Genomic DNA, 109,922 nt, shown 5'->3' on the forward strand with positions numbered 1-109,922 from the left:
CAAAAAACCCCCCCTTCCCCCCCCCCCCCCCCCCCCCCCGGGCGTCCCTGGCGCCAGCACATAACACTGATCACTCAGCAAACTTCTTAAGATGTCTTTCCTACAACTCTGCCTGTCTGATACACCACTGATTGAAAAAGAAAGGCTGATTGTAAGCAAGAACTTGGGTACACAATTCCTTTCAGTTCAAGATGGAAAACAACGTGATTTTGTTGCCTTAATGAAAAAATGTTAAGTATTTTGCATTTCTTCAAAGACTTAAAACTATGAATACTACTTTTTCAAGCCAAGTATGCAATAGGACAAATGAGAGCAGTGAAGAATTTGACTGGCAACTGATTTTAGGCTTAACATCCAGTTGTTATTTTGGAAATCTGGGAGTTCCCTTGATTCATGATCAGATTATTACGAGATTATTAATAGTAACTAAGTAAGTGAAAGGCTGTTAACGGACAAAAGATTAATCCTAGACAAAGCAATACAAATTTGTCAAGCCACTAAAATGAAACAAATTCAAGTGGGAACACATAAGAAAGAGACAAAAGTATAGCAGCAATCAACATTGCTGGCTAAAATAAAAACCAAGATTAGCTAAAAGAAAGAAAAGTTGAACAAATGTAAAGGATGGGATAATGAAGCACGAAGGTGGTTCCAAAGTTGTAGAAAAACTGTATTTCCAGAGACAATGTCCTGCTTATGAGAAAATACATAATAGTATAAGGCAATATACGAGACTACTTTGCAAATATGGGCTAGCAGAATGGGAACAGATATTGCTGAAAATGAAATGCACCACAGACTCAAAATAGAAATTTTCACTGGGATTGTTTAATGAAAGAAACCACAAACCGCATTTTAAAAGTTGAATAAAGTAATTTGTACTCGATACAAAAATACCATTATTACATGCAAATTGCACATTGGATCTCAAACTAATGTGCTTACAAAACATAATTTGAGTACTAAATGAATGACAATATCTAAGACAATGAGACAAAAAATGAGACCAGTGAAAGAAATGCCCAAACCCCAGAATTCAAAAGATGCCCAATGTGTAATGGTAAAACATATTTCCCCAGCAAATTCATTAGAGGCCTTTTAGCTTAAACAATTTTGCAATCCTTTCAATGGTGGGAATGTACAAAACATGATAAAAAAACAGGCTACTTTGAAAACCACTAAGCAAGCAGCATTGTTAAATGACTGTAACGCAGAACTGCTAATCAGACTCTCACCAGCGTTCTCACAGGATGATGTAGCAATCCCAGAATTACAACAATAGAAAAGAACTGACTCCAACAAGGTATACCTGAAAGGTACTGAACAGAGCTGGAGCTATTGGACTGTGCATTGGATATATACACAGTTATTGTGTGCACAATTTTTATTGACTCTTTCACAGCTTTTGTATGTCATTTGTCTTGGATTGTAAGCTTCTTGAGACAGGAAATATTTGTGTGCCCTTGACTGGGGCTTTTGGGCACTATTGTCATATAGCTATTGATTAATCATACAACTATTGCTCACCTAATTATTTTAAAAACAGACCCTAAAAGTGACTGAGGGAATGGATCATAAGCCCTTGAATGCAATCTAGTCACAGGGTTAAATGAAATTCTTTCAGGGATATAATGATTGTCACTCAAGTTAATAAATAAAAGGATTTGAAACTGTACCTTCACCAGCAGCATGTGGCTGACAAGACTTTCTAACTCAACACAAAGATACACTGTGAATGTAAACTTGTTATAGACAGAGCAGTGTCTCTCATGCAGTGTAGAATATCACCAGGAGCAGGACTATAAAATACGAAACTGCACAGACATATCAACATATTAATAACAGCAACAGCAGGATGGATACATCAGCCAATAATGCACCACAGAGACTTACAGCAAAGGAAGAAACCTTGTTGAAAGGAAGCTGCATCATAATTGCCTTTAATTAAAGACAGTGGGCCAGGTTCTGCAGTTCATCCTAGCTCATTTATGCTTCTCCAGCAGCGTAAAATGGGCATAAAGAGTCAGAACTGTTTGCTGGAATACCCACAGCATAAAAGGGAATTTCCTTGAGTGGTGTAGCACTACCACATTTGATCTATGCCAACTTCCATGTGCAGCCCCCAATACAGGGGGTGCCAGGGTTGGTAAAGGCTATCACCAGAGTACATGGCACTCACTATTGTAAACCAGCATAATGTCCAAAGGAAGCTGTTATAAACTGGCACAATTTAGAGCAGAGATGGGGCAGCGAGGCCCAGCTTGTGACTAAAATATGGGAAATTAAAGACACTTTTGCACCCAGCCCCTCTGTTTTTTGCACTAAGTTTGGGAACAAAGATTCTGGGCTCTTAAGCTCTGCAAAATTAGAAACACAGTAGTAGCTGGCAAGATCTGCTGTGTCCGGGGAAGCTTCCTTCAAGGCAGCCAGACTATTCCATCCTTTAAGGTGGGAAGTAGAATTTTTCCTTTGAATGAGGCATTTATCATCTCAGTCAGCTTAGCTGATTATGATTCTCCTTTGTCAGCCAAGAAGGGCAACCCAACGTGGTGCATTGCATTTCTCTCAGCATATCCCGGACTTCTTGTAGCCAGAATCGTCTGAATGCAGGGACTGAGATAGATGATCTTAGGCTTGTGCAATGGGTCCATAGTTCCCCACATCTTGAGAAGCCCTCTTGGTTGTATGTGATCTCTGCAAAGAGGTTAGTAGTCCTGGATTTTGTTGTGCACCATACAGATAACACTCCATATACTGGGTATGGCCCAAAGAAACATAGTCACTGGGACTGGGGGGGAAGAACCCTTGTTTCCATGGGGGCTGATGAGAAAACAGATACACCAAGGTTTGTTTGGAGCCTGTTTATAGTAGTAGATAATAAGGTATCTGATTAAAACCAAGGTAGTAGATGGCTAACCTTGGGAGCTTCTTCTCTAGTTAACTGGTCCCTGTAAGTGCTTCTTTGATAAAAACTAGGCTGAGTTATAAAAAGAGCATGAGAAATAAACTACACTCTTTAAATAATTATTGAATTTTAAATGATCTGTTAGTACTAACACCAGTAAGAAGGAAGGTCCTGGTCCTGGTCCTGTGGAGTAGCTCTATCCATCAGTTTTGAACTGTAGATTTGGATTCTCCATGACCCCGAGGAGCTTCAAATGGAAATCAAAAGACCATCTACCCTTCCCCTTACCAACCTGACACCACGCAGCCTGAAAGCAAAAGATTATAATTAGGGCTGTCGATTAATCGCAGTTAACTCACACGATTAACTCAAAAAAATTAACTGCAATTAAAAAAACTAATTGTGATTAATCGTACTGTTAAACAATAGAATATCAATTGAAATGTATTAAATATTTTCAGATGTTTTTCTACATTTTCAAATATATTGATTTCTATTACAATGCAGAATACAAAGTGTACAATGCTCACTTTATATTTATTTTTATTACAAATATTTGCACGGTAAAAATGATAAAAGAAATAGTATTTTTCAGTTCATCTCATACAATTACTGTAGTGCAGTCTCTAGCATGAAAGTGTAACTTACAAATGTAGATTTTGTTTGTTTGTTACATAACTGCACTCAAAAACAAAACAATGTAAAACTTTAGAGCCTACATGTCCACTTAGTCCTACTACTTCTTCAGCCAATCGCTAAGACAAACAAGTTTGTTTACATTTACGGGAGATACTGCTGCCTGCTTCTTATTTACCATGTCACCTGAAAGTGAGACCAGGCGTTCACATGGTACTTTTGTAGTCAGCATTGCAGGGTATTTACGTGCCAGATATGATAAACATTCATATGCCCCTTCATGCTTCAGCCACCATTTCGGAGGACATGCTTCCATGCTGATGATGCTCGTTACAAAAATAATGCGTTAATTAAATTTATGAGTGAATTCCTTTTCTGTTTTACCCACATTCTGCCATATATTTCATGTTACAGCAGTCTCGGATGATGACCCAGCACATGTTTATTTTAAGAACACTTTCACTGCAGATTTGACAAAATGCAAAGAAGGTATAAATGTGAGATTGCTGCCCCCCTCCCCATCCGAACTGCCACCAAAGACCCGGTAGGGAACCACCCGGTGAGTACAAGCCCCACGTGCTTCTCTCCCCCCGCCCCCATTCCAATTGCCACCGAAGACCCGGTAGGGAACCGCCCGGTGAGTACAAGTCCCATGTGCCTCTCCCCCCCACGTCCTGCCTCCGACTGCCCCACCCCCTACCCAACTCGCCTTGCTCCCTGTCCCCTGACTGCCCCGACCCCATCCATCACCACCCTGACAGACCCCTGGAACTCCCATGCCTACCCAACCCCCCTGCCCCCATTCCCTGACCGCCCCCCCAGAACCTCTGCCCCCTCCAACTGCTCCCTGCCCCTTATTCAACCCCTCCTCCCAGTCCCGGCCCAGCCCCCTTACCATGCTGCTCAGGGCAGCATGTATCGATGACACGCAGCCCACTGGAGCTCGCAGCCCCATCCCCTTACCATGCCACTCACAGGAGGCACGCTGAGGCTCTGCAAGACAGGGGAAGGCAGGGGAGGGGCCGGGGGAGCCTCTCCAGCCGGGAGCTCAGGCGGGCCGGACAGGACGGTTCCGTGGGCCACATAGTTTGCCCACCCCTTTACAAACAGTTCTAAACCGGCTTCTAAATGTAACAACCGGTTCCCATGAACCGGCTCCAGCTCACCACTGATTGTAAGAGACCAGTCAAGGTGAAGTGGCCAGTTAACAACTCCTCAGTCATAGGGCAAAAAAAGAGGGTTAGAGGTTATAGATAGTTGTAATAAGCCATAAATCCAAAGTCTATATTAAATCCATGATTTTTAGTGTCTAGCAAAGTCATTAATTTCAGCTCCCAGGCTCGTCTTTGAAGTTGTTGTGCAGGTTTCCTTTGAGGACAAAGACTGAGATGTCAGATATGGAGTGATTACTTTGTGAAAAATGTTCACCCAGGGTGACGTGGTGTTTTTGTCTTTTATCATTGTTCTCTGTACATTCATTCAAGAGCATAGAAATTGTCTCATTTCACCCACATAGTTGTTACTGGAGCATTTAGTGCACTGGTTGAGGTACATCACATGTTGTGATAGGCATGTGTAGGACCCATGGATCTTGAAAGGTGTGTTGCAGGTGGTATTGATCATTGTAGCAGTGGAACTGTGTCTACAGGTTTTACATCTGTTGTTCTGGCAGGGTCTGGTGCTGCTTTGACTTCATGAGACCTGGACTGTGGGTCGCTTGCTTCTGATGAGCTTGGTGAGGTTGGAGGATTGTTTTGAAAGCCAGAAGACGGGATTCGGGAAAGATTTCCTTTTGGATATGGTCCCGATAGAGTAAGGGCTGTAACTGTTTAATGATACCTAAGGCTGTGAGGCTGTCATGGAGGTCACGGAAGTCACGGATTTCGTGATTTTCCGGGACCTCTGTGACTTCTGCAGCCAGTAGGTGTGACTGAGCCCATGGCTGCCTGAGCAGCTCGGGCGGCCCCGGGGCCAGCCGCACAGCCTCCCCCCACAACAGTGGCAATCCTGGGTCGCCCCCTGCCAGCAGCAGTGCGGCAATCCCGGACTGGCGGGGTTTCCCCCTGCCAGCAGCGGCTGCGGTGGTCCCAGGCTAGTAGGTCCATCCCCCACCAGCAACAGTGGCAACGGTCCTGGGATACCCCCTGCCAGCAGTGACTGCTGATGTCCTGACCCACCCCCCCGCCAGCAGCGTCGGTGGAGGTCCCAGGCCGACGGTCCCGTGCAGCCCCCCCAGCACCAGTGGGTGCACAGCAGCCCCCACCCCAAGCATCAGCAGGTGCCCCGGAGTCTCCACCCCGAGCACCCCATAGCCCCTCCTCCGGAGCAGCATCTGCATGCCCAGAGCCCCCCCCCCCGAACACCAAAGATTTAGTCGGGTATATAGAACAAGTCATGGACAGGTCATGGGGCAGTGAATTTTTGTTTATTGCCCGTGACCTGTCCATGACTTTTACTAAAAATTCCCATGACTAAATCTTAGCTTTAATGATACCCCGTATGTGTTCCAGTGTGGGGTGGTAGGTGACAACTAAGGATGTGTGGTCAACAAGGTGTGTTTTTCCCCCAATATTGAAGCAAGTTCTCGTGGAATATTTGGGTGGCCTGTCCCATCCTTATTTGATGAAGGTGCTTTTAAGAGTGGTACAGTGTATATCCCAGACTTTCTCCATGAGTATATTCTGTGGTATCTGAGTGCCTGCTGTAGATAACAGTGTGTTTGGGGTGGTTACTGGATCTATGAAGGTAAGTGTGATGATCCATAGGTTTCTTTTATATAGTTATCTGTAGGGTTCCATTGTTGAAGCTGATTGTGGTGTCCAAGACGTTAATGCTGGTGTGGGAGTGTTCTAAAAAAAAGTTTGATGAGTAAGATGTGGTGGTTGAAGTTGTGGTGGAAATCTATGAGGAAAGAGCCTGGGAGCTTAAATTCATAACTTTGGCAGATGATAAAAATTACAAATTTACGTCATTGGATTTATGGCTTATTACAACAATCTGTAACTCACTAACCCCCCTTTTTTGTCCTATGACTGCAGAGGTGTTAACTGGCCAATTGACCTTGAATGATCTCATACACTAAAGGCTTGTCTTCACTATCATGCTGGTTGTGCGTCTGGTGAAGACATGCAGTGTCGACGGGAGAGCACTCTACCATTGATGTAATTGCTCCACCTCAACAAGAGACAGAAGCTATGTCGACGGGACAGCATCTCCCACTGACATAGCGTGGTGTAGACACTGCTTTAAGTCGATGTAACTTTCGTTGCTCAGGGGGGTGGTCTTTTCCCTAGACCTGAAGAAAAGCTTTGTGTAAATTCAAAAGCTTGTCTCTTTCACCAACGGAATTTGGTCCAATAAAAAATATTACCTTACCCACATTGTTTCTATAATATTCTGGGACTAACAGGGGATCAACATTGCAAACAGGAAGATATTGACAGGGCTGAGAATCTAGAGATGTTCCCAATCCTGGGCTTCATAAAGATATTGATAAATCATTCCAGGCACATGACACAAGTCAAATTTAAGGAATAATGTAAAGAATAGAGGACAATGAGGGAATAAAAGGATTTTGTCATTATTCTAAGTGTGGTCTACCACCATGATGGCAAGTTCAGTGTTGCTGCTGCCTTTTGCAATTTTCCATTGATCAAAAACAATTGTTCTAAAAAGTGAATATTTATTTGACTGAGCAGCCTGTATGGAAAAAGTGATGTGATTGGGCGTGTACTTAATCTGTACTTCAGTGTCTTTGTAAAATGATATTTGATTCTTGTAGGCTACAATTGGTTGGAATCCTCCTATTGTGCATTCTGCACTAATATATAAACATTAGCCCAATTGTCCCACAAGTAATTTGACCACAATGACTTGTAATTCATACTTACAAAACGATGTACTCAAGCCTGACCTACATTGCCATACTTGATTCCAGCTGAGTCCTGCTCCACTAAACAGGCAGCATGTTTGCTTTGATGCCCTCCTTATTCTCTTTTCCCAGACCAACTGTTTCACAGACTAATTACCATACATCGCACACCCAGAGCCAAAGTTCAGTTAGCTACTCTAGCTTCCAGTTTTACAGGAAGTAAAATACGGACTTGCCAAGTCTGCAAGCAAAACATCAGTCCGTTATTCAGCATACAGAATTATTGCGCTATATTGTGTATAGCAGAAAGTTGCATAGCAGAAATGCAGTAGGCTTTGAGATTTGTTATATAGAGAAAACAAAAATGAACTGCTGTGATATGGTAGTAACTACCTTGTGTACAATGTCCAAACAAAATGAAAGAAGTCAATAATATCTTTAAAATAAGTCAAAACAGTGAAATTTTAGTTTAAACAGTAACTCAGAAGTCCCTAAGGCTAGTCTTTAAAAGTTTAAATGAAGCAAACCTCAGAAACTGCATGGTCAATTTATTTGACAGCATGGGTTTAAATTACCTTAACAGCTGGGCTAATAACTGTTCTTTTCTGAGAGAGAAAGAAAAGTATCAAGACAGCTGCATTTCTTCTTGAAGAGTGACCAAGAAGATGATGGCTAGTTTAGTTTTATAAATACAAGCTGAAGGGAGATGGTGACAATTAGGGGCAGGATCCTGCACTGCTTATTTGAGTTCAGTAAGAGTATTCCCTGTTACAGACTGCAGGATAGCATCTTAAATTAGTTTTATGGCATAAATTATGGCTGGCATACTAGCATGTAATCATATTTAATGTCTAAGTGTAGCACTTTTGACTGTCAAACTATTTTTGGCCTGATCTAGCTCATATGAAAGCCATTGGAAATTGATTTAAATCTGAGCAGGATCAGGCCCTTTATGAATCTTAAGGTCTATTTCATCCTTGGCCCCTTCTACAGGGCACACAATGAAAGAGTAAGTTCAAGGAGGATGCTTCGCTTGCCCTTCCTACCCCCTGTATAAGTGTTGGTGACACTCACAATGTCAGCACTCTGGGGAGCACAAGAACTGCTCCCTCTTAATATCCCCAGGGGACAGGACACCCCGAATGGCAGACAAGGACTATGCTCTCACCCCCTCCGTATCCAGATAGTAGAGCTGTCTGGGTGCATGGTGGGAAGCAGGCTGTACCATACTATAACATGGTACAGCAAGCACATTTCCCTGCAAGCTGGATAGCTTTAAAATGGATTATGTCACATAAAGCACAATCTCTCCTGGAGCCCCATCCGAGTCTCTGATTCTACAGCCTGCTCCCAATGCAGGGCACTTTACAGAGTAAGCAGTCTGACCCTAACTAAGGCCGAGATTAGAGTTTAGCAGTAATACAATGGCCATATTTTATCTGATAATTTAAAAAGTAACACTACTAAAACAACATTAAAATAATAAATCTGTGCCGTAACACAAATATATTGCTCAAAATGTTGTTGCAATTCAAAAAGGAAATATTTGATGGTATAGTGAGTTCAAAACACTAATCCTAGTAGCACAATATGTAGAAACTGCAGTTTTTGACACCCTAAGCAGCTGAATTGTTGATGGATAAGTTATGCTTCTCAATGTTAAATAAAAAATAGATTGTTCAGAAAAATATCACTATGGATTTTTTTATCTCATGTGCCATTGCAAAATTGGGATCAAGTATAAAACAATATAACTCCCCCTAATTAATCTACCAGGATACTGTAGCTCTCATTTCACTTTGCCACAGCACTAGCTAAATGAAAATCCAGATTGCCTCTGAGGACATGAAGAAATAAACAGTTCCTGTATACTTCACAGAAAAGGAATGCATTTAATGCTGCTGTGGGAGCTGGTTATTTCACAAGTTACTCAGAGGTTGTATTTGTCATCAGAAAAATACATTCTTGAAAGATGAACAAAACTTTGTTTTGTTGTTTTTAAAATGACGTACCTTGATCATCAGCATCTTAAGCAAGAATCTTACTAAAGGGTTTTTTAGTGGTGTGTTTTTTTTATTACAGTTCTATAATAGTGGCAACTGCGGACCAAAAAACTTTTAAACAGAGAGATTGTATCATGAAGGCTGTGTATGCTAGTAATGAAGCAGAATTTTGGTCATGTAGAATTTGTTGCACAGGAAAAGACAGTTACCTTTTCCATAACTTGTGTTCTTCGAGATGTATTGCTCATGTCCATTCCATATTAGGTGTGTGTGCTCACCACATGCACTGGTGCCGGAAGTTTTTCCCTCAGCAGTATCTGTAGGTGACCAGCTCTGGCGCCCTCTGGAGTGGCGCCCAGATGGCGCAGTATAAGGGACGCCGCCAACTCCCCCCGCCCATAGTTCCTTCTTGCCAGGAGTCTCCTAATATGGAATGGACATGAGCAACACATCTCGAAGAACACCAGTTACGGAAAAAGTAACTGTCTTTTCTTCTTCAAGTACTTGCTCATGTCCATTCCATATTAGGAGACTCCCAAGCAGTACCCTTGGAAGTAGGTAGGAGTTCACGGATGTGTCGATTGCAACACAGCTCTGCCAAACCTAGCGTCGTCCCTGGCCTGCTGAGAGATGGCATAATGAGAGGTAAAGTGTGAACAGAGGACCACATTGAGGCTCTACAGATGTCCTGGATAGGGACGTGCACAAGGAAGGCCGCCGAAGACACCTGTGCTCTTGTCTAGTGGGCTCTGACAATCAGCAGCAGCAGAACCCCCACCAGGTCCTTATGCACGAGGTAATCCAATTGGAAATCCTCTGCAAGGACACCGGGTGACCCTTCATCCTATCCGCTGTAGCGATGATGAGTTGAGTTGATTTACAGAAATGCTTGGTACGTTCTAAGTAGAAGGCCAAAGCCCTCCGGACATCCAGGGCGTGAAGACGCCTCTCTTCACTGGTCTTGTGCAGTTTGGGACAGAACACTGGGAGGAAGATGTCTTAGTTCATATGGAAGATGGAGACCACCTTTGGCAGGAAGGCCAGGTGGACCGCAACTGAACCTTATCTTTGTAGAAGACCATGGACGGAAGTTCTGAGGTCAAGGTTTTAATTTCGTCTCGCCAATGTCACCGCCACTAGGAACGTGACCTTCCATGACAGGTGGGAAAGGGAGCAGGAACCCAATGTCTCAAAGGGCGGGCCGGTGAGCCTAGAGAGGACCAAGTTAAGATCCATCTGTGGGACAGGGGCCCGTACCTGCGGGAAGAGTCTCTCAAGCCCCCTCAGGAATCTGACCCTCATGTTATGGGAAAACACCATCAGTCCTTGGATTGGTGGGTGAAAAGCGGAGATGGCTGCGAGCTGCACTCTAATGGAAGAGTGTGCTAGGCCCTGGTTCCTCAAATGGAGCAGGTAGTCCAGGACAGCCTGTATGGAGGAACGCGAGGGAGAGATGCCACGTTCAGATGCCCAGTGGGAAAATCTAGTCCACTTAGCCAGGTAAGTCAGTCTAGTTGAGGACTTCCTACTTTCCAGGAGGACCTGTTGGACTCCTTCCGAACAGGTTTGCTTCTCCAGGTTCAGCCACGCAGCATCCACGCCGAGAGGTGGAGGGACCCGAGGTTGGGGTGTAGGAGTCAATCGTGGTTCTGTGATAGCAGGTCCGGTCGGTTCAGCAGGGGCCAGGGAGGGGCCGCTGACAGGCTCATGAGCGTGCTGAACCAGTGCTGGTAAGGCCATGTCGGGGTGATCATGACAACCTGTGCTTTGTCTCTCTTGATCTTTGCCTGCTGATAAGCGGAATCAGAGGGAACGCGTACATCAGGCTCCCTGACCATGACAGAAGGAAGGCATTGGAGAGGGAGCCCTTGCTTCGACCTTGCTGAGAGCAAAACTGGTGGCATTTCCTGTTCTGTCTGGCAGAGAACAGGTCCACTTGGGGAGTTTCCCACCTTTGGAAGGTCATGCAGGCTATCTCTGGATGGAGCGACCACTCATGGTGAGAAGAGAAGTCCCTGCTGAGCTGGTCCGCCAGCGTATTCTTGACGCTGGGATGGTGACAAGCTTCCAGGTGGATTTCATGGCTGATGCAGAAGTCCCATAGACAGAGCGCCTCCTGACAGAGAGCTGACGAGCGCGCTCCCCCTTGCCTGTTGATGTAGAACATGGAAGCTGTGTTTCGGACAGGATTCGTACCACCTTTCCCGACAGGTGGGGCAGGAAGACTCTGCCGGCCAGCCGGACTGCTCGGAGCTCTTTGACATTTATGTGCAACCATGCTTTGTCCGGGGACCACATCCCCTGAGTCTGGAGGACGCCAATATGCACCCCCACAGCTGAGGTCCGAGGCATCCAACACCAACTCGATGGAGTGTGGAGGGTTGTCAAATGGAACCTCCTCCAGGACTGTTCTGCAGTCAGTCCACTACCATAGTGAGGTAAGTATCGCCTGGGAAAAGGTAACGATCTTTTGCAGGGAGTCTTGGGACTGGGAATAGACCATCCCAAGCCATTGTGGCAGAGGCCGCATCCGGAGCCTGGCATGGCGGACCACGTAAGTGGATGCTTCCATGTGGCGCAGCAGGTGCAGAGAGACCCTGACTCTAGTCAGAGGGAACTCGGAGACTTCCCCAATGAGGTTTGTCAATGTATGGAACCTTTCCAGCAGCAGGAACGCACTGGCGCAGGTTGAGTCAAGGACCACTCTGATAAACTCTATCCTCTGCACTGGCACTAATTTCAACTTTCTGTCGTTTACGAGTAGACCTAGAGAGCAGCATGTAGCTTGAAGCATCGCGACATCCCTTTGGACTTGAGACCTGGAGCTGCCCTTGACAAGCCAGTTGTCGAGGTACGGGTAGATCTGGATATCCTGGCACCTGAGGTAAGCCGCTACCACCGACGTGCACTTGGTAAACACTCTCGGTGCTGTCGCCAGGCCAAATGGGAGGACTGCAAACTGGTAGTGGTGGGGCCCCACCATAACCGGAGGAAGTGTCTATGTCCTTGAAAGATCACTATGTGGAAGTATGTGTCCTTCAAGTTGAGGGCGGCATACCAGTCTCCCGGATCCAGGGAGGGGATAATAGAAGCCAGGGAAACCATGCGGAACTTGAGCTTCTTTAGGTATTTGTTGAGGTCTTGCAGGTCCAGGATTGGCCGTAGACCGCCCTTGGCCTTTGAGATTAAAAAGTACCAGGAATAGACCCCCTTGTTCCTGTATTCAAGAGGAACTTCTTCCATTGAACCCAGCTGTAGAATCCCTTTACCTCCTGCATGAGGAGACTCTCGTGAGAGGGGTCCCTGAAGAGGGACAGGGAAGGCGGATGGGAAGGAGGGGTAGAAAGGAACTGGAGGGTTTAACCTTATTCCGCTGTGCTGAGGACCCATTGGTCTGAGGTTATAGCTGTCCAGGCAGGAAGGAAGAGGGAAAGGTGTTTGGAGAACACTGGGAAAGATGGATCCAGGGAATAGTGGTAGGTCGCTCTCGAGCACACCCTTAAAATGACTGTTTGGCCCCCTGCTTATTCTGGGTTGAGTCTGAGTGGGCAGAGGATGTGGAGGCAAGGGGCTCAGACGGCACTTGTAGCCCTTGCCTCGTTATGGGGCTGGTCCTGCCGAGGCTGACTCCCCTGGCCCTGCGGCTGACTCCCCAGTTTGAACTGCTTATGCGCCGGGGCTGGGACGTAGAGACCCAAGGTCTTCAGGGTGGTGCGGGAGTCCTTGAGGCCATGCAATTTGCTGTCTGTTTGCTCTGCAAATAGGGCCCGGCCATTGAAGGGCAGGTCCTGCATAGATTGTTGGGCCTCGGTGGACAACCCAGAGAGGAGCAGCCAAGAGGCTCACCGCATGGAGATAGCGGAAGCCATGGTGTGGGCAGCAGCATCTGACGCCACCTGGAGGGCCACGCTGGCCACAGTCATGCCCCATCAAGGATCGCTCGGAACTCCTTCTTGGAAGCCTGAGGGAACGAGATACTGAGGCCAGTGGCCTCTCTGGGGCTCCCAACACCGATCAGGCAGCTGGGAAGGTTGAGTGAACTCTCAAGGGTTCCATGGGTACCATGGCACCAGCCACTGCGCTTGGGGCCATGGGACAGGTTTTGGTGCTGATAATGTAGTCGGCACCGCCGATACTGGAGATTGTCCCGCAGTCAGAGAACCTCACTCCGAGCCGGAGCTACCAGCGGAGTAGTTGGTAGTTGGTGACCAGGATCGAGCTGGGTGGTGGCTCTTGTCTGACTGGTGCCGGTTGCTGCCTCCCAAAGCTGACCTGTCCAAGTGAGACTGTCTTGGTCAGGCTCTTGGAGATCATCGGTCTCTGGTCTCCGATCGGTACCGGGCCCTTGAAGACTGTCAGGGCTGGTCCTGGAGTTCCTGCCGAGTGTCACGTGCCTCAGAGGATCTGTGCCAATCACTGGCGAAGTATGCCTCAAGTCCCTCGATTGGTGCCCCCGGTGCGGGGACTGAAGGAGGGCTCTGCTGAGCCTTCCTTTCCCATCCTCAGGCATGGCGGCTGCAGGCGGGCGAACGCTGGCTGGGGAACGGTACCGCTAATGTGGGAACACGCACGTAGGTCCCAACGTGGGTTTTCCCCGAGACCGAGGAACTGCGGGAGCCGTAGAGGGCGGCACTGGGAGTGTCAGGATCACCTGAGCTGCTTGAAGGGCTTCGGGTGTCAGTTGCACCTGTAGCTGGCTGGGGCCTGCACCACTATCTGGAGTCGCAGACAACACATGGGATGGGCTGCACCACTTTACTTGAGCTGGGGCCTGACTTCCCGAGGGGAACGTTGAGCTGCCCAACAGGGTTTGGGCTCTCCCCCTGCCCTTTCCTTTCCCTCGCAAGAGGTAGGAGATCGTCCCCTCACAGTCGTTTTTGGCTTCTTGAGCCATGGCGGGAGACCGGTGCCAGCTTCTGGATGGCGCTGGGGGAGCACTGCGCACGGCGGCCACGGTGCTTGGTGCGGAGTCAGACCGCTGCTCTGGTGCCGGAATGAGTGCTGACTCCATCAGAAGCGCTTTCAAATGGATATCGTGCTCCTCCTTCGTCCTAGGTTTAAAGGACATGCAGATGTGACACTTGTCACTTATGTGCCCTTCGCCTAAGCACCTTAGGCAGCTGGTATGTGGATTGCTGATGGGCATAGGCCATTTGCAGTGATTGCAGGGCTTAAAGCCTGGGGACCAGGGCATGCCCCAACTCCCAGCTGGTCCAGGACTAACAAAGAGTTTGAGAACTACTACTAAGGGTAACTAAGAAAACTAGTAACTATGTATACCTATTTTACAGGATTTCAAAGTTCTCATGATCAGAGAAGGAATCAATTCTAGCCGAAGCAGCAGACGTTCCAGCAGTATCACTGGTGGCAAGAAGGAACTGAGGATGGGGGGAGTCGGCGGCACCTCTTATACCACGCCAGAGCCGGTCCCCTATGGATACTGCTGAGGGAAAAACTTCCAGCACCGGTGCATGTGGCGAGCACACATACCTAATATAGAATGGACATGAGCAAGCACTAGAAGAAGAATTAGTGGATTGGAGTTTATAGTTTATTGGCCTCCCTAAGTTCTTGTTGGAATCACTGTGAACTATGTTTCATCAACAAATTTGTTAGAGCTTCTAAATTATGTAAAAGATATGTACAGTGTCAGTGGCAACTGATTGTATCCTGTCAGAGGTGAATTCACTGGTACTGTGAAGGGGCAGTTAACGGGTCACTGAAGAATTCCATTGTCCTAAATGTGCCTCTTCTGAGCTATCATTTCATATTTGTAAGTTTCCAGAGATAAGAATGAGTGTCTTGCCAATTTAGCAGTGTGTTTATTATTATCAAAGCAAATGGCAAAATCAGATTTGAAAAAGGCATAATAGATTCTATGATATTGGAGCTGGAGGTGCCCTCTGCAATTTTCTACAGAATCTTAGTCTTGTAAAAAATGAATTTTCTAATATGGTCTATTGCAAATATACTGGAGTCTTCCCTACAAAACTGAATATGGATTTCTGATACCAAACTAGGCTTGCAGAAAACTATCACCAGCTAAGTAACAACAGAAAAGGTGTGAGAGTTATCTACAACTTTTAGAAAAGTTGTAGAAATGCCAAACATGGCTTGGGTCTTCCACACTTCTTAGATTTAACAGACATAGCAAAGTTGGCACAGTAATCGGAGCAATACGTTACTTTGCTTTGTAAAAACTTATAATCTGATGTTTTTAAAAATGCATAGGATATGGTTAATAGAAGTAATTCTGATTACTTCCTCTCTTAAGGCTTTCTTGTGAATGAAAACACAAACAACCAAATTTTTAAAGTCTACCTTAAGACTATAAGTATAGTAGCTGAAAACAAAATATTTTCCAGTATGATTAAAAATGCACCATGTTGCATATTTACATCTAAATGATAACGAGGCATAGCTCTCAGGGCCGGCTCCAGCATTTCTGCCGCCCCAAGCAAAAAAAAAAAAAAAAGCTGCAATCGGCGGCGGCAGTTCAGCGGCAGGTCCTAGAGGGAGTGAGGGACCTGCCGCCCCTGAATTGCCACAGGTGCCGCCCCTCTCCCTTGGGCGCCCCAAGCACCTGCTTGTTAAGCTGGTGCCTGGAGCTGGCCCTGATAGCCCTAACTCTCCTACATCACACTCAGTCTTTTCCTTCTCTCAGTCTGAGCACTAAAACTACAAGTATAAAAGCTGCAATATGCTATGAAGGCCACTGACTGGCTGGAAATGTATTTATCTCTGAATATAATTTTAGGAAAATCTTTTCAACAAAAATTCTCCAATATAATAAGCATTTTATGTAGTTGTTACACAATACATCCTTTCTCTATGAGGTTGCTTAAAGGAAAAAAATAACTAGCGTAAACATTAAATTTCACGCTTCGATGGACAGGAAGAGGAGACAAGGGAAGAGACCAGAGTGAATATGTGGGGTTGTTTTGTTTTTAAATAGACGTAGAGGCCTGTTCTAATCTCTTGTATTGATGCGTGATGATTATGCCCTGCGCAGATGGAGGATTGGGTAATTATGCTCAGTGTTTATCTATTTCAGAAAACTTAGTGCACATTTTGCTACAATTCCTTATATGCACATGTAAGCAGTAGATTCATTTCACCTTAAGGGAAAGGCACAGATAAATGGGCACTACTTAAATGGATCATTATCCTGGTTGCTGTAAGTGCTCATCAGACACAAAGGGAAATCAAGAACACTTTCTGAAGATGCTGTTAGACCCAAGCAGGTTTTTTTGTATGGTACAGTCACAGAGATCAGTCCCTTATGTCCATAAAAACAAGTTGAAAATATATTGAATTCCCAATCCCTACATACCTTTTATTAGCAAATACATTATTACACTGTACCTGAATAACTTGGTGCAGAGGGCTGGTGAAAGACCCTTTGTGCCTGCTAACTCCAGGGTTACCTGAGGCAGAGTTTTATGTTTGTTAGTACAGTGGCTATGCCAATCCATTTCACCACATCCCGTTTGTATATTTTGCCAATTGTAATTGGTGTACTGTTTTCTACAGAGAATATAGGAGCACAACCTGTTTATATGCAGACTTTGGCAAAACATGCACTACACACACCCTACTCAATCAAATATAAATGCACAGAATCCTATATTAAGTATGCTGTTGAGATGATTTTCTATAATGAACACCAGTGTGTTGTAAACTTATCTCTGCACTTGCATTGCAAGTAGGGTAACCAGATGTCCCGATAAAATCTGTTCTGTGTCTCGATCAATCCTTGGTCGGGATGCAATTTGTCCCGATATCCGCTGGCAGCACTGTTTTGGGTTTTTTTTTTTTGCGCTCAGCCGGCAGGACCCGTTTGTTTTTCTCTCAACCGACAGGACTCACTTTTTTTTTTGCTCTGCCGGTGGGCACCTCCCCCCCATGTGTCCTGATATTTTCTTCCCCTCATCTGGTTACCCTAATTGCAAGCCACCATATCCTGGAACTTGGCCTACAGTTGTCGGGGTGGGACTGGGTGCAGTTCATTTAGTTATTTTGTGGGTTTGTTTTTTGTTTAGTTCAGTTTCCATGGGGTAGGGAACGTGCCTAACTGCAGGCCTCTTTTTGCCAAGTACTGGGCAAAGAGAGAATAACTTTTTTTTTAATGGAATTAGCTTCTAAAGTGAATTCAACCCCTTTGAAAGAACAAATAAATTGCAGTCCAGAAAAAGGACACAATGTTTCAAACAATAGGCAAGAAAGTCAAGTATTTGTAAAGCATATATTTATTTGCAGGTACTGTAGATACAGTACATTCCTGACACCTCATTGCTTATGGCTTTTGCTGTACTTTTAGAAATATAGCTGCTTTTATGACCTTGTGTACACTACAGAAATTTGTTATTCTATTCACTGTTTCCACTAATGAAGGCTCAGCTCGCTTGCTACCAAAAAGGTGAGAATTTCTCCTAAACTCCTCTCCTTACATAGAATCATAGAATATCAGGGTTGGAAGGGACCTCAGGAGGTCATCTAGTCCAACCCCCTGCTCAAAGCAGGACCAATTCCCAACTAAATTATCCCAGCCAGGGCTTTGTCAAGCCTGACCTTAAAAACCTCTAAGGAAGGAGATTCCACCACCTCCCTAGGTAACCCATTCCAGTGCTTCACCACCCTCCTAATGAAAAAGTTTTTCCTAATATCCAACCTAAACCTCCCCAACTGCAACTTGAGACCATTACTCCTTGTTCTGTCATCAGGTACCACTGAGAACAGTCTAGATCCATCCTCTTTGGAACCCCCTTTCAGGTAGTTGAAAGCAGCTATCAAATCCCCCCTCATTCTTCTCTTCTGCAGACTAAACGTGGCTCATTGACTCATGACTCCATAGGTTTAAGTCACTAGACCCTCTTTTGGGGTTGTGGGGAAAGATGGTTGCTGTTTTCTTTCTGGAGATATCTCCTTATGGAAAAATGTTTCCTTTTCAACATGCCAGTAGCTGGTCCACTCCATTGTCCCCTTAGGTTTTACCCCAAATTACACGGAAATTATATAAAATGCATGGCACTCTCTCTTTCTATCTTGGAAGGTTGAAAGGCTGTGTTCAACTTGGCAGGACTTTAATCTCTGACTTGAGGGAGTCTAAGTAATAAGCTTATTATACACGTAATTGGGAAAAAGCTGTGTTCAATGCCAAAGCACTTTTTTTTAAAGATAACCAGGTGATGTTCAGAGGTTTCTGGAGGGAAAAAATAATATTTGGAACAACTAATTAATAAGAGCTTGACCAAATATTGTTAAATGATGCCTAGAGTAAGAATATTCTGATTCTAATAATTACTGTGTCTTGAAGATGGCTGACATAGGGCAAACATTTCTAAATACCATAAACTTGTATATGTCTGCATGGTTATAAGCCTTGTTAATAGTCATTTGGCAATTTGCAAGCTTCTTATATAGTAATCCAAAAACAAAGAAAGCACGTGGAAAGAAGAGGCATAGGGTTCTAAAAGTGAATTTTGACATGAATTGGCTTGTCCAAATCGTGGTGGAAAAAGCACACATAAATAAGACTAATAATTTTGTGGCTAAAGATTAGGAGTAAGAATCAGAAAACCTGGTTTACACGCCCAGACTCTGGTTGGGGTCTTGAACAAGTCACTTAAATGAAATTTTCTGAAGTGTCTAATTTTGGGTGTCTCATTTTTTCACATAAAGACTCATTTTTACATGTGCTATGCACCTTCACTTCACTGGGTGTGTGTGCTCAGAAGCTCTGAAAGTCCGGCTCTTTGGGGGCATCCGAAATTAGACCCTTGAAAACTTAGGCTTTGATTTCTCTCTGCCTCAGTTCCCAGCTCAGTAGAATGGGATAATATTTACCTATCTCAAACTGAGTTTAGTTTCCTTAATGTCTTAAAATGGTTTACCAACAGAACTCCACTGGCCATCACCTACAGTCCTCAGCTTAAACCTCTCCAACGCATCATCAGTGATCTACAACCCATCCTGGACAATGATCCCTCACTTTCACAGACCTTGGGAGGCAGACCAGTCCTCGCCCACAGACAACCTGCCAACCTTAAGCATATTCTCACCAGCAACCACGCACCGCACCATAACAACTCTAACTCAGGAACCAACCCATGCAACAAACCTCGATGCCAACTCTGCCCACATATCTACACCAGCAACACCATCACTGGACCTAACCAGATCAGCTACAACATCACCGGCTCATTCACCTGCACGTCCACCAATGTTATATATGCCATCATATGCCAGCAATGCCCCTCTGCTATGTACATTGGCCAAACTGGACAGTCACTACGCAAGAGGATAAATGGACACAAGTCAGATATCAGGAATGGCAATATACAAAAACCTGTAGGAGAACACTTCAACCTCCCTGGCCACACAATAGCAGATGTTAAGGTAGCCATCTTACAGCAAAAAAACTTCAGGACCAGACTCCAAAGAGAAACTGCTGAGCTCCAGTTCATTTGCAAATTTGACACCATCAGATCAGGATTAAACAAAGACTGTGAATGGCTATCCAACTACAGAAACAGTTTCTCCTCCCTTGGTGTTCACACCTCAACTGCTAGCAGAGCACCTCACCCTCCCTGACTGAACTAACCTCGTTATCTCCACACTGATATATACCTGCCTCTGGAGATTTCCATTACTTGCATCTGAAGAAGTGAGGTTCTTACCCACGAAAGCTTATGCTCCCAGTACTTCTGTTAGTCTCAAAGGTGCCACAGGACCCTCTGTTGCTTTTTACAGATTCAGACTAACACGGCTACCCCTCTGATACTTAAAATGGTTTGAAATCTTCAAATGAAGGATAAGTGTAAAGACTTATATAATAAGTAAGAATTCAAAATATTAGGAATAGTGAGGATTAAGATAAGCCCCATCAAGCTAGTGATTGAATAAGAGAGTTAAGTGGTCATCTTTTGCTGTAAAATAGCATAAAAGTAGCATTTGTCTAATTCCTGCAGTATTTCTTGAGGTTGAATCTTGAGTTTCTCTTTCAGGTTATTTTTTGTCAGCAAGAATGGGATTAGTTGCATGTATACCACATACACTCTTTGGTATAGTGGCTGGAGTTTGTTAGAGCAGTGAGTGCACCAAAATATTTTGCATAAGAGCTGAGAAAATACATATTTTCTGTTTACTTTGGTACAACTCCAAAAGGAAGAGGAGTGCCTGAAGTGAGATGGATCTTGAAAGTCTGAGTGAAGCATCACCATGTGAAGCCATTGAGACCCTCCAGAAAACTCTGCACTAGTTTATTAAAGTCCTTGAGGTAAAATTAGAACCTAAAATCGATCCTGTCGATCCCCATTCAGATAAACTGGATGGAAAAATTGTTGCAATTGAAGGTGAAATGAAAACATTATCTGATACTAATGATTCAGTCTGGGACTGCGTGGTTTCTGCTGCTTTACGAGAAGTGTCTTATTTCATAAGAAAATCAGAGTCCTTGAGACATAGTTAACTACTGGACCTGAGAGAACTTAGCCCAGTAGAAGGGGCTGAAGGGAAACAGCCTTTTGGGAATTTTGATTCTTCAAAAAACTTGGCTATGTTGTAACGTTAGTCTTCCTTTTGGGAATTACTATAGCTCTTTGGATTCCAGCAAAGATTGGGAATATTTGCTCAAGGCATGGATCTCTCCAGGTCTGATTTATCTAACATAGTATTGCGTTAGGTTCACTTTGGGAAGAAGATAAACGCTGTATCTAAGAAAAGTTTATCACAACAAAAACAAAATGTATTTGTAAATGTAGAGAACTCATGTTTATAGACATAAGTTAAGTACTTAAAATCTCCTAATATTTCACTTGATGTTATGGTACTGGTCTTTATTCTGTTAGATTACATGTGATCAAATTAAAACTTTGTATGAATCTAATCCTTTCTTGGACATGAGCACAACCTCGAGGAGAGAATTTTTCTGATCATCTTAGTGTTCCATTTTATTTAATGGAAATCTGAGCTCTTTGTGATCTCTGAAGTATCCATCCCTCAGTTAATTGTTTTCTATTGATAGCAAAAATCTTATTCTCCTGTAGTACACGTTATTAGAAAAAAATAAACAAATTGCATCTTTTACATTTTCCTTTAATGATTATATATTAGATTCTGTGGCCTGCGTTGTGCAGGAGATCAGACTAGACTATCATAATGGTCTCTTCTGACCTTAAAATCTATGATCCTATGATTAGTTTGTCTACTTACAAAATGGGAATAGAGATTAGTGGGAACAGAAAGGGAGAGCTGTCCTATTCATACAAAGCTGTGCCCCAATAAAAGGAGGAAAGAGGAGCCATGCTAACAGAGCTGAGAGGGGGGACATGGAAAGGCTGAGAGAGTAGTGGCTCCTATTCATGCTTCTGCTTCCTCTTCGTTATGGGCAACCTGCTGCCCAGCTCTGGAAGACTGCAGGAGTAAGGACAGTAGCAAGGAAGCAACTGCATTCTGCAGTGCTCTCCTCCAGTTCCCACAGGTAGCTCCATTAGAATGAATGCTGCCTGAAGCAACAGTAGTTGATGCACAATGCCATCCTCTGGTTATATAGCTTGGTGATGGGAAGAGTTTTCGTGAGGAAGCTATGCCTTTGGGGGATAGGGAACTGCATATCAACAGCAGGGCAGGTTCTCCATCAGGTGCAGTTCTTCAAGAGCTTGCAATGTCCAGTGGTATCTGTCAGGTCAGTTTTAGTGCCCCCTGGTGTCACGCTCTCATAGCACCTGTATAAGAGGTGCTGCCGAGCCCATCATGGTTGCTGGAACTTCCCTCATTGCTCAGACATCCTTTTCCAGTGGTTTCCTTCTCTATTTTTGTGTATATAGCTCTCGTAGCTTAGTTAATTTGAAATAGTTTTAGTAATTAGCGTATTTTGGACACCCACTTGTTGGAAAGGCTTGTCGACTCCCCGTGCCAAGGTATGCCTTGGTCACCAGGCTGTAAGCCTTGCTCTTCCTGTGGCAAGTCGATGCCATTGAGCAACCCACACTCGCGTTGCCTCAAGTGTTTAGGGGAAGCTCATAGGAAGGATCATTGTCAGATCTGCAGGGAGTTCAAGCCCTGCAGCCCAGGCAGCGAGACTGAAGGTCCTCTTGATAGAGGCAGCCCTGAGACCAATTTAGGCGCCGTGATTGGGCTCAGTACCAAACACCTTGTCTTCAGCGTGGAGCACACCTCCTGCCAGTAGAGACCTGGTCCTCCTCACCGACGTCTAAGAAGAGGCACCGTAACTACAAGACAAAAGTTGCTCCCCAGTGCCAAAAGGGAGCAGGCAGGAGGATTGGGACAGTGTAAGACTTGCGTTGGGCTGCTCTCCCTCCCCAGCACCGCAGCAGCCTCACTTCCCCCTACCCCCCGCCAATCAGCACTGGCACCCACACCGGTTCCATGCACTCCAGCAAGGAAGGCACCATCCTCCAGCAGGCAGTGTATTGGACAATTCTCAGTATCATCCACCCCAGAGGCATATGCCATGGTTAGGGACTTGCTCATGCTGCCAGTACCAGGGTCCCCTGAGATGTAGGACTCTGCACCACTGGCGCCAACGAATGGAAAAGAGCCCTCTCACGGCTTCTGAATGGCACCATGACCACTCTCTCCAGGGATAAACGCCCTCTGATGGTCTTGCCCCAGGCATTACTGCAGCACCGCTCACTGGCACAGAGAGGATTGGCACCACCATCATCTCCTCGTCGCAGCTTGTCTTCTTCATCGGGGTCTCAGGTGGAGTCCTATTCTTCCCACCACCAGACCGCCTGAGCTACTCCCTGCAACCTGCATACTCCGCCAGGACATCGAGTGCTATGAAGCCCCTGAATGCTTGGCCCATGGGGGCGGGCACCTATGCAGTGGCCTTCTTGGAACCTGTGGGGGTTTCACCTGGGCCAGGGCACCATCTTGAGGCATTCATATGCTGTAGCGCCCGAGAGTAAGGAGCCTCCGGTACCATGCTGTGAGACACCAGATCCGGACTCAGGTGCTGAGTTCAGTAACGAATCTCAGGAGTGTGTTCTGCAGGTTTCAGCTAAGACACAGGAAAGGGCAGAGGATCTACCAGCCTTACCCAGCTTCTCCTCCTACTCTTCACCGGATGATACGCGGGTGGCTACCAGGATATCCCCACTCCAGGACGAGGGTCCCCAAGACTTACTGAAGTGGGCGGCCTCCAATTTGGGCATCCAGGCTGAGGTGGTCAAACAGACAACTTCTAGCCTACTGGACTTCTTAGCAGCAGCAGGTCCCTCAAGAGTGGCTCTACCCTTTAATGAGGTGATTATGGAGCCGGTTAAAACACTCTGGCAGACTTCTGCCTCCCTCCCACCTACAGCCAAACGGATTGAGCGGAAGTATTTCATGCCTGCTAAGGGATGTGAATTTGTATTCTCTCACCCTCCTGCAGGGTCGCTAGTGATGGCAGCTGCCAATGATAAGAACTGTCAGGGTCAAGCAGGACCTGTACCCAAGATGAAGGATCCCAAAAAGCAGGACTTGTTTGGCAGGAAAACGTATTCGACAGGTGGATTGCAGCTCCACATAGCAAACCAGCAATCTTTGCTAGGTGACTATGATTTTAACATATGGAAGGCGATGCAAAAATTTAAGGACATGCTTCCTCAAGATGCCAGATGAGATCTCTTCACTTGTTGAAGAAGGGAAGACAGTGGCCTGGGCTTCCCTACAGGCAGCCTTGTATGCAGCTGATTCTGTGGCCAGATCAATGGCCATACCCATCACCATGCACAGGAGTTTGTGGTTACAGTCCTCGGTGTTGCTAAAACTGGTGCAGCAGACTGTCCAGGACCTCCCATTTGAGGGGTCCTCAATCTTTTTGGAGCAAACAGATGCCAAGTTAAGAACATAACGGCCATACTGGGTCAGACCAAATGGCCATTTAGCCCAGTATCCTGTCTTCCGACAGTGGCCAATGCCAGGTGCCCCAGAGGGAATGAACAGAATAGGTAATCATCAAGTGATCCATCCCCTGTTGCCTATTCCCAAAGTTGCATGGCCTTAAGGATTCTAAGACAACCCTGAAATCCCTGGGCCTTTATACACCTATAGCATCCAGAAGGCATTACAGGCCCCAGCAGACTGGGCGCTACTACACTCAGCCACCCAGACATGACCAGCAGAGGAGAAGCAATAAATGATTTGGGCATAGATGCCCTCCACAGTAGTCCTCCTCAGTGCCATCGCAGTCTGCTCCTTGTCACACAGGCACCTCGAAGCACTCGTTTTGATGAGCCATTCGAGGACAACTTTTCAATCCCTTCATTTCAGGATTCAGTTACCCCTGTTTTCCAACTGTCTGTCCCATTTCCTCAGCCGCTGGAACCACATTACCTCAGACTGCTGGGTCCTAAAAACACTGGAATTTGAGTAAACCCTCCAATTTTTGTCCACCCCACCTTCCCAGTCCCTCTTCAGGAACTCGTCTCACAGGCAGCTATTGGAGCAAGAAGTCCAATCCTTCCTCTGGCTGGGAGCCGTGGAAGACGTTCCACACCATCTAAAAGGAAGAGGGTTCTAATCCCAAGGCAGGGGGGTGTCTCAGACCGATCCTAGACCTGCGGCGGTTCAACCACTAGTTAAAGTTCTGCATGGTCTCCTTGGTCATCATCATTCCTTCACTGGATCTAGGGGATGGGGATGCTGCCCTCGACTTGAAAGACGTGTACTTCTACATATCAGTTGTCCAAGGCCACAGAAGGTTCCTAAGATTTATGATGAACCAGCCCATTACAAATTTGCGATTCTGCCATTTGGTCTATCGGCTGCCTTGCGGGTCTTCACCAAGTGTATGGCAGTAATAGTGACCTTCCTCAGAAGAAAGAGAGTTCATGTTTTCCCATATCTCGACAACTGGCTGATCGATGGTCGGTCCAGATCACAAGTGGCGTCCGACATCAATCTCATCTAATTGACATTCCAGGCTTTGGATCTATTAATAAATGGCTAGATGTCTACCCTTATCCCCATACAAAGAATAGAGTTCAGGGCAGCAAAGGCCCTGCTTCTGGAGAACCGTTTCCATGCAATCTCGACTTTGATAAGTTCTCTTCAGGTACATCAAATCACAACACTCTGGGTTTGCATGAGCCTCCTGGATTTGGTTGTACCTCAGAACTCAGAGTCTGGCGTCTTGAGGAGTTTTTGCTCCATATCAATATCAAAGAACTTAGAGCAATCTGCCTGACTTGTCAGGCATTCTTGGCCCATATCACAAACAAGACCCGACAGATACCACTGAGGGAAAAAATTCTGGAAACTGTGCTTGGGGTGCGCACACACCTACGTTGGAATGGACATGTGCAACACATCTCAAAAAACAACAGTTACAAAAAGGTTATTAACCATTTTTTCGCTGGGTCCCTCTGCAACTCCTGCCCCTGCATCTGGAGGGGAACGAATTGAGAGCAAACTATTCACTAACTTTCCCATACTCATTCCCCTCCTGTGGGCTATTTCCTGGCTAGCTACCGCATGGCTCTAAGAAAATAGCCATACAAGCTTGTGGTGGGGCGGCTGCTCCACACAGGTAGATGGAGCGTTAAAGCAGCCCTCAGGGAGGCTGTGCAAAACCCAACCAATGGGAGGAGGGCTTGTAGAGAGACAATCAGGAGAAGTTTGTTGGAGCAGCCAATCAGGGCAAGGGAGGGCATATAAGAAGGGCTGCTCAACAGAGCAGTCAGTCTCTCCCTGGAATGCAAAGGAGAAGGACTTAGATAGAGCAGTGCTGGGCAGGATCAGGGGAGCAATAGGGAGCTCCAGGCTGAGGGCCCTGATACAAAGGGCCAGGAAGGTGCTAGGGCTATGGGGAAGTGGCCCAGGGAAATAGGCAGTGGAGGTTGGAGGAGCAGCAGCATGTGGCCACCAGTTATAGGGTCCCTGGGTTGGGTAGCGGGTAGGCCCAGACCTCCCCTCCCTCTTGCCCCCCACTTGCCCCAGAGGGGGTGGCCAGTATTCGGACTACAGTTTACTCCTTGAGGTGAGGAGCTAGACCGAAGGCTACAATAGACTACAGTGGCAAGTGGATGGACTAGAGACAGACTGTTCCCCCGCAAGGGGGGAAGAAAATGGAGTGGGGTACAGCCAGAGGGCTGTGCCCAGAAGAGCACACTGCAGTCCAGGGAGCGACACAGGCCTTAGAGGTGGAGCAGAAGTGACGGTGGTGAGACACCACTAGAGGAAGGTGCATCAGCAACCAAGAGCTGATTCCCAGCACAGCCAGCAGGAGGCACCGAGGTGGTGAGTCATGTCCCGTCACAAAGTTAAACTCTTTATAAAAATGGATTTAGCTAACAGTGAGCAGCTCCACTATTCCTGGCCAGTGCAAACCTGGCACAGGAAGTCCAAATTCTAGAACGCTTTCTAGTAGGTCCCTCTCACAGAAGGCTTATAAAATTGGGAAGCCTAGATAGCTAAATGCCTATTAAACCAGGCCGAGACTCACAGCTCGGGGGGGGGGGGAAAGGGGAGAGGGAAGAGAGAGAAGGGTGTTATGTGCCATAAAATCATTTTTGACTACCAGTGGTCTGAGTTTTTTTCATGTCATCTGAAAAGTGAGCATCCGTCCCTCATTTTCTTTATTGATTTCAGATCGCACAATTGAAACCATCTGAATATTTCTTTTGACCTTTTATTAGTATAGTCTAGTTTATATACTATAAATTAGTATAGTATAGACCCACTTTTTACAGAAGCATCTTTTATACTTTCTAGTAAAATCACAGGTAGGAACTCTCTTCCAAACTTCAAAACTGTAACAGATGATGTAGACTAGAACCATGTTAAGATTAACTCAAACATGTGCTTCGCTGGAACACAGAACTGTATTTCTCCTCTTGAGACTTCAATACCTTTAATATTAGATAGTTGTGGTACCAAATTATTCCATTTGACTTCCACTATGAATATGGAAGGAGATTTAATCAATATTTGAAGATAATGGTATTCAGCTGTCTTCAGTGATGATAGCCAATAGCTACTCCAACATGACGAGTGGGTTTTAATGTTCCAGCAAACTGTGCATGACTTTAACTCTTACAGCAAAGGAAACAAGAAAACAGGTCTCCAAGCATTAGTATACAGTAACTTAAAGGAGGTAGGGCAGCAAAACCATTAATTGCATACAGTCCAGAAGACAGATGAAGCAGCATGTTTATGTAGTTCCATAAAACTCATTTAATATCTAGTACTGCTGGACAGTAACAATGTTATTTACCAGTTGTAGTGCAATCCATATACATTTCATAGTTAATGAAATTTTATTGGAGTATTTCACATAAAAATCCTAAACTACACCCTGTTTTACATGTGATATCAAAGTGAGCTAGAGAAAGCAATCTTAGTCTACTGTAGGTTCAGCCACATCCAAAATAATTTACCAACAATTTCTCTTCCCCTTTTGCTGTTTAGTGGGAGATTTAAAATATTACATACAAAATTCACTGTATTAAATTAATCGAAGTGCTGATTTTAGCAAGAACTAAAACATCAAAACTTTCAAACAGTTTGAGCCACCTCCTTTATGGGATGGACTCTATGTCACTCTACGTCACTGGCACCATTCCATCACACTTAAAAAAAGGGGGGGGCGCGCGCTAGAGAGAGGATAACACTGGGATATTACTTAAAAATTTAAACATGAAAATTCTGTGATGATCAGGGGCCACACCCAGGGGGAGAACAGGGGTCTTAACTCTAAAGAATAAGCAATTGAATCAACTGCTTGTATACCAGGGGTCGGCAACCTTTCAGAAGTGGTGGGCCGAGTCTTCATTTATTCACTCTAATTCAAGGTTCCGCATGCCAGTAATACATTTTAATGTTTTTGGAAGGTCTCTTTCTATAAGTCTTTAATATATAACTAAACTATTGTATGCAAAGTAAATAAGGTTTTAAAAATGTTTAAGAGACTTTATTTAAAATTAAATTAAAATGCAGAGCCCCTCGGACCAGTGTCCAAGACCCAGGCAGTGTGAGTGCCATTGAAAATCAGCTCGCATGCCCCCTTCGGCACGCATGCTATAGGTTGCCTACCCCTGTTGTATACAATAGTTCTGAACTACAAAAGTGTAACGAGTAATGGTTTTCAGGAAAGCCGGTGACATGCTGGTGAGTGATTATTGTAAAATGTATATATTAACAATATGTGAGGAATTATGGCTATTATGCTTTAAAGTCTGACCAAACAAGGAGAAACAGGTTCTCCCCCAGACAGGAGGAAGGTAGCTATCTACTTATCTCCAATGTAAACTAAGCATTATGTAATCAAAACAATGGAAGCCCCATTTAGGTATGAAGCAGCAGGGGGATGGGAAGTCAAGAGGAAGGGAAGAAGAGCAGGTCATCCTGACTCTGGGGGAAAAAAATGAGTTCTGGGAAAAGTAAGCAAAAGCAAAAATTATTTTGTAATACATCACTTAAGGGGCATAGGGAACAGAACTCCTTGAGTCTGTGGGCTGGTCTTCACTATGGGGAGATCGATCGATTGCAGCAAGGGTTGATTTAGTGGGTCTGTGAAGACCTACTAAATTGACCGCAGAGTGCTCTCCGGTCAACCACGGTACTCCAACTCCCTGAGAAGATTAAGGTAAATTGACAGAAGAGTGTCTCCTGTTGACGCAACACAGTGAAGACAGTATAGTATACTATAGTTATTCACAGTTATTCATGTAGCTGGAGTAGTGTGACTTAGGTCTACTTACCCTGGTAGTGAAGATAACCCCTGTGAAAGTTAGATCTCCTAGTCTTGGAGCCTAGGGCTGCTGGTAACTTGAAGTAAGAAAGAACTGCTTAGGCAAAGATTGCAACTAACTTTCTAAAATGAAGTTTTAGTCACCAGAAAACATGGTTTGGTTTATTTGTTTCCACACCTGTCTCTTATTTTTGCTTAGTATCACTTAAATCTCTGTTAATAGACTTATTCTTGTTTTATTACGAAACCATCCCAGAGCTATGTAGTAAGTGTGAGGAAGAGTCCTCAACTAGCCAAACCAACTGGTGTCTACACTTTGGAGGCAGCAAACTTAACTTCTGTGTGTGTGTGTCTATTGAGAGGGCCTGGTCACTGCAGAGACACATTGGCACCAGGTTCACTGATTCGTTACTGCAAGGCACTATTTGGACAGAGTCCTGAAGAGTTTTTCGGCAAGGCAAACAAGCTAGTGTGTCAGGGAGCTGACACACAGTTTAGCAGCAGCGAAACTCACTTGTTATGTCTGAGATGAGTAATACAGATGTTCACAATTCTGGGTACCCTAAGCAGGATATCAGAGTTTTCTTTACTTGAAGCAAGTGTAATGCATGTGTCTTAAGCCGCAATGCTTATAGTATGCAGGCCAGGGCTAAAAACTGTATACCAAGTTGCACAAGTGGAGGATTCTACTAGGTGATAATTCTTTTGTTTTCAAGTCATGAGGAATGTGCAGGCAGCTGTAATGCATTGTCCTTTATAAGCTGTCCTATAAATATCAGTTATTCAGAGTACTAAAATGAAAAGGTAGAAAATGAAAGGAAGCTGGTGCAAGAGGTTAAGGAACAGAAGACCGGTTTTAAGTACTTAACTAACAGGAGTCAGTGAAGAAGGAAAACTTATTTAATTCACTGACAAAAAATACCAGTAAACCATTAAATCTTTATCTCCTTTACCATTTAAAAGAAAAAAGTCAGAATGACTAGACACATGAGCAGAGTAGTATAGTATTTTTGCAGTTCAAAGTAGAGAATATGAATAAGACTGAAGCTAAGGACACAAACTGACATATCCTAAAAAACTCCGCAAGACAAAGATTGGTGGCAGTGGTAGATAAAATTAAGATTGTAGCAGCAGTGTGTAACCACTTATGAGATACATACTTAAGAGTGTCAAACCAAGAATTTAGTTACCAAGGCAACCCCCATTTTTGGAATGTCAGATAGGAAGCCAAGACTGGAGGAACACAGTGAGCACCAGGACAGGAGGTGGAATGATATCAGAGAGGTAGGATGGAATAAATCCTTGAAGAGTTTTGAAACCCAGGAGAGCAATTCTGAACTGACTTTAGAGATGGATGGGAATCTAAAGAAGGGATGTTGACTATCCTAAACAAGAAAACAGGCTAGCGTCCAGCATTCCGGAATTCTGAGTTTACTATTAGAATACAAGAAAGGCATAAAATGGGAAATAGAAATGGCCAAGGCAATAAGGCATGAAGTCACATATAAGGACTTAAGCAGATGCAAGATTAGAGGAAGGATGCATTAGGGCACAAGGAGAAAAGGTTATCATGGATTTTTTTCTCCCTAGTATTCGTTACTTGGTACAGTGGTATTGTATAGGGATAACTTTCTTGGAGAGTCAAAGGATATGAAAATAAAAAAAGACTTGGGTCATAGAGAGGGAGAGTCTGTAAAGATCAGGCATAATGGTGCCATTTAAAAGTCCTGGTTAATCCGAGATGTCCCCTACTCTGCCCATGGCTACCATTTTGGACACTTTGCAAGCCATAGCAAATTATAAAGAGGGTTGATAAATAGCAAGTAACACGCCAAGATAAGCTGCCCATAAAGGGTACTTACATGTCAAATCCACCACATACTATATGACTTATGTATATCCAGAACCTCAAAATGGGCTTGTTCTTCAGAGCAAGTAAAATGACTTGGTTTCTACTCCCAGGAGTTTACAATTTTGGAAAACGAACATGTTCAGAATAGATAATGCAGTTCCATGCATACTTTTCAAATTTAGTTTACTTTACTTTCCAGATACCCTCATGTAACTTATTTTAAAGCCTGTTTCATAGCTTTATGAATTGGTGTGCATGACCTAAAGCAAGCTTCTGTCCATCAGGTTCACAGTAATACAAGTGTGTGAATCTACCGGTTGCAAGAGTTAAGGCTTTAGGAATAACAACATTATACATGCCAGCTTTAGCAAGCATATGATCCAAAAGACAGATTTTCTTATTTTCACTCACTGTGTTCAGGATGCCAATTTAAACATTTACTACCCTTTGAACTGTCCAAGCAGGAATGCAGCAGTACAAATGAGTATGAGCCACTGATCCAGTACATGTACTACTTTCTGGGGAAAAAAACAAAGTGAATTTGAAATCAGGGAACATACTATAGTTACATTAGTAGAAAAGCCTATCTTCTAAGCTTCTTTCTCTCTCTTACACACACACACACACACACACACTTTATAGTGTAGAGAACATTGAGTAATGTCTCAGAATTGTAGTCTTACTACCATTCCACGGATTGATCATTGTCTGGTTCTAACACTGATGTACTTGAAACCTTAAAAACAGTTGTCTATTCCCCCCAAACTTCATTCCATTAAAACAGCGTCTTCCAGGAACGTCACTGGATGCAAAAGGAGACTCAACAGGGGAAATAACAAAAAATTACCGAACAAAGTGCTGTCAAAGGTAAAAGTAAATTCTGAACAAATAGATTCCTCTTATCTTAGGGTTATGTATATCAACAGTACATTAGGAAACCAGTGCCACTTAAGTTGGCGTCCCTTTAATGTAAACTTGATCTCTGTTTGTCATCCACTTTAGAATGTGATTTGTCTCTATAGCACTTTTTGGCATGTAAGAGGCATGGTGTATTTAGATAATACTTTTTGTAGTACTTCTACTGAGTGTTAGAACAAAATGGCCAGAATGATAATTATTTTCATTTGTAAGAAAAAAATCATAGGAAATATGAATGCCAAACAAAAAGACTCTACAGTACAAAACTTCACGAAAGACACAGCAGAGTACAAACATTTCAGTTCAGTAGCATTAGATGTAATAATTCCTCGATTATATTTTACATGTATTAGAATGGCCGAAATCCAACCAAGGAGCTGGTTTGGGTGTTGGAGAGGTATACAGAGGGAAAGTGGAAAGGGATCCACCCTGCCATGCTACATCACTAGGGCCCTACCAAATTCATGGTCCATTTTGGTCAATTTCACAGTCATAGGAATTTAAAAATAATACATTTCATGATTTCAGCTATTTAAATTGGAACGGTCATGATGTTGTAATTATAGGGGTCCGGACCCAAAAAGAAGGTGGGGGTTGTAAGGTTATTGTAGGGGGTCTTGTGGTACTGATACTCTTACTTGCAATGCTGCTGGCAGTGGCATTGCCTTTAGAGCTGGGCTCCTGGCCAGCAGCTGCCACTTAGGGCCCAGCTCTGAAGGCAGAGCCACCGCCAGCAGCAGTGCAGAAGGAAGGATGGCATGGAGTAGTATTGCCACCCTTACTTCTGCACTGCTGCCTGTTGAGGGCCCAGCTCTACAGGCAGCAGTGAAGAAATAATGGTGCCAATACCATTCCATGCCACCCTTACTTCTGCACTGTGCTGGCAGGGTGCTGCCTTCAGAGCTGAACGCCCAGCCATCAGCCACTGCTCTCTGGCCACCCAGCTCTGAAGGCAGCGCAGAAGGGTGGCAATACCACGACCCCTGAAAAATAACCTTGTGGACCCTCCCCCCTTTTGGGTCAGGACCCTCAATTTGAGAAATGCTGGTCTTCCCTGTGAAATCTGGTCTTTTGTGTGCTTTTACCCTATACTATTCCACGGTCCGTGACGTGTTTTTCATGGCCGTGAATTTGGTAGGGCCCTATACATCACAGATTGAGCTGCCTCTGCTGAGGTGCATGTTACATACAGAATTCTGTATAGTTACTTTTCTAATATTGCTTTGAATATCTCTAGAGATGGCAATTCTGCAACTTCTTTTGGTAGTTCTGGCCTATTAACTGCCATTACAATAAGGAGGAAAAAAACCAGCATGAGTTGTGATGGGGAGGAGGCAGAAGTCTAGTATAGATTAATTCCTGCTCTATGCTTGTACAGTACTGAGAATAATCCACTCCTTTCCCATTACATCCATATGAGTATTTTCAGATTGTTATATCTGCCCCCAACCTTCTTTTCTCAGGATTCTATATATTCATTTCTTTTAGTCTCTTGGCATGTCATGCTTCCCAAGTCAATCATTTTTGCTGACCTCCTTTGGTTTCTGTGCAATTTATTAATAATTCTATTCATAGTATGTTGTCTAAAAGTCAGTATTCCAGCTGTGGCGTTGCAACATATGCTGCAGCAGCAATTACGCTCTTGCTCTTTTAGTACTGTTATTGAGAGAGCTCAGTATAGAATGGCTTTTATTGCAGCAGTATTGCCTTGCAGACTCTGGTTTAGTTATCTATCACCCAAATCAGTGATGTGCTGAAGAGGAATCCTAGGGGTTCATCTGTGGTGCAAAGGGGGAGGGGGGAATTAGAGACTACGCCTGGGGGTAGGGGCGAAAGATCCATGGCAGTCATTAAAATACTGGTGGCAAATTATTGCTCCAAATCTCCCTATCCTCTACCTAAGCCTTATTTTTCTTTCTTCACTACATGAACGTCCTTGAATTTATCCTTACTGAATTCAGTTTTGTCAATTCTTTTATTTCCTTTACAAGGTGCTGTGATAGGTCTTAGCTAGAACTTAAAAGTGCTGTAAATCTTTTATACGTATATTTTATTTTTACTTTATCCTCAAAGTTTCAAATCACTGGCTAACCTAGAATAACAAATTGCAACTCTTGTCTAGTTTATTAGTGAATATATTGAACAATGGACTTAGATTTTAAGAAAAGTTCCACAGGAGACCGTGCTAACAGTTTGACATAACACCATTAATAATTACTCCCCATTTTGGTTATTCAACCTATATGATGGATAGTATTTCCACCACCTAGTACAGCAAGGTGCTCCATACTATGGCTAATAAAAACCAGAGTAACTTTAGGTTTTTTTTTTTTTTTTTATTAAAGCTGTTTAGAGACTTTGCCATTGATAGTTGACATATTTTTGCTTGGTGTCAGCTTGTATTCTAGAAAGACCACAGACAGTATGAGTGAACGTAGGAGGAAACAATACATCTGCAGACACTGGCAGACAGCACTGCCTGCCAAATTTGGCCACAGTTCCTTTAGATAAATAACTTCTCAGTGATGTGCTGTGCTGTGCTGAAATTACATAAACAGCAGAAATTACTAAAACCTGGGCTCCAGGGTTTTGTGGGTTTCAACATTTTCTGCAATCAAATCTGCAAACATTTTTCTCTAACAGCTGATGCCAGAAACAGTATGAGATTACATTTAGTAATTCTTATTCAATTCAAGATCTTTATAAGTTTGATTATATTGAAATAATTGCTTTTCATCCACAGCCCTGGTTAGGGCATTTACACTATCATAATCACCACCTTATATGGGAAAGTTTCATAAAAATGCTAGAGCAGTAACCTTTTCAAAGAGTATAACTCATAACCTTTTATAGTAGAAATACTAATGGAGTTACAAGAAATTTATATGGAAAGACATTGTACTAAACTTTCAGTAGAAAGCATATAGTTTTTTTTCCAAACTGCTGAAAATAGACCAACTTCACTTTGCATAATGAAAATATTGCGAGTTCTGTGACATCTATACATTTTATGGTTTCACTCTAACCATTTTAAATACAAACCCCACATTTCTTCAGAATTCAGGGGACAGTTGTTGCTTAGGCCCCAATCCTGCCAGCACTTAGTAAGTATTATGCCTGGTATTACTGTAACTTCAGTGGACCAACTCATGATATAACCAGGCATAGTTCTGACTAAGTTTTTGCAGAGTCAGACCCTTAATTTATAACAGAAACGGTGTGTGTTCATGAGAAAAACCCTGTATACCCACAACTGTGACATAGCCAAAATGCAATGCAGAGTGCTAAAGTTGCATCACTTTGGGAAATAGTTCTCGCTCAACTTACATAACGTTGTAGCCACAGAGAAGATAAGCTGTAGACACGTGTCAGGTGGAGGTATTTAGATTTATACTGTATAACAAACCTTTTCCTCTTCTGCACAAAACCTTTCCATAGGCCTGGATGTGTGCAGAGAGGGGGCCAGAGAATATTTCCTCACTATGATTTTTTTCATGGGTGGCAGGGGCCATCTTTTTGTTAGGTTTTTGTACAGTGAATAGCAATGCAGCCCTGCTCCATGACTGGGGCCCCAAAAGGTTACAACAATGCTGCTACTACTATTAGAGCAAGGCTATAAACATGGCTTAGATCAATAAGAAATCAGGTCCTTAATCTGCTTTTGAGGCAGTGGGAGCTGGAAAACCCATTTAATAATGGTTGTCAACAGTGGGGTCACCCCTACCCTATTAAGTTTCTTTTAGCTTAAATGGGACAAAACTTTTCAATACAATTCCACAAAGCATGCTTGAGACTTATTTCTTAAAGTTCTGGAAAATTTTGTTCTCTCCTCTCCCCCCCCCGTACCAGGCTAAACCCTTCTCAGTACCAGATGACAGACCCATTGTTGACAACACTTGATGTTAACAGCTCAATCTGCTAGTATACCGGAATTGCACATAACTTGTTCTTCAGTCTTCTCTCACAAAACTGTCCACTTTCAGCCCAGCCTTTGATCATCTTACCAAAGCCTAGATCCCCAATGATCAATGGAAAGTAAGAGATGCATACATAAATATTTCCCCATTTACCTCCTTGTGAGTTTGATAGTTTAGTTATGCAAGTGCACACCTAATAAATGGCTTTAGTGGTTCACTCCTCTGAACTTGGCTTCCGTGTTTAATCATTCCACAAATGCAGTGTTATTGATTCATTTTTGCCTCCACCTTGATTCATTTTTAACTGCAAAAAAATTCTTTCAACTACTGTTCATGAATACAGAGTAACATTGAGAAAGGCTGTAGATTTTATAAATCTTATCTCCTATGTCACATCAAATTAAACACCGAATTTTAATATATCTAAAATTAATCCAACTTTAAAACAAGGTAACATTTACAAAGAAAAAAGTAAAATTGTGATTTAGCAAATTTGAAATAATTAAAGACTTGCTTTTAGGGCAGATTTCAGGCTGGAGCACTTTACAGGCAACGTAATAGCTCCTTTTAGCTCTATTGAAAAACTTGCTCAAGATTAAACACTAACAAACCTCTGAATATAGCAGCCCTATTTGGTGAAGCCCGTTGAACTGTTTTCGATCACTGAGGGATTTATGCAGGAAAACAAAAATCTGTATTTTAATATATAATTTTCTGCACAGAGACATCCCTCAGGATGTCCCTTCCTTACCAATCGTTTGGCAGTTTTAAACTATTACCACTAAACAATCTTCCCAAGTTATAAAAGCAAAACTTTTATTTAATGGACAGTTTGTGAAAATACAAGTTTCCAAAACAGTCATACTGATATGCATACATGCCAAATGAGCTACTCAGTGAGGTGGGCATTGACAGTTACCCATGTTACGTTAGTTGAGAAAGTACAGGTTGTGCACAATAAGAGCAATTGTGCTAATCTCCACTGCCCAAGTGGGGTGGGGAAGGTATACTTCTTGGAACACTTGCCCTTACGGAGGTTACACAGTCAAAACAATACCTGACCCCTAGATTAGCAGTTAATTTAAAAATAAAAAAAATAAAAAGGTATTCTCCGGGGATGACTTGGATAGACTATTTGTGGCCAGTGGCAATGTAGCTAGGCTGTCCAATACTAAAAGTACAACAAGCTGGACAGTAAGTGGATCACAAGGAGAAAAGAAAGGGATGTATGCATGTGGACAGAATACTAAACGTTGTATGTTAACCAAAAGTCACACTCCATTTCCTCATATTATAACCACACTTAACATACATTTGTGTATTCTATTTTATAGGAAAGATTTTAAATTTTACTAGAAGATTTAAAAACAAATAAGTCAACTTAGTGCTTGTGAAACTTATTATTGACAGCCTTGGACTACATCCTTCTTTTCCTCATAGAACAGGTACAGTACAGACAGCTACCTTTCCCACACCTCAGCAATGAGCTTCAGCAATAACCTGGGGTGTGTGTGAAAGTATGTCACTTGTCTTGCTTATTCAGTATTTGGTATCTGAGTGTCAGCAAGGAAGGGTTTTGGTAATGTGAACACTTGTCTTCTACAGTTGGACTACAACCATAAATTCACTTCACATAGGCCACTGAACAGCCATCAGAAGATGTTTCCATCACTAGTAACAAGAAATTGACTTGAAATTGTGATTTAAAAAGGTGAAATGCTCTGTATTCTACTACCAATCCATGATGCCAACCTTCCTCCACCAGAAACATATTTCTGGCAATTTTTCAGAAACCTCTTCCACACAGTACAAGAAAAGCAGATCACTACATGCCATGAAGATAAATACACTCAAAGTGAGCATCTGAAATTCAACTATATTGTATGATATTTTCATGTGAAGCAAAGATCAAGGAAATAATGGAATCAGGTGTCTTCTCACTGTCTGATATCTTTAAAAAAATGATGCAGCAAAGCCTCTTTTGCAGTTATTCTTGTAGCTGGGTTTAGATCCAGTAGCTTATCAAGTAGATCATAAGCCTCATCAGGAACTCTGTCCCATCCTTTCAAATCAGTTGCCTTTTCTGTTATCTTAATTTCCAAGCCATTGTTACCTTCATGACAGTTCTTCAGATGCTGGATTTTTTCCCCAGGTGGTTGGGGAGTAAACTCCACCTTTTTGTCTGTGTCAATTGCCAAAGCAGGTTCATATAAAGAGTTGGTGTGCACATCGCTTGTTGATTTAGCACAGCTGCTATTTGTTCCTCTCAGTCTTTCACAGAGTGTTCTTAAATCCTGTGCTGGGACTTCTTTAGTACACAGTATTGATTTGCCTATGAGGAAAATACTGTGTTTACTAAGCACTGTTTTAGTACACATATACAATTGCAAATAATTTCAGGGTTTTTTGAGACCTCTCAAAGGCCATAGCTGTCCTTCGTTCAGGTACCTTCTTTCAAAAATTCTCTTAAAAAAGAAATGATCACCATCTCCCATGGTTTCCAGCAAGCTGAGTCCAGCATTCTGTGGCCATGGCCCCATTGAGAACAATGAGAGCTGGTAACCATTTTGAAAGAGGGCAGTTCTATATGAAGTACTCTAATGTATTAGAGTAACTCCTCACTTAACATTGTAGTTATGTTCCTGAAAAATGCAACTTTAAGTGAAACGATGTTATGCGAATCCAATTTCCCCATAAGAATTAATGTAAATAGAAGGGGTTAGGTTCCAGGGAAATTTTTTTCCACCAGACAAAAGACTATATATATATATATATATATATATATATATATATATATACACACACACACACACACTAAGTTTTAAACAAACAATTTAATACTGTACATGATGATGGTGAAGCTTGGTTGCGGTGGTGAAGTCAGAGGGTGGGATATTTCCCAGGGAATGCCTTACTGCTAAATGATGAACTAGCAATCAGCTGAGCCCTCAAGGGTTAACATATTGTTGTTAATGTAGCCTTACACACTCTACAAGGCAGCACAATGGAGGGAGGGGAGAAAGCATGGCAGAGAGAGATGCATGCACATTGCCCCTTTAAGTACGCTGACCCCACTCTAAGTACATTGCCTTTTTAAATAGATCAGCAACTTGACAGTGGCTCCTGCCAGCAAGCTCCCTCTGTCCTGAGCCCTGTTGTGTCCCCACCCTGCTCTATGGAAATGGGGTAAGCAGGGTGCAGGAGCAGGGGGAGGGGGACACCCTGACATTAGCCCCCTTCTTCTCTCCCCCCCCCCCCGCACAGCAAGCAGGAGACTCCGGGGAGCAGCTCCAAGGCAGAGGGCAGGAGTAGCACATGGCAGTGGGGGGAAGGACAGCTGAACTGCTGGCAATTGATAGCCTGCTGGGCAGCTGCCGCACACGGAACTTAGGGGAACAGGGAGCTGATGGGGGGCTGCCAGTCCACCCTAGTTCCAAGCCTCCACCAGCTGCCCCCACTAGGCTACTCTTCCTGCAAGCAGTGGACAAAGCAGGCGGCTGCCAAAAGACGTTATAAGGGAACACTGCACAACTTTAAACGAGCATGTTCTTTAATTGATCAGAAATGTAACAACGAATCAACATTAACTGATATGACTAAGTGAGGAGTTACTGTATTCTTATTCCCAGTTTAATGGGGAAAAAAGTTACCATTAATCCTACAAAAAGTCATGAAATGTAGCTTGTACAGAAGATTTCAGTGAGTTTTAACTATAAGGGTAGTTCGAAGTATCTGTTATTCCAGTATTAAGATCATTTTTGGGGAAAAAAGACTTCCTAATTAGTTGTAACAAAGTAATTAAGCCAATTTAGTTGAAAATTCTCAATTCACTCTGTATTCAAGAGTAAATGTTGTAATTTTGGGGAGGATATGGAGTATTCCTCATACATAAGTGGGTAGGTCCCTGTTTAATTACAAAACCCAGCTCAGTAATGGAATCACTGGCAGTGAACATACTGCATACTCTGTATTTTGGATAACATACTACACTAACTACATTTGAAGAAAAGAACTATAAAGATCTCTCATATTTGTGAAGTGGCAAATAACTGCCTTTTCATACAACTTGAGAGAAACTAGGAACATTAAACATTTTACTTTCCTTTTGTTAGCTTTTGCAATTTTCCTATGTTTAATACTTTCCTTATAGACTTGGTAGTCATGAGGTTTTTGTGTTGCCATTTTACAGCAGGTTCCACAGTTACTGGCCCCATAGAAAACAGCAGTGGCATTCTGGAGTTGTAGGAGATGAGGCAGAAGTGCTCTTACTTAAACTGAGGCAGGACAAATGGCAAAGCCACCAGTAGCAACACTCCACATCATTCAGAGATGCACTTCCTGAAAGGTGCAGGTCAGAAATTGACCCATTGTGTGGCTTTGAAAAGCTTTTTTTGTTTGTTTGCTCCCAATGCGCATCAAATAGTTAAAACTAAAATTTAAACCACTTCTGGCCGGACACACCAACTTTAAGATATTTTAACCAATTTATGTGTCTGTTTTACAACCACTACCTTCAATTAGTAGAAATAAAGAAACATTAAAAACCCAATTTACCTTTCTTTCTTTATGCTGTTTTCCATAATTTGCATCTCCCAGTTCGGAGAATGAAAATTAATGTAGTCAGTTTCACTTTCAGATATTAAATGCTGCAGTGCTTGAGTTATAAACAATAAAGGGAAATGTTTACTTGTATAAAAAACCCTGTTTCCACTGGAATATTTTTAATCCCAAATATTTCTAATGGCTTTTTCTTTTAAGCAAGCTAGTAGTTACTATATCCATATTTTCAGCCACATTGATTTAAAACTCCAGGGCACTTTCTGCAGGAATATGGATGTTAGCTCAAATGTTCTAACCAAATTCCTATAGGAGTCATTATATAGTTGCTATATGCCATTCCCAAAATTGCTGCATTTCAGTGAAGAGCAATATATAGTTTGTAAGGAGTTTGAGAATTCTTTAGGATGAATAGCACTATATAAATGCTAATTATAAACATTAAATAGAAAGATTTTTTTCTGTAATTAAAAACTTGCATACCAAACGTTTTAGCAGCCTGAGTAGTTTCTCTGGATCCGCGAATAGTCATGATTTGTGCCAAAGCAGTTAAATCATCACTTGCTTTGTAAAATGGATACCGTCCACTGAGCAAAGAAAGGAATATGATTCCTGCAGACCACATATCAATTGCTGCAATTGAAAGCAAGCTTTTAGTAAAAAAGAACAGACAATTTTATCATCGAGAGCCTAAAAAAACCACTGATGACCAGCAAAGTTTCAAAAGAAATAATGCAATGAATTACCTATTTTTGTTGAAATGTAATCTACATGGTTAAAGTTGAAGTTAAAACCAGCCCTAAAAAACAGTTTTAGGGCTGGTCTTCACTACTGCTGCAATCAATGCAGCAGTGGTCGATTTAGCGGGTCTAGTGAAGACCCACTAAATCGATGGCAGAGTGCTCTCTGGTCAACTCCGATCCACCTCTCTGAGAAGAGTAAGGGAAGTTGATCGAAGAGTGTCTCCTGTCAACACAGCGCAGTGAAGACTCCGGGGTAAATCAACCTAAGCTATGTCAATTCCAACTATGTTATTCACGTAGTTCAGTGGTTCTCAAACTTTTGTACTTCACATAGGAAGCCTCTGAGTGCGACCCCCTCCCCTTATAAATTAAAAAAACACTTTAAATATATTTAATACCATTATAAATGCTGGAGGCTGACAGTTGGCGACTCCTCCCCCCCCGTGTAATAACTTCAACCCCCAGTTTGAGAACCCCTGACGTAGCTGAAGTAGCGCAACTTAGGTTGACTAACCCTAATGGTAGTGAAGACAAGCCTTTAGTCCCCAATCCTGTAAGCACGTGCATAGCTTGACCCATATGAATAGTCTTTTATGGAACCACTAAGTATAGTTAGAATTTACTTCAGTATTTGCAGGATCAAGGCCTTAATCTGATGCTAGTTTTAAGCATGCAGTCACAGTATGCAGATATAGCTCTAGCCAGTACTAAGCTTATTAGGCTGGTGGATTACAATGCTTGCCAATAGCCATTAACTTAAAGTGTTTTAATAATAATACATGCTCTAGAGATTACCTAAAAATTTGCCTAGGGAAAAGGAAGGTTAAAATATACAGCCAGCACTAATTCCAAATAATTAAATATCTGAAGTAATTAATTTTCTGTAACAATGGATGATTATTTGGCAATTCCAAATGGATTTATCATACTGAAGACTTTACTGCTAACCTGAAATCACCTGACAAAGGAACCACCTTAAGAAATATAGCAGTTAGGAGTTGTTAATCATTTTCATAGTTTTATGAAGAGTACAAATAGTGTGTTGGGGAAAGTTGCCCAAACATGATGGAAACTTTCAGCATTAGAGTTATGAGAATATCTGTCTGCCATCATTTTTTGAGGGATGGTGGGGAAAGGAAAAGAGGGGTTGAACAGTTCTCTGTGTGTTTTCGAGAGAAAAAAGGAACAGCTTTTGTCTTTATTTATTTATTTATTTTAAAAGGCCAAGGTAATTCAAATTTTTTTTCAAAAAAAAAAAATAAAAAAAAAAAAAAATATTTGTAGAATGAATTATACACATCTGAATTTAATTATTTCACTTACAAACGTAGACTCAGAGCTCTGAATATGTAAAGTGCTAAGTTACCTGAAATTGTCAAACTAGTAGTTAAACTCTTTAATGAAGAAATAGCTAAACAGATGGAATTATGGGCACACAGTTGCAAAGTGGTACTTTGCACTTCTGCAGGATCTAACAGAGGATCTCAAAATTATAATCATTGATGAAGTTAGCATCAGACCCTTGTAGGGTAGTTAAATATTAGCCTCATTTTATGGATGGGGAAGCAGAGCCATAGACATTAAAGGTTAGATCTACAGAGGTATTTAAGTGCCTAAATGCCTCTTTAGGCATCTATGTCCATAATTTAGGTGCCTCTGACATTCTCAAAACTGCCACTCAGCTGTTGTCTAATCCTGTAGATGACTAAATTTCCACAGGTCAGCATTTGCAGAGTTAAGTGCTGATGCCACCACTAAATTAACAAGCTAATCCAAGCCCTAGCTCAAACCAAGCCATGAAACAGCATTCTCAAATTAGGCATTCCCCTGCAGATTGGCATATGTGTGTCTGTTTGCTTAGAATACTAACCTGGGATGTGAGGGACCTGACTTGAACCCAGCTCTCCCACATCTCAGGTGAGTGCCCTAACCACAAGACAATTGGGTATATAGGTGTGGGAATCTCTCCTGTTGAAACTGTTGCTCTTTGTATAAATAAATATTCAGAGAGCAATACTGACTATAACCAAATGGTTAGGGCATTCACATTGAACCCAGATCTCCCACATCCAAATACCTGTCCCAATGATTATTTAATACAAAGTGGAACCGTTCCAATAGGTTAGATTGGCACGTGTGTCTGTTTGCTTAGGGCACTCACATGGGATGTTGGTTCAAGTCCCTGCACTGCCTGACTTGAAGCAGGAACTTGAACCCACAACCCAAATGAGTGTCTTAACCTCCAGGTCATTGGGTATTCCAGAAGATGTCTTTTTTTGGGTGGAGAGAACATGAAAGGCCTGGGTTTCAGCTGCTAGGGCATTGGATATCTGAGCCAGGTGAGCTACTTAGGTACCTAACTCCAGGAGAAAGTTCATGGTTGAGGATACCAGGTGGAGGGAGGTGCCTACCTCTGGGCCTATCAGTCAAGCACATAAGGCCCAGATCAATGGGAGTTAGGTGCTTAAATACCACTGAAGATCTGGGCCTAAGGCCCACCCTGACCTCTGCTTTTTACTCTGGGTTACAGTTTGCTGGCTTCTGACAATGCCTCCCTTAACTGCCTAACTCTCCTCAGCTTGGTGCCTAACATGGGGCTGAGGGGTTAGGCAGCAGGGCACGTAGGGGTTAGGTGTTGCAACACTGAGCGTTACAACATGTAATATCTTTGTGGATCCCGCCTTAAGTGACTTAGGCCACAAAAATAAGTCTGGGAGAACTAGGATTAGAACGCATATCTCCCAACCTCATGCTTTAACCTTAAAATTCATTTCTCTCAATGATTTAATCCATGATTTGAGTGTTTGCATTTCTTCATATTTCTCATGTATCATAACTGTCAACTACTCCACTGACTACTGCCTTTTATTAGTCTCATTTTTCACATAAACACACTGCTTTCCACAGTATCTACATCAGCTATGTGGCTGATAGACTAACCATCTTTTTCACTTTGAACTACTAGGCTATTGAGGTCTTTAGCTTTAGATTTTTTTTAACTCAAAAAGAGGTGTGTGTTTTAACTGGCAACCTAATACAAGTGCACATCTCAATAAGAAAAAAGGAAAGCTTTATGAAGTCTGAACCCTGACTTTTCTATCCAGAAGTAAGAGTTTTAGGGATCGGAGGAACCTGTTCAGAAGCAATCTTGATTACTCAAATATTAATTTTATTAAGGCTGTTCATCTCACGTCCATTGATTTCTGGATGCCTGCACAGATCAAGTAGTCTATATCAGCTTTTCCTGTGGTCTTTTAAGAATACGTTTGCAGACATACTGTGTTAATATACTTGCTCTGAAAGCACATTGGTTGATAGAATCTCTCTTTGAAAGCATCTAAAGTATAAACAGGGCGGGGGGAGGGGCGAGGAGAGAAGGGCACTTCAGAACATTTAAATTGACACAAAGCCAAAACGTTGGACAAAGCTGAAAGTTCTGTCTTTTTAAAAACACAAACTCTACTGAACTGCTGCATATGGCTCTTTACCTTAAATGAATTAAGATGTATTCAAGTTTAACATTTTAAAAACATTCCTAACTTGTTCTTCATTCTGAGTAATGAACACCCAAAAACAAACAAAAACCACACAACACAGGAAATGCTTGAATAATGTTAGAAAGGACAATAAAATGAATTCCATATGTAAACAGAAAAGGAGTTCATAGAATCAGAGAAAGTAATATGCACAAATGGGGAAGACCCAAGTGTAGAAGAGTCACTAATTTCAGTCTGATGCATATTACCTGTAGTCTGAGTAGGGCACTTAGTTAACACCTCTGGTGCTCTGAATCCTGGTGTACCCGCCCTAGGAGCAACTTGCTGACGTCTTGTAATAAAAAAGAAAAGCGCATTTAGAGTGTAATAGGAAACAATTCATAACGTTTCTAGTTACAGCAGAAGACTTAAAACCATTTCTAACATATGCTTCCATGAGACATGTCAACATTGTGGTTTGTTCACGTAGTAACATTTTAAACAGACAATATTAAATGTGTTGAATACACACAATATTTAGGCTGAGAGAACAGTACACAAATAAGTTGTATGCTTCAATCAGGATAATGTTTTCAGTTCCATTCAGCTGCAGCATGATTTCTATTAAGGGCTGGCTTACATGGGGACACTCAGAAAAGTTAAGATGAATTAACTTCACACTTTTAGTTAAAGCACATGACTTAAGGCCACTTTACTTTTGAAGTAGAGCATCCACACAAGGGTACGAAGTTAAAGCACATATAAACATTTAGTTAATTCATCTTAAACTTTCTGAGTGTCCCCCATGTAGCCCTATCTGGCTTGCAGGGGTCAGGTTTGTTTTCTGAATTAGTAACTTCAACCCCCTCATACTCCACACTCAGTAAAAATGGCATGTTTGACTAACAAGATTAAATGTCAAAATACAGTCACATCAGACCAGGAAGTAAGGGAACACATAGTATTTTGGAAACCACACCCAGTAAACAGAACTTTCTCATTAATGCAAAGAATTGTTGGAATAACCCACATCCCTGATGGAGGAATGGCTCATATGAATGGAAGTTAACTCCACATATGGGATGGATTTGAACTGAAATGCCAAATTGTTTGGCCAGTCTGACTATTAAGGCGTGTACATGATAAATGTCCTTACAATTTACTTACACATGTCTAGAGAAAAAATGGTAAAAACCTAACTTCCCTCCCTGTCTTAGGCTACAAGACAAATTTACAGTTTTCCTTTTAGCGATGAACAACCAAATGTGCAGAAAACAGTATGTTAAAGGGCAACCAAAATGCCTTATAAATACTAGAACTTGTTGAAATTTCAAATGAAAAAAGTTACAATTTCAGATGTGGTATTGCTATTTTTGAAACAGTTCACACAGTGTAAGTTTCCAGATACAAATTAAATTTGTTTAACAAAAATGTTTCCTCTTATTTACTTGCCAAGACCTGAGTTCATGGTTCTATATTTCCCTTGCACAGCACTTAAAGACTACTCAGTGTTCTTGTAGGTGCCTAGAAATATCTACAATAAATGGAAGACATGACTGACTCTTGCAAGAGAAATATGGAACCTTGAATTCAAGTCTTGACTGCTTAGCTAAGTAGTGCCTACATTTTTCAAATGTTTGGTTTTAAGATGTAAAGTTTTCATAAATGAATAAAGAAGTTAAACAATTCTACATTTTCAGGTTTTGGGGGTTTTTTGAACAGCATTTCAGTTCATTTTTAAATAAATGTCCCTGGAAGAGTCAAATGATATGGTTTGGCCTACACTTAACTTTTGCTGGCATAGCTATATCTGTTAGGGATGTGAAAAGTCACAGAGCTAACAGACATAGCTATTCCAGCAAAGTCTTAGTGCAGATGCAGTTATTGCAAGAAAAAATCCTCTTCCTGGTTTAGCTTATTTTGTTTGGGGAACTGGTTTAAGCTATACTGCCAAAATAACTCTTTTGCTGGTATAATCATAGAATTATAAAGCTGTAGAGCTGGAAGGGCCCTCAAGAAGTCATCAAGTACTGAGGCAGGACCAAGTAAACTCAGACTATCCCTGACAGGTGTTTGTCCAACCTGTTCTTAAAAACCTCAAATTATGGGGATTACACCACCTCCCTTGGAAGCCTATTCCAGAGCTTTACTACCCTTAAGAGTTAAAAAGGGTTTTCTAATATCTAATTTAAATCTCCTTTGCTTCAGATTAAGCCCATTACTTCCTTCTTGTCCTGCATTGATGGACATGAAGAACAAGTTGTCACAGGCCTTACAGACATTACCATATCTGAGGACTTATCAGATCCTCAACTCAGTTTTTTCCTCAAGACCTTTTAACCTTTCCTGATAGGTCAGATTTTCTAAAATCTTATTTTTGTTCCTCTCCTCTGGACTCCCTCCAATTCATCCACATCTTTCTTAAAATGTGGCAGCCAGAAGTTCTCTAGCTGAGGTATAAAGTAGAGTGGACAATTACCTCCCATGTCTCACAAACAACACTCTTCTTAATACATCCCAGAATGATATTAGCCTTTTTCACAACGGTATCACATTGTTGGCTCATATTCAATTTTTGATCTACTATAACCCCCAGATCCTTTTCAGCAGCAGTACTACCTAGCCAATTATTCCCTATTTTGTAGTTGTGCATTTGATTTTTCCATCCTAAGTGAAGTACTTTGCACTTGCCTCTATTGAACATCATCTTGTTGATTTCAGACTAATTCTCCAATTTATCAAGGTTGTTTTGCATCTAATCCTGTCCTCCCAAGTGCTTGCAATACCTCCAAGCTTGGTATCATCCACAAATTTTATAAGTGGACTCTCCACTCCATTATCCAAGTCATCAATGAAAATATTGACTAGTACCAGACCCAGGACTGATCCCACTAGATACACCCTCCCAGCCATCAATAGCTATTCTGATAACCAGTTTTGCAGTTATTTCATCTAGAGCACATTTCCCTAGCTTGCTTGTGAGAATGTCATGTGGGATCAAAAGCCTTACTAAAAATCAAGGTATCACATTTACTGTTCTTTCCCCTTTCCCCCCCCCCACAATCCACTAGGCCAGTAACCCACTCAAAAAAGGAAATTAGGTTGGTTTGACATGATTTGTTCTTGACAAATCCATCTTGGCTATTCCTTATAACCCTGTTATTCTCTAGGTGCTTATAAATTGATTGAATCATTTGTTCCAGTATCTTTCCAGGTATCCAAGTTAGGCTGACTGGTCTATAATTCCCTGGGTCCTCTTTGTTAACCCTTTTTAGCAAAGACTGAAACAAAATAGGCATTGAACACTTCATCCTTCTTGATGTCATCCGTTATTAGCATTCCTTCCCTGCAATAGTGGACCTACACTTTCCTTACAAACTGTTTCTCTGTTGGGAAGGGTAACTGCTGTAGGAGGTGTGTGTGTGCGCGCACACACACACACACACACACACACAAAATATAGGAAAACCCATCTAGGTGTAAATAAGGCCTGTCACAAACCCATTTCGGGATTTTAATGCAGAGAATTGTTAAGGTATTTTATCTTACTAAAATTAAAGTCCCCCACACCTTAAAGAAACAGTCTTTATACACTAACATCCAATGGAGAAAACTCTTTCAATATAAAACTGTTTTAAGTACAAATAATTGCATTTATCTGCAATGAGAAAGTTAGCACTGGAAGTGAGTACCATATGAAATCCATGACCTTTGTCAGGTTAGAATACACATTGTGTTCTAATACTTGTAACTTGCATAGGTCTAATGCTATCTTTCACTTACTAAATCAACTGTCCAGTAAATCTAACTTTCTAACCGTGCTTGACAGCACAGAAGTTGATTTTACAAAATCATCAAAAGCAAATTACCTTGAAAGGCAAACACTGCAAACTCTATCTGTTGCATAACAGTCACAGGTCAAGACAGCTGTGCAACTGTTGGCAGCTTTCCTGGCTACACCATTGTTCACTGCTTTTGTAGAAATAATCTTCTTTGTTGCTAATTTTCTAGATGCAACATCCATCACCTTTGATTGCTTTATGACCTGTAATATAGATGTTACATGTTCTAAATATTTCAAACATTTAAACGCTATTTCCATTTTGCTTCATTATTCTGCTTCCTCTTCCATTAGAGTGTTGAAAGCACTAACAAAAACATGTTACCAGTTTTAAAAGAGGAGACCACCAGTACTATTTACTGATAACTCAAAGGCTAATAAAAGTAGCAAGGGATTGAAGAATCGTGAAGTTAGTGGTGATTTTCCTGGGAAATTAGACATTTTTCAGTGACTACTAGTAATTAATATCCACAATATATTCATAAGTACTTTGAAATTACAGTAATATTGTGTTTACCAGTATAATGTAATTAAGTTATTGGCTAGGGTTTTGTCTTTTTTTTATTAAAAAAAGAGTCTATGCAAAAATGGGAATGGAAAAACACTATAAGAAGTGAGTTAGATGCTTTTATTTGGTTACATTATTTCAAAGCCAAAACTGCCCAGTTAAAATATCACTGTCGGCCAAACCCTCTGCCTTTGTTCATAGTTAGGGTTTTTCTTTCTAATGTCTAGTTTTTCACTAGACATCATGCCCTGATTATAAACAGTATAGTAAAAGTGTTTATTACAAACTTAGTCTGTTTTCTCTGTACCCTTATCAACTGCAGAACACAAAAGCAAGTTTTTGGAATAATTTCTAAACTTCATAGATACACAGATAGAAAAAGATTAATTACTATATAAACAAAATCAGATGGGGCAACAGCTAGACCATAACAGTAACTACTGTCACTCAATAGCTTGAAAAAATCACTTAAGTCTTTAGTAAATGTAAGACTTTGCTAAAATGCCAATTCTGTTCAATAATTTTTAGTGCCACAACAAATCACAAATAGTAGTTAGGGATATCTAGTACTGAAACACAGTTAAGTTCCACAACTATTTAAATGTATAATTGATTGTGTTCCTGGTGAGCAGTATTGCTTACTTTTATTGTGGGGCTCTCATGGTATGTGGAGCTATGAATATTAAAATTTCTCTCTCCAAAGACAGAGCGTTGGACAGAATGGTGCGCAGACCCCTCCTACAACAACAAAAAAGGACAATAAACATTCTATCTGTAACACTGTCAGCTGTAATCTGACAGTATTTAAAAGTGTGATGTGACATAAGGCAAAAACAGCTGCATGCAAGTCATTTTGAGGCACCAGCTTACTGTGGATGAAGACAACATAGTCTAGACAAAACCATAAACTGCTTACAAAACACATCACGCTCCAGAAATATGCCAAGACACCCTGAAATTTACACGTACAGCAGTTGTACTTTGATGTGCAACTAAAATGGAGATGAGAAACTTTCTGTGGGGAGGGAAGCCATGGTATGTATTGCTAAAAGGTTAACTCCTTTTTCCATAAGGAAATTCAGGGGCTCACCAAACATTACTGCATTTTACACAGCATGCAACATTACATAAGAATCCACTATTTTTATTTTTAGATATAGTAGACATTGGATGTGAAGTAATGTTCAAGGCCAACGTAGTTATTCAGAAACTAGTTCCATTTTCACAAACAGTTTAACTCTTACAAAACGTTTCCAACATGTTGCATAAGTGCACACACAGTAAGATTTGGAATTGGAGACTGACAAATTGTTTTGTATTACATCTCCCCCTGTTGGATGAAGTAATACATTAAATAAACTCATGCAGCAATATTAGTGAAAAAGACTCAGAACCTTTCCTTCTTTTCCTTGTTTAATCTGCATTTGTGAAAGCGAGCAGCACCATTTATCAGATGTTTTTGAGGCTGACTGTTGAGCTATCTGTCTAGATGCTGTAACATTGACAGAAACCCTGTTTCCCAAGGTTAGGTGAGGCTTATTTTGTGAGCAACTTTCCTGTTGGCTTTCACACTGGACAACTCTGAGTAGTTCTATTTTCGTATCAGGGGTTCCTTGTGCCAAACCAAAATCTACTAGGGCATACCTAAAAGACACAAATTTAAAAAGACAATTTAAGAAAAGTATACTATACTTTTTAAAAAAACAGTTCCTTATAACAGAAGCTAAGGTATACATCGGCATTTAATCCACTTAAGAGGCAGGGTTTGAAAATTTAGCTGATCCCTCTTACCTAGATGATTTAAACATATTAGCCAGGTGAAATATAGTTGTTCCACCATATCCACTGCAGTTTAAAGAACAGTTATATGTTGTAACCATAATAATCAATTTTCTATCTAATAAATGTTTTAAAAGTGTATCTCATTCTTAAGGCTGGTCAAATAAACAAATTATCCAATACAGTTTGACAAACAACAGTGAACAGTGAATAATAATCACTGAATACTAATCAATAAGCCCTGCTTACTACTATTTTGTTATACTTACTTTCTCTTCTTCCATTTTCTGTTCTTTTCTTATCGTGTGTTGTTTCCCTGACTTGTTTTCAGTGTCAAAATCCTTCCCCCGCCCCTTATCTTATCTTTACCTTCTCCCTATATTTTGTCATTTTTCCCTCTGAAATTTCATACACACCCACACACATACACACTGGGCTTGAAAATTTTACTAGGAATTTAATAGCCAGAGGACTAAACCTAATAGCCCCAGACTTATGAAAGATAGTGGACATTACTGGCAAGGGGCAATGTCTAAGCAAGAAGTCAATCCCCACCTTGTACTGCCCCACCAAGCTACTAGAAAATGGGATGGTGCTGGAATTTCTACCAGGGTGCTGCTTGGGTACTCAATTTTCCATATCAGCCTCTAGCTAGTACATATGATACATTTAAAGCCATCATCTATCCCATACTGGATGCTGGAAAGGAGACTGAACAGTCTCTCTATTCCCCACATCTCATTGGCTACTATGACACTGGGTGGGTCTCTGCTACATTAACCTTTCCCCAGCCTTCAGGAAGATCTGAGTGGAGTGTCTTTGCTACTTTATCCTTCCTTCAACTTTCTGGCTGCTACCAAAGAGGGGTTTTACAACCCCTCCCATCAGTCTCACCTTTAGGTTCCATTTCCCTAGTCAATAACTCCAGTGCCTGCCTCCACTATTGTTCACAACTACCTCAGACAACAGCTGAGTGAATCTGACTTGATTCTTAATTTCACTGCTGTCCAAAGGGATCCCAATAGTAACAGTGAAAACAGACAAGACCTATTAGTTTTCACAGTGCTGAAGTCTGGCAAAACTTTCAGCAGCACCATTGGAGCTGGCTGCAGACTTCAGAAGATATGACTGCATTAGTTTACACTTGATTCACAGTTGAAAGTTTTTCTTTGCAATGATGAGTCTGATGGGGTGGACTATGCCCAGAGACCCCCTGCTGGAGGCCTCAGGGTTCTGCCACACTTATCCCAGGAAAGGAGCAGAGGAGAGGTCCTCCAAGCAGGCTAGAGTGGCTGCCGGGGTGTGTGGGGGGGAGTAGAGAAGCAGTTAATGAAGGCCCAGGAGGGCCCTATAAAAAGGACCTACAAAGCCAGAGACAAGGCAGTTGCTGCTTGGAATTAGAGAAGAAAGGACTGCATGCCTGGCTGACTGAGGGAACTGCAGCACAACGGTCAGCTAAGTAGGGGCAGGGACTGGGGGAACAAGAGGCTCCTGGCTGGCTGCTAGGACTGAGCCAAAGACAGTCTGCTAGCAGGGACTGGGGGAGCAATTAAGGCGCTCTTGGCTGGATGCAGGGACTGAGCCTGGGGCAGCTGCAGGAAGACAGTGTCTCCAGGGAGGAGGCCTTGGGGATATGGGGTGAAGTGGTTTAAAGACCGTGGACACCCCCAACCAGAGGGGGCGCTCATGAGAGGTGGGTGCTGACCCCATTACATTGAGAACTACAACTTTTTTAAATTGAAGACTTTGGTTCCACGAAAGCTGGTGGCACATCCATACATAAATGCTTACTACTTGCCATGGGAAAGTCATTCTGAGTCACTATTTTGTTTCATGCATGCAACAGTTGACTCAACATCAGATCTCATAAAACACTCTTCAGAAACAATAGAATGCTTTTCTAAAATGATTGTAGCAGAGTAAACAAGCAATATGGGAGAAATTCATCTTCTGAGAGTTAAGAAAATTACTTCCTCAGAATTTCGAGATGTGTAGATTGATGCAAGACAGTTTTCCCTATAAAGTTTTACCTTACTCTTGTATGGACTGTAGTGAAATATATACCAAGCCATGAGGATATAGCTGGTCACGAACAAAAGGAAGGCAACTATTAACTCCTTGCAAAAGGTGGACAATATCACACTAGCTTCCTTAATTTAGTTACTTGCAGACAAAAGATAATTAATACAACCTGACCTAGTTTTAGGAATAGCTAATTGTAGAAAACAAACCCCAAAACAAACATCAACTTTCTTGCTATGCACACTTGAGGTGTGCTGCAAGACACAAACAGGTTGAAAACCTATGCAGTATACAAATAAAGGTCAGTATTAACTATATTAAAGTAAATAACGGACAGTGATTTTATTTAGTTTAATCTTATCGAATATGCAACAATTTTACTAGTTTTACTCATTGAGTTTAAAAATTATTAATTTTTTTAAAAGTATTTGCCGTTTTGTGATCCAAACTTTTTTAATTCTTACTATATTGTTTCTTCTTTCCCACCCTGACCAAGTCCCTAAACTCTAAATAAAAATTTTATTAATTTATAAACATATTTCTACTGCTTAAGCCCATATTGTATAGCTGGAAGGGAAAAACCCAAAAACTTAATTTACTGTGTTCTGCCAAGGCACACATTCCCAAATGAGATCATAATAAAAGTCAGGTGTGTAGACTTACTCTTTCAGCCGCCTGTTGTACAGGAAGTTACTGGGCTTGACATCACGGTGAACAATACCAAAGTGATGAATGCGCCTCAATGCTTTAAACAGATTAAACATGTATTCTCGTACTTCTTCAAAAGAGAGAGAGTTCAAAACATCCTGAAAGATTATTTGAATATTGTAATTTTGCAACTCTTTATAATTAAATATTTTACTGCTTATATAAAAAGAAGGCTGGGACTCACCAAAAAGGATTCATGTTCCAGATATGGCATAACGATAACTACATGATCATTTTTTCTAAAGCAATATTTAACTCCCATAACGTTATCCTGCCCCCTAAAGGAAAAATAAAATACTATCTTGAAACAAATAGAAAACAGGTTATTTCACCTGGCTCCCACAGAAAACTTCAGCAATGCTTTTTCTATTAATACACAAATTCCACATTGTATGGCTGTTCATCAGTGTTAGGTTGCTGGCAAACTACCAGCATGTACTCTGAACACAATCTCCTCATTACTTTTCCTCAAAGTGTTTCATTCTTCAATTTGCAACGAAGGGCTCTGCAGACCATTGGTGCTTCATGGCCCACTTTTAGGGCTTGAGTCTGCTCTCATGGATTTGCATGATCCAGGATTGAGCCCTTTGAGAGCAACTGGTTTAAAATGTCAGGTAAGAGCTATTCCGACCATCTGTCTTGGAACCAGCAAATATCAGCAATGCACCTCCATTCCTAAACCAGTGAAGAGAATTCAGTGCCATTGGCCAGTATTTTCAGATGTACCAGAGAGGATTCTATCATAGCCATTTCCTACCTAAAACATGTTTGATTGCATATGTATACTGTGTAACTCTTAGAACTTTTTACTAGCATATACAAAGTCAGTTGCAAATTGAGACTAGCATAAAGCAACATGAGCATTATAGCTAACATGATCCATTTATGGTATGCCCTCGATATAGAGTTATTGATTTTTATTTTCTTGTGGTCAAAACTCCAGCAAAATGCAAGAAGTACCAAAACTAAAAAGTAACTAGACACAACTTAGTTTTAGATGACACTTAAATTCAGTTATCACATCTTTAATTCCTTTTGCTAAGAAAAAAAAAAAAAAAGTATCTACCTACCCTGCTATTGTAAGGCACTGAAGTTCAGCAGCAATTCGTAGAGGATGACTAGTTGGAATTAGGTGTTTCAAAGCCATTTTTTCCTCACATCCTGCTTGTAGCTGGGCTGTGGCCAAATAAACTGAACTAAAAGTACCTGTAAAAGTATGAAGCCTATGTTTAACAGCTTTGGATTAGCTACGTTAAAGTATTTCATGTTACTGGTCTGACTGCTGCACTTGTGGTGAAAGAGAATCTATTTGAGCCAAGTTAAGTTTGTGACACACCAATAGGTTTTAAAGTCAAGGCTAAAGCATGAGGAAAGTGGTTTTAGTACAGAAAGCCTCTTAAGTACTTCAGGGTTATCAAACAAATTAAGAAAATTAACCATTAGTGACCAGAAATTGGGAAGTACAAGTAACATTTCTTAATAGACCATAAAATATAATTTAAAGTTATTACAATTGCAAATGTTAAACCAGTATGCAAGCATAATAAGTCTGTAGTTGCATATACAGAACACAGTTGCCAGCAGGAATCAACTCTAGTACTATCAGCAACAAAAACACAGGCCCCTCCACTTGAGCTAAAGGAATAACATCACTAACTATTAAGTAGCAAGACCTTTGCCTTTTTGGGGAAAGAAACTGAAGGGAGGATATGACCCCACACCCTAACTTAGTGCAAGTGGAAACGCATCTTTACATATAAGCCTTCAGTATTGCTAGTGTCACAAATGTCACTTTTTAGCAACATATTCACGTCCATCAACAGCGTTAGAAACAGTTGTAAATGAAAATAAAATGTCATTAAACAAGGTTGTTTATTCATGACAAGAAGCATTCCATGCTCTTGAACTTTCAGATTGCTGTACTGAACTAAATATGTAGCTCTCTTTTAAAGCAGCTTTACAGACTAGTAAGTTTTTAAATATTTAGCAAGTTATCACAAGTATTACAATCATAAATAGCTGTTTTAAAAAAAATCAAACATCTACTTTATATACTTTCAAATATAAGAACAGTCAAAACATTAAGTTTGGTGAAAGTTTTTCACTAAAGATCTTGCAGGCAAAATTTTCAAAAATGTGTAGGCTCCCATCCTGCAAATATTTACACATATGCTTAATTTTATTGCCCTGAGCAATCCCATTGATTTCAATGGGATTACTCATAGTAAAGTTAAGCATGTGCATGGTCACAGAATTGGGGCCTAAGTCCCATTGTCAAATTTTGAAAATTTTACTGTGTGCCTAGTTTGAGCCCATATTTTAAAAATAACTTAGCAATAATAGTCTGTTTTCCTCTCTTAGCCCCACCCATCAGGTTTAATATTGGAAAAGCAGAGAGAACTTTACTGGTAGTGAAATGTCGGAGTATAATTGTCTATTTAGAATGTATACCTTAGAGACAAATATAGGTGGATTAAATCTTATGTAGATACGCTTGGCTAAATGTACTCCAAGAGCTGCAGCACCCTATAGCAGTTTAAACTGCATGGTCTAAATCAAAACAAGCTGTTTAAATAAATAAATTAACGGAGATATATACCTATCTCCTAGACCTGGAAGGGGCCTTGGAAGGTCATCAAGTCCAGCCCCCTGCCTTCACTAACAGGACCAAGTATTGATTTTGCCCCAGATCCCTAAGTGGCCCCCTCAAGTATTGAACTCACAACCCTGGGTTTAACAGGCCAATGCTCAAACCACTGAGCTATCCCTCCCCCCTGCCCTCTGATACATTTAATCAGAGTCTACTTTGGTGAGAGGTTTCAAGAATCTGGCAGGAAAATCTCTTTGGAAAAAACCCTATCTACAAGCATTTGTACTTGCAACTAAATATTACAACTTTCATTTACTTCTAACAATACTAAAAAACAATCCATAAAATGGCAGTCATACTAGAATTTGCCAATATTGGACTTCCTTATATAGTTTTATACTCTTAAAATTTGTATTTCTTTACATCAAAATTCAAGCAAATAAATACACTTACCTTCTCCAATTTTTTCCTTAATTTTGAACACATTTACAAGCTGTGGCACTGCTTCATAAAGTTTTTCAATATCTATTTTTACTCCTGTTGAGGAAATAAAGGAAAACAGAAAATGTTTTGCTTGGTCTCAGTTTACTAGTTAAATTTCAGGACATGTATTAGACTTCAATTCATATAAATGAGGGTGAAATTACATAAAAAGTAGTGTAAAACAAACCGAGGCTCTGGTCCTGCAAAGACATATGCAGGTACATTTGGATAACACTCATGTGCATAGGTTAAACATGAACACACTTGCAAGGTTTAGTGCCCAAGATCGCAAAAGAGTAGTAAAGACTATTCCAGTTAGCATAGTGCAAGGCAACTGAGGCACTCACATAAAAATATTGTACTGTAAATGATCAAAGAATGTGCAGTTTGAGGTAATCTGCGAAGAGTTTAACTTTTTTTGGCTTGAGACTCATGATCCATGAATATCCACCTTTGCCTCATTTATTTATTTTTTGGTCCAGACCTCTATTGATTAAATTTTATGTCTCTGATCCACCTTCATGGAAAAACCCAAATGAGAGGGGCATTAAACTCTGCCCTTCCTGACATAACTGCTAATGGAATGCCAACAGTACTGCCCCATCTATCACACTCTAATTTATATGCTGCTACAATGTTTTGTTTAAAACTCTTAAATTGTTGCCACTCAGCACAGCATGGCCAACCCTCAAAATTAATAGGATCTCAGATTATAGTTCAGAGACTAACATACACATGGAGTTAGTAATGTCACCATTTCATAAAAGACAAATCTACACTGGCTACTGAGAAATGGGTATGTAAGAGGTAAACTCCAAAGACTACAAAACAAAGAAAAGGGTTTAAAAAGGAAAGTATTAGGAAGACAAAACTCATATATCATCATTGGAGGGCTGTTAAAAAATATTCAAAAAAAGCCTTGCTGATTATATTTAAATTGTTGCATTTTATACTCCAATCACTAGATGGCATAGCAAGGATACCCCATTCTTATTGGAAAACTAAGGAATTTCACTCAAAGGGTGGGCCCTTGTTATTTTAGAAAATTATTTATTAGAGGACGCATGAATGCCTTCTAAAAAAAGCACTTCTTTTGAAATTTACAGAGAAATTCTAATTTGTTATGCTGTCTTATTAGATGTTCTAACCATTGTCATGAAACAATAAACCATTACACTACTGCTAAAATACTATAAAGCCTTAAAACACAAAGCATATGAAATATACACAAGGCAAGTTACATTTAAAGTTTAAACATTTTACAATGGTTGGGCTCAACTAGTGTCACCCTTTATCAACTGCTGTAACACTAGTGTTTGACTCCTAAGTCCATATTTAGACACCTAGACAGAGGGCCTGATATTTCAGAGTAGTGAGAACCAAAAAGTCATTGGCCCATACTTTTATAGAGTTTGTGGCTAATTACTGCAGCAAGGGTAAAATGTTCCTACAATAGATATTTTCAAGAATGGTTTGCATTGTTTTCACATAATAAAAATGATGATGTATTTGGTAGGAGCTAAACTCATATGAATTATACATACTAAAAAGGGAGAGGGAAAATTATGCCCAAATTAACACATACAATAGCAAAAAGTTTAAACTAGGATTATATATTATACAAAAGAAACACAGTAAGCACTGATGTAACAAATATCATGAACAATGAAAATCAATTTATAAACAGTCATAATACCAGAGAGATTACAATAGGCATGTACTCTGTTTATATATTCTGAAACGAACAAATTTCAGTGCTGCAATATAAACAGAAGACTGAAATGTGACTCTTGAATCCTTTCCCGCCTTTCAAGAACCTGAAAACAGATGTCAGAAGTCCCCATTAGAGTTTTAAAATAAATTTTAGTTGAAAGTTAATTACAAAAAAAAAAAATACATATTAAACTGCTGAAGGTTACTGCCCCCACACTGTGTATTTCATCTCATCATTCTTCCTCATCTTCCCCCACTGCCAACTCTCTTCCTTCTTTTAAAATATGCTCATTAATAGTTGTTACCCATCCAGCCTTTCCAAACTTGTGTCCACACTGCAAAATAAAATTAATGTTAAAGTTATTTTTTAAAAACTCCTAACATTTAAAGTGTCTGCCACTGGTTGGTACTGGGCAGGCAAAGGTGCATCAGATCTTTTTTCACCCTATAATACTTGTTTTGAAGTGTTTCAGTGACTAATTGTAGAGTATACTCCTGGGGGAATTTGTGTCACTGTGCCTGCACAGAATTCATGTCCGCTGCCGATTTCTTTGCTTCCCCGCAGAAAAATTACTTCTGACGGGAAAGCAAAGGGAAACGGCAAGAGCGGTCATGAGCCTCTCCCCGGCAGCACAGGCAGTTTGGCTCAGGTGCCCGGAGCAGTCAACAGAGACATAAATCACCACTGGCAGGGGGGAGCTGGGTAGTCAGGCAAGTGAAAGACACACACTATCCCTCACTCACTATTGCAGCACTCTCTGTGTGGAGGGACAGAGTTTCAGGGTGTTTCTGAGGAGGTAGGCATGGGGTAGGTTCTGTTCCTTCAGGCAGAGCTGAATGTAGCAGCCTGCCTGCTTAGTAAATTGTTCCCATGTCTTTGTGAATTCCCCCAGGAGTATAAAACAGGTGTAAAAGTTTTAAGGCTCCTTCACATTGCCAGAGGTGTGTAAAGGACAGTATGGCACTATAAATGCTTATGGTGCTTTCATGATTAGAACTGGTCTAAATTTTTGAACTGAAAAAAATTCCTATCAAAACGTGCTCCATGAACTGTTTGCTACTAACCTTTCTGGAGATGTTCGGTAGCCAATATAAATCGTGAGTTTGATTCCCCTGCCCTCACTTGCTCTTCAGTTGCGTATAATGTAACACTGAGCATATGGCTGCATATATTTGTTGACTAATAACTAGAAATAAAGGGTCAAACCTAACAACATTACTATTAGGCAAGGGGCTTTAGGAATTTCCTCCAGTGCTCTCCACTCCCATTTTCCATCCATTGTATTTTAGTTTAAATAAATTACCAAAATAATTGAAACCAGAGTGATTATATTGCGTTATTTTGACAAATAAAATACACAGAATTTTAAAATGTACACAGACTTTTAAAAAAATTTGGTGCAGAATTCCCCCAGGAGTACTCAGAGTAGAGAGGGCTTAATTGCACAAGACGCTGAGTTAAGCAATGCAGCTCAGCATCCTGGCCACTCCTGAATCCTATGAGGCATGGTGAACTGGGGACTTTGTAAGCTAGGAGGTATTGAACAAACTAGTCATTGACCTGAACTATTTGAATAAATTGAAATGAAGAAAATATTCTTTCTACACCTACAGAGGAGGCTACTGCTGTCAAAAGCTGATTTAGCACTTCCACAACCTCTGGTTCCAGATGCTTAGCCAGTGACTTCCAGCAGTGCAGTGCTTTGACCTTCTTTAAAACTTGGCAGCAAATATACACTGCTTAATATTTTTTGTACTTAATTTAAATGATTTATAAATTATAAGCAACTTAGGTCCTAACATAGGTTGTTTATTTCAAATCTAATTTAGAATAGACCTGTATTTAAATACAAAAATCAGGGTTTTTTAAAACAATATTGATTTTTGTATCTGACCTGCCAAAGATAATAAGAGAAGAGACCCTATAAATGCCATTCAAGACAGAACTGTAAAGACTGCGGGGTAAATAAATACCATTCTTGCACCACCCAATGACAGTTACATTACTGTGTTCTGAAGAAGGTCCTATACTGATAAATGAAATCGGAAGGCTAGCAACCATAAGGCTGAGCATCGCAAGTGAGAACAGCAGTCGTCGTCAGGTTTTCTGACTTCTGAACGCGTAAGAATGGGCACGCTGGGTCAGACCAATGGTCCTTCTAGCCCAGTATCCGGTCTTCCGACAGTGGCTAGTGCCAGATGCTTCAGAGGGAATGAACGTGGCAGGACAATTAGCGAGTTATCCATCCCATCATCCAGTCCCAGCTTCTGGCAGTCAGAGGTTTAGAGACACCCAGAGGACAAGGTTGCATACCTGACCATCTCTAGCTAATAGCCATTGATGAACCGATCCTCCATGAACTTACTTAAGTCTTCTTTGTTATACTTTCGACTTTCACAACAGCCCCTGGCCACGAGATCCAAAGGTGACTGTGCATTGTATGAGGAAGTACTTCCTTACATTTGTTTAAGCCTGCTATTATTTACATTGGGTAACACCTGGTTCTTATGTTATATGAAAAGCTAAACAACACTTATTCACTTTCTCCACACCATTCATGATTTCATAGACCTATCATATCCCTCCTCAGTTGTCTCTGTAACAGATATGGTAAGTTCTATTGAAATAAAACAGCTTTTAGTACAAGGTTGCTCATATTCTGCTCCAGCTGAAGCAAGTCTAAAAAAATTTTCTGAGCCCTGCATCTTGCTGTGCTAGTAAAGAATCTTCTATCTTTCAGAGCTTTACTAAAAAAAGTATTGAGGGGTAATTTCTTATAGGAAGCCTCTTTGGTCACAGGATTGCTTCAAAAAAGTCCATAGCTTAGAAGAAAAGCCCCAACTCTGTCAGAAAGCATTCTTAGACAGCACAGAGTGGAGGGCTGTGCCTTAAATAAAATAAGTTGGTCTCAGGTGACAACATATCTTTTAAAGTCTCTAAAATCAGTAGCCCTGTACCCTTCATGCAATCTCCAGCTTTGGTTTACTTTGTGCCACCAGCCTAATGGGCCCAATGCAGCCCTTCATTTAGTGCCAATGCCCTTCTAAACAAATGCTAGACAGAGAATCCACTCAACTGACTCAATTTCATCTAGAGTCTTTGCCAGCTCCCACTGGCAGAAGTCTGTCCAGACACAGCTCACTCCACCCAAGGACCTGCAGCTAGATAGCACAGACACCAAAGTGGGTGGCATTAGCCAAGGAGGCAATGTGGCCAGAATGCTCAGAGAATGCACTAATTCAACAGTCTCTGCTGTTGGGGATCCTGCAGAGCCTTGGCAACAAACTATGGTTGCCCCAATGGGTGCAAACATCACCTGTCCTCTCCTGGGGGTGGGATGGAACTTCCCCATTGTTGCAATGGGATGCAAATTACACGACTGTGCAGAGGATTGACAATGTGTTCAAATCCTGCCCAAGACAATAGTGACCCGAAGTCACCATAATTACAGGTGGGTAGCCAATTTATAGGAAATAACTGAGGGTTAAGGCCATTTTCTCACCTCTGAAGGACGAGGCTGAGACACATCCTGAGGTACACTGGAGAAGTAGCACTGTGTCTCTGGTCTTTGGCTAGATGACTGATCTCAAGGGCTATCAATATGGAAGTCTTCATAAATATTTATTTGGGCATAAGCTTTCATGGGTTAAAACCCCCACTTCTTCAGATGCAAGTTGCATCTGAAGAAGTGAGGTTTTTAACCCTCGAAAGCTTATGCCCAAATAAATCTTTTAGTCTTTAAGGTGCTACCAGACTCCTCATTGTTTTTGTGGATACAGACTAACATGGCTACCCCTCTGATACTTGACATAAATATTATATTCAGCAAGGAAAATAGCGAGCTCAGGACATAATTTTAGAATATATTATAATAGTAACAAATTTCATAGCACTATTCTTTTACAATTCATTGATCCTATTAGAATACTGCAACTACATACTGGGCAGAAACAAGCCTGGAAATATCAATTCAAAGCCCCTGAACATTGAACTTTTTGTTAAAGCTTTTCCTCTCGAATCTTGTTACATGTATTCTTCATGTAACAGGATCTTATCCAATACATATATACAGTAGTGGAGAGTCTAAAGTGAAGGGGAAGAGAAACACGACAACAACATTTTAATCAACGGCCTCTGCTCTAAAATACATACCTGACAACTTGCTGTTCTTTTCATGTTTCCTACAGAAATTTTCAGCCTGCAAAGGAGGTTGTTCATCTCGATAAGCGTTCAAGGATGCTTCCATCACAAAACTAACAAAGTAAAATACAAGGTCTATGAGGACAATGACTAATGTGGTCTAAGAGAGAATGCCTTAGGCCTGCTTGCTCCCATTCTCCCTCCTCAAGATTAAGGGAGAGGACATTAAGTTTGGGAAGTCCCTTACAATCCACTGATAGTGAAATCCCTCCCACAGTCTCAGAGAGTGGGAGACTAACACAAATCAAATCCTCATCAATAGCAAGGGAGGAAGCTGAACATTAATATGCAAATCATTCCCTTCCATCCCCAGAGTGTTTCTTCACTAACACATAGCATTACCCTTCTCCCAAATCCTTCTTTAGAAGGAAGAGAAACACTAACGCACAAAAATCCATATGTACGCCAGGATCTACAGAAAGAACATAAGAACAGCCATACTGGGTCAGACCAAAGGTCCATCTAGCCCAGTATTCTGTCTTCTGACCGTGGCCAATGCCAGGTGCGCCAGAGGGAATGAACAGAACAGGTAATCATCAAGTGATCCATTCCCTGTTGCTGGTTCCCAGCTTGTGGCAAACAGAGGGGGAGCAAGTAACACATTAATCAACAAAAATCCTGTTACAGAATGTAACAGCAAAAATACAGAAGGAAATGAGTGACAAATCAAAATTCTCCATCCCCCAAAATGAAATAAACTGTTTTAATCTATCTCCTTCTAGATTTTGGGGAGACTGAAACTCTGTGGCATATTAGGATACACAACTGAGGTTGTGTCTACACTGCCACTTTCAGCACTAAAACTTTAGTCATTCAGGGGTGTGAAAAAACACACCCCTATGCAACAAAAGTTTTAGCACTGAAAAGTGCCAGTATAGACAGTGCCGCGTCTTCTGGCGAAGAAGCTATCACCCCTTATTCGGGATGGTTATATATATATATATTTTTTTATCTTGGAAGAGCTCTCGCCCAGCGATAAAAAGTGACTACACTGCCCACGTCACAGCGCTGCAAGGTGGGCAGCGTAAACATACTCTGAGAAACTGGTAGGCCTACTTGGTGAAGTAAAACAAGACAAACACAGACTCTTGGATATGGGAAAACAAACATTGTTACTAATATTCCAAAGAGTGCTACCAGGCCCACCTATTATTAAGGTTGCCAGATGCTTCCCATAATAAGACCCTGTTTTCAGTTTATATCTTTGCCAAATTTTAGCTGTTTGGGCTGAAATTTTCTATGCCAGGTGTTTGCCTCAGGCTGATGTTTTCTGGAAAATGCCAGCCAATGCAGTTCAGCCATTTCTAAGAGCAAGGCTGTGGATAAAATACATTATTTTCTCAATGTTAAATGTTGGTGACTTTTTCTTTAAAAATTTCTAGTGTCCCCATGCTTTGGAGCCGGACTTGAAATCTGGCAGGGTCTTTGCATCAGGGATGTGCCTTTTGCTGTTTCAGTGAAAGTCTGCCCAAATTTGGCCATGGTAGGAGTTTGCACATGGTCAGTAAAGACATCTTAGATTTTAGCACCTAAATTCCCTGAAGCTTTCATCTGCACCAGACATGCTCCAGCCCAGCGCTGAGCAGGACTTTCCCTGCAATTGCAGCTCTTGGCTGCTGCAGGTCATGCCAGGTTGGAGCACATGAACTGAGAGCAGGACAAGGATCCCATCCCTCTGCACTGAGGGAACATCCCTCCCCACTGGATGAGGAAGATGCATGATTTGAATGCAAATTAAACAGCTGGACCGGGGTTTGGGGAGTAGATTGGGACAAGGCGGGAGGAGGGGGAGTTGAAGGAGATTGGGGACATGTGGGACAGGAAGAGGGGTGACAGATATGATGAGGAGCCAGAGAAGAACTGGGACAAAGTATGGGGGGGATGCAACAAAGTGGGTGGGGAAGCTGAGATTGGATGAGTCTGGGGACTGGGAGCCAGTAGGGATAGGGAACATTGGAGGGGAGGGGAGCGGGCAGATCAGATGAGGTGCCAGGAGTAAGTAGGGGGAACTGAAACTGGTGGGGCAAGAAAACTGGGGACAAGGAGCTGTTGTTGGGGGAAAGGGGAGAAGAGACTGGAAACAGACACCCAAGGAGACAGAGTTGGCAGGGCGGGGGGTTGAGACTGCAACTTTTCTGGGTAAAGAGACTGGGATGAGAAGTCTGAGGATTGGAGACTATCGTAAGGAGAATGGGACTGAGATGAGGATTTATGGGTGGGGCACAGACAGGGCTGGGACAGGCAGAGGCTGAAAGAGATGGGGCAGAAGGGATCATGTTTGGAGGAAAGAAGAGTCTGGGCCAGTGCTCACTAGAGTACACTGCCCTCTTGAGCCTGGAATGGAACACAGGATTCCTGAGTGCCATCACTCCTTTGCTGTCAACAAACATCTGTGAAACAAAATGGCAAAGTTTTCCATCCTCATCTAGCACTGCTCCATACAGAGGACAACCTACTACCACTCCTACCAGTTACTCCATTAGCTCAAGAGGTAATTTCCTTATTTAGCACCCTGGGAAATTACACATATTTACATTTAAAGAACATTACTGTGGTTGCAAGATCAAGCACTCAAAAGTTAGGAAATACCTAAATTAAGATTGCGGGTGCTACTTTAATTGGGCACGGTTGTGCATATGCATTATGATATAGTGCTTTAATTACATGATCACTTTCTAAGAAATAAAATATGTGGGAACAGAGAGAATCCTTAGAGAATCAGTAACCCCTTTAGAAGGGTCAACTCATCTCTGGCTCAAAACTGAGGAATAAGCACTGCAAAAAACACTGAAATGCCACAAAATTCCCTTGATACTGCTTTGCCCTACACCAAACTACAATAAACAGGATATCATCTTTTTAGTGCTTGGCATATCTCAAACAAGATATGCAGGCAAAATTCTGATAATTTTTGCACAATTCTGCAAATGCTTTAAGTTGATATTATTTCACATTTTCCCCTACTAAGCAAATAAGCCTTCTCTTACAGTACAAAGTGTATAAATCTTATCTCCATAATCAGTGTTTGAGCAACAATATGTCAGTACTTCTAGATAAAAGAAAAACATCTGAGAGTTGTCAAAGCAGGTTAACTTTACAAGGTAGCTCCCTTGTAGCAAGACTCCTGGTCAAATACATGCTTTCCACTGCATTTAAACTGCAGCCTGAATGCATAAATATTAAAAACTGAGCATAAGCTACCTTAAACTTTGTCATTTAGTTTGTACATGATGTGCAAACTATTTCTCAAACGAGTGAGCAGAAAAGCTGTCCAATAGCTATACAGAAAATTTAGTATTCTACTTTTTTCTGAAGAAATAAAACATATTGTCATGTTTTCTAAGATTTATTGAATAAATAAAAGGGGAAGTGGCTCTTTAGGCTAAGACTTCTTAATATTGATATTGATTATGTTTAGAACAAAAAGTGAGGCTAGTTTGCCAAAACTGGTATTCAAAAGGCTTCTGCTCCTCAACAGATATTGCCCAAAAGAAATGACCATCAAAATGCTTATCACTGTGCAGAGGAGAACCCAAGTGCAGGGTTATGTGGAAGAAGTGTACAAGTTACACATTAGTGAGGTTGGGACCAAGAAAGAGTGACGAGACTCTCGAGAGAACAAGGGAGGGGAGAGCGTCTGGCTGTGTGTATGTAGGAGGCGCGGATTGCAAATTACAGCAGCGAGGGCTCCCCCGAAACTCAGCCTTCATCCCCGACGCCCTGCGCGAAGCAGGTGACCAGTCCGCACGTTGGCCCCGCTCCTTCCGGCGTTTCACCCGCAAGCTGCAGACTGTGCACGCCCCTCAGCGAGCACTGTCGGGCCCTAGGCACGGGGAGGCGGGAGCCGACAGGTCAGTACTTTGAAACCGAGCTCAGGGCCGGGCCAGCGGGCCAAGAACGGACTGAGAGCGACCGGCTCCAGCGCCCGAATGGGCCCCTTAGGGCCAAAGCCCAGGAGCCACAGGCCGGCGGGGGCTGGAAACTTACAGGCAGCTCCGAACAGAAGCGCCCCCTCCCCCCCCCCCCCGAGCCGGGGAGCCAGCCAGGGCCAGTGGAGGGAGGCCGCGCCGGGCGCTCGGCGGGAAAGCTGCCCTGAGAGAGGAGGCGCCACCCCCCGCCCCCAAACCGCGCTCAGCCCTGGCGGTGGGGTGGCCCATTAAACGCCATTCAGCGACAGCCCGTGGCGGGAACCCGGCCGGGGTACGTGAGGTGGGGGCCCGGGGGGGTGGAATCTCCCACTCACTCACAGGCAGAGCAGCAGCGGCGGCGGCCGGTTCCAGGGCTCCAAGAGTGCGGTTTTTGCCTGATGCCGCCTTTTGCAGACAGCTCCACGGCGGCCAATCCTAGCGTTCGTTAGAAACGATAGGGGAATTCACCAATAGCAACCCTTCCAAGAAAACAGTGCTTCCATTGGCCAACGGGCGGGGGAAGGGTAGGGGGTATCACCGCACAAGGGTGTGGCCAGTTCTTAGTGCTAGACCTTTGGGAGCTGGGAGTTCTGGGGCTATTAGCCAGGTTACAAATGCGCCCCACTTTGCGCCGGGCAAGGAGAGGTTGTGAGGGGCTCCGGACACTGTACAGCTTGTGTGTGACTAGACTCAGTTGGGACTGTGTGTCCTGGCTTAGGTTATCATTTCAGAAGCAGAGCCCCTGTAGAAATGCTGTTGTACCTTAGAAAGAAAATGAGGTACCCTCCGCTTTCTTGGTAGAAACTACTATAGCAGCGCATGATACAATAACACTGAGAACAATTTTTACTCTGGAGTTACAACGAACGATATGGTGTTAAACTGTTTCTGCACTGATTAGGTTACTAAATAAACTGGACATTATTGATTACCTAAGTGAAACATGTTGAAGTGAAAATGTTCCTCAGCTTTTTAAACTGTTCTCTTTGGGTCAACTTCTGCACTCATTTACAGTCTCTGTAATCCCCCTGAAGTCAAGGGATTGCATTCTTGTAAGGGCTCTTTTACACAAGGCAGAAGCTCAGTGCGGAATAGCTGTTCAGTGTTACTAAATAGCTATTCCGCACTAACTCCCTGTGTGGATACTTTTATTCCACACACTTTGGAAGTAGATTAATTTAAATCATAAAAGTGCTCTTGGTACAGAATAAGATCTACAACCTATCCTGGAAAACCATCCCCTATTCTCACAGGCCTTGGGAGGCAGGCCAATCCTCGCTTTCAGACAGCCCCACAACCTGAAGCAAATATTCACCAGCAACTACACACTACACCACAGAAACACTAACCCAGGAACCAATCCCTGTAACACACCCTGTTGCCTTTTCTGTCCCCATATCTACTCTAGCGACACCATCATAGGCCCCAACCACACCAGCCACACCACACAGGCTCATTCACCTGCACGTCTGTGATATATGCCATCATGTGCCAGCAATGCCCCTCTGCCATGTACATTGGCCAAACCAGACAATCTCCATGTAAAAGGATGAATGGACACAAATCAGACATCAGGAATGCTAACACACAAATCAGTAGGAGAACACTTCAATCTCCCTGGACATTCAATAACAGATTTAAAAGTAGCTATTCTTCAACAAAAAAAACTTCAAAAACAGACTTCAAAGAGAAACTGCAGAGCTACAATTCATTTGCAAACTTAACACCATCAGTTTGGGCTTGAATAGGGACTGGGAGTATCTGGCTCACTACAAAAGCAATTTTCCCTCTCTGGTATTGACACCTCCTCATCAATTATTGGGAGTGGACCACATCCACCCTGACTAACTGACCTTCAACATTGGTTCTCCACTTTTAAGGTAACTCTCTGCTCTTCATGTGCCAATATATATTTATGCCTGTATCTATAATTTTCACTGCGGACATCTTAAGAAGTGGGTGTTTTACCCATGAAAGCTTATGCCCAAATAAATCTGTTAGTCTTTAAGGTGCCACCGGACGCCGCGTTGTTTTTGTGGATACAGACTAACACAGCTACCACTCCGATAGAATAAGAGTGTCCACATAGGGCATTAGTACAGAATAGCTATTGTGCTTTAAATTCACATCCTAGCTATTTCAAAGTAACTTCCCTATGAATCAGAAACATTGGTCTTGCTGAGAATTAGCTCTCCAGCAGTTGTGTACATAAATCTCCTATTCCCCAGAAAGTGAAATATAAGATTCTGTTTATTAAGCATTCCATATTGAGAATGTTAACTTTATCCATTGTTAAACTTATGCAAAGATTAAAGCTTTCAATGTTCTAAAGGGAACCCTGTAGCATGGCTATTATATTATATTAAGCTTACACTGAAATTAAGAAGGAAGATGCTAACTCAGGGCCAAATTTTACCATCTTTATTATGGTTGAGTAGTATTTTTCTCTATAGATAGTCCCTATGCAGTTTGAGGAGTGAGAGGATGTAAAGGTGGCTTTAAACCACTTTTGCACTCCCCAGTTTTGGACCAGCTGCTTTAACCTACACAAGCTGCTAGCAGCCCCAAAGGGCCATTACAGCAGCCAGAGATCAATGTGAAAAGTACAGAGTAAGAAGCATTAAATCACAATCTGAACTAAGGATGAAAGTAGTCAAGAGCAGATTATAGGACAAATTAATAAAATGAGGAATGACATGAGGAAAATTCACAGGCCAAATTCTGTTCTTGTTAACCCCTGTAATCCATAGAAGTTAGTGGTGTTGAACAGGTGTGAGTGAAACTAGGTTTTGTCCCAATGTTTAAGTGCTTTAATTTTAATAGATTAAATATGACATTAATTTAGAATCATGTTGCTTATTAAAAGAATCCACCTATATTTGTTTCTGAGGGGTGTAATATCACACCACAGTTTATTTTTAAAAAGTAATATTTGTCAAAAAATACTTCCTTATCATCACTATCTGATCATTTGCAAATCTACCTCTGTACTCCAGACCTGTCTCCTTCTGTCCAATCCAAATTCTCAGCCTTTATCTCTGATATCCCTTCCTGGATGACTTGCCAACAAACAAAATGGTTAAATTACCATGGCCAAAATTAAGCTCCTTATTTTCTCTCATAAATCCTCTCTACTCTCCATTTTTCTCTGTCATTGACATTAAGGATACCTTTTTCCTTGCCACTCAGTCTCATAACCTGGGAGTCATCTTGAATTCCTCCCTCTCACTCTACCTTCCCCTCTAAGGCTGCATCCAAATGTTACTGTTTCTTCTTCCACCCTTTCTTAAAGATCTGACCATTCCACTCTGTCCCAACACCTAAACCTCTCCTTCATGCCCTGATCATCTTCCATCTTGATTACTGTAAATGTTCCTCTCCATCATCCCTGACACTCACATCATCTCCTCTGAGTGCCTCCTGAATTCAGCAGCTGAAACTATCTCCCTTATTCATTGACCTCACCCTTGTCACTCTCTCTCTTAAAATCTCTCCATTACATCAAATTTAAACTTCTTGTACCCACCTCGAAGACCCATCTCTCTATGTATCTGACATTGTCTCTTATGTTACCACCACCTTCTTTTGCTCTGCTAAGGCTGCAAGACTTGATGTCCCTCATCTCTTTCTCTAGCAAATATTTTGGTAACTTTTTGCTTGCTCTCTTTTATGTATGGACTCCCTCTACTTAACCAACACCTCTAGTCATTTTGAATACTTCCTGAAAATTTCCTTCTTTTGCGATATTTATAATAAGTGAGTCAATTATATTTATTTATCTTCCATATAGTTAGATACATATAGTATAGACCACTCCCACCAGATCTTCTCAATGCCTGCCCAACCTCCAGCTTTACCTCTTATCTGGATGGAACCCAGGAGTTAGCGAGGGGAAACAGAGAAAAGCGCAGCTCTCTCTCTCTTGTGCTAAAACTAGAGGGAAGCTCCCTCCCCACTCAGGGTGTGATAGGTAAGGGTATGTCCACACAGCAAAGAAAAACTCGTGGCTGGCCTGTGCCAGCTGTCTAAGGCTCACGGGGCTCAGCTGCAGGGCTATTTCATTGCTGTGTAGACTTCTGGGGTCAGGCTGGAGCCTGAGCTCTGGGACCCTCACACCTCGTAGGGTCCTAGAGCCTGGGCTCCGGCCCGAGCCCAGACATCTACATACAGCAATGAAACAGCCCTGTAAATCCAAGACCCGTGAGTCCAAGTCAGCTGGCATGGGTCAGCCACGGGTGTCTAGTTGCTGTGTAGAAATAGCCTAACAAGCCCCCAGAGCTCCCCTTCTCCTTAGCTGGTGCAGTAAGAGCGCTGTCTTCTGTTTCAATCTACTTTAACCTCTGAGCTTCAGCCAGTTTCCTCAACTCTATCTGTCTACCTTAGCTGGGAACTAGGAAAAAAAGAAATTGCAACCATTCAGATCTGATGAAGAAGGCAGCATGTTGAATGCTCTGCAGTCCAAACTGCTCCACTGTCTGCTCCAGTGGCCTCATGTACATGATGAACATGAAAGGTGACAAGCCAGAACCATATGGAACCTTGCTTAAAAGAACCCTTGAGACAGGTGAGCAATTGCCGAAAACAACCTCTGGGATCTCTCCAAGAGGAAAGAATGAAGCTACTGAAAAGTAATTGTGTCCACCACTGCAGAGTCTGCAGGTGGGTTAACAATGTCTTGGGGCTGCTGACAGGTCTAAAAGAATCAGCACTGACAATGGACCATGCCTGGGGACTGATAATCTGCTAGTTTAACTGGTGAAGCCTCCTTACTCTACTCAGGCCTAAAATCTTCTGAATAGATTTTCCTTGAAAGATAATTGACAAATTTATCTGACACTTACAGGTACAAGAGTCTGTCATCCCCCTGTATTGCCAAGAGCTCCTGCCCATAAGTCAGAATTGTCTTTGTGTAGGTTGTCCTTGTCCTAGCAGTCTTTGCAAAATTACAGTTTTATAGCACAGCACTTCATTGTCCAGTAAGAAACATTGTTCAGTCTTTATCACCCTGAAACTCAAATGTAACAAGCAACATATCACTTGGTCTTAGTTCCCCTTTTTGGTTTTGAAATATTGTTCTGTGGTAAGTGTTGCCTCTCTTTAACATTATGATGAGACAAATCACTTCAAGTTCCTCACTCATCAACAGTCATCAACTCAACTCATCACTTTTTTTTCTTAAAAAGCATGAGACTTTTACAAAACAATAAAAGTTTTGAGATTTTTATTTGCATTCGGATCTTGCACCATTAAGTTACATTTAGATTACATTTTCATGTTTTTCCCTATAACCATGAGGGCTAGAAAATTTCTTTTTTATTTAAATGAAAACTGAGATTTTAAGTAATCACCTGAATGTAAGAGTGAGCGCTTTAAGAAAAACAACAAATGTCACAAGACTCATGATAAAATTACCAAATTTGGCAATACTGTATCAGACCTCGTATAACACATACCCAGATGTGGTGATGACTATGCAGGCCAGCATTTTCCAGTCTAGGGGTTGCTATACCCAGGTGGATGGTGAATGGTTAGTCATCCTATCTCAGCAAAATTTCCAGTAATTAGCAGTAACTAGCACCCAGGCAGAGTGAGTTGAAGGTAGACAAGGAGAAGCTCTAAGGCAGTCATGTGGAACAGTTTGGATCACTTGGTACACTGGGCCCATTCAAACAAAATGTTTGATTAAAATGTTTGTTTAATATAGCCAAATGCAAAGTTATACAGCTAGGAACAAGGAGGCATGCTATACCTACAGAATGGGGGACTGTATGCTGGACAGCAGTAACTCGGAAAAAGATTTATGGGTCATAATTCATAATGAGCTCCCAGTGTAATGCTGTGGCAAAAAGGGCTAATACAATCCCTGGATGTATAAACAGCAGAGTAAGTGATTTTGCCTCTGTATACAGCAATGGTCAGGCCAATATTGGAATACGGCTTACAGTTCTGGTGTCCACATTTTAAAAAAAGATGTTGAAAAATTGGAGAGGGAGCAGCAAAAGGGCTGGAGAAAATGCCCTTCAGTGAGAGACTTACAGCACTCAATCTGTTCAGTTTATCAAAAAGAAGATTGAGAGATAACTGGGTTACAGTGTATAAGTACCTTCATGAGAAGAAGATACTGGGTACTAAGGAGCTCTTTAATCTAGGAGAGAAAGGGATAACAATGGCTGAAAGCTGAAACTAGACAAATTCAAATGATAAATTAATTACAAATTTTTAAAAGTGAGAACAATTAATCATTGGACAAAACTACCAAAGGAACTGGTGGAGTTTCCCTTTCTTGATGTCTTCAAATCAAGAGTGAATGCCTTTCTGGAAGATATGCTTTAACCAGACATAAGTACAACTTTAGTCTCACACAAGTTATTGGGCTTAATATAGGGGTAACTGGGTGAAATTTAATGGCCTGTGATATACAGGAGGACAGACTAGATGATCTGATGGTCCATTCCGGCCTTAAATTCTATTAATTCTCTTGCAGCCAACCCAGCTTCAGTTTCTCATACCTTGCCTGTACTTTCCATTTCTCACCCCTCCACCTTGCTTGCACTGCACTCTGTTACAGAGAAGTGCCACTTGAAGATGGTGAGAAACCAGCTGTCCTGACTCCATAGCTGAACTGCTCACATTGCTCAGCCAACTGTTCAACACCTAATAGAGCTTCCCTGGAAGAGAGACTAGTGCAAAATGGTGAGGGGAGAGATGTAACGGAACTAGCATCTACCACCACCGCACCATCCCTAGACAGTACTGCAACAACCTTTCCAGCCATCACCCAGGCTATAGCCAGCACCCCATGCCCCACCCAGTATCAACCATTCCCCCGTCAGCTGCCACCCACCAGAACTCCCTCCTCCCCCCAGCTAAAACCAACCAGGGTTTATTTCTGACTCCACTCTTGCAATCTTTTGTGATTACACATGATTATGGATGTCAATGCAAATGACTGTGAGACTCAGGCTAGGTCTACACTATGGGGGAGGGGAGGGGTCAACCTAAGATACGCAACTTCAGCTACGTGAATAGTGTAGCTGAAGTTGCGTATTTTAGGTCGACTTACCTGGCTGCGAGGACGGCGGTGAGTCGACCGCTGCCGCTCCCCCCGTCGACTCTGCTTCCGCCTCTCACTGCGGTGGAGTTCTGGAGTCGATGGCAGAGCGATCGAAGATCAATTTTATCGCGTCTACACTAGACGTGATAAATTGATCCCCGATAGATCGATCGCTACCCGCCAATCCGGCGGGTAGTGAAGACGTGCCCTAAATCTGTGACAAGACTTGACCTGAAGTCATGCAGATGGTGCGGGGGAGGGAGGAAATTGTTTGGGAGGAAGACTTTTGAGAGACTCTGGAGGAAGCACAATTAAAGCCTTGCCAGCAGGCACCAATCTATCTTCAGTAATTTGAACACTTCTTTTAAATATTGCTGCAACGTTTTCTAATACCCTTGGAAAGTTTACTGAGTATACTGTGCTTGAGCCAAATAGGGTTGCATTCATGTAATTAAAGGCAAAAATTGGCCACTTGTGCACATTTTCTAAGTGTTTCTCCTTTTTTCCCTAACTGTATTTTATCTCTTCTTGAGATATCTGTTTGAACCCACAGAGTTGCAATTTCCTTTGTTATTTGTTCTCCAGATTTTCCCAATACATCTATCACTTTTCTCATTGCCAAACTTTCTGTTTCTGTTCCCCTAATAGATTTGTGGATACCACCTAGCTCTTGCTTCAATATCTGACATAGGGCTGAATCTGGTAACCTTATTCACTTGAGTAATTTCATTGTCAATGGGAATACTCGCACATGTACAGGGAGCAAGATTTGGCTCCTCAGTCGTACTTTTGTAATAAAAGCTAAAATGAGATTTTAGGAAACTGCAACTTATTACCTTAATATTTATGACACTGTCAAGATTGCACTGTAAAAATTCATATTATTTAATTCTCCACTCTGACACTAACGTATCATTTCATTTATATGCAAATAAGAATATATTCTACTGCTGTTTCTCCATTGCAGAAACGGTTTGAATTATTCACAGTTTATTAATAAAGCTTCATAAATACGTATTTTTTCCACTCAATTGGTAGTAGCCATGGAGAGAATCTGTAAATCAGACTTTTGCTGTTATGAGCTTCATAACAAATATGAAGATTTATGGAGTACATAATTAGATGTCCTGTGATTGTAAGGGAAATAGTGAATCATCTAGATGAAATACTCTTTTCTTTATGCCTTTCTCATTGGTAGAGGAATTTTTGGAAAATGGACTATAAAAATTAACAAAGTTATACAAACTGCTCGTGAAAAATAAGATACCATTTAAATGTCATTTCCAACAGTATGTGATGAAATAATTGTATTTAACCTCTCCCCACTTCACAGTCTGTCTAGAATAAGAAATGCAGTTCTGGGATATAAATATTATGATTTGTATAAATGATTGTTTTTATACCAAATTCTGATTTTTAAAATGAATACAGGCTTGATCCTACAAGGTGCTCAGCACTCTGGCCCTAGCCCAGCAAAGCACGGAAGCATGTGCTTAACTTTAAATAAGTGAGTAGCCTTACTAAAGATATTGTGTGCTGGTGTTAGCAGCAACTCCTAGCTGGGAAACATGCTAGATCTGCTTAGAGGAGCAGCAAAGGCAATCTATAGTGATATTCCCTGAACCCATTTTGAGGAATACTATACTGGCTGGTAGAATTACTGTTGCAGAGCATGTTCTGGGAAGTGTTAGCTACACAAATGTGCTACAAATAACACAAACCCGTAATGCTGGACAGAGTAGAATTTAGTCCTGAATATGTGTAGGGTAATGCAGAGTTCATTATCAGATGTTTAGAATTATGAAGTCCTTCAAAAACAGTGACTCTTGTGTCTTCTTGTATAGCTACTTGTTTTTAATTTAAATGCGAATTTAATTTTAAAGTAGGTCTACTCACTACACTCTTTTTTGGAGAACCAGCCTTATTTTGCTGGTCTAACTTTCACTTCTAAAATTTAATTAAATAAACTTTAAAAAAAATAAAGTTTGGTGATGCGAACTTGTTTCTGGAAAGACTCTCAAAACTTATGTCTGAGGCTATTAGCTGAAATCCTTTGACAAAAGTAGAATGCTACTACCATTACTCTGAGACTAAGTAACTATTATATGGCCTATTTGTAAACTGTGATCAAAACACAAAATGGAGCAACCATAACACTTATTTAGGATGCCTTTTGACAGCATCATACTACAGATTGGCCATCTTTTAAATTCTACAGAATATTTATTATGGTATGACATTTCTATTTGCAAATGGATTCAAATTTTAACTCTTAGGACAACTATGATGCTTTGTTTGGGTAAAAGAGACACTGGTGATATGGTTTATAGGTAAAGAAGTACTTCTGTTCCTCAGAATCATGAGTGAGCAAATTTTCTTCATATTTAATCTCATGGGTACCCCTGCTCATTCTCCAAAACACTGGCCAAAATTTGCAAACTCTGATGTCTAAATTAGGAACCTATATAAAAATGTAGTACCTAAATAAATAGCTTCATATTCAGAGGTGCTGAGCACAACAGAAAATCAGGCTGCTAATTTGGTTACCTAAGCATACGTTTTCATGCCTAATTAGGCAGCCAAAGTTGAAAATGTTGTTCACTCTTCTATCATCAGTAGGGCTTTTTCTCACGGAAGCACTAGCTATCCATTGGCCATAAAAAAATTGAGATATGTGCTGAAGCACTTTGTCTTCTCTTCCAGAGAGTAGGAATTATAAAGGCACTTTTGAAATCAGGTCTCTTTTATGGTATCTCAATTAAGCCAATAGTTTGGCTTGATTGTGATGTTGTAGAAATAATTCTTAAACTTGGACTTAAAATGTTTGTTTACATGTTTGCATTTATGAAAAGCAGTGGATAATGTACACTGGAAAAGCACTATCTAAATTGTTTATTAATGAAGTGGAGTGAACATTTGATATAGGGTGACCAGATGTCCCAATTTTATAGGGACAGTCCCGATATTTGGGGCTTTGTCTTATATAGGTGCCAATTACCCCCCATCCTGATTTTTCACCCTTGCTATCTGGTCACCCTAATTTGATATTACATTCAGAGAACAACTTTCTCCGGTTAGTAGTTGTGGTGCATTTTCATTTAGGAGGTGGTTTGGGGAGGTTCGGGGGGGGGGGGGGGGGGGGGGGGGGAGGGATGGGAGGAGGGAAATTGTTTGATTCTATTTCTCTACCCTCATCTTTTTTGCAGGTATTAAAATGAAAAATGGATTCACTGCTGTGCTATGTTGGTGATAATATGAAATGATAGTGAAAGGAATTTCCTAATTACCTAATGTTAGAAAAGATAGCATCTCATTTTGAATTGGTATAGGACAATACTGTAAGCTTTTATGTGCCAGATCATATCAGATTGTCCTAAAGTTATGCCTGTGCAGAACCATATCACCTTTGAGGGAGTTCTGGGAAGGATTGTATCTCAGGACACACTTCTTGGAGCTCTGCAGGGCTTGTGCTGGTGCAGAGGGATGCAGGGTAGGATTGCCAGACGTCCGGTTTTCGACTGGAATGCCCGGTTGAAAAGGGACCCTGGCAACTCCGGTCAGCACCCCTGACCAGGCCGTTATAAGTTCGGTCGACGGTCCAACAGGGTTGGCTCCTTGCCCTGCTCTTGCTCTGCACGGCTCCCAGAAGTGGCCGGCATGTCCAAATCCTAGGTGCAGGGGCCAGGGAGGCTCCGCATGCTGGCCCCACCCCAAGCACCGGCCCCACAGCTCCCATTCGCTGAGAACCGTGGCCAGTGGGAGCTGTGAGGGCAGAGCCTGCGGGTGCGGGCTGCACACAGAGTCCCCTGGCCCCTGCGGCTAGGAGTTGGACATGTCAGTCACGTCCGGGAGCCGCGCAGAACCAGGGCAGGCAAGGAGCCTGCCTTAGCCCCGCTGCACTGCTGACCAGGAGCAGCCTGAGGTAAGCGCTGCCCAACCAAAGCCTGCACTCCAAACCCCTCTCGCACCCCAACCCAGGTTGGAACCCCCTCCTGCACCCAAACACCCTCCTGGAGCCTGCATCCCCCACCCCCTCTCACACCTCAACCCCCTGCCATAGCCTGAAGCCCACTCCTGCACCCCAAACCCCTCATCCCCAGCCCCACCCCAGAGCCCACACCCCCAGCTGGAGCCCTCACCCCCTCCCGCACCCCAATCCCCTGCCCCAGACCGTGAAAGTGAGTGAGGGTGGGGGAGATACGGAGGGAGGGGGGTGGAGTGAGCAGGGGCATGGGCTCAGTGAAGGGTGAGGCAGGGGGCGGGGCAAGGGTGTTCAATTTTATGTGATTAGAAAGCTGGCAATCCTAATGCAGGAGCATGCTCCTGGCTCTTTCCTGTTATGCTCTGCCCATAGTGGCAGTAGGAGAAGCAGTCTCTGTGTTTTGAGGTTGTGGTGGACTGTTCACAAGGAATGCAGTGCTAGGCAAAAGGCATTTCTTTGTAACTTCTTTCCTTCTGTGATAAGGCACGTTCTGTCTTTAGACCTCTGTGACTTCATAAATAAAATTAGGGCTATGCTTCTCTTTATAGTCAAAATGTGAGTAAGGGCCACAATCTGCAGAAATTTACTACAAAAATTGGATGCACAAGTTATATTTAAGGCACTATATAAATTATTAATTATACATGGCATACCACCCAGTCAGAAGTAAAAAACTACAGTAATAGGCAGTGTCTATGGCTTGAAAACAAACATTAAAAGAGCCCCAAACTTCAGATTCCCTGAGCTCAATCACTGCTCCCATAGGAAACCCATAGGATGGGAGAAAGCCTGCAAGAAACTCCATGTTTGCCTGGCATAGTTTTGTTCCTTCCCAATCTCCCCTGAAGGGGGTAAGATTTCCAACCTCAGTCTGTTGCAGAGAGACCAGAAATCAGGCTGCAAACACATTGACCCAAAGTATCTAGTGTGGATAGTTAGCTCCTCCCCAGACCATCCTTTTTCTTTCATTACCTGCCTCGCCAACCCACAGAGGTCAGCCACAAAGTATGCCTGCAAAGGGGCTGCCATGATTTTGCAAGGAGGGGAGAGCATGAGTAGAGACACCTCTTGGTTCCATGCTGCCCTTCCCAATTCTGCTAGCTTTAGCTCTTTGCTACCTGCACTGGCAAACAGGAACATCTGCCTACTTAATCAGGAGCATGAGGAGCATCTAGAGTAGAGAGCAGGGGCATTTATAAATGTGAAGTCAATGTTGAGCCCTCAATCCCCATCATTTGTTAATGTCCCTCTATGAGTAGAAATCTACTCAGATTATATATGCCACACTGAGATGCCAATTTCTGCTCTGAGCCACAGGAACTTGCTATCTATTTTCTGTAGTAATTTATATTGTGGTTTTTTTCAGCATAGCATGTAGTACATTGGCTTTTGCCTGATTCCTCCCACCTTTACTCAGACCACAACCCCATTTTGGGAGTTTGTGAATCTCTTTCATATTCTCTGTGGGAAACAATTTTAGTGCTCTGATTTGGTATGGCAGCATTCCAGGTAGAAAGTTTTGGCTTGCACAGGGTTTTTCAGGCAGGATTTGTATAAGTTCCGATGCTTTCTTCACTTCGTGGTATGCAAAACACAGGAACATATGGCCCAAACTATATAAATGTGTGAACTATTCTGCAACTGTTTCTCATTATACAGATAAAATATAAACATGGTAAGCAAACTGAGATGATAGAGGCTGGGGTCAGGAATACTGTAGGGGTTCAAGAAAGCAACAAATGTCAGGCAATTATCTGTGAAAATTTAAATGTTTCTGTCCAATATATTTCCAAGACATCTCATTTTAAAAAGACAATTATAAAGAAAATTAATATATTTCATAAATTATTTGGGGAAGGTACTCTTATTGTTCTGCCTGACTGGAAATGGATTAAGCCAATGTAACTGAGAGCTGAATAAATCTGGCTCTAGGGCAGTGGTTCCCAAACTGGGGTTCGTGAACCCCTGGGGGTTCGTGAAATGTTACAGGGGGTTCTTGGGGAAAAATTCCCTAATGGCAGACAGAGCTGTCCCTACGGACCCCAGGCAGCACTGGGCCAGCAGCCCAGAGCCCCTGGACTTCTAAGAGCTAAGCAGATCAAAGCAAGCATATCTATCACACTCAGGAGATTTAAACTTCAAGACTCCTTATAAGCAATGGAAAGGGAGGTGGATATTTTTTGCTATTTTTAAAATTAAATAGGCAGCTAGTATTGTTTTAAAAATTATTATGAAGAACAAGTTTAAGCTTTGTTGTAACGTGCATTGTTTGCCTGGACTGCTCAATACCTGAATGCTTGTGTAGGAGGAACTCTTTGAGTTGGCTTCTTAAATACCTTCATGCTGTTTCACATCTGATACTCCTTGATGAAACATAGGAGCCTTGTTGTATAACAGGCTTATTCAAAGTGATACAAGCTACAAAAGTGAGATCTTGGAAGAGTGTCGCCGTTTTCATAATAAATATGTAATAAAAATACTGTAATGATAAATAATAATTAATAATAAATAGTGTAATAAGCATGTCATAAAAACAAATTTCTTATTTTCAAGATCACTGCTTTTACTGTTTATACTCAGGTAAAGGAGAAAATCCCTGGAAATATTCATTTTTAGGAGGGAGTTCGCAAGACTAGACATTTTAGTGAAAGGGGTTCACAGGTTGTTAAAGTTTGGGAACCACTGCTCTAGGGCTTTATTTGTATTTAGTTCATGAGGGTAGTATGCCATCTAGTGGCAAGTAGATATATTTTCTTAAAAAGAGATGCTGATATGTTTACTAATTATTTTGGCTGTGAAACTGATACACATATAGGGGCAGTGTTAGTCCATGGCACTTTTATTACACGGTGACCTATTACAAACATCCCTCCCTCTCCCTCTGTGTTTACTGTATTTTGTAAGAGAAAGTAAGAGGGATAAGGCATGGGAGAAAAAATATTTTCTCATGAGATTTGAAAGCTGATCGAGAACAGATGGGATGAGGAGATATAGGAAGGCAATTTCAGATGGCAGGAGCAGCAGATGAGAAGGTTCTCACCCTGTGATGGAGTGTTCACCCCACACAAAGTAGAGCAGATTGAAATGTTGATGGATGATGGGGCCCAACTGAGAAGGGACAGGAGGGGCAGGTATAAAGCCAGGAAGTTGGCAGTATAAAAGGGACTACGGAAGAAGTTGTCTGCAGTTATTCCCTGGGAAGAGGGAGTTTGATCTGAGAGAGAGTGGGAGCCAGAAGCTGTAGGAAGGAATCCAGGGAAAGAGCAACAGGGTCTCAGGGAAAGCAGACCACAGTTGCCAGGTAAAGGGTCCATGGACTGGAACCCGGAGTAGTGGGCAGACCTGGGTTCCTTTATCAGCCACTGGGGAAGTGGCACAGAGCAGGCAGTAGAGTATAGACAGTTGTCCAGTGAGACTTTGGTACCCTGGAAGGAGAGGACTATAGTGACCTGGCCGGAGGGGGAGGAGTGGTAAGAGGGGGGGCATAAGAAACTCTAAAAGCCAAAGAAATGCCTGTCCCTGATCAGTACACAACCTTACTCCTTATCCCTCCCGGGATACAAAAGAGGTGGTACCAAGACCTCAGACTCACAACCTCTCCAAAACGAAACATGACGATAAGTTGTAAGGGGTGGAACTAAGGGTGTGCACTACAAGTATATTTGGGCCTGCTAAGAAGGAGGAGGTGGGAATAGGGAAGGGGGACACAGGTAAATGCTCTGTGGCATCAGAGCTGGAAACAGAAACACTGGGAAACAAGCTCTGTGGTGTCAGAGCTATGGATATGCTTGCTTGAAACTAAACCCAATAAACATTGCAGTGCCCGCACTTCCGTCTTCTGCTTTCTGTCTTGGTGACAAGAACCCGGGTGGGAGGGGCGAAGGGAAAGCCCCTAACACACCCCGAGTCCCACAGAAAGAGAGTCCGCTGGGCAGGGAAAGGGATGTCAGACCAGAGTGGAGCTAATCCCCATATGTGGTCACAAAGAGGCACCCTAGTGTTGAATGTACTCTGGGACACCTCCCCCAGGGCCGGCACCAGGCACCCAAGCACATGCTTGGGGCGGCACCTGGTAAGGGGCGGCGGGGGGAGCGCGGCGCGGCATTCCGCGGGGGGGGGGGCGCTCCGGCAGCGCGGCGCTGGAGGGGCAGGCTCCGGTTGCATGGGGCTCGGCGGGGGGGGGGCGCGGGCGCGGCGCTGGGGGGGGGTTCCGGCGGCGCTCGGCGGGGGGGCAGCGTGGCGCTCGGCAGGGGGTGGCGCTTTTTTTTGCTGCTTGGGGCAGCAAAAAAGCTAGAGCCGGCCCTGACCCCCCCCCCCCCCCCCCCCCGCCGGCAGTGGTGAAACTGTGTTAAGAGAGAGAGGGGGGCTGGTGCTAGACAAGGGAGCAGAGAAAGACAAAGGGCCAGATTCAGCACCAGGATAAAGACAAAAGGGAGACAACTTGCACCTCCCTAATGCTGGAGTTGCTGAAACAAGTCAGGGAATCCACCTGGGCTACTTTAAATTATGACCCTGATGCAAGGGTCTCTATGGACTACTGTAGGAGTGCCAGGACAGAAGAATGCTTCGGCTGTTCCCTGTCAACCCTGACGTGCCCCCTGCTTCCCATTGGCCCATTCCAAAATGCTCACTGGGTCCACAGGCTCAAGGATATTTCAAAATGCTCACTGGGTTCACAGGCTCAAAGGGTGTGGGGCTTATGCCTTCCTGGTGGCTGCTTTGCCCCAGAGGAACCAAGGGGCCTAATTCTCCACTATCTTGATCCTTGTGCAGTCATTTACACCAGTGCAGAGTACAGAGTGTGAAATGCACTCTCATAAGGTGGCATTTTAAACCCATTCTTCACTGGCAATGGAAAATCAGGCTCTGGGACCATAAGGAATGATTGAGAAAATCCATGGAGGTTTTTAAAAGCAAGGAAGACCTTTTTGAACTGGGTCCCGAAATAAATAGAGAGCTAATAGGGATGTTTAAAGATGAAGTTGATATGGCCATTTTGTATATATATAAATTGCAGATTAAACAAAAGTATTAGTTAACTTAAAGTTTGCTGTTGCATATTTATATCAAGGAACATTGTCAGATAATCTCTAGGCATTTTAAAATATGAAAGTGTGGAGTTGAAGGAAGGTAAATAAATAAATATTCAAATACAATCACAGTTCAGACATCTCTTAAACTGATAGGTAGATTTCTAGTCACAGGAAATATGGGAGAGAAGGAAAGTTCAGGGTCAAGGATGAAGTCAAGGCTATGGACAGTGGAGGCATATAATAGATCTAAGTTGAGCAGAGACATGGAACTATGTTGATAATCAGAAGGACACATATAATACATTATATAGTATGGACCAAATTCTGCCTTAATTTACATCCATGCAACCTCACTGACCTTGTCAATTTGATATAACATCACTGTCAATGTGACCCGACAACATATATACAGTTTTTTATTTAAAGGCACAGGGCCTGATTCTCCATTCTGTTATACCATTTCTAGGCAATTGTAATTCCACTATTTGTTACTGTTACATCCTCCTTGACCTTGAATATTCTCTTCTCTCTCTCTCTTTCTCTCTCTCTATATGTAATCTTCTGTGTCTGCCTATTTACCTATTTCCACTTCTACAACATTGCCCAGTTAAATACATTCCATTCTCCTAGTTAAAGTTATTTTCCAAGTTAAAGTTGTTTTGAATGTGATATTTTACACAATGTTATTTGGACACTGTGATATTTTACAAATATATTTGTGCAAGGTATTGTATGAACTATGACTATATTTCCATATTTACTACCTTCCCTTAAAAAATGCATGTTTTTTTTAACGTAATGTTTCTATTTTTCCAGTGGCATAAAAAGATGTAATGGGATGGAGAATCAGGCCTGTAATATCAGTAAGCAGCAAAATTGACTTTGCTTGAAAGCTGTCTCTTACAGTATTTCTTAAACTTTCAGGTTCAACATTATTTCCTTTAAAATTGGTCATCACAGTGATTAAATTATTTTTAAAAATCTGAGTTCTTGTATAGCAGGTTCTACACATAAGCAAAGCTGTACCCCCCCTTACTATCATAGCATATTATAAGTGCAAAGCTTTTTACCTTTAAGTCCAGAGGAAGTTAGGCATATATGATTTAAACATCTAGCTGTTTTTCCCTTGCATTTGGCACATAGGACCAAGATGAAAAATAACCCACAGACCATTTTATAAATAGACTACTATAATAATAAACATTCCTTAACCTACAGTATATTCTGTAAAACATTAAAACTCATTATAATGGCTGGGATGATTACAATCTGTTCTTCTCCACTATCACCCAGGAGAAACTATGCTCCTCACTTATGAACAGTTCAGAAATGTTAATGTCCCCACTTAAACCTTCTGTAGAAACACTGGATTTGAGTCACCTCTCATTTACATGAATTTTACATTGGTTTAACTGCATTGACTTCAGTGGAGTTACTCCTGATTTATACCAGTGTAACTGAAAGCAGAATCAGGCTTTCTGTTCACTGATTATTAGACAGATACAGCACAGCACAACAAAGACATGATGTCTGTTTTCCGTTTATGTGCCATACTTTCACTTCGAAAGAGCTACTAACAAAAGAACAAAGAATTACAGTTCATAAGAAAACTGTTTCATACCCCTATACAAAAGAACAAAGAAATATATACAAAGAAAACTGTGTCTTACCCGCAACTCCAACAGGACCGACTGAGGTGTGCTGAAGTCCCAGCAGGAAGAGTGAAGCGGTTATGGTGCCCCCAGCAGACAGCAGTGTTGGGGCCCTGAGACAAAAGCAGTCTATCAAAGAGAGAAATTTTGTACTGAAAGGAAAATAATACATATATCACTTAAGGCATCTGGCTTAAAATATTAAAAAAGAGGACAGCACCACAGAAAGGGGGTTTCTTTTAGAAAATTGCCTGTGGACTATATTTTAGTGTTCAGAAGCCGCTCCCTGAAGCTATTTTATACAATACCCAGTTTTCTCCAGTTTCAGAAGTACTAATGATTCAGTGGCTGCAGAATCACAGAAAGCTCCTGGACTCTGTGTTACACACACATGGTTTCATCCTTTTTGTTAAAAGATGGTAGATTATTAAACTAAATATCTGGCTGAATGTAATATATATTACTTTATTTTTTTCTCTCTTCCTATGTAGTGCCTATTTTCTGCTAGTCTAGTTCTCATTTGTTATGTTATTTGTTGGGGGGGGGGGTTTGTATGGTTTTTGTTGTTTAAAATAACTCTAACTAGGGATGTGATGACTACCTGATACAGATCTGATTTGAACAAAAATACCCTCCAATTTCATTAAAGGTTCATAAATTTACTTGGACAATGAGTCCTGATACAATTTTAACAGTGTACTATGCAAATACAACCTAATGCAAATTTTAGCTCTATGAATATATGCTACATACCATCTATATACCTAAATCATCATGGAAAAGATTGCTCATTTTTATGACAGCAACAAATAATACTACCAACAAATCTATTAATAAAAATAAAACTTTAAAAAAATTTAGGTAATGCAAAAACACAACTGAAATTAGAAAAGGAATTGCAGCCCTTGATATGTCTTGTTTCACTGCCCTGTTTTCTCCAAGAGCCTATTCAGCTGGAAGGAAAGCTGGTTGAAAAATTTTTGACGGAAGAGTTTTCTGTCGGAAAATGCAGTTTTGTCAAACTCGAAACATTTCATGAGGGAAGTGTTGATTTCAATGACATCTTTGACAAAAAAGTCTTGAAATGAATTGTTTTGACTTCCTCGTTTTGTTTTGATGTCAAAATGTTTCCTTTCGATAAGATAAAAATGTTTCATTTAGACATTCGTGTTTTGTTTAATTTTGTTTTGACTTATTGCTATAATATTAAATGTTATATTTAACATTTGCATGTATCTTATATTTTATATTATTTTATGTTTTGATATTCCAATACAATTTTTTAAATTTCTGTTCTGCAAGTAATTTAGAAATTTCAACTTTCCTATTTCAAAAAACTAATTTTGAAATGTCTGACTTTCCCATGGGATGGAAATTCTGTTTTCTGACAAGATATAATTGGAAGTAAATCTAAACTTCCTCTCTTTAACAATCAATTTTAGTTTTATGCAATACCCAGTTTTCTCCAGTTTCAGAAGTACTAATGATTCAATGTAGTATGTTGATGGTGGTTCTGGTGTGTCACCAGCTTCTGCTTTGCCCCAATCCCCAAACAATAAAAGTCTTTTTATATTGGGATGGAGGATGGGCCATGTTCTGTCTTTCATTTTCCCTCTCCATCATTTATAATGTCTTTTTCAGAGTGAGGGAAGATGACAGTATCATGAAATTAATGCAAGATGTCATCAAAGGTGAAACTCAAATTTCTATCCCCATTGGCAGCTGGCCCAAGATGTGCAAAAATAGGATCCTAAGATGGGTTCTTATGGCCATAGTTAATCACCTGTCTGATTTTCAAAAATGCTAAACACTCTACTGCTCACAATGAGGTAGATGAGGACTGTGTTGGGTTCTCAGCACTTTTGAAAATCCGAGAGGTGCCTAAATATGAACTTTGGAACTTAACTTTAGATTCCACTTGTGGAAGAATACCCAAGTAAGCTGGTGCAGATGCACAGAGGCCCACACAACTTAAAGGGCCCTGAGTGGCTTGAAAGCATGTATTATTATTAAGGCTACAGATTTGTCACATGAAAAAAGGTCACAGGTAGTATGTTTTCCCCATTTGTCTGCGACTTCAATTGCTATTAGCCAGGATGGGCAGGGATGGTGTCCCTGGCCTCTGTTTGCCAGAAGCTGGGAATGGGCAACAGGGGATGGATCACTTGATGATTACCTGTTTTGTTCATTCCCTCTGGTGCACCTGGCATTGGCCACTGTTGGAAGACAGGATACTGGGCAAGATGGACCTTGTCTGACCCAGTATGGCCGTTCTTATGACTTTTTTCTCTGTCTGTGACTCACCCTGCAGCAGTGGCTCTAGCAGCTCCTATGTCCTGTGGGGCTGAGCCTGGTGCCCTGCACTGGGCATGCCAACCTGGCACGCATGGTCACAGCACCCTCAGGTTTGGCTCACCTGACTCTCCATCATGACGCAGGCAAACTTCAGCAAGTGGTTTTGAAACCTGGAGCACTGGGTCACAGCGCTGCTCAGATTTGGCCTGCCTGACCTTCATCATGATGAAAGGTTGGGCTGTCTAGACCTCAGCTCCATGGGACACTGGAGCCATTCCAGCCTCAGGCCCAACTCCTAAACCAGCCTCCTCTGTGCACCATGCCAGGATTAGGGTTGCAGCGCTAAGGGGGAGGGTGTTGTTGCAAGTGGTGCTGCTATGGGCGGAGGTCCACAATAAAAACCTGCACTGCGGGGCATGTTTCTGTTCCTCTACCAATGTTAGGCTCCTTGTATTTTTAATCTTGGTCCTTTGGTAGTTCTTCTACCATGGATCCTGGTGTCTCTGGGCCTGTTGGCAAAACAGCAATACAACTATTAGCTATCATGCCTTTTCAAACTGCAAACATATACAGAAAGTTAACTATGAAACAACACTACATTATCAGAGAAGTGAGGAACCAATCATCAAGAAATTAGCCAGGGTCTTTGAAGTTCCTTGCAATTTAATGACATCCTGTACAGCTGTTTATCTTAGTGACTCTTTATTTAATGGAAAAGGAGGTGGCTACATATGTGCAGTAAATTAATGTCATGCTTCCATCTGGTTTCTGTAGCTGTGTTGCCATTTCCTTGTTCCTAGAAAAAAACTACTGCAAATTTATTTTGACCAACTTTCTAAATCTCTACATGCAGAAAAAATATTATTTACATTTCTATGTCTCCACTATATAGTCTGCTATGCTTTTGTGTCTGTATTTGTTGCCAGGGGCATGTCTCATGATCTCTTTGTAAGACAGGAAGAGTCAGATGCTACAAGGTTCGCTTGACCTTCAATCTCCAAGTAAGTTAACAAAAAGCTGCTTCGTAAATTACTGCTAATATAATGCTCTATCAAAGACGATTGTGGCTTCCCCATAAGCCTTTTTGGAACACATTACCAAATGTACTAATCACCTCCCCAACCTCCACAGTAGTGAGCCAGTCTGGGGAATGGTATATTTTCTACTTTTGACATATGTAACACCTCTGACTCAATAGGAGTCTTAGAATCAGGATCCTCCATGGGTATTGGCCTATGTGGGTACTGTCACAGTTTCAGGAAGGGCAGAGTTGTCTGGCATGATCATTTCTGGATTTTGCTCCCTGAAGGCCTATGCAGCTACGCTGATAGTTCCTATCTTCCCTGTGGTCTTTCTGCTCTTTTTCTGGGCAATCGCCACCTCTCTGAACTGATGATCACTGTTGCATATCATGGCCACAGTTGTGATGATAGGTCACACAACTTCATTTCAATTATTGTCATGTCTCTTTTTCTTCTTTGTTTTAAAATGGTATTGTAGGGCCTAAACTGAGGAGCAAAGCTTCCAGATGAGGTGCACAGATTGGGAGAAGCATAAATAAGTGCTATAAAAGTGCATGAACACTGCATTTACGGCTTGACATTTATTTCCTGAGTTTCTCTTGTTCACTCCCTTACTTTTGTATTACAAATGAATGCAGAAAACCCCATCTACATATTGATGACCAACTTGTAATGTGAATTTTATGTTGTACCTCATTCACCAATGAATAAATATTCTCCATAGTGTGACAGACCCAGACCAGTGGGGTACAGGAGTCTGGTAGAGGGCAAATATACTGGTCACTGGATGAGTAGTTTTCTGTTTCCTGAGTGACCAGAGCAGGGGCTGCACTAGAGTAATCAGGAACCTGCTAGAACCAGTTAAGGCAGGCAGGCTAATTAGGACACCTGGAGCCAATTAAGAAGAAGCTGCTAGAATCAATTAAGGCAGGCTAATCAGGGCACCTGGGTTTTAAAAGGAGCTCACTTCAGTTTGTGGGGCGAGTGTGAGGAGCTGGGAGTAAGAGGCGCAAGAAGCTGATAGTGAGAGGGTTTGCTGCTGGAGGACTGAGGAGCACAAGCGTTATCAGACACCAGGAGGAAGGTCCTGTGGTGAGAATAAGGAAGGTGTTTGGAGGAGGCCAGGGGGAAGTAGCCCAGGGAGTTGTAGCTGTCATGCAGCAGTTACAGGAGGCACTATAGACAGCTGCAGTCCACAGGGCCCTGGGCTGGAACCCAGAGTAGAGGGTGGGCCTGGGTTCCCCCCAAACCTTCCAATTGACCTGGACTGTGGGTTCTTCCAGAGGGGAAGGTCTCTGGTCTGTTCCCCAACCCACATGGTGAATCTCTGAGGCAGGAAAATCCGCCAATAAGTGCAGGACCCACCAAGATAGAGGAGGAACTTTGTCACAACTGGTGTCAGGGGTGGGATCTTGGTGTACACAGTGGGCAGACGAAGGAGGGTGATTTAAAAAAAAAAAAGAGGGTTTATTTTTTTTTTCATCACAATGGATGATGTAGTGCGGGCACTGATACAAGCCACAGTGGCCCAGCAGGAGGCTACCCGTGTCCAGGCAGCCGCCCAACAGGAGGCAGTGTGGCTGCAGCAAGAGACTAATCGCCTGCTGATGGACCAGGCTGCCCAAGACCGAGCTATGTTGCAGGAACTGGTAAACCAGGTAAAGACCCTTATAGAGCTGAACCGCGGCCATGATGGGACATGGCTCATACGGACCAGCCATTGGCTGCAAAAAATTATGCGGGAGGATGATGTAGAGGCATACTTTCTGGCCTTTGAGAGGACAGCCCTACGGGAGGCCTGGCCTCAAGATCAGTGGTCTGGCATCCTTGCCCCATTCCTGTGGGGAGGCCCAAAAGGCCTACCATGATCTGCCTGAAGAGGCTGCAGCAGACTACCCCCAGCTGAAAGCGGAGATCCTGGCCAGATCTGGGGTAACGACCGCAGTGCAGGCCCAGCGGTATCACGGTTGGAGGTACCAGGAAGACAAAACCCCGCAGTCCCAATTGTATAACCTCATCCATCTCGCATGAAAGTGGTTGCAAACAAAGTCCCGGAGTCCGGAAGAGATACTAGAAGTTCTGGTCATCGACCAATACATGAGGGGACTACCACCAGACCTTCGTGCCTGGGTAAGCCAGAACGAACCCGCCACCTATGACTAGGTTGTTGCCCTGGTAGAGAGGCGAAGGACAGCGAGGGAGCTGACCCTACCAGTTAAGGAAGAGACACCCCGGGTTAAACTAGCAGCACCAAGCCCTAAAGTTCGGGTGACTGGGCCACCAGGAGGGCCCAGGTGGAAAAAGAGAGAGGCTGAAGGCCCATCAGAGGCCACAAAGAGTCGGAGCACTGAGGGAGAAGAGGATCATGATGTTAGACTGCCCAAACCAAGAGACCGGGGAATGCCTAGGGCTCCATACAGATGTTATGCCTGCGGGGAGTGGGGACACATAGCTGCACAGTGTCCCAATGCTGAGGAGCCTATGCAGTGTAACCTGGGGAACGGGGCAGATCCATGCTCCCTAATCCACCTTGTGGGGGTCTCACTAACCCCACATATGTATACCAGACCAGTGAAACTAAATGGGGTAGGGACCACAGCAGTGGTTGATTCGGGGAGTGCTATCACGCTTATCTCAGGGAAGCTCGTGAAGCGTAGTAAGCTGCTACAGGCTAAACGTATGGGGATAACATGTGTCCATGGGACAGTTAGTTACTACCCCACCATCCCAGTAAAAATCAAGATCCAAGGGAACACTACTGAGGGTAGCAGCAGGTGTAGTCCCTAAACTCCCATACCCGGTGCTCATAGGGAGGGACTTCCCAGGGTTTGGAAACTTACTCCCAGTAGGGGGATTGGAGAAAGATGGGGACCCTAAAATTAGTGAGGCATCCACAGCAGACTGTCAACCCCCAATCTTCTCTGAAATAGCTCCAGATTTGTTCTCCACTCCCAGACAGGGTAGAAAGACAAAAAGGGAAAGAAGGGCAGCTAAGGCCTTGGGAACCCGAATACTGACCCAAAGCCAGAGGGTCGCTCTTGTAGGTAGACGGACCCACGCAGCTGAAAAGGAGGCCACGCAGGAGGGAGAAGCACCTGAGTCTGACCCCCACCCTAATGCTTCTGAACCAGTAGAGGCAACAGAGACTGGGCCCCTAGATCTTAGGCAGATTAGCCCCGGGAGAGGAAATTTTGGACGGGACCAGGCAGAAGACCCAAGGTATGACAACATTAGGAAGGAGGTGACTGAAATAGATGGGGTCCCCATGGAAGGGAAAACCCAGGGACCAGGACCCTACTTCATAATGAAGAAGGATCTCTTATACCGGGTTGCACCAGTATAGGGGCAGAAGGTACAGCAGATCCTAATACCTCAAAAACACCAGAACGCTGTATTAAGTCTTGATCATAGTCATCTTTTTGGGGGGCATTTGGGGGTAGAGAAGACCCTGGCACGAGTCCTACGACGGTTCTTCTGGCCCGGAGTACATGAAGAAGTGCGGAGGTACTGTGCCTCCTGCCCAGAGTGTCAGCTGCACAGTCCCCATCCCCACTTGAGGCCACCTTTAGTACCCCTTCCCATCATAGAGGTCCCCTTCGAGCGAATAGCCATGGACCTAGTGGGACCCCTGGAGAAGACGGCTCGGGGCCACCAATATATACTTCTTGTTTTGGACTATGCTACTCGCTACCCAGAAGCCGTCCCCCTGCGGAACACAGCCTCTAAAACTATAGCCAAAGAGCTGGTGGGGATCTTTGCCTGAATGGGGCTACCAAAGGAGATATTAACCCACCAAGGAACCCCATTTATGTCGAAGCTAATTAAGGACCTCTGTACGCTGCTCCATATACATACCCTGAGAACTTCGGTCTACCATCCGTAGACTGATGGGTTGGTAGAAAGGTTTAACCAAACCCTCAAGGCTATGATAAGGAAGGTGGTAAGTCGGGACGGGAAGGATTGGGACACCCTACTACCCTACCTTATGTTCGCTATCTGGGAGGTACCTCAGGCCTCAACTGGGTTTTCCCCCTTCGAGTTATTATATGGACGTCACCCCCATGGCATACTAGATATCGCCAAAGAGATCTGGGAAGAGGAACCCAATGAGGGGAAAAATATAATAGAGCATGTAATGCAGATGCGAGACCGGATAGCCCAGGTTACCCATATTGTACGGGAACATTTGGAGAAGGCACAGGAGGCCCAGTGAACCCATTACAATCGCCAGGCAAAAGTGTGACAGTTCCAACCAGAGGATCGGGTTATGGTGTTGGTACCCACTGCAGAAAGCAAGCTTCTGGCCCAATGGCAGGGGTCCTATGAAATGGTTGAACCTGTGGGGGAAGTAAACTACAAGGTGTGGCAGCCAGGACGCAGAAAACAAGAACAGATTTATCACGTTAACCTTCTGAAACCCTGGCATGCACAAGAGGCATGCACAACGGTGCAAAAAGACCTAACCCAGGAAAACAAGCCTTCCAAACAGGTGAGGGTGTCTCCCGATTTAACACCAGACCAGAAGAATGAGGTGTCTGAGATGATCTTCCGGAACCAAGATGTGTTCTCGACAAAACCGGGTCGAACAACCGAGACATATCACCACATCGTCACGAACCCTGGGGCCAGAGTAACAATGAGGCCAGCAGCAAAAAGGGAGGAAATAAAAGCAGAAGTAAAAAAAATGCTGGAGTTGGGGATCATCAAAGAATCCCACAGTCAGTGGTCCAGCCCAATCGTGCTGGTGCCCAAACCTGATGGCACCACAAGATTTTGCAACGACTTCCGGCGACTAAATGAAGTATCCCAGCTCGACGCATTCCCCATACTTTGCATAGATGAGCTAGTGGACCGTCTGGGTAATGCCCGGTACTTGACTACCCTAGACTTGACAAAGGGGTACTGGCAGATTCCCCTTGCAGAAGACGAAAAGGAAAAGACTGTGTTCTCTACACCAGAGGGTCTTTTTCAATATACTGTCCTCCCTTTTGGACTACATGGGGACCCAGCTACCTTCCAGCACCTCATGGACAAGTTATTACGCCAGCATAATAGTTATGCTGCTGCCTACTTGGACGATGTGGTCATTCATACCCCAGACTGGGAAACCCACCTGGAGAAGGTGGAGGCAGTCCTCAATACCTTTAGGCGAGCTGGCCTTACAGCAAACCCTGCCAAGTGCACTGTAGGGTTTACAGAGGCCAAATATCTTGGCTACATTGTGGGAAAAGGTTTGGTAAAAGCCCAAGTGAACAAGTTAGAGGCCATCCAAAATTGGCCCCGACCAAATCGCAAGAAACAAGTCCGGATGTTCCTAGGTGTGGTGGGGTATTACCGACGATTTATCCTCCACTTTGCCACAAGGACAAGCCCCCTGACAGACCTAGTGAAAGCCCATGGACCTGATCTGGTGAGATGGTCTGACGCAGCAGAGGAAGCATTCACAGACCTATGGACTGCCCTCTGCAGTAACCCTGTACTGATAGCCCCTGATTTCACCAAGGAGTTTATCCTGCAGATGGATGCATCAGAAGTAGGGTTGGGGGCCATTCTATCACAGATGGTTGGGGAGGAGGAACACCCAATTCTATACCTCAGTCTGAAACTCCTTCCAAGGGAACGAAAACATGCAGTGGTGGAGAGAGAATGCCTCGCTGTAAAATGGGCCATGGAAACATTGCACTACTACCTGCTCGGGCGCAGATTTGTCCTCGTGACCGACCATGCCCCTCTTCAATGGATGCAGCGGAACAAGGAGAAGAACACAAGGGTGACCAGATGGTTCTTATCCCTCCAATCTTTCGAGTTCTGTGTGCAACACAGAGCAGGGAGCCGTCATGGCAACGCCGATGGCTTGTCACGTGTGCTCTGTCTGGCGTCCCAAGCTGCACAACCCCTTGGTGTTGAGCAGGGGGGAGGGATATGTGACAGACCCAGACCAGTGGGGTACAGGAGTCTGGTAGAGGGAAAATATACTGGTCACTGGATGAGTAGTTTTCTGTTCCCTGAGTGACCAGAGCAGGGGCTGCACTAGAGTAATCAGGAACCTGCTAGAACCAGTTAAGGCAGGCAGGCTAATTAGGACACCTGGAGCCAATTAAGAAGAAGCTGCTAGAATCAATTAAGGCAGGCTAATCAGGGCACCTGGGTTTTAAAAGGAGCTCACTTCAGTTTTGGGGGTGAGTGTGAGGAGCTGAGAGCAAGAGGCGCAAGAAACTGAGAGTGTGAGGGTGAGCTGCTGGAGGACTGAGGAGCACGAGTGTTATCAGACACCAGGAGGAAGGTCCTGTGGTGAGAATAAGGAAGGTGTTTGGAGGAGGCCAGGGGGAAGTAGCCCAGGGAGTTGTAGCTGTCATGCAGCAGTTCCAGGAGGCACTATAGACAGCTGCAGTCCACAGGGCCCTGGGCTGGAACCCGGAGTAGAGGGCGGGCCCGGGTTCCCCCCAAACCTTCCAATTGACCTGGACTGTGGGTTCTTCCAGAGGGGAAGGTCTCTGGTCTGTTCCCCAACCCACATAGTGAATCTCTGAAGCAGGAAAATCCGCCAATAAGCGCAGGACCCACCAAGATAGAGGAGGAACTTTGTCACAATAGGTATGTAGAAAGTAGGAGGAACAATTTGGCATTATGATTTCTCAGAGATTTATCCAAACACTGTGTTTTCCCTGATTCTCCTGCTGTTGCCCCTTCTGTTGTCCAAGGAGATGTTGCTGTTTTAAATCCCTCTGCTATCGAAGCCTCTTCACATACTTAGAATATAGGCTAAAGGTCACTATTTGGATGAAAGAAGAGAGGGTGGAGAGAAGACGACGAGTTATTGGGCTCATTATAGAGATCACAGTGAAATGTAATGTTCTGTGGTATTCATGTGGTCAGACTACATAATCTAATGGTCTCTTCTGGCCTTAAACTGTGACTCTATGAAGGAAAAGAACAATAGAAAAGCGGGAGGGGGAGAGGGAGAGATGACAAGAGATAAAGAGAAAAAATGTATTAAGTTGATTTATATATCCACAGATTTTGGCATCACTTCAAGAGGAGCAGAGATGGAGGCACTGGACTAGACACTGAAATTCTAGGATTAGAAAGTGATTTACATCAACATATGGAAAACCATTTAAATGAATGGGAATAACTAGTAAAGAATTCTAATAAACAAACTCAGGGGCAAATATATGTAATAAATAAATTCTTTTTTTTATTATTATTATGTAAGAGTGCTTGCAGTGATGCTATAATTATGGTTGAACTGACATTTCTTTTTTAACTTCCTATTTTTAATACTATTCACAGAAACATTCATTTAAGGCAGTAATTTTTCATGCTTAGTTCCATGTCAAATATGAATATTTTTGATAGTTAAATAAAGTCCAAATTTGAGTTGTTTGAACATGAATAAAATGTTTTCCACTTTAAAACATTGCTTTGGCCTTTTTGGCTCTCATTCTGGGTCTAATCCAAATCTCACTGAAGTCAAGAGAGAGACTTCTATTGACCATAGTGGGAGTATGATTGGACCCAGAGACCAAATCAATTTAGTTATCCCTGCACACAGCAGGTCTGAATTTTGCCCACTGACTTTAGTGGGATTGCTTATCTAAGTGAGGGATGGAGGATTGGGCCCTTTTACATTAAATATAAAGAGAATATTTTATTACTTAAGCAGCAACAAAGAAGAAATCTGATATACAGACTAAAACAACTAAACTGTAGTAGTTTAAGCTATGGGTGACAATAAGCCTACAACTCGTACTATAAGTTATTTCAATGATCGTTCTTCAAATAATACTTTCAATCTAAAGACAATTGGTGTTTCAATTTTTCTTATTTATTTTTATTATTATTTTGAACCACATTTCTAGAAAGGGTGTTTATTTTTGTTGCCAAACAACTAGTTCCTGCTCCCATTGTGTGTTAATAGCACAAATTCCATTGATTTCCTTGGGAGCTGGATTGGGACGCACATTGATGAGTACATTTGTTGGCTGTAGTCACAAGAATTCTAAAAAGGCCACCATTTTGCTAACATGATCACAATAGGCATTTGGAACGTATATCCATATAAAACAATGGAATACATTTTCTGATATCAGACCAGAAGTCTTTCAATTTGGCATGTATTCAGAAGTTGCACTGATCAGTTATATATTGTTCATTGTGTCCTAATTTACATAAACATTATATATATTTACATAAATTGTATATTTATTTCACATTTGGGATGTGCAGTTTTCAAATGAGAGGTACTATTTTCATAGTGGATTTAATAATAATAATCAGTACTTGTATAATATTTACATTTTCAAAGTGCTGTACAAACATTACTTAATTAAGTCTCATAACATCCCTGAAATGTGTGCACACATTGAATGTAATACTATGCTATTTAACATATGATGAAACAGAGATGCACAGTGAAATCCTGTCAGCACTGAAGTCAATAGGAGTTTTGCCATTGTCTTCAGTAGTGCTAGGATTTAATCCAGAGAAATTATGTGATTTAGCCAAGATTACATAGCTGCCCAATTAGAATTCCAGAGGCTACTCACAATCTCTCTTAATATATTTGGAAAATATTATGTAAAGTCTTCTATTTAGTATCCTTATTAACTAAGCAATACAGACTGATGTAACAGTCTTTGCTCAGTGAGTGAAGGAGTTGAAGAGTTGATTAGTGAATAGCTGTATTGGATGGAGTATGCAAATTACAAAGTTTTTCTTCATGGTTTCATAGTAGAAAATGTTTTCATAACTTTATCAACGTCAAAGGTGTCAGCCGGCAATTCTCTGTGAAATCTTGAAACTGCTCTTTCATCTGTGTTGTAAACACATCAACAAGTATGTAGAATGTCTTGACTTTGAAATGCTGTCACCTACTTTCTGTAGGGTTGTCAGCAGTCAGCTTGTTATAAAAGTGTTTCTTTTCCAACTCTGTTTCTTTTGGTAGTGTGTCAACGTACCACATTCTTTAGCTGTGTTCCTTGCTGCTTCTTCCATTTTTATCAAAAATTTAATATGACAGAAGTTTCTCTCTTTCTTTGCAACATGTTGATATTTCAGGTTCTTTGCTGTCACAAACACAGGTGTGCTACTTTGAGGATAAGTTGAGTGTGTGTGTAAGCTATCTTCAGCATTTTGTGCTAAAAGCATAGCTGGAATTTGAACTCAAATTCTGTTTAGGGAGAAGTCCCTAAGCTTCTGTTATTGCCTTTGTCTTTTACTCTGAAATTTTCCCAGAACATGTTCAGAACGAGTCCACTGCTTGCTTGGAACTTGCCCATCTGGTGACAGACAGTTTTTTAAATGTATGGGTTCCAATACTGTTTATTCCAGTGCTCTTTGTGTATTTCTCTATATTCATTTGCAGAAGTCTACAGGTAGGAACCTGTACAGTGCCCAGGTGTCCCATCTAACATCTGAACAAACATTTGTACAAATTGCTGCATCAGGAAATGTAAGATGCAACAAATGACTATTTTCACTTTTCAGTTACACTTGTTTCAGGAGGTGTTTCAGGCCTGAAATACAACCACACATTAGAGTTACACTGATACTGGCTTTGGCTAAGGCAGAAGGAAATATTTTGCACAAATGCTTTCATGATTTGTACAACAGAATTGCTTAACTTTGTGCATGCTGATAAGGGCAACTCATCAAAGTTGACAAAGTACTCAATGTGTAACATTTATTAGTCAATCTCATTCTTGTCCGTGTTATAATGTAAACAGCTTGTTGCAACTGAAAAAGGATTTCTGAAAAGTCAACTTGCTGGCTACACTATAGAAGTTGGCTAGCTTGGAACACTGTATTATGGAGTGTTTTCTTTTGATCAAATGTCGCAATTTTCTTTTGCTTTATTCAGAACAGCTCTAGATTACAGTGGCTCTGGCTTCAGCACTTCACAAATTCAGAGTTTGCCATAACATCATGAACTAGGTCAATCCCCAGGGGAGCAGAGGGGCAAATTGCACCCACATGTGTTATTGGAGATCCACTAAAGGGCTTCATCTCTGTGAAAGGGCAGACAGTGTTTACACTTCCACCCTCCCTCTGGACTTTGCTACAGAATAGCTTTAGCTTACAGTTGTGGCACCACAGAAGCCTTGCCAGTGGAGGACGTCTGGCGGATACAATGATTTGATTCATCATAGAATCATAGAATATCAGAGTTGGAAGGGACCTCAAGAGGTCATCTAGTCCAACCCCCTGCTCAAAGCAGGACCAATTCCCAGCTAAATCATCCCAGCCAGGGCTTTGTCAAGCCGGGCCTTAAAAACCTCCAAGGAAGGAGACTCCACCACCTCCCTAGGTAACCCATTCCAGTGTTTCACCACCCTCCTAGTGAAATAGTTTTTCCTGATATCCAACCTGGACCTCCCCCACTGCAACTTGAGACCATTGCTCCTTGTTCTGTCATCTGCCACCACTGAGAACAGCCGAGCTCCATCCTCTTTGGAACCCCCCTTCAGGTAGTTGAAGGCTGCTATCAAATCCCCCCTCATTCTTCTCTTCTGGAGACTAAACAATCCCAGTTCTCTCAGCCTCTCCTCATAAGTCATGTGCTCCAGACCCCTAATCATTTTTGTTGCCCTCCGCTGGACTCTTTCCAATTTTTCCACATCCTTCTTGTAGTGTGGGGCCCAAAACTGGACACAGTATTCCAGATGAGGCCTCACCAATGTCGAATAAAGGGGAACGATCACATTCCTCGATCTGCTGGCAATGCCCCTACTTATACAGCCCAAAATGCCGTTAGCCTTCTTGGCAACAAGAGCACACTGTTGACTCATATCCAGCTTCTCGTCCACTGTGACTCCTAGGTCCTTTTCTACAGAACTGCTACCTAGCCATTCGGTCCCTAGTCTGTAGCAGTGCATGGGATTCTTCCGTCCTAAGTGCAGGACTCTGCACTTGTCCTTGTTGAACCTCATCAGGTTTTTTTCGGCCCAATCCTCTAATTTGTCTAGGTCCCTCTGTATCCGATCCCTACCCTCTAGTGTATCTACCACGCCTCCTAGTTTAGTGTCATCTGCAAACTTGCTGAGTGTGCAGTCCACACCATCCTCCAGATCATTAATAAAGATATTAAACAAAACCGGCCCCAGGACCGACCCTTGGGGCACTCCACTTGAAACCGGCTGCCAACTAGACATGGAGTCATTGATCACTACCCGTTGAGCCCGACGATCTAGCCAGCTTTCTATCCACCTTACAGTCCATTCATCCAGCCCATACTTCTTTAACTTGGCGGCAAGAATACTGTGGGAGACAGTATCAAAAGCTTTGCTAAAGTCAAGGAATAACACATCCACTGTTTTCCCCTCATCCACAGAGCCAGTTATCTCATCATAGAAGGCAATTAGGTTAGTCAGGCACGACTTCCCCTTCGTGAATCCATGCTGACTGTTCCTGATCACTTTCCTCTCCTCTAAATGTTTCATAATTGATTCCTTGAGGACCTGCTCCATGATTTTTCCAGGGACTGAGGTGAGGCTGACTGGCCTGTAGTTCCCCGGATCCTCCTTCTTCCCTTTTTTAAAGATGGGCACTACATTAGCCTTTTTCCAGTTATCTGGGACCTCCCCTGATCGCCATGAGTTTTCAAAAATAATGGCTAATGGCTCTGCAATCTCACCTGCCAACTCCTTTAGCACCCTCGGATGCAGCGCATCCGGCCCCATGGACTTGTGCACGTCCAGTTTTTCTAAATAGTCCCGAACCACTTCTTTCTCCACAGAGGGTTGGTCACCTTCTCCCCATGCTGTACTGCCCAGTGCAGCAATCTGGGAGCTGACCTTGTGCGTGAAGACAGAGGCAAAAAAATCATTGAGTACATTAGCTTTTTCCACATCCTCGGTCACTAGGTTGCCTCCCTCATTCAGTAAGGGGCCCACACTTTCCTTGATTTTCTTCTTGTTGCTAACATACCTGAAGAAACCCTTCTTGTTACTCTTAACATCTCTTGCTAACTGCAACTCCAAGTGTGATTTGGCCTTCCTGATTTCACTCCTGCACGCCTGAGCAATATTTTTATACTTCTCCCTGGTCATTTGTCCAATCTTCCACTTCTTATAAGCTTCTTTTTTGCGTTTAAGATCAGCAAGGATTTCACTGTTTAGCCAAGCTGGTCGCCTGCCATATTTACTATTCTTTCTACACATCAGGATGGTTTGTTCCTGCAACCTCAATAAGGATTCTTTAAAATACAGCCAGCTCTCCTGGACCCCTTTGCCCTTCATGTTATTCTCCCAGGGGATCCTGCCCATCTGTTCCCTGAGGGAGTCAAAGTCTGCTTTTCTGAAGTCCAGGGTCCGTATTCTGCTGCTCTCCTTTCTTCCTTGTGTCAGGATCTTGAACTCGACCATCTCATGGTCACTGCCTCCCAGGTTCCCATCTACTTTTGCTTCCCCTACTAGTTCTTCCCTGTTTGTGAGCAGCAGGTCAAGAAAAGCTTTGCCCCTAGTTGGTTCCTCCAGCACTTGCACCAGGAAATTGTCCCCTACACTTTCCAAAAATTTCCTGGATTGCCTGTGCACCGCTGTATTGCTCTCCCAGCAGATATCAGGGTGATTAAAGTCTCCCATGAGAACCAGGGCCTGCGATCTAGCAACTTCTGCTAGTTGCCAGAAGAAAGCCTCGTCCACCTCATCCCCCTGGTCTGGTGGTCTATAGCAGACTCCAACCACGACATCACCCTTGTTGCTCACACTTCTCAACTTTATCCAGAGACTCTCAGGTTTTTCTGCAGTTTCATACCGGAGCTCTGAGCAGTCATACTCCTCTCTTACATACAACGCAACTCCCCCACCTTTTCTGCCCTGTCTGTCCTTCCTGAACAGTTTATATCCATCCATGACAGTACTCCAGTCATGTGAGTTATCCCACCAAGTCTCTGTTATTCCAATCACATCATAGTTCCCTGACTGTGCCAGGACTTCCAGTTCTCCCTGCTTGTTTCCCAGGCTTCTTGCATTTGTGTATAGGCACTTAAGATAACTCAACGATCGTCCCTCTTTCTCAGCATGAGACAGGAGTCCTCCCCTCTTGTGCTCTCCTGCTTGTGCTTCCTCCCAGGATCCCATTTCCCCACTTACCTCAGGGCTTTGGTCTCCTTCCCCCGGTGAACCTAGTTTAAAGCCCTCCTCACTAGGTTAGCCAGCCTGCTGGCGAAGATGCTCTTCCCTCTCTTCGTTAGGTGGAGCCTGTCTCTGCCTAGCACTCCTTCTTCTTGGAACACCATCCCATGGTCGAAGAATCCAAAGCCTTCTCTTCGACACCACCTGCGTAGTCATTCGTTGACTTCCACGATTCGACGGTCTCTACCCCGGCCTTTTCCTTGCACAGGGAGGATGGACGAGAACACCACTTGCGCCTCAAACTCCTTTATCCTTCTTCCCAGAGCCACGTAGTCTGCAGTGATCCGCTCAAGGTCATTCTTGGCAGTATCATTGGTGCCCACGTGGAGAAGCAGGAAGGGGTAGCGATCCGAGGGCTTGATGAGTCTCGGCAGTCTCTCCGTCACATCGTGTATCCTAGCTCCTGGCAAGCAGCAGACCTCTCGGGTTTTCCCGGTCGGGGCGGCAGATAGATGACTCAGTCCCCCTGAGGAGGGAGTCCCCGACCACCACCATCCTCCTCCTCCTCTTGGGAGTGGTGGTCGTGGAACCCCCATCCCTAGGACAGTGCATCTTTTGCCTTCCAATCGGTGGAGTCTCCTTCTCTCCCTTCCCTCAGATGGGTCATCTAGTCCACTCTCCGCATTAGTACCTGTAGAGAGAACATCCCCCTCTTTTGAATGGGATTTATGACATAAGTGGTTCTAGGGGCAAATCAGATCTCATGTTCAGATGCCCATTCAGATGAAGCATGTCCACTTTCCCAGTTAGAACTTACTCTTTCTCCAACTGGATGAAAAACAGTTTAAATGCACACAGTAACCAGAAAGTGTTGAGTCCCAGTTTCCTAGCTCCTTTAAAGGGCTCACATCATGTTAGATCATAGTAATTCTGCAATCTAAGTAAAATATATTATATACAAGTAATCAGTTGATTCTTCTGATATCTGGTGTAGAATCATGGGAGTTGTATATTACAATATTCTGCAGCCTTCCCCTCATCCACAAGGATATGTAATATTTATTTCACCATTCTTGTTCTTCTTTACTATTTGCATTGTGTTCATTCCCAAAGGTCCCAATCAGGACTGGTCTGTATTGTGCTAGGTTCTGTACATAGGAAGGCATAGTATCTACCCTAAAGATCTTATAATCTACTTTAAAAATTAAAACTATTATAATAGTAAAAGTCAATATTTAATTAGAAAATATTGTATTTAGAAATATGTTGGTTAAGAGAATGTTCTTGGTGTTCATAGAAACTATAGTTCTTAAATAAGTTATAAAATGTAAACTCCAAATATTCATATTCTTTCTATTATATTAAGATGAGAAGGAACTTCTTCATCTCTGCTGAAATACCACCAGGAGAAATCTTTTTCCTGTACCATATCATAAAGAAATATTCTCTAGTTACAGAATGTTTCAAAAGTAGGCTGACATGAACCAGAGATCAAACAAAGTCTGTATACATGGGTCTACTTTGAAAAAAAGCTAAGGATTTGTAGGATATTCTGATCATACAGCCTAAAAAAATTTAATTGGCATGATGTTTCTGTTTATTTCACAAGTCACAGCACAGCTACGCTGCACAAGGCTAGTAACAACAACAGAATAAGTAGACTATCTTCATGAATAGGAGTCTAAAAATTATCTGAATTGTCTCTAGAATAGGTGTAGGTCTTAGGACTAGCTACATTAGGCCTTTAGTCACGTTTAGGGCCCTACCAAATTCATGGTCCATTTAGTCAATTTCATGGTCATAGGATTTTAAAAATTGTAAATTTCATGATTTCAGCTATTTAAATCTGAAATTTCACGGTGTTGTAATTGTAGGGGTCCTGACCCAAAAAGGAGTTGTGGGGGGGGGGTCGCAAAGTTATTGTAGGGGAGGTTGCTACCCTTCTGCGGTGTTGCTGGAGGCAGCGTTGCCTTCAGACCTGGGCAGCTGGAGAGCTGCAGCTGCTGGCCGGGAACCCAGCTCTGAAGGCAGAGCCACCACCAGCAGCAGCACAGAAGTAAGGATGGCATGGCACGGCATTGCCACTCTTACTTTTGTGCTGCTGTCTGCAGAGTGGGGCCTTCAGTCAGCAGCCACCACTCTCTAGCTACCCAGCTCTGAAGGCAGCACAGAAGTAAGGGTGGCCCCCGTAAAATAACCTTGCGATCCTCCTGCAACTCCCTTTTGGGTCAGAACCCGCAATTAGAGAAATTTTGCTGGTATCCCCTGTGAAATCTGTATAGTATAGGGTAAGAGCACACAAAAGACCAGATTTCATGGTGGGAGACCAGATTTCATAGTCCATAAGACATTTTTCATGGCCGTGAATTTGGTAGGACCCTAGTCATGTTAGTTGGACTCTTGTAAAATTCAGTTTAAACATGAACCAGGCTAATTCACTTTAAACATGGTTTGTATGGCCCATGTAGACAGGTTCTACCATGTTTATACAAAGTTTAGAAACCATGTTCTACCCTAACTACCCTATAATACTAGGTAAGCAAACCACGTTTGCTACTGTTTTAAAATAGTTCAGTTTACATCTCCCTTTGGGATGGGGCCTTAGAAGAAAGAGGGTCACTGGATAGGAGATGTTTCTCTACAAGTTATCAGACTGGTGTTCATTTCCAGAACAAATGGGAGACTGATAGATATCTGAAGGAGAACAAGAGTTAAAAGGTTTGCTTTAATCTTCTCCTGAAGAAAATGGAGGCTCCACAGAATCAAAAAAAAAAAAAAAAAAAGCGGGGGGGAGAGGGGGAACTGATGCACGTAGAGGCTAAGCAGCTTGCTGGAGATCACACCATGTCATGAACAGAAGCCAGGTCTCCTGACTCCAAGCCTGCTGCTGTAACCACTAGACAACATTACCTCCCAAAGTACTAAAAGGAAGTTTTCAACAATATTGGTCATGAATTTAGGTGGCAAGTGAATTAAATTAAAATTTAATTACACAGGGTAAAATTTATTGTAAAAGTTAATTTTATTTTAGGACTGTAAATTCAGAACTTCAGAAATTTTCTTTTGTCATCTGAACATAGTGAAATCCATCAGAGATTTTAAGGTTTTTATAATCGTATCTCTTTCGTTTCCAACTTCATCAGTACCAAAAAAACTCCCTTCATTGAAGATTCCATTTTCTATTCTGTTCTATTGATTTTTTACTTTTCAAAATGGTACTTCCTTTATGCTGCACCGAATGGAAGTAGGAGTCTGATCTTTCAAACCTGATTCACACTCTTGAAGTTAAGTGGACTAAAGACATAATTAAGGAATATTCATATAAGTGAGCATTTGAAAGACTAGGCTCTAGGACAGGGGTTGGCAACATTTGGCACGCGGCTCGCCAGGGTAAGCACCCTAGCGGGCCGGGCCAGTTTATTTACCTGCTGACGCGGCAGGTTCGGCCGATCGCAGCCTCTACTGGCCGCGGTTCGCCGTCCTGGGCCAATGGGGGTGGCAGGAAGCCGCGGCCAGCACATCCCTTGCCCACGCCGCTTCCCACCGCCCCCATTGGCCCGGGACGGCGAACTGCGGCCAGTGGGGGCCACGATCGGCTGAACCTGCCGCGTCAGCAGGTAAATAAACTGGCCTGGCCCGCTAGGGTGCTTACCCTGGCGAGCCACATGCCAAACATTGCCGACCCCTGCTCTAGGACCTTATTTGACAATTTCACAGTCCCCATAGACTCAACATGATCTTTGAAAGCTAGGACTGAATTAAGGAGTTAGTTGAACCTGAATATGGTACAAAATTGCTATACAACATTTATTATTATTATTTTGTATTATTACGTATTATCTGTATTACCATAGCACCTAGGAGCCATTGTCATGGACTAGGAGCCCATTATGATAGGCACTATAAAAACAAAACAAAAAGATGGTTCCTGCCCTAATAAGGAACAATGAGACAATATTGGTCAGCAAGCTAGGCAGTGGTCTCAGCACACTGTATTGTTACAGACTTACTTGTTGACAGGTATTTTGAAATAAATTACCAAAATAATTGAAACTGACATGATTATATTGTGCCATTTTGACAAACAAAATATGCATAATTTTGCAATATTGTGTGCAGAATTTTTATTCTTTTTGGTGCAGAGTTCCCCCCACGAGTAAAAAAAGGTGTATATTTGAAAATGTAACAAGTGGTGAGTGGGGGTTGACATCATGAGCCAATCGGAGGTGGGAGTCTAACTTGACAGTGAATGAGAGATAAGTAGAGTTGAGACAGGTTGTGGTAAGAGGGTATTTTCCTCCAGAGAAATAATTTGGAAGGAAATTATAAATAGAAGCACATTGTAACAAGATGGTATAATAACTTATGTCCCAGCACATGCACAGACCTCATTGTAGGACTGGTGTCTTTAAAAGTACTTACTGTTCATTATCACTGTTGGAATTCTCCATAATTAAAAAAAGTATAGAGAAAAATTCTGCATAAATCTATGCTAATTCTGCATACTTTGTAATACATTTACAAATAAAACTTGAAATAGAAATTAACTTTTTTAAAAATGTTGAAGATTTCAAAATAATTCCAATGCTTCAATAACATTATTATAGTTGCTAATCCAAAACAGAAAATAATATTTACAAGAAAAGCTTTGTTAAGGTGAATGAGCCATCATAACACCTGGAATCTAGATGTCAGCCATGAACACCATTATATGATGTAGATAAGAATCTAGCAGACAAAATTATGTTTAATAAAATTTAACAACTCTGTTGTATGGAGGTCTTTCAAAGGCTTCCACTGAGATCTGACCTCAATGAAATATCCTTTGCTTAAAAAAATGTGTGGAAAATTAAAACAAAATATATTTAGGTAACTACTGGGTACATTTTCCATTACGGTGGTTGTAGCTGTAACTATACAAATTGATTTACTGCTAATTAATGGAATGGTGTGGTATGGCTTGCACCTTGTGCTGAAAATATACCCCTAAAGAACAATACTGCCATCACATATACTTCATGCAATCTCATTTTGCATATACCTCATTTCATCAAAAGGGCTTCTGATTGATATGTATAAAAGATGTTAAGGCTAAAAATATATTATCGATATGCCCCATATAGTCTAGGTACAGAATTACAGATATTTCTAAATACGGAGTGTGTCACAATACTTAGGCATGATGACATATGGTAAGGATGGAATTTTAGCTTGAACATAGATATTATTGCTTTGTGAGGTTCAGGTAGGATGTTAACAGTAAACATTATTACATAATTATAGCATTGTTTTTGTTTTATGGAAATCATTGCATAATGAACAGAGGCTATTTGGAGATTATTCTGTGGTTGAAGCACTCAAAGGAAAGAACATTGTCCCAAAAGAGACAGAGGATAGATGAGAAACTGAAAAAGGAAACAAAATAGGTACAGATAAAGAATTTAGAAAATAGGAATTCTCTCCTCTGTCATGAAAAAGAGAACATAAATTAATTCAAATATTCATTTTGGTCCAGCTATATAGAAATCAGAGTTCAGGACCTGAACTTCCTGGCTAAACATGGATTATGAACACTGCAGAAACAGTGTTCTTCCTCAGCTCCTGGAGGACAGTACCTTGCATCACTCCTGGGAGATTTGCTCTGGCTGACACAGAGCTGAATTAATGGGCTGTATTTAGCCCTCTTAAGGTCCCACCCTGCAAACATGCATGTGAGTAACTTCAGTTGGACTACCTGCATGCGTAAAGGTACTCATGTGTTTAAGTGTTTACAATATTGGTGCAACATCAGGCCCAGGGCACATGATGCTAGGCAAAAGGAGAAAATGGGAAGAACTCTACAACACCTCCCTTTCCCCAAGTCTGTTATCAGATGAACATATGCCTTATTTTTATTTCTTTTAGAATTTGATTGAAAAAATTATAGACCACTGTAAACATTTTGGAAGTCCTTGAGTCTGTTTCTGCAAATGATTGAATCAATAACCAAAGTCTCAACCATGCAGTATATATCACTGTGTTTTTAATATTTGATAGGTTTAAGTCCATCTAATGCTATATAGTAATTTCCACCACATGTAAGAAGGCAATTCATTGTACAGGTTAACGTTTTTCTTATTTCACTGAAATCATAGAGAAGGCTGAGCAAAGGAGACTGAGGGAGCAAGCAATATCACATCTGTATCTCTCAGCCTAGTTCAGTCTTGAGGTTTTTCTGCATCTAAAAACTGCTTGTGCAGCTTTGCTCAATTAGTAACTTTCACAGAATTTCTAAAGTTTTAACAGATTTGCATTTGGTAGGGACATGAATTATTCTATTGTTATGTGGATCACTGACCCATGAGATTTTGATGTTCGTGAGTTTCTAGTCACATTTCCAAAACATGCAGGTTTGTGACTTAGTATGTGATCTCTATGAGCTGGAAAGACTCAAAGCATATGGCAGATCAGATGTTAGGCTTGGGGGAAATCAAAAATTAAACTGTCTCGGAGCTGTTGAGAGACTGCTTTGCTATATATTTTATGTGATTTATATGTGTGTGTGTTGGGGGAGATGCCACCTAGGGAAGGGAATCTAAAAAAAAAAAAAAAGCTTTAAAAATGTGCTGTTTGTATTGTTGCTTTAAACTTTAAAGTCTGGTCAGCTAAAAGCAGATGTTGCAAACTAAGATGGAAACTTGCCTGAGGCCAGAAGAATTGGAGAAGGCGCTTTCTAATAGTAAAAAGGAAAAATGCTTTCTGGAATCAAAATGCATTATATACATAAAATGGATACTCTTGAAATTTTTTCCTCTTTATATTTAGACAGATTAGTGCACAATGGTTATAGTTTCCTAATTTGATTTCAGGCAAATGATTCACTATAAATTGTGACTGGATTGTAAGAAGTTTACTATGAAATCTTTTATTTTATTCTGCACTGGCAAGGAAGGATTACAACTATCATACTGGAATCGGAAATATGACTGAGCTTACACCTTACCTCTGGCTGCCTGCCCAGTACATAGATGGAGGTGGACTAGAGACTGTGAATACATGGTGTGGGTTTGGGCATAATTTCACATAACATACTTTTGATGCTCTGAGTCTGTTCAGGACAGAAATTTCTGTGATGGTGATAACTGAGAAACATACACATAAGTGGAAGAGTGAGTATAACCTTTACTGTATGTTTTTATAATGACCTAATCCTGTACAGTATCTGAGGATATACTTAAATTATATAAACACAATTTTAAGTCTTTGAAATAGAAAGTAAAACATTAAAGAATATTTTCAAGAAAGGGGAACTAAAAAGTTGGTTTATATATATAAAAAAAGCAATTATGGAAAAATCATAAATCAGTATTTGATAAAATCATCTTTTTCATCTATGAGAAAACATATTTACAGTAGTTCCCTCTATATTATTTCTTGGATGTCATAAAGCTTTGAACCAGTTTAAAATTTAGTCTGCCTGAGAGAGTATAGCAATTAATTCATTTTAAGTTTAGTATTTCAAAAGTGAGGCTTTAATAGTGAGACAACAACTGCAATGTACAGTGTTTTCTATGGAACCCCCCCCCCCAACTTTTGCAATTCAAAATATGTTACCTGATATCACTTCAATTTTAATAAAAGATTTAGAGGTTGATTTTCTGTTCAAGTTTAGCAGCAGCAATAAATAAATCAATCCATTCCAGAATTAAATGAAAATGTTGCAGATCTTTGCACACATCTCCCAGAGATATCCTACAGATCAACCTAATTAATCTAATCCAGGGGTTCTCAAACTGCAGTGCACTGCGACCCTCTTCTGACAACAAAAATTACTTCACGACCCCAGGATGGGGGACCGAAGCCTGAGCACGCCCGAGACCCACTGTCTCTGGTGGAGGGGCCAAAGCCCAAGCCTCACCGCTCTGGGCAAGGGGAGCCAAAGCTGAAGCTCAAGGGCTTCAGCCCCATGCAGTGGGCCTGCAACTTGAGTACTGCTGCACAGGGCTGAAGCCTTCGGACAGTGAGGCTCAGGCTTCAGCAAGTCTAAGCCAGCCCTGGTGACCCCATTCCAAGGGGGTTGTGACCGCTGAGTATCAGTCTTTTTCTAGTGCAGCTATTACTGTAGTGTCTAGGAATTCTTTTGCTAATGCAAACATTCAGTATGAAAATTGCTGGGCTAAATTCTGCTTTCATAAAAAGGGCTTGTCTACAAATGGAGTTATTCAAGAATAAGCTGTTTCTGAATAACTCTCTGTGTAGAAAATCCCTAAATCTACTGACACCAATGGAGTTACTCCAAATTCACAGATGTGTAACATTAAGCAGAATTTGGTCCTTCCTTTGCTTCTCCCTCTTATTTCAGTTAGCACAATTTGTGTCTGTATATTTCTGTTTTTTCTCTTCGGTGACATACTTCTGGGTAATTTCTCAGGCATTGAACTTGTGTGAAGGATTTGCAAAGAGGTTTTTTTTTTTTTTTTACATTTTGCCCTTAAGATGTTCTGATTGATGGCCATTCTGATTTCTGGTAGAAAGGGATGCAATAACTGAAGACCTGTTGAGACAGCTTTGCCACCTGGGCCATGAGAGCTTTGCCACGAGCTCCATCAGATGAGCTCCTCTAACATACAAAGGTATAAAAAAAGCCCCCTCGACTCCATACCTGCTGATGCTCTAGATGCCCCTGAAACCCATACAAGTTCTGCAGTTCCCAAGCCTTCCAATCTATTTATCCTCAACGTCAGAAAGGAGGAAACAACAAGCCACCATTTATCTCTGCCCCCTTCATGAAGTGGGTCATCAGAGAAGGAAACGACTCCAGGCATCCGCCCCTTCCAGCAGAAGGAGCAGACAGGAGGCAACTGATGCCTAAATCTCCTCTGGCGGCATGGGGCCCATTTCTGGGAGGATCTTCACATCCCATGCAAGTTCTGCAACTTCCACCCTACACCTCTATCTGCCTGACAGGGAGAAACAAGTTCCCTCTGCAGACCCAGCAGTACCAGAGGCGGGTGGAGGAAGCAACTCACCACCAGAGACGCCATGCCCACTCTCCCTGCTGGCAGGAGCAGAGGGAAAGAAGACCCAGCCCCTCCATTCTTCTGGGGGGTGCCACAATTGTAGGGGCCTCCTCCTAATCACCCCCTTCTCCCTCTCGAAAGCGAGTGATTTTAAAGGTGGCACAAGGCGTGATCTGCTGAGGGGAAATTCAGGCACGAGCCAGAGCAGACCGGCCCCAGCGCAGCCAGAGCGCCCCACAGGGCAGGACCCGGGCGGCAGCGCTGAGGCTCTGAGGACGATAGATTCCTGAAGGGGGCGAGCTCATCAATCGATCATTCGGTCAGCTTGAGCCCGAGAGGGGAGTGCGATCGATCGATCAGCGCTCTCCGTGAGCCTTCTTCGGGGCGTTCGCGCGCTCTGCCCTTGCCCCAGTTGACGCCATTTTGTGCGGTGGCGGGAGAAGCGGCTGGACGAGGTATGATTCGCCTCCCCCTCA

The 109,922-nt window shown here is 42.4% G+C and overlaps 1 protein-coding gene across 4 annotated transcripts; it reads right to left on the reverse strand.

The window, feature by feature from the left end:
• Nucleotides 1-36,603: 36,603 nt before the first annotated feature.
• On the reverse strand, nt 36,604-84,326 carry CDC7 (cell division cycle 7). 4 transcript variants are annotated; one of them, XM_034779862.1, is made up of 12 exons: nt 84,073-84,140; nt 62,378-62,478; nt 56,482-56,565; nt 54,509-54,644; nt 53,623-53,716; nt 53,394-53,536; nt 50,324-50,573; nt 49,572-49,667; nt 48,450-48,625; nt 44,850-44,932; nt 40,845-40,994; nt 36,604-38,136 (listed from the first exon to the last, which is right to left on the reverse strand). In XM_034779862.1, the coding sequence occupies exons 2-12, from the start codon at nt 62,469-62,471 to the stop codon at nt 37,742-37,744; spliced, it is 1,701 nt and encodes a 566-aa protein (XP_034635753.1). In that variant the 5' UTR covers nt 62,472-62,478; nt 84,073-84,140; the 3' UTR covers nt 36,604-37,741. The 4 variants fall into 4 exon arrangements, with proteins under 4 accessions (XP_034635753.1, XP_034635752.1, XP_034635751.1 ...); XM_034779861.1 differs by lacking the exon at nt 84,073-84,140 and adding an exon at nt 66,673-66,768; XM_034779863.1 differs by lacking the exon at nt 62,378-62,478 and adding an exon at nt 40,359-40,458 and having other exon boundaries at nt 37,991-38,136; nt 84,073-84,326.
• Between the last annotated feature and the right edge of the window lie 25,596 nt (nt 84,327-109,922).

Source organism: Trachemys scripta, chromosome 8, assembly GCF_013100865.1.
Source record: "Trachemys scripta elegans isolate TJP31775 chromosome 8, CAS_Tse_1.0, whole genome shotgun sequence".
Lineage (NCBI taxonomy): Eukaryota > Metazoa > Chordata > Testudines > Emydidae > Trachemys > Trachemys scripta.

Bases quoted from the DNA above. Each gene is read 5' to 3' on its own strand.
- CDC7 (XM_034779860.1), bottom strand. From the start codon at position 84,226: ATGTATTATTTTCCTTTCAGTACAAAATTTCTCTCTTTGATAGACTGC. The intron at 48,626-49,571 runs GTAAGCAATACT...TCTATATTACAG, and splicing joins ATGAGAGCCCCACAATAAAA to GTCATAAAGCAATCAAAGGT. The intron at 38,137-40,844 runs GTATGCAAGTTT...TTTTCCTCATAG, and splicing joins TCAGGCTGCTAAAACGTTTG to GCAAATCAATACTGTGTACT.